Source organism: Fundulus heteroclitus, chromosome 3 (genome assembly GCF_011125445.2).
Source record: "Fundulus heteroclitus isolate FHET01 chromosome 3, MU-UCD_Fhet_4.1, whole genome shotgun sequence".
Classification (NCBI taxonomy): domain Eukaryota; kingdom Metazoa; phylum Chordata; class Actinopteri; order Cyprinodontiformes; family Fundulidae; genus Fundulus; species Fundulus heteroclitus.
In genome coordinates, this window is record NC_046363.1 from 20,108,080 (window position 1) to 20,229,975 (window position 121,896).

General features: G+C 40.9%; 10 protein-coding genes across 20 annotated transcripts; 6 read left to right on the plus strand and 4 right to left on the minus strand.

Moving 5' to 3' along the window:
• Positions 1–3,784: 3,784 nt before the first annotated feature.
• On the plus strand, positions 3,785–6,184 carry LOC118560787 (chemokine-like receptor 1). Its single transcript, XM_036132243.1, has 2 exons — positions 3,785–3,837; positions 4,172–6,184. The coding sequence occupies exons 1-2, from the start codon at positions 3,828–3,830 to the stop codon at positions 5,209–5,211; spliced, it is 1,050 nt and encodes a 349-aa protein (XP_035988136.1). The 5' UTR covers positions 3,785–3,827; the 3' UTR covers positions 5,212–6,184.
• Positions 6,185–15,505: 9,321 nt separating this feature from the next.
• LOC105926279 (chemokine-like receptor 1) lies at positions 15,506–17,177 on the plus strand. Its single transcript, XM_012862532.3, has 2 exons — positions 15,506–15,515; positions 16,099–17,177. Exons 1-2 carry the CDS (start codon positions 15,506–15,508, stop codon positions 17,079–17,081), a joined length of 993 nt encoding a protein of 330 aa, XP_012717986.1. The 3' UTR covers positions 17,082–17,177.
• Positions 17,178–23,520: 6,343 nt separating this feature from the next.
• Positions 23,521–25,081, plus strand: LOC105926278 (chemokine-like receptor 1). Its single transcript, XM_012862531.3, has 2 exons — positions 23,521–23,549; positions 23,747–25,081. Exons 1-2 carry the CDS (start codon positions 23,540–23,542, stop codon positions 24,784–24,786), a joined length of 1,050 nt encoding a protein of 349 aa, XP_012717985.2. The 5' UTR covers positions 23,521–23,539; the 3' UTR covers positions 24,787–25,081.
• Positions 25,082–31,541: 6,460 nt separating this feature from the next.
• Positions 31,542–41,117, minus strand: lin37 (lin-37 DREAM MuvB core complex component). Of its 2 annotated transcripts, none has more exons than XM_021316419.2 (9): positions 40,659–41,117; positions 40,284–40,359; positions 40,155–40,202; positions 40,002–40,031; positions 39,751–39,836; positions 39,439–39,599; positions 38,845–38,961; positions 37,389–37,459; positions 31,542–31,903 (listed from the first exon to the last, which is right to left on the minus strand). In XM_021316419.2, the coding sequence occupies exons 1-9, from the start codon at positions 40,690–40,692 to the stop codon at positions 31,816–31,818; spliced, it is 711 nt and encodes a 236-aa protein (XP_021172094.1). In that variant the 5' UTR covers positions 40,693–41,117; the 3' UTR covers positions 31,542–31,815. The 2 variants fall into 2 exon arrangements, with proteins under 2 accessions (XP_021172094.1, XP_012718108.1); XM_012862654.3 differs by having other exon boundaries at positions 38,830–38,961; positions 40,659–41,116.
• Positions 41,118–41,205: 88 nt separating this feature from the next.
• proser3 (proline and serine rich 3) lies at positions 41,206–47,636 on the plus strand. Of its 4 annotated transcripts, none has more exons than XM_036132180.1 (14): positions 41,206–41,381; positions 41,464–41,514; positions 41,590–41,698; positions 41,922–42,142; positions 43,253–43,416; positions 43,526–43,587; positions 44,513–44,598; positions 44,679–44,812; positions 44,948–45,183; positions 45,270–45,766; positions 46,460–46,604; positions 46,881–47,040; positions 47,296–47,377; positions 47,466–47,636. In XM_036132180.1, exons 2-14 carry the CDS (start codon positions 41,504–41,506, stop codon positions 47,512–47,514), a joined length of 1,956 nt encoding a protein of 651 aa, XP_035988073.1. In that variant the 5' UTR covers positions 41,206–41,381; positions 41,464–41,503; the 3' UTR covers positions 47,515–47,636. The 4 variants fall into 4 exon arrangements, with proteins under 4 accessions (XP_035988073.1, XP_021172090.2, XP_021172091.2 ...); XM_021316415.2 differs by having other exon boundaries at positions 41,207–41,381; positions 45,267–45,766; XM_021316416.2 differs by having other exon boundaries at positions 41,208–41,381; positions 43,253–43,401; positions 45,267–45,766.
• Positions 47,637–47,880: 244 nt separating this feature from the next.
• On the minus strand, positions 47,881–49,801 carry hspb6 (heat shock protein, alpha-crystallin-related, b6). Its single transcript, XM_012862655.3, has 4 exons — positions 49,616–49,801; positions 49,385–49,533; positions 48,966–49,088; positions 47,881–48,117 (listed from the first exon to the last, which is right to left on the minus strand). Exons 2-4 carry the CDS (start codon positions 49,529–49,531, stop codon positions 47,959–47,961), a joined length of 429 nt encoding a protein of 142 aa, XP_012718109.2. The 5' UTR covers positions 49,532–49,533; positions 49,616–49,801; the 3' UTR covers positions 47,881–47,958.
• Positions 49,802–50,967: 1,166 nt separating this feature from the next.
• psenen (presenilin enhancer, gamma-secretase subunit) lies at positions 50,968–52,728 on the minus strand. Of its 2 annotated transcripts, none has more exons than XM_012862599.3 (4): positions 52,608–52,728; positions 52,181–52,262; positions 51,874–51,978; positions 50,968–51,450 (listed from the first exon to the last, which is right to left on the minus strand). In XM_012862599.3, the coding sequence occupies exons 2-4, from the start codon at positions 52,239–52,241 to the stop codon at positions 51,311–51,313; spliced, it is 306 nt and encodes a 101-aa protein (XP_012718053.1). In that variant the 5' UTR covers positions 52,242–52,262; positions 52,608–52,728; the 3' UTR covers positions 50,968–51,310. The 2 variants fall into 2 exon arrangements, with proteins under 2 accessions (XP_012718053.1, XP_012718054.1); XM_012862600.3 differs by having other exon boundaries at positions 52,181–52,259; positions 52,608–52,726.
• Positions 52,729–53,836: 1,108 nt separating this feature from the next.
• Positions 53,837–89,685, plus strand: kmt2bb (lysine (K)-specific methyltransferase 2Bb). 2 transcript variants are annotated; one of them, XM_036132137.1, is made up of 36 exons: positions 53,837–54,193; positions 56,933–57,011; positions 57,133–60,767; positions 60,870–61,063; positions 63,135–63,257; positions 63,350–63,536; positions 65,209–65,440; positions 65,528–65,595; positions 65,696–65,953; positions 66,064–66,170; positions 67,039–67,164; positions 68,518–68,631; positions 69,140–69,286; positions 69,403–69,495; positions 69,579–69,696; positions 69,813–69,926; positions 71,724–71,908; positions 72,133–72,234; positions 74,471–74,581; positions 74,753–74,829; positions 74,930–75,144; positions 75,247–75,350; positions 75,439–75,576; positions 75,722–75,880; positions 75,967–76,084; positions 76,181–76,259; positions 77,314–77,474; positions 77,844–78,011; positions 78,105–81,051; positions 81,709–81,809; positions 81,899–82,036; positions 82,977–83,229; positions 83,524–83,631; positions 85,293–85,376; positions 86,763–86,892; positions 86,992–89,685. In XM_036132137.1, the coding sequence occupies exons 3-36, from the start codon at positions 58,454–58,456 to the stop codon at positions 87,265–87,267; spliced, it is 9,849 nt and encodes a 3,282-aa protein (XP_035988030.1). In that variant the 5' UTR covers positions 53,837–54,193; positions 56,933–57,011; positions 57,133–58,453; the 3' UTR covers positions 87,268–89,685. The 2 variants fall into 2 exon arrangements, with proteins under 2 accessions (XP_035988030.1, XP_035988036.1); XM_036132143.1 differs by having other exon boundaries at positions 60,882–61,063.
• Positions 89,686–91,446: 1,761 nt separating this feature from the next.
• Positions 91,447–100,548, minus strand: igflr1 (IGF-like family receptor 1; the record flags this gene model as incomplete). The annotated part of the gene is made up of 8 exons (XM_012862598.3): positions 91,447–92,389; positions 93,600–93,707; positions 97,862–97,939; positions 98,030–98,084; positions 99,815–99,865; positions 99,955–99,994; positions 100,130–100,322; positions 100,407–100,548. Coding segments are annotated over 8 exons (999 nt in total), but the record flags the coding sequence as incomplete, so codon positions are not given.
• Positions 99,872–120,216, plus strand: LOC105926289 (G protein-activated inward rectifier potassium channel 3). 5 transcript variants are annotated; one of them, XM_036132199.1, is made up of 5 exons: positions 104,857–104,868; positions 104,956–105,041; positions 105,170–105,356; positions 107,416–108,646; positions 119,709–120,216. In XM_036132199.1, the coding sequence occupies exons 2-5, from the start codon at positions 105,013–105,015 to the stop codon at positions 120,068–120,070; spliced, it is 1,809 nt and encodes a 602-aa protein (XP_035988092.1). In that variant the 5' UTR covers positions 104,857–104,868; positions 104,956–105,012; the 3' UTR covers positions 120,071–120,216. The 5 variants fall into 5 exon arrangements, with proteins under 5 accessions (XP_035988101.1, XP_035988096.1, XP_035988092.1 ...); XM_036132208.1 differs by lacking the exons at positions 104,857–104,868; positions 104,956–105,041 and adding an exon at positions 99,872–99,919 and having other exon boundaries at positions 105,068–105,356; XM_036132203.1 differs by lacking the exon at positions 104,956–105,041 and having other exon boundaries at positions 104,830–104,891; positions 105,068–105,356.
• Positions 120,217–121,896: the final 1,680 nt, after the last annotated feature.

Below are 121,896 nucleotides of genomic sequence, written 5' to 3' on the forward strand. Positions count from 1 at the left end.
TCAACCGTCAGCTGCCCTCCTTGCTTGGTCACCTCAATCTCACAAATGCATCATTGCCAGAGTCATGCTTTATTTCCAGGCAGCTAGAGTTCGCTAAATTTGTTCTTTCCTTCTTGAACAGGATACTCTGGTTGAGAGCTGCCGTTTTGACCGTCTGGTCTGCTTCTCGCCTGATCGAAATATATTCTATAATGCCTTTCTATCGTGGATGTGTTTAAAAATTTACGGATGCTGCCATCCGTAGGTTTTGGGGGGGGTTCTTTATAATTGTTTCACAGGTTCCTGATCACTCAAACAATGGGCTCGGTCATCATCATCATGCCTCACACATCGTTCTGAGCTTCCATTCATTTTAGCTGCCCAATGCCTCTCGGCTTTAAGGTAATCTAACTGCAAATACTGGTGGTGGATTGAAACTTTTCACATGTTTCGTCAGACCCTTCATGTTTCACTCTTTCAAATTGAGTTTATCATTCATAATCATCACAGTTCGTAACTCTCCTATCATATAGTTGATCTTTCATGCTTCTTTCATATCATCATTAATCATATGTATACTTTCATTCATATCGCAACTCATATTGACAGTTATCCCGTCACTCATTCTGTTATGTATCATTTCATGCATTCTTTATGTATCCTGCAATGCACTCTCTCGTGCGTCTCGTAGTATCTGGTCCTGCGTCTTGTCATGTGTTCTTTCATGCCTGCGTCAAGCATTCTGTTATGCATCCTGTTATGCATCATGTCACCTGTGTCGCATCTTGTCATGATCACTCATTTCTCTATGTGCATCATCTGCAAGACATCTTCCGCAAGAAAGCATAATCAAGACATCTTCCGCAAGAAAGCATACGCAAGACATCTTCCGCAAGACATCTTCCGCAAGACATCTTCCGCAAGACATCTTCCGCAAGACATCTTCCGCAAGACATCTTCCGCAAGACATCTTCCGCAAGACATCTTCCGCAAGACATCTTCCGCAAGACATCTTCCGCAAGACATCTTCCGCAAGACATCTTCCGCAAGACATCTTCCGCAAGACATCTTCCGCAAGACATCTTCCGCAAGACATCTTCCGCAAGACATCTTCCGCAAGACATCTTCCGCAAGACATCTTCCGCAAGACATCTTCCGCAAGACATCTTCCGCAAGACATCTTCCAGACATCTTCCGCAAGACATCTTCCGCAAGACATCTTCCGCAAGACATCTTCCGCAAGACATCTTCCGCAAGACATCTTCCGCAAGACATCTTCCGCAAGACATCTTCCGCAAGACATCTTCCGCAAGACATCTTCCGCAAGAAAGCGTACGCAAGACATCTTCCGCAAGAAAGCATCTCTGCTCACATCGTCCGCAAGAAAGCATCTCTGCTCACTTCTCCTTGTTCATTTCGTTCATTTCATTCACCTAATCATCTCCCATTCAAATCACTATCCCGTCACACTGCCTTATGAGCCAGGCGCTCTGACCTCGGCATTTTTGGGGGGAACATCCCTGTTCTCATACATCTACTTATGCATATTAAAGTATAATTCAGCATTAATGTTCCTGCCGAGGTCTGAGCGCCAAAGACTTAAAATATTGTATCAATAAAATCCTTCTAATTGCCATTTCTTTCTCTGTGAGTTTTTCAGATTGAAATGAAGCTGAAGGCGCAAGTTCAATCGAAGAAACTCATCGCCTGCCTCCATTCAATCAGAGTCCGATGTGAGCCAATCAGCTACGAACCGCACCTCCATGAAGCCAATCAGCATCCCACGCTCATCTTAAAAGCAACTTCAAATCCACGTCTCAGCCTGCTAACCAGCAAGCGCAAACGGATTGCATGTTGGATTTCGAATCAGATGTCCGATTCAACCCACCCCCAACCCCTTCTCCACCATCATAGCTGAGTTCATCTAGCTTCCAAGACGTTCCTCCATCCTCAACCCATCAGAGTGTTTTCTCCCTTCAGTCTTCATCACTCCCTATCGCCTGTTATTGGTCCGGCAGAAGACCACCATGTTGGGCCCGGTTCTGCCAGAGGTTTCTTCCCAAAGGGGAGTTTTTCCTCTCCACAGTCGCTTCAAGCTTGCTCATCATGGACAGTCCATGCAAACCTGTGTTTATCAAGTTGGACATCTATCTTAAACAGATCATCATATGGACTGAACAAACTTCTTCTATCTCCACTCCACCACCAGTTTCAGACCTGGGGGGGAACATCCCTGTTCTCATACATCTACTTATGCATATTAAAGTATAATTCAGCATTAATGTTCCTGCCGAGGTCTGAGCGCCAAAGACTTAAAATATTGTATCAATAAAATCCTTCTAATTGCCATTTCTTTCTCTGAGTTTTTCAGATTGAACTGCAATTTGTGGGCTTCCTGATATTAAAGAATTACAATAGTCCAGCCTTGAAATAACAAATGCACAGACTAGTTTTTCAGCATGGACAAAATATTCCTAACCTAGGGATTAAGTACCTTGCCTATGGGTAAGGGGAAGCTAGAATCGAGCCCACAGCCTTCCAATTGCAAGATGACTACTCAACCCATGAAGCCACAGTCGCCCTCAACTTTAACAGGACCAGGATGGACTGGAATGAAATTTGATTTGGTCACAAACAGTTAACTAGAACAATATACATCACATAAAAATTCAGTGTCAGCAATAACTGAAATGTGAAAAGGCAGTATTGTGGGTTTCTGCTTCGTTTGTAACTTTCTAGTGCTTTAAATTCAGATGAGATCCTTGCCAGAGTTAAGTAAAGTAGTTTGTCTCATCTTTTTCTTTTCCTTTTTTCCCTTCTACCTTTCTGCTTTTGTGCCAATTGAACATGAAACAGTCCCAATTAATCTAATAATGCTTTATGCATATAAAAATCAAGCAACCACCAGGAGTGAGCCAGCACACACCTTATGCTCCCAGGTCCAGGCAACCCGAAGGGGTATCCAGCCCCCAGACAGGGGAGGTGAAACCCATCATCGGGATGGAGGCAGGGGGACCACCATCAAGCACCAACCTACCCGGTCTATACTCTGGCCCTAACCCCCCCTCTCCTCAATATCCTAAGGTCAACAAGCATGTACTGTATCTAAGAAGACATTATTTTTATGGAAATTTCCCTCCAGTCCTGCTACATCTCTCCTATAGGCCATTACTTCAACACTTGATCAGTCCTATGGCTATAGTGTCATCAGCAAAGTATATGTTGTTGTTCTTCCCTGAAGCCACACAGCCATGGGTGATAAGCAATGGGCTCAGCACACAAGCCTGAGGGATACCTGCACAAACAGTTCTGATGCTTCATATCCAATGTGTGATTCTGACTCACCAGGTGAGTGTGAGAGAGAATTCAGACCCCAGCTGAAAAGGAAAGATGTCCGGTCAAGAGGGAAGAGCATTTGAGACATCTTGATATTTTCTTATCCGTTTTTTTGTTGTTTAGTAGTCATGCACCTTGCATGAGTAGCATTACACCATCATACTGTACAACATACCTACAGGAAAATATCAGTTAACTATTTTTTAGATTCACTGTGCATCAAACACAGTTAGATAAGACCCACTGAAGCAATCACAAAATAATGCAAATAGCTAAAGACCAATCACTAAGATGCTCGTGGCAAGTCCTTAAATGACTTCCTTGATATGCAAGTTCAGATATCCTCCTTTGTATTTTAATATTCTACTGCCATTTAGTTCACTCCTCCTATTAGGTCACACTGTCTCATTGGCAGCAAGATAAGCTGTGAGGGAGGAGTAAAACGATACCAAAAAGTAAAATAGTTCAGACCAGCTGCAGATCTACTCAGACAGCAGACAGGCTCTTGCACAATGGGGACTGGTAAGATGTTTTAGATCAATAATTAACTATGATTGTAATGCAGTTAAGTTGTATCAGCAGAGAAAAGTAAAAACGTATATATATTTCCTCTTGCTAAAACGTTGAAAAACTAAATGCAGATTTGCACTGACTAAGATTTAAGCCTCTAATCTTGGATATTTTCTAGTCTGTCAATTTAGACATATTAGTTGTTATTCAAGCTAGATCTTTGTGTTTCGTCTTTCATTGCACATATAGTGATAGGGATACGTTTTCATAATCTGTAACAATTTCTTGTTCTTTCAGGGTATTGTTAAAAATCTGACTTCAAATATTTCCATTTTTCTGTCATCAGATAACGCCTCAGAACGTCCCTTATCAGGACCAGAATTGGCTGAAAAACATGTGCAAACATTCTCGTTGGTCATCTACTGCGTGATTATTGTAGTTGGGACAGTAGGCAATGGTCTGGTCATCTACGTGACGGGCTTCAAGATGAAGAAAACTGTTGACTCTGTGTGGTTTTTTAATCTGGCTCTGGCGGACTTCCTCTTCACGGCCTTCCTTATTTTTTCAGCAGTCTCTCTCTCACAGCAGCACCAGTGGCCCTTTGGAAACTTTATGTGCAAACTCAATGTTTTTGTGAGCTTAGTCAACATGTTTGCCAGTGTCTTTTTTCTGGCAGCCATGAGTTCGGATCGTTGTTTGTCCATCTTGGTGGTGGTGTGGGCACAAAACAAACGCACCGTCTGTAAAGCTCAAGTCATGAGTGCTGTAATCTGGTTGGCTGCAGGTATTTGCAGCACACCTTATGCCTACTTCCGTACTGTGAAAGAGCACGAAAACATAACCTACTGCACTTATAAACAACACATGTCAGAAGAACAAAAATTGAGTCTCAGTATTTTCCGCTTTCTTATGGGCTTTCTCTTTCCATTCCTGACAATACTTTTCTCCTATGTGGCCATAGCCATCCGTTCCAGACGTGTGCAGCGGACAAGAAAGCGGAGATTTCATCGCATCATTTTTGCTATCATTTTTGCATTCTTCATCTGCTGGTTACCCTTTCATGTTTTGAATTTCATAGAATTAACAGTCAAAGATTACCAAAATATCTGGATCGTTCGGATTGGAGGTCCTTTAACCGTATCCCTCGCCTTCATGAACAGCTGTCTGAACCCCATCCTGTATGTTTTCATGTGTGATGAGTTCCAGAAGAAGCTCAAACAGTCCATATGCTTTGTTCTAGAGAGCGCTCTGGCAGAGGACCATTTAAGTTTCATGTCATCTCGCTCTCTGACATCCCAGTTGTCACGTATTTCTCAGAAGTCAGATGCAGAAAAGAAACACATGGATACGTTGATTATCACAGAGAACAGAGGGGTCAAGAGTTAAAGCAAAACTCACCCACAAATGACCATGAGAGCCATTGCTGTTTTTTTGTTTTTTGTTTTTTTTTAAACAAAACCTTGTAGAAATTACAAGGAAAATAAGAATAACAAAATCTAAGATGAAGGTCACAGTCATTAATTTAGAGTGATATAGGCAGTGCAGCAAATCAATGGAAAAAAATAAAAATAATATTTCCTGTTTAAATGCTTGTATTTGTACTTTTAATGATATGGCTTAATACCTTTTGTTTGACACTTTTGACAACCACTCGTTGTACTCTATGTTTATTTTAGCTTAATTACTTTTTCAAAACAATTTAAACAACCTCTTTTTATATTATAGGCCTGATCTTCAAAGGTTCCTTATAAGGAGCACTAAATTGTGTTTGCAGAAAAAAATTGCAGGGACAACAAGTGTCCAGGTTCCGGGTGTTCTTCAAAGATTGCTGCAAAAGCAATTTGGTCCGGCCTATTTAAAAGAGTATGTTTTGTGTACCATTGACAGTTTGGGAGCTGCCTTAATAATAATAAACTCTTTTTCATTATTATTCCACCATTCATTTATCAAAAATGGTGCCCATGTCAAATGCAACATCTCAGTTTCTCCAGCCTCAGTTGACTGAAAACCTCCCTGGATAAATGTGTTGGGTGTGTACTTTGCCTCTTGCACATAGGTGCGAGGCAGGGCACCAAGCCCTTGCGACCCTGTAGGGATAAGCAGGTTTAGATAATGGATGGAAGGATAGTTAAAAGAAAAGTTACAAAGGACGTAGGAGAAACAGCTCTCCTGCCAAAAGTTATGGAAACTCGCTTTAATACACACAAACCTTTTGAAGATCAGTTCCTAAATGTTTATACTGAGATAAAGTGTAATGTACAATAGAATATTGTGATCTAAGTGAATCTGTGTTAATGTGCTGCAGCATTGCTGAAGTTGTACACTGTGAAATTTTGCAAATAAATGAAATATTAAAATATTTTGCATTTCTTTCTTTATGTTTGTACATTAAAGTTGCATCTTCTAAGTTGACAGAGTCCTACCTGTATGGTAGCTCAAAATGTGTGCTGGCGGAGGGTCTTTCCCCTTGTCTTCCAGTTTCCAAGGTTGTTCCACAAGGTTCAGTGCTAGGTCCCCTTCTTTTTTATATCTATATTAACGGTTCAGACATAAACGTGCCGTATGTCAATTTTAATTTTTATGCTAATGATCCTGTTTTGTATTGTGCTTCCAACACAGTAAAGCATGCTTATAAAAAGCTACATGCTGCTTTTGATGTGGCTCAATCTAATTTGAATGATTTAAAGTAGAGTTGCGCCAATGCCATTTTTTGGCCCCAATACCGATACCCGATACCTGGCTGTGCAGTATTGGCCGATACCGATACCATACCGATACCATCTGTTTGAAATTGATGTGTGTGTGTATATATGAAAAACTATATACTACTTAAGGTAGTAGAACTTTTTAATGCTTACTTGGAATGGGTGACAATAGTTGAATAAACTTTTGGCTCTCAAAGGCCAAAATAGTGCAATATTCGTGAAATTATAACATGTATACTAGTAGTGCAACAGTAAGTACATTAATAATTAAATAATCTCTTTTAAACCCTGAATTTTGGCTCTTAAATGCCAAAATAGTGCAACTTTCATGAACTTATATAACATGTATAATACTAGTCGGGAGAGAGAAGGCTGCGTTCAAGTGACATACAAACATCAAAATGCTATTGGTGCCCTATTTGTTGGTACTCGCCGATACCGATATCACCATTTTAGTGCTGGATCGGGGCCCCGTCCGATACTTGTATCGGTATGGGTGCAACACTAATTTAAAGCTTGTTTTAAATGCTCATACATCTAAAGTAATGTTGTTTTCTAATTTGAGGATCATGTCCAATTCACAGTTGTTGCAGCCCATTATTACTTTTCAAGGCTCTCTGATCATAGTAGTATCTCAATATAAATGTTTAGGTTTTAGTATTGATGATTCTCTGGGTTTTGCTCCCCACATTAAACAGTTGGTAAAAAGCTGAAATAGGAATTGGGGTTTTATGTTATAACTAGAAAAATTTGCATTTCCTGCGAAAATGCACTGTGAATGCAGATAGCTGAATGATTAAGCAAAAGATGCAGAAGATCTTTGAAGAAGAGAAAAAATAGCTGAAAAGCATTGAAAAGGTTGAAAAAGTTGAAGAAGTTGAAAAAGTTGAAGAATTTGAAAGAGTTGAAGAATTTGAACATGAAAGAACAATAGCTGAATTATTAGTAGAAGAAAAAACTGAGGGAAAGGCACCAAACATTTCCTAACTCATTCTAAACACTGAATCGTTTAACAAAGCATAAGTAGAATTTCAAACTTGAATATACTGTTGCCATATGTGGGCCTGCATTTCTAGGGAGTATAAGGGGTTTCGCCCCCATTGAAAAGCATTGGATGTTTGACACCTCCTAACTTGGAGATGCTTTACGTGCCGAGGCCCAAACTTATTGTGGAGCATTCTGTATAAAGGAGGTACAGACTCTGTAAAGCAGAAGTTTGTCCGAGCTTCCTAGAGCTACTTCCAATTAGCAACATGCTAACCATTAGCCACTAACATGGTTGTGCTCAGGATCACCGGGTGATTGTACTCTGTCAGTTTGGTCCAAATCCTGTACTGGGAAGTGCCTCAAATAGGGGTGCCAATACTTAATGTCGCCAAACGTCACCAAAGTTCATGGGTCAGATTGGCCTCCTTTAGCAACTCAGCCTCACCACATCTGGGCCCAGAACTCAACATTTGAGCAAAATGGTCAGTAGCGCCATTTCCCACAGGTGGGTGGTGCTGTATTGGCCAATTGGGTCGTGTCTGGGCATCATGCCAGGTCCTGTTGGAAGCAAAGGCCCAATAGGTAAGCATGTGAAATCCAAAATTCGACAGTAAAGTGACACATAGCTGAAAGTCACTTGAAAATTTTAAAATGTCAAGAGGAAGTGACTGTGCGAATTTCAGATTCCTACATTAATCACAGCAACTGCGGTGAGCGTCGAAAGTTGCCATTCTATCTCAATTGATCCTCTCCCTCTGGCCCTCAGAGTTTGGTCGTCATGGAAACTCACTGACACACCTGCATCGGCCAGTCTACCGAAGTGCAGAGACTTTGCTCACAATAAGTCCCATTGGATTATAATGGAGAACTTTCCCCCGAACAACGCTTCATATCTCCTGATCCCTAAATGGTAGAGACGTAATTTTTCCTGCGTTTAGTTCGTAACGGATAGGGGAAGAAGAAAAGCTATTGTTTTTTGCTGGAAAAAGTTTAATAAAGGCGTAAAAAATTATGATCTAAAGGGGGTTTTTAAGGAATTTCCAAAATCCTCTAAAACAGTCCCGAACAAATCGCTCTAGCTGAAAAAGTATAAGAGATATCAACACAATTATTTCACTGTGAGTATCAGCAGGCTTTTGAGGACTATGTTGCTCATTTTTATGTTAGTACAAAAATCAGTGTAGGCACAGCGACGATATAAAAAAGTGGATCATTTGGGGTGATGGAGGTCCAAAGCGTCTTCAGGATTTTGCAAATTCGCTACTCCCGAACAAATTGTTCCTGCGGAAAAACCGTAACAGTTATCCACAAAATTCCTTTTTTGTGAGTGCCAGAAGGGTTGGGACATTCATATGTGAAAGTCTCATGCCTGTACATCAAACGGTTTAGGAGTAGCGACGATGCGAAAACGTGTGATGTTTTGGATTTTCAGACGTCATTTTTCAAAACCGCTCCATAGGAAATGAATGGGGGAGGTTTCGGGTTTGTGTCGCTCTGAGGTGATTTGCGAAAAATCTATAAATGCTACACCAATGACGGTTACATTTCCTGAATCCAGACAAAAATTCCTACGTTTTGATGTATAATTTATGTGGATAGGTTGAAAATTGAGCGAGTGAGAAGAAGTTGTTCGGAGAAGAAGAATTTGTTGAATTTCTAGAGTGCGCACTCTATAACTGCCTCCTTGACGACCATAGCAACGCATGTTATTTGCTGAATTTCTTGAAAAGTCAAAATTATTTTAAGGAGGTACTATATGAAAATGGTAAAAGATATGAAAAAGCTGAAATAGACCATAATAGCTGAAAGATATCACTACATTTTAAAAGTTGAATGGCGTTTCTAGCTGAAAGTAGGCTGAAGCAGTAAGCTGTCAAAAAGCAGCTGAAATGAGCGGAATTTTAGTGAATTACATTCATTTCCTATGGGAGAAAAAAAAAGCTGAAAATGTGCAGAAAAAGCTGAATATTTTAAAAAGTTGAAGAGTTAAAAGTACAAAAAGACATAGCCATCCATTCCAGAAGAAGCTGAATTGTTTAAAAGTTGAATGGTTGAAATCGGAGAAAAACTGTAGGAGGAGAAGCGAAGCAAAGTTTAAACAGTAAAAAGGCGGAAGAGGATCTCAATAACTGTGAATGCCTACTGCATTCACAGTAATTAGATCTTGTTTGTCTTTTGAGGCCAGAAGGTGTCTTGTCACTGAAATTTTCTACCCATTGTGGACCATGCCGATATAATTTATATGCATGCATGTTCACACTGATTGCATATGTTGGATTCTGTGCATCATGGAGCATTACATTTTATCACTGGCCTAGGAGCTCTTACTCAACATTGCCTTCTGCATTCCTGTGTTGGATGGATTTTCTTATCCACCCACAGACTCTATCACTGGTATAATTTAATTTACAACACCATCTTGGGTTTACTTCCCCCTTATTATCTCTCGTTTGGTAATAGAAAATATTCAAGAGGTTATTCTCTGTGTTTGAATGAGTTAATTTTATACCTAAGCTTGACACTGATTATGGTAAAAAAAAAAAAAAAAATCATTCCAGTTTGCAGCTCCCACAGATTGGAATCAATTTCTGTTTATAAATGTTTTGCCTAATTTTTAATCGTATTCTGCCAAACTTGTGTCTAATGTATTTATATGTTTATAGTTTTTGATTTGGAATTGTTTGTGTGCTGCTGCAATTCTTGGTCAGGTCTCTCTTGAAAAAGAGATTTTTAATCTCAATGAGATCTACCTGGATAAATAAAAATTACATACATACAATAGGTCAAATACTTCGGGAATTCCCTGCTCTCTGCATCTTGTGTCAATTCCTTTGCCCTCTCTGAGAAAGGCATCTTTTTTGTCATGTATGAGGTTCACTCAATCAGAAAGGGCAATTTTAGTTGCCCATAATGCAGGATCATTAAAATTAAGAGGGGGGTCTGTCTTTGATCAATGCTCACACTCTCTGATATGCACTGGGTAAGCGCATAACTTTGGGTCTACCATTAGGGGGGTTTAGCTCTCTACCACTTTATTTCTCTATGGCATCATAATTTTCTAAAAGGATTTAACGTTAATTCAACGTTCCTGTATTATAAATACATTGTGACCTTTTACAGTGATTTCCTAAACTCTCCTATTTTCTTTATTTTTACTTTGTATTGTTTGACTGAACCTTTTCTGTTCCACGTCAGTTTGACAACTAATGAAAGGTTTACATTTGTCATATTTTCTAATTCATTACAAAATAGTGTATTTAATAGAGTGGCTGTACAAGCCATAATTTATTCCGCCACCCTCACACACATACACTGCTCAAAACAATAAAGGGGACACTAAAATAACACATCCTAGATCTGAATTAAATAAATATTCTTATTAAATAGGTTATTCTTTACATAGTTGACTGCGCTGACACAAAATCACTGGATCAATGGAAATCAAACTTATTAACCCATGGAGGTCTGGATTTGGAGCCACACTCAAAATTAAAATGGAAAAACCCACTACAGGCAGATCCAGCTTTGATGTAATGTCCTTAAAACAAGTCAAAATGAGGCTCAGTAACATGTGTGGCCTTCACATGCCTGTATGACCTCTCTACAACGCTTGGGCATGCTCCTGATGAGGTGATGAATGGTCTCCGGAAGGATCTCCTCCCAGACCTGGACTAATGCATCTGACAACTCCTGGACGGTCTGTGGTGCAACGTGGCGTTGGTGGATGGAGCGAGACATGAGTCCCAGATGTGCTCAATTGGGTCCAGGTCTGGGGAACGGGCGGTTCTGGTCCATAGCATCCGTGCCTTCGTGTTTTAGGAACTGCAAAATATTTCAGCGCATGACTTTCTCAGTACTTGATAGTTTTAGTACACAACATAAAAGTATATGGCATTTGACATTTTAAAAGTTTTAAGGCCCTGAACATGAGAAAATCATCGTTGTTCGATGCTGTAGTGCACATATTCCCTAGTTACTGGAGGAAAATAGGGAGTACCAATATGGCGGCTGGTGGCTTTACAGTGACGTTATGCGCAATTCAGTGAATAAATAGACATCAGTGGTTTCCATCCATATTTATGTATATATATATATATATATATATATATATATGTATATATATATATATATATATATATATATATATATATATATATATATATATATATATATATATGAGAGAGAGTATATGAGAGAGTATGTGTATGTGTTATGAATATAAAAATCAATTGGTTAAATCTAAACATTGTGGTCTTCATTATTTCATAAAACCATGTGAACCTTTTAAGATCTGGTATAGACACAGATTAGCAACAGACTTTTTGGGGGAGTATTAAAGAGATAAAATTACTAATATGAGTAAAAAGTCATAGGAGAATAAAGTAAAAAAAAGAAAAAAGTGGTTATATTATGAGAAAAATTTCATATTATGACAATTAAGGTGTGACATTTCCAGAATAGTCACAGTTTGCAGTACTATCTTAGTCCTGGAGCAATAGGGCCAGGTTAGATTCTTATAATTGTTTTTATTCTTTACGAGAATAAAGTCAGGAGAATGAAGCCAAAGTGATACGAAAATAAACTCGTAATATTACAAGAATAAAAATATTACGAATATAAAGTATATTCTGTCTCTCTGATACTGTTAAAGTGACTGAGTCTAACTGCAGATTTGCCACATTCAACATGGTGGACGCTCTGACGCATCCACAGCACAGGCAGACCCCGCCTAACGAGGCATCTACGTATATAATGTCTATTTGCAGAACCACTCTTTAATGGGGGTGTCTTGCTAATTGCCTCTAGTTTCAACCTGGTGTCTATTCCATTTGCATAACAGCAGGTGAAACTGATTATCAATCAGTTCTGCTTCTAAGTGGACAGTTTGAGTTGACTTGGAGTTACATTGTGTTCTTTAATGGTCCCTTTATTTTTTTGAGCAGAATGTTTTGAAAGGGGAGCGGGACATGAGTAGTTTTTGCGTGTGTGAGAGAGAGGTAAGTTTTGAGCAAGAGCTGTACAATGTCTTAGATGTCTAAATTAATAATGTTGGATCTTAGTTGTTTTTTTGGCAGAAAATGTCACCCATGATCTAAAAAATTTTTCTAATAGTGATGGTAAGATGAAGCCTCATGAGGCATTGAACCACTTGAGCCAACTGGTTCGAGAAAGGGTTCATTTCTTGGAGCTTCATGTGCACACGAAACCACCTACTGGCCAGGTGTATAATCACAGCCAGCTGTATCTTAACACGTGTGATGCATTGATTTTTTGTCTATTATGGTTCTTGGGAATGACTTCACAAAAGGTGTAGGACGAAATTATTTGTCTACATAAATTATGTATACACATATGTGTATAATAAAATATTGTTTGAATGTATTCTCTGTGTGTAATTATTCCCAAAATAGTAGTGTCATGTGATATGGCATGGTGTGTAATAATCAGACCTCTCAACTTTGATCAAAAGTTAAGAGTGAGATTATATTATGGGGGGGTTATGGTCAACAATTTCCCCTCAGCAGCAACACTGAAGCACACAGAAGTTCATGCTGCGTCTTTACACACGATCCAGCTGCTTTCCTCCTTTCAGCTCAATGTACTTCTAGACTGTTACAGTTTATAACCATTCTCATCATCTTTCACAGTCAGTCGCCGCGCTGACCAGACAAATCTCTATTGCTCTCGTCAGTGTGGCGGTGAGGTGGGCGGATTTTACCCCCGTTGGTGCGCTGCGTGCAACGGATAAACAGTGGGGAAATGCATAACTAACTACTGTAAAAGGCTCCTATAAAGGGAACAGGGGTACTGACAGGTCTGAGATGAAGCCCCTGATGTTACAAGCTCTTTAAAATGACCCTTAAAAGTGCGCACCTGAATTAAAGCGCGAGGCAGCACGCCCACCGAAGCGCCACTGATTCTATGTTGTTAAAAACAAAAGAGCATTAAACACAGCTAGTAACTCTCCTACTGACTTTAACTGGCACACGTTGCTACCGATGTGAGGACATTAAACGTAGTGATTCACGTTTTGAATGGTGAACGGTGATAAAAGCATCTGCTCCGAGGGAAAGGAGGGGGGAAGAGGAGCAAGCGCTGAGGCACAGAAATACGGTGCCTGTAGTTAAAAAATGCAGAATTAATAAAAACCACTCTCATTTGAATATTTTCCTGCTTTTGTTGTTGGAAAGGAAACAGAGTCTGAAATGTTGACAGAACGTTTTCTCACTAATTTAATTGCGGCCACATTTATATACACCGCTGGATCACTGTTCCTCATTCATGAATATCCAATTGTCTAGCTAGCATTTACCTTTGACAATAAATTGCAAGTAGATATCAGAACAACCTTGTTAGGGGAATTTAGTACACACATGAATCGCAGGCCTATTTGAGAGAAAGTCTCAAGTAGGGGTGTGCAAAATAATCGTCATGATGATGCATCGCGATTCTAATATTCGCGATTCGCGACATGATTCTTGACGCCAAGAATCGATTATTAATTTAAAAAATGAATAAATAAAATTTCATGAATGGTTGGCGAACATCAGCCAAAAACAAGTGGAATACAACTTCCAGTCCAGTAGATGTCGCTGCAGATGTGTTGACGCCCGCTGCCCTGTGTCACAAGCATTTCCGGCCGCGGGATACTGCGACGAGTCATTCATAAACAAAACATGGAGGAGACTGAGAACATCCATCACATGTCAAGTCAGATGTTTGGATGCATTTTGGCTTTAAAAACAAAGAAGGTAAAAACAAAATTGATATGACGCACGTAATTTGCAAACACTGTTACATCGTGATGAAATACTGTGGGAACACAACAAACTTAAAGGCACACATGCAGAGGCGCCATCCAGAAAAACAAGAGCCGTGAGTGCCGCAAGCACTGATTAAACAAACATTCGATTGCAAGCTAGCCCCAATTTCTACACACGCAAACATTTCAATGTTTTCATTTCATTGGTTTAAAGGACCACTGAGGCCATGTAGACGGCACTGATTATCCTTATTTTGTTATTTTAAGTTTTATAAATCCTAAGCACTTTTTGTCAGTGTGTCCACTGCAGTAATAGTAATATTTGTGTCCAGTAACAGTAATATTTATGATGACAATACCTCCAAAAGTCATTTCAATAAATACAGCTATGTATGAATTCAGTTGCTTTCAGTTACAGTATGTATCAGTTGAAGACACTATCCAGATCATACACAGCCAGTCAGCCACTGGTGTACAGTGTTCAGTGAAAATATCACAATGCATTGCGATGCATCGCAATAATTCAAGTATCGTGATGCATCGTGATAGAATTGCATCGTGGCATGTGAATCGTGATTCGTTTCAAGTGTTGTTTGTTTTTTTTTTTTTGTTTTTTTTTTTTTCATCTAGTCCCGTCCTCTGGCCAATGGATTAGCACCACATTACCATAGCTTGCACTTATCTATAGCTAAACAAAAAAGTGTGATTGAAATGTGGGTTTTTTTCTAGTGTTGTTTCACAAATAGGCTGGTTAGATGGTTGGATGGATAGATATGTGAGTTTAGGGTAATATGATAGTGTATGGCATGGTTAATATGCCATATATTATATGACAAATAAATTATTTGCATATGCTGTAGTGTACTAAATGAACCACTTTCTTATTAAATGTTCATACATTTAATACGGTTTAATATCATGATAAAAACTCTTTGCTGGTATTGTCAGCCCTGTGATGGACTGGCGACCTGTCTAGGGAGTACGTTGCCTCTCGCCCAATGACCGCTGGAGATAGGCACTTGGGCCCCGCGACCCTGATCGGACAAAAACGGGTGTGGATGGATAGATGGTACTGCCATTTTGTTCACTCCCCTTGTACGTCCACGCTGTCTTATTGGCAGCTGTAACAGTAGAGAGGGAGGAGTAGTTAGAGCGAAGAAATATAGGTAAGATTAGATATAGATAAGCTCAGAATGAAGACATTTGTCTTGCAGCGACCTCGAAAATGGAGACTGGTGAGTTGCTTAAACAAATATCAACAATACTTTCAAATCAATAATTAAAACCGAAAAGTGTTTGATTGATTAACGTAAGTACATAGCGATTAGGTTTGTTAAATAATTGATATGTCCACGTTGGTAGTAATGTGAATCTCACTTCTAAAGATTATGTTGAAAACAAATGTACACGTATCCTATTTTTCACACATTTGTATTGAGGTTTTCTAGAATCAAGTAACTTCTGTTTTAATGCTACATTTTGCTGATTGAGAAAGATGAATCTTTTAGGTGAAAGGAACTTACTGTGGTTTGATACAGCTGGTTTTCATTGGAACTTCACTGTTGTCAAAGAAAATCTAAAACATTATTAAAAATGTATTTTAATGCAGTATTTATGTACATTTTGATGTTTTAGATATTTCTGCTGATTCAGTTTTTCTCTTCTAAGAATGTAGCTGCAGTCTGAAACATGATAAGATTTTGTCAACACATCATTGCTTGTAGAGGAAGGCAGTGGTGCACAAAGCATGCACATTTTCTCGTTCTCTCTGTGCACTCTGCAGATGCTCTAATAAGTGTTTCCACTCCTCTTCATCAGATAACACAACCATAGACCATTCATCTGGCCGGGAGGTGGCTCTCAAACACATCCGCACATTCTCCTTGGTCATCTACTGTGTGATTACTGTGGTTGGGACTGTAGGCAACGGTCTGGTCATCTATGTGACGGGCTTCAAAATGAAGAAAACTGTTAACTCTGTGTGGTTTTTCAACTTGGCTCTGGCGGACTTCCTATTCACGGCCTTCTTGATTTTTTCAACGGTCTCTCTCTATCAGGAGCTACACTGGCCCTTTGGAAACTTCATGTGCAAACTCAACAACTTTGTGAGCTTAGTCAACATGTTTGCCAGCGTCTTTTTTCTGACAGCCATAAATCTGGATCGGTGCATATCCACCTTGGTGGTGGTGTGGGCACAAAACAACCGCACCGTCTGTAAAGCTCAAGTGATAAGTGCTGTAATCTGGTTAGCTGCTGGGACCTGCAGCACACCTTACACCTACTTTCGTACCACAATACTAGAGGGAAATAGTACCTTCTGCAAATACTCTCCTACCGTGACAAAAGAACTAAAATGGAGTCTGTATACTTTCCGCTTTGTTGTGGGCTTCCTCATCCCATTCCTGGCCATGCTGTTCTCTTATGTAGCCATAGGTATTCGTTCTAGGCAGCTACAAATGTTGAGGAAACAGATATCCCACCGTGTAATTTTTATCATTGTTGTTGCATTCTTCATCTGCTGGTTGCCCTTTCATGTTTTAAGTTTTGTGGAATTAACCTTCAGTGAAAAGATTGGTCAGATTGGAGGTCCTCTGACTATGAGTCTAGCTTTCATGAACAGCTGCCTTAACCCGATCCTTTATGTTTTTATCCGAGTTGACTTTCAAAACAAGCTTCAGTCCCTGTGCTTTGTTGTAGAACATGCTCTGACAGAAGACCACTTGCCATTTACATCCTCTCGTTTTGTGCCATCACAGTTTCCTCGGGTTGCAAGAAGATCGGAGTCCACCGCTAATGCCTAGTGGAATTATGTAGGTGTTTCCAAAATCTCTACAGTGATTAAAGTGAGCGGAAATGCAGCAAAGACCCTTTAATCATTTTTTCCAAACAAATCTACAATGTCTTTCACCTATGCATAGATGAACTATATACATTTCAACTGGTTTCTTACCTGGCTTAGTTTTTTTAAATATTTTTTTCAATGGTAGGTGATTTTTATGTGACTGATTTCCTGTAATGTAAAGACCTACAAAGAAATGTTTTTAAAATGATATTGTGCATTATCTTCTAATATAGTGCAATGAATACTTCTTAGGCTATTTTAAAGAAATTAATATTAAAAGGCTGCCCTTCCATAGGTCTATAATATAAACTGCTTAAACTGCTGATAATTTAGGATGTTACACTGCATAGCAGTAGAGCAGGTTGCCCATATGGAGCAGTTGTAGTCCTTGATGGAGCCACCCTGGGATTGATTTCCTAACTTTGGGATTTTGCTGCATGTCTTCCCCCTTCTCTCTCTCCCTGTTTCCTATCTGTTTACCATCATTTATGGACTCTTGCGTTACAAAGAAATGTTTATTTTAATCTGATCTTTTTTACATGTTGGCATAAAGGACCATGCATGTATCCATCATATTATCAAAAGAAACACAACAGTATTTACAAGCTGTAAATAAAAGTGTGAGCATGCAAAGTGATGCAAAGTGAATCCCTTTTCAGTGTCTTTTCAGTTTTACATGCCAACTCCTTTCTCACGTCTTTAGTGATTTATCTTTGGGTATCACAAGAGGTGTGCTCTAGAGCATGCATCACAAAAACCAGAGGTATTTTGTTATAAGAAAGCATTTTTTTTTATTTAGACAGGAGATTTAATGGGAGAATTAATTGTGAGAAATGTACAGTACAGTGATGTTATAGTCTTACCTTCAGAATAAGCCCTAATCAAATGAAAAGACATTGTCATACATGGTTGTAGAGTTGTTGTGTCTGTGTTGTGACTTTCCACTGAGTTACAAATTTCAGTTTTAGAGGGCAGGGCTGAAGAGATTACATTTGCCTCACATCAGTCTTATCAGGACTGGTGATTTACAGAGCTGCTTGACGGTTATCTAGCATCTGAGTGTCGACCCTATTTTGTAGTCTCAAGCACTCATTTCTGTGTGACTTACTTTTATGAGTAACATTTTTTCTCTCTGTGTCCTTTCCTAAGAACTAATTGAGAGATGCGTTCTGTGATCTCCACTGGTATAATCCTAAAAAAAACAACAGAAGCACCTGTTGTAATATACTCAACCTCAGTAAAACCTGACTCAACAACTATTGACCTGTGGCTACTTCCATCTGGAAAATCCAAGATCCACTAGTGCCTGGTGGAAATCACTATGTGGACACATAGGAAAAATACCCAACACAGGTGTCAAAACAGCCTTATCTTACATGCAGGTGTGTGCATGCTGTGTGTGTACTTGGCAGGTGTAAATAATGCATCTTGTCCGGGATGATCATAAGCAAGAAGTTCTAGAAATTGATTCTTCAGGTCTTAGAGTTAGAATTCTTCACCTCTGTTTTGGTAAAGTCTCTCACAGACGAGTATCATAAAGCTAAAATGGCTGTGTCAACATCCCATACCAGAGATGCATGAAATGAGAGCAACAGCATCAGGACCAGGCCACAGAGAAAAAGATGATGCCAATGATAACTTAATCGGATGTGTTACGTACATAATCTTTTACATAATATTTTTTCTCAATTGTGAGTGCATTTCTTTTAGGTCCCAATGTGTTTTACAGGGGCCTATAATCGAGCGAATTGAACTTTTTTTTAGCTTTTGACCTTGATACAATGCCATTTCTTCATCAAAACCATAACCAAAGTGATATTTAGCTTAATTAATCTGTGACTGAGTGATCCTCGTGAATTCTGCTTTCTAACCAACAGCACCTCCCTGTCGTGGTAAATGAGCAGCTTTCACAGCTCTACATCCAGTGGTGATTACCCTCTCCTTCCAGGAAGTACCTACCTTGACCACGCTGCCCCTGCCCAGTAAACAACACTACCACTTTCTGTGACCAGCGATCAGTGATGTGAAGCCAAGTGCGATCATTTCTGCTCAAAGTTTAGACGAAGAGGCCCTTTTAACACCTAATCTGTGCAGCAAGATCAACTGGTCTTCATTATTTTTCTTGCTACAGATATGTTTCAAAAATGTGTTTCCGGCTGCAAGAGGTCTCAAACTTTGTTCTGCTTTCCTGAAGAAGAGTCTAATAGCCAGAAGTGGTTGAATTTTATTTTTGGGAGCACACTAGATGGTGTTTGTCTGTAACGGTCACTTCACAGGCGACTGCTTGGTGAACATCGGGCTGTACCAAAGTGGAATGTCTAGGAGATTAATTCTTAAAACTTGTGCACTTTCTACAACTAAATTAAATGTTATTCATATAGCGTCAATTCACCACATGTGTCATCTCAAAGCATTTTTCAATGTCAAATTCAATCAAATCAAATCATACAGACAGATTAGTCAAAACGTTTCCTATCTAAGGAAACCCAGCAGATTGCATAAGGTCTTGACAAGCAGCTACAGTGGACAGTTGTCTGCATTGTTGATGGCTTTGCAGCAATCTCTCATTCTGAGCATAAATGAAGCTAGGACAGAACGGGAGAGCAAGGAACAGGAACATATCCAAGATGCTTCCCAAACCTGTGGATACCCTATCTGGACTTTGGTGAAATCACCAAGGAAATCCAAAAGACATGCCGCAGAACAGAATGAGGAGAAGAACAAGCGCAAAAACTTTGTCGTTTTTTGCTGGAGTCCCTGAAAAACTCTGAACACAAGATCAAGTACATTTCAAACCCCACAGGACCCTAAGACAGAGGCTGGTCCATCCTAAGGACAAAACCCCCAACCCTAAGATGAGTGGAGTGGTGTCTGCAGTTCAGTTCAGTGAGGAATGTTCTGATCTTTATATTAGAGAAACCAAACAACCTCTCCACAGACGCATGGCTCAACACAGGAGGGCTACCTCCTCAGGACAACACTCAGCCGTGCATCCGCACCTCAAGGACAACGGACTCTCTTTTGAGGACCAGAATATTCACATTTTGGACAGAGAAGACAGATGGTTTGAGAGAGGGGTGAAGGAAGCTAATTACGTAAAACGAGAAAAAACAACAACTTTAAACAGGGGAGGAGGACTCAGGTTTCAACTATCAAAAACTTACAACACAGCAATAGGTTTGATTCCTGCCAAGTTTCACCACAGTTCACACCTCCATGTGACCACAACATTTCTCCTGGGAGCCAGGCAAATGATGAGCCTAACAACTCTCCATTGTTGGGGCGATCAGTTCCAGGTGAATCTACATGTGAATCTAAGCTCTAATGAGGCCTGGCCTGCAGGTCTATAAAGCTGGGAACTTCACACTACTCCAGACATTTTGAATTGAGAAAGCTTCCTGGATAGGAAGCGAAACGTCTTCAGCTTCAGAATCGAAGCCCAGTTGCTTTATTTTTAACCCTTTTTTTTTGGATCTGTATAAAGTGAAATTGCAATGCTTTGGTCTGATTTCCTCATTACTGTAGCCCACAGCCCCTCTTTTATCCTGCTCTGAGAAGCGTGTGAGAGCAGCTCCTTTTAGTGCGGTCTCTTTAAATGCAAATGATGGCAGATTCACCTTTTTTTATTTGCAAATATTGTGAGGTGTTAAAATACATAACAGAGAATAGAGAAACTCAAATGTCATAAAATACAAATAGTACACTGAAGTTTGTGGCTGTAATGGGAAAGTCTACACAGATGAGTTTATAGTAGAATCAAGATTGTGAGGTGCCCAAGTACTCTGCCAGAAAAACAAGCCCAAATCATCACTCCACCACCACGCTTGACAGTTGGTATAAAGTGTTTGCGCTGAGATGTTGTATTTGGTTTTCTTAAAAAAAAAATGGTGAAAAAAAGCTGTGCATTATAGCCAGACAACTCTAGGTAGGTCCAGTTTTTCAAAGGGCATTGAATTGTTACGAAATACATTGAGTGTTTTGGTTGATTCATATATAAGTTTGGAAATCTAAGTCCAAGAGCTATATTCCTTTTAGAAAAAACATTCTTTCTGCTAATACCCATTCCAAAAAGCTGATGAAAAAGGTAACAAAGGTAGTGCCCCTGTCTTGGTTTACTTAGAATCCGTGGGGTGGTTGTCAGTCACAATTTGTAGTTTGTCATCTAAACCAGCTTTGCACTGCAAAGTGAAACCACAAAGCACCCCTAACAACCCCTGTAAAAAAATACCACTAAAATTCTGATCAGTATCTTTATGCTGTGTGTAGGCTAGTTTCACTTACAAGCTAACAACTAAACTAAACTAAATCATGTTAATGTCCTGTGGACCCCAAAACATAAAATAAACTACGTATTATGTGTAGAGAGAATTGAAAACTTTGTGGCCTCTGCATTTTAAAAGCATTTATTAGTTTTTTGAGAGTATGCTCAAAAATATTGAACAAACAGGCTTTGAGTGTGTGATATGATGTACTAAGCTCAGGAAAAAATATTTGCAAATTCAAATTTCAAATCTATAATTTACATTGCATGGCTCTCATTTCCATTCTATTTTCATGCCCACACCACAGATTATAATATACAGTAATATACTTGTATTTGTGACAGCTTTTTAGGGGACTAAAATAATAACTCAGCTGTGAGTTGGTTCAGGTGACAGGGTGTACCATCTGCAGGAAAACAATTTAAAAATAGTCAAAAACTTTCTGTTTATATAAAACTTACAATGCTAATCTTTATTTAATTTCCATTGCAGACTAGTTGCTACAGGCACATTGCACAGATACAATGTTAAAAAGCTCCACAATGGAAGCTTTACAACAAAGTTTCATAGGAGCGAGAACACCAGCTGGCAATTTTGTTATTAAACAGCGTATTAGAGGACTAAAAACTATGTAACAAAATTACTTTTAACAAATCGTATCAATCAAGTAAATCACAATTTAATTATGTTTTTCAAGCTATAAAAGTTGGTTTTAGGTTTTTATCACACTGTCGCCTGCAAACATCTAAGGCCAGATGTCAGGAGCTAGCATTAATAAACAGGCTGGAATAGACGGGGTTTAACATAGTTTGTTCTGGGATTCCTGTTTAGCTTTGTTAGGAAAGGATTTAACATTCCAAGACAGAGCACCCTGTTCAAAATTATATTATTATGAAACATGAAATGCTCCCTTCAGAAAACGTCAAAAACAGATTTTCTTCTTCAAATTCAGATTTTTGGGCTGCACAGTGGCGCAGTGGGTAGCACTGTTGCCTTGCAGCAAGAAGGTTCTGGGTTCAAATCCAACCCTGGGCCTTTCTGCATGGAGTTTGCATGTTCTCCCTGTGCATGCGTGGGTTTTCTCCGGGTACTCCGGCTTCCTCCCACAGTCCAAAAACATGACTGTTAGGTTAATTAGTCTCTCCAAATTGTCCTTAGGTGTGAATGTGTGCGTAAATGGTTGTTTGTCCTGTCTGTCTCTGTGTTGCCCTGCGACAGACTGGCAACCTGTCCAGGGTGTACCCCGCCTCTTGCTCAGTGAACGCTGGACATAGGCACCAGCGATCCCCGTGACCCCATGGGGGATTAAGAGGGTCAGAAACTGGATGGAAATTCAGATTTTCCAATTAAGTCCCAGTTTATACTTTTCCCCTTCCATGTTTCTCAAGCCATTTTATAATATAACTTCAATGTAGAATATGGTTATTCTATACGATAACCAAGACCAAGAATAGCATATTTGTGTAGTAAACAAAAATGAATAACTGTAATTTCTACAAATTTAAAATTAGAAAATCATAGAATTCATTTATTAGAACCTCTGGAGTAAATACTTTGTAACGCATTGTTTACCTGTATATCTCTACCAGTTTTGCACATGTTAAGCCTAACATTTTGGTTCGTTCTTCTCTACAAAAATGGATAAAGTATAGTAGGTTTGATGGAGAGCATATGTTAAAACTTAATTTCCAAAGTCTAAACTCAATTTAGGTCTGAACTTTGACTGGATCAGTCTAGAACACGAATGTCCTTTGGTCAAAAACATTCTATTGTAAATTTGGCTGCATGTTTCGGATTGTTGTCTTTTTCAAAGGTGAACATCTACCTCTGTCTAAAGTCTCTTGCAGCCTCTAACAGGTTTTCTTTGGTACTTTGTGTTCATCTATCACATTAAACAAATGTTAAAGTACAAGAGACGATTACAATGTTATACCTTATTAGCTTAAAAGGCATCACTTTGCATGCTCACAGCAACACATTAGGACTTGCTTTGCATCCTTATGTGCTGCTGTGAGCTTTTCCACTCCCATTGGCACTGTTTCATTGGCAGGTTTCTGAGATGAAAAGGAGGAGTAATCACACAGCGAGAACAAATATGGGTGAGACTAGATAGAGATCAATTCAGAGAAAAGGCACTCTTACAGCTACAACCAAAATGGAAAGTGGTAAGATACTTTAAATACACAAAAGTGATTGATTTTAATTTACATTTGAATTGTATACTTTATATCTTTGTGAATTAGCTGGTATTCAATACCAGAAACTGAGTTTGCATTATTTAAAAACTTAAGATTCATATCTGTTGTTCTTTTGGGGCATTCTGGTGAATGTTTATCAAACCATTTCTATTTTTACTCATCAGATAACAGAACTTCAACTTCAGTTCAACCATCTGAACTGGATATTGCGGCCACGCACGTAAGAACGTTTTCTCTGGTGATCTACTGTGCAATAACTGTGGTTGGGACAGTAGGCAATGGTCTGGTCATCTACGTGACGGGCTTCAAGATGAAGAAAACTGTCAACTCGGTGTGGTTTTTCAACTTAGCTCTGGCGGACTTCCTCTTCACAGCTTTCCTGGTTTTCTCAGCAATCTCACTCTCTCAGAATCAACACTGGCCTTTCGGACAGTTTATGTGCAAGCTCAATAACTTTGTGAGTTTAGTCACCATGTTTACCAGTGTCTTTATTCTGACAGCCATAAGTTTGGATCGTTGTTTGTCCATCTTGGTGGTGGTGTGGGCACAAAACAAACGCACTGTCCGTAAAGCTCAAATCATAAGTGCTGTAATCTGGTTGGCTGCAGGAATCTGCAGCACACCTTATGCGAGCTTTCGTGTTGTGGGAAACCCAACTAACACCTCAAATAACACCTACTGCTCTTATAAAGGACATCGATCGATTTTGTATGCATTCCGCTTTGTTGTGGGCTTCCTCATCCCATTCCTTGTAATACTTTGCTCGTATGTGGCCATAGGGATCCGTACCAGGCGTCTTCAGAGGATGAGTAAACGGAGATCTCAGTGGATTATTTTCTCCATAATTTTTGCATTCTTTATATGCTGGTTGCCCTTGCATGTTTTGAGTTTCATAGAATTAAATGTCAGTGATGGATCAGAAGTAATGAGAATTGTTCAGATTGGAGGTCCTCTAACTGTATGTCTTGCCTTCATGAACAGCTGCCTCAACCCCATCCTCTATGTTTTCATGTGTGACGAGTTCCAGAAGAAGCTCAGGCAGTCTATATTGTTGGTTCTAGAAAATGCCCTGGCAGAGGACCCCTTGTCATTTGTGGCATCATCTCGCTCCTTATCATGGATTCCTAGAAAGTCTGTTTCTGCTCTCCCGAGTGGGGGGAAAGAAGATGAGATATCAATGACCTTAACAGGAAACAAAAACTGACCAGCACAGACCAGGAAAGGTCATTGAGCACAGAAGAAAACAGCCATAAACTGACTGAGAGCATGGAACTAAATCAGCTGCATCGAAATGCTCTGGACAAAGCTTTGATTTGAGCAGCTATGTAAATATATGCAGAGAAATTAAGTGTATTTTCACTGATTGCTTGATTTCCCTCATTGGTTTATACAGTTAACAGGTGTTTTTGTACACGGTTAGCCAGACATCCTGAGATATACAACAGGAAGTCTGATAAAATCACAGAGAAAATTGCAAATGTAACTGAAACCCTTGTTTGGTTTTCATGCACCAACACATTGTTCATTTTAAGCATTTAAAGAAATGATTGAAATACTGTAAATACTTTTTTCCGATTGCATGTTTAACAATGATCACATTTTCTTGCTTATCTGCTGCATTGACGATGACGTCAAAAGAGACTATGCTACAACATTGATGGATTTTCCAGTAGTGAATAAAAATGTGCTGACAAAACACCCGTTGCACTTTTGGACTTGATTTCTTATCTTTAATCATAGAATTTGAGTATGAGAGCGTATGGATTTTATACAAACCAAAGCAGCTGGATTAGTCAATGACAGAAACTTGTGGACAACCTTCATGTGTTCTCTCAACACCTACACCTCACGTGAATCACAAGATTCATACCTCAGCTCATCTTTGCCGCCATAAGATTCTACAAGCATGTTCCTTAGATAAGACATTTTTTTGATCAATCTGTATAATCTGACCCAATCTGTATAATCTGATTGAATTTGACTTTGGAAAGTGCCTTGAGATGACATGTTTAATAAATTGGCACTAAATAAATAAAATTTGATTTAATTGAATGTTAAAAAAGCACCAATCAACTCAATGTTTTTGACTATTATAAACAATGCATTGTTTATAATACTGTGAATGTTATATTGCCTACTCGGAAGAATAAGACAAACGAAAAGGAAATGAAAATAAGTGTGGTCTGTTGAAATGTCTAGTTCCTTATTCCATGTAGTAAATTGTTACGAAATACAGCGGAAGAGGTACGGGTATGAAAACACAAATAGAGAATGTATATGCTAAACAATATGTATGTAAAAAAAATTAGAATTAATATTGGCAATTGCGCTAAAAATGTGAAGTCCCTTATGATATACTTTTGGATTTGAGATGCTAATATATTACTATTAAAAGTAACTGTAGTACTACATCATTTAAAAATACAAGGTGGGGAAATAAGTTTGCATGTTTGCAAGCTGTAAGACTGCATATGTAATGAGAAGTTGCTTTCATCCCATTTCTGTCAAGCTATGGCATGACTTTAAACACGTGCTCACATCATAACTGTTTGACTCCACATTGATGTGCCCATTACAATATTATGAAAACAGGACCTTTACATCAAAACGTTTTTTTTCTGTAAATCAATTCAACATGATATATTTTGCATAATCATTCTGATTATGGCATACAGCAAATGAAAACCTGAAATTCAGTTTCTCAGAAATAGAATATTACTGAGGCCAACAAATGGAGAACACATTTTAATATTATGAGTTACACAACTATTGGGAGAGACTGCTGACCTGACGGTTAATGATATCTTTCGCAATGCAGGTTGAGTCGAGAGGACATTGTTAAAAAAGCTGGCCGTTCAGAGCATATCACACAGCACCTTAATGGAGGGTTAAGTGAAAATTAAAAAAAAAAAAAAAAGCAGAAGAAAAAAGCAGTAAAAAAGGGCACAAGCTTTTGGGAAATTCAAAGGATTTTGCAGTAAGGTTCACTGAAAACCTCTGGCGAGACTCACATGGTTTGGACTGAGAGTGCAAGTCAGCGCTTTTAGAGCCACCACATACAAGAATCCAGGGTATGGTGAACACTGGTCACAACTCTTCAGTTATGCCACTCCTGAACAATAGACATCGAAGGCGTCTTATTTGAGCTAGTGAGAAAACTAACTGGATGGACTGGACTGGTTATTCAGTGGCCCAAAGTCCTCCTTTCAGATGAAAGTAAGCACATTTGGAGATCAAGGACCCAGAGTCTGAAGGAGAGTGGAGAGGCACACACTCTGCATTGCTTGGTGTCAAGTATGAAGTTTCCACGTTCAGGAATGATTTGGAGACCCATGTCTGGTGGTGTCTTCTAAGTCCAAAATTAGCACCAAAAAAAATCATAGTTTATGGTGTAATAAGGACAAAAAAATGGCTACATACTGTAAGAATGTAAGATGAGCTGACAGCCCCTTTAAAAATAGATCACCTGGTCCTCCTTAACACCTCAGTCGAGCTGCAGGCTGATTACCTCACGCTCTGCTGATGCAGTAATTCATGCAAAAGGAGCCCTGACCAAGTCCTGAGTGCTTATACGATACAGCACAAATATATAATTATTATTACGCTGACATTTCTATTTTAAAAATTCCTTTTTTATTGGTCTTCTGTAATATTTACATTTTCTGAGATCCTAATATACAAAAGACTGTTTATCATTGTGTGTAACTAATCAATCTTTCACTTTTTGAGTTGAATTAAAATACCTTTTCAGTATTAACCTGCATTATGAAAATTCAGTCTTGCCTTTTATACTTTAGGCTGTGTGATAAAGCAGCTGAATTCATAAAAAAAAAAAAAAAAAAACATAAACATATACTGTAATAAGCAAAAAAAAAATAAAAAATGCCAAAGCACTTTGCCAATTTCTCATCTACAGGCCACTCTTAAAAATGTGAGAATAGCAAAACTATTCTCACATTTTCATCTCATAAATAAGAATGTCCTAACAATGAAAAACATTTCTGTGGGTTTTCGTTAATGCTTTGTCTTCTGTCTTTCTTAATGGAAGCTAAAGACCAAAATTTGAAGAATCGAGTCTTTATTATCATTATGTGACTATAATAAAATTTTGGTGAGACACTGGCTCAGATTTCACAAATAAAACACACACACGCTCGCACACAAACACGCACACACACACACACACACAAGACAATGTTCAAGTTGAATGCACCGAAACACCTTCTGAGAGGCTAAAAAGCATGAAAATAGTTTTTAGCGTCTGATAAAAATGAATTGTTCAAATCAGAAAAGACAGATGGCAGTCACTCTACAGAACAATGTAAATCACTGTGGAATTGCATGAATGTATTAGACAAACATTCCCAGAGAAGTTAAAAAGAGTGCAAATAGTAATTAGCAAAAAATTTTATTATCAAGTTAATTGATGTTCAAGTCAAAAAAGACAGGCAGTAGAAAGTTTACAGCATGATGTAAAACATTGTCCAGTACCAGACAAACTCTCCCAGAGAAGCTACAAAGTGTGCAAATAGTCATTAGCAAAAGTTTTAAGAATTGTGCAATTTGAGAGGATGTCTAAACAAACACTTGGCCAAGAAACTAAGTGTGCAAAAGACATTTGCATGTGAGGGACAGTGCAAATAATTCTAAAACAAATCAAGGACCCGTGGAACCTGTAGCATGTTTGTAAACATGTGAACACACTTTGAACTGGGCTGTTGGTTTACTTGATTCTCAGTACGGGGCGATAGCCTTCACAGCTTTGGGGAAGAAGCAGTTTTTAAGTCTGTTAGTTTTTGATTTATTGTTCCTTAATCCTTTACCTGATGTAAGTAGAACAAACAGCGCATTACACAGGTGGATTGAATCTGTGGCAATACCTTGGGCCCTTTTCTGGACTCTTGTTGCATGAACTGTGCCTAGCTTGTGTAGACGGCATCCCACAATCTCCTGCGTTTACCTCAATATCCATGCTACATCCTTCCTCTCCGATGCGGAGCCTCTCATGCCCTTTTCTGGACTCTTGTTGCATGAACTGTGCCTAGCTTGTGTAGAGGCCTCCCACAAATCTCTGCGTTACCTCAATATCCATGCTACATCCTTCCTCTCCGATACCGTGCAGCTCCCATTCCACACTGTCACGCGGAGACACAAGATGCTCTCTATTGTAGCTCTGTAAAAGTTTATGAGCAGCTGAGTATGCTTCATCACCTCCCCATGTATTTAGAGAGGAATGTCTACCTGGACCTCATGTAGTCCACTATGACTTCCTTGGTCTTGCTGATGTTCAGGGTTAAGTTATTCCTGGAGCACCACCACGTCAGATTACGGACCTTCTCTCTTTAGTGGGTCTTATCATTGTCAGATATGAGAGTTGGCACAGGGACATCATCTGCGTTTCTCTATCCTCAACACCTGATGTCTGTTGATGAGGAAGTCACTGAACCAGGAGCACAGTGAATCAGGGCCAGCATGTTCAGAAGAACGGTGTTGAAAGCTGAGCTGGTGTCCACAAATAGCATCCTAACATAGGTGTTAGGATGCTGCAGATGAGTCACATAGCGTGTAATGCTAACGAGATAGCATCCTCTGTAGAACGAGGCGAACTACAGGCTGTCCAGTTGTGCAGGGATGGTGTCCTTGATATATTTCAGGAGGATCATCTCAAAGCACTTCATGACGACAGGGGTCAGAGCAACAAAGTGGTAACCACTGAGCCAGGTGATGGTTGTTTTTTGGGGCATATGCACAATAAGGGAGGATTTCAGACAGGCAGGAACCGTGGAGAGCTGCAGGGAGAGGTTAAAGATGTCCAGAAAGAACCCATTCAACCTATCACCATGTTTGGACCTGCAGCCTTGTTGGTGGTGATCTTCCTTAAGCTGGAGGTCACTTGGTGCAGCTGCAGGAGAAGGGTATGATGCTACTCCTCTGGCTGGGAATGATGTTCAGACATTCTGCTGCTTGGAAAGTTGAGGTTTGTGAAGAAGCTGTTTAAGGTGTTAGGGAGAGCCAGGTCATTAATGGGCTGCTGGTCACTGTGCTTTTCAGAGCTCATCATAGCATGTTATGTGGGTTGTTGCTGTTGAAGTGTTCCTTGATGTGCTGCTTGTTCCTGTGCTTTGCCTTCTGAATGCCCTTTTTTCAGCTGACTTCCAGACCTGTGGTAGGCCAGTCTATCTCCTGATCTGTATGCTGCGTCCCAGGCCTTGAGCAGTGACCGAAATTTGCCGTCTATCCATGGTTTCTGCTTAGGAGATATTCTGATTATCTTTGTGTCAATGCTGAATGGTTCTAACGCGGGGTCTAGCGCTACAGATCAAGGGTTTTGTAGGCAAGGATCAGGTCCACAGAGATGCGATCTGACAATCCAAAGTGTGGAGATGCTGCAGCCTTATGTTCCTAAAACGTTGCAATTGGCCTGGTCTAACACTGTTGTCTCAGGTCAGGAACTTTATGAATTTGTGGGCTTTGGGGTGCACAGTTTTAAATTTTACATTGAAGTCCCCAGCTATGATCGCAGCTGCCTCTGAATCAGTGTTCATTTGGCTGCTGATGAAACAATAGAGTTACTCCTGGGCTAATTTGACCCTAGTTCTTGGTGGAATATAGATTATATTAATAAAATGGTAACATAGCTGAGTTATCTAACCTGTTGAAATAGTTTACACTTAACTGCCAGATATTTTAGATTGTGGGAACACAAGCATAATGAAAAAAAGTTGTAAAAAAAAAAAAACGTTTGTGTGCTGTAGCTGGAAAATTAAAATCTCAGTTTCCTTAATTACCAAAGATCCTGTCAGAATGCATTATCTTCTCGTGAGATGAAAAGCATGGGACACATGTTCAGTCTGATCTAACCTCCATCGTTCTGTTCTCCCTGGACAAAGTCCCTTACATACCAGTTATCTATATATGAGCTGTCACACCAGTTTCTCAAAGGAAGTTCCTCAGAAACTCAAGGTAGGTTGCATTGAGCACTGTTATAACTTGTGGGGACAGAATGTTACCTACAAAACTAGACCTTCAATCTAAGGGAGAACTCTGTCCTGGCGTCTTCTCAAACCTTCCCCAGGCCCCACTCAGCAAAATGAAATACAACGGGCTCATGCATAAACTCTACGGCTACAGGGAAGGGATTTTTTTTTTTGCCTCTAGCAATGCATTATAAACAGGATACACACGTGCTCATCACAGCCGCTTAACTTTCAGCACACCACAGTGGTTTATGCTAGACTTCCTGTTTGCAAGGCAGACTATCCAATGTGAAACCCGATCAGATATCGGAGGTAACTGGTTGTTTAAACGTGTGGTGCATATGATTTGGGTTGAACAAGGTTGCACTCAACTAAAATAAATGAATTTTGAATGTGAATTGGATTATACCTACACTGAAATTAACTGACTTTGTTTACAGTCTCTGTATACTGCACTGAGCTAACTTTTGCAGGAATCATAATTACATCTCTTTACAGCAGACAGAGCAGACAGAAGATAAATTAATTTAAACCTTTGGTACCAGAAACAGTCAAGTACAGTACCAGCAGGACAACAAATTAAATCTTAATCTAGTTACAATAATTTTAATGACATAAGTCCTATCATAATAAAACTAAAAGCTGTGGGAGAACTACAGTGCAGTCAGAGTCATTTTCAGACCCAGCGTTTTATAATTATTCTGGGAAAGGTTGGCTATGCCTTAATTCTGTTAACTGACATCAAATCAACATTGTTACGTTAGACAAAGAATGAAAACCTTGCTTTTTGGGGCTCCCCCGCTTGAATAATTAAACCAACATCTTATCACTAGACTTGTTATTGGAAAATTAGTTCCAAGAGACTTTTACCATGTTCATATAGAAAACCGAGGTGTGTTTATAAAATACTTAACCATCTGTGGCTCTTTTTTTTTTAATGCTTTCCAAGTTTTATGAGACTGGCAAAACTGATGCACCAATGTGTGTTGGAAAAATATTACCTTTAATGTAATTCAGACATTTACAAAGAATTTACTTGACTATTAAGTCCACCATCACACTCTGAACTTGTCTCTGAACAGAAAACACATTTTGTAATTTCCTATGTGGAAGTGTGTTAAAGGTTCAAAGTACTGCTACTGTTTTTCTACGAGTCTGTGCTTTATGCAGGTGTTATTCAACATTAAATGCAAATCCAATGGCTCCTTTCCAAATGTGGAGAGTCCATTCTGCAGCAACAGCTACAAGGCAGTCAGTCAGTGATCATAAAGTTCCTTCATTTCCTTCAGAACCTTGATGCTCTCACTGTATCTCAGCTGGTTCTTATTGGAGCACTCCTTCCACCTAAAACCAAGAACAAAAAGGTTTTTTAAATACAAAACTATTATAAGCAGTGATGGCTGCTGGAAACAAATGCGGGTGGGGCGTGTACTAGTGTGCAAATATTGTGCTGGCTTCAATACAGTAAAGTGTATTGAGTCACTGGGATTCTTTTTAAATAACATTTATTCTATTAAAAATGAGATTGTTGGCATCCTCGCAAACAGGATTACTTCATTCTCAGTAAGTGGAGCAACATTAGAGGTAAGAATAGAATCTGAGGCCTCGTTTATTAAACATTGCGTAGGGTCCATACTAAAAGTGTATGTACGCCAACAAACAAAAAATTGTGTATGCCTCCCAAAAAAAGATAATTCATATTTACAAAACCCATGTGCATGCTCATCAGCATGCAATTTCCCGTTATGGATCACAGCTACATTTGAATGTTTGGATAAAAAGTCCCACCTCATGTTCTGCCCTGTACAAACACCACATTCAACCATAAATTGACAATGCAAAGCATCTCATAAATGTTAATGTGTGTCAAAAGCAGTCCGCTGATCATTGTTATAAAATAAATAAATATTTCCCTTTACAGTCCAACAGAGGGGAAATTTGTTTCTTTGTTCAAGTCATCCGCTAGAGAGCAGTGGGCTGCCACACCAAGTGGCACCTGGAAAGCAATCTATACATTTTCTGCTTTTAAATTCAAACAAGACAGAAGTTGTCTTTGAAAAAGTAACAGCTTTGTCAATCACTTAATCTGGATGGCATTAAATTGTCCTCAGGTAACAAAAGTAAAAAACCTTGGTGTTCTTTTTGACTTGGCCATGTCATTTAATGCCCCGCTAAGTAACATTTTTATCTTAATATATCCTCTTCAAAGTCCCTGTGATTTAATCTAAGTGTTTATGAGACGATTGAGGGGTCTGTCATTTCCCCTTAGTGTCTATGGCTGAAAAACCACACTTTCAACTCTCGGAGCGGCGAACCAGAGGCGGTCTTGCTGCTCCGTTCTAGTTCTCGCGGTAAGACAAACAGTTTTACGGCAGCGCAATGTAAGGCCACCGGCATCAATAGCAGTGTTACCAAGTCTGTTTATTATAAGCGACGTCAGGTGTATTTTAATTTAAAGTCTGTGGTTTACTGGGGTGTTTTGTCCATGAAGCAACTATTTATATAAATAAACCAGCTCAAGCTGAGCTACAGAGTGTCGGTGACTCTAGCCACTATCCTTCAGCATACACACATTTCTCTCACTTCCTTCTTGTCTCCCTCCCTTTCCTAAATAAAAATAGACTCACCCACACTGCGTTACGCTGGGCTCACAGTGAGCAGCCAGGTCTGTATCCGTCTGAGTAGCATTTGTCTCTCTCTGTTTCTAGCTGCTGTGAGGGACAGTTTGCTGTAGCTGTGGGGTGGGGGGAACGCAGTGGGGAGCGTTTATGACGCTATTTTAAAAGGTTCCTGTGTGAGGACTGCCACTCGAAAAGTACTTATGGCTTTAAATCCCATATTAAACTAACCTGACTCTGGCCAGATGGATGTTGTTCTATAGAGCTCCACATGGCGTCAACACATCCATCTGGAATCGCTGCCATTGGGGAGAGATTACAATACCACATAAAATGGGCGGGCCAATCAGGATCGCCAGGCGAAATTTTTTGTACGTGTCACGTATCAGAGAAGCGACTATTTGGATTCAGACAATGGCAGCTCGCAGTGAGGAAGCAAGCGGTAACATTGATGCTGCCATTTCATCAGCGTTGTCCACTCTACTGTATATTAATTCTTTAAAAGAACACAAGAGAACGGCTTTGAAGGCTTTTGTTGGTGGAAACGATGTTTTCGCCCTTCTCCCGACCGGGTTTGGCAAGAGCTTGTAGCCCGTCAGTAAAGAGGATGGACAAGTAGTTTATCCCATCAAATCCAAGGATTTTTGATAAGGTCCCTCCTTCTGAAATACATCATCAATGCAATCCCAGATGGATGTGTGGAGCTCAGTGGAACAAAATCCATCTGGCGGGGGAGTTAATTTTGAACAGGTTTGTAGAATTTCCCTATTTCACCTTCAGAATATTGCCAAAATTGCAAATATTCTGTCCAGGAGCGATGCTGAAAAACTATTCCATGCATTTGTTATTTCAAGGCTGGACTATTGTAATTCTCCACTATCAGGACTACCATAAGATGCAGGTCAAAGCCTGGTCCACCTGCCCTACTCATCTCCACCCCGCACAGATTATTTTCGCCTGCTTTAGAGATTCACCCGACCTAAAAAGGCCTGGAAGAGGGACACGCTTCCTGGGTATTGCTTTAGCCCCCCACGTCCTGTCCTCCACCCCCAGTTGACACTAAAGAAATCTGTGAGAAACAGTAAATGATCAAAATAGCCTACATCATTATAAATTAAACATAAACAAAATATAATAAATAGTGTTTCTATATGTGTACATGGAAGTTTATCTTGGATATTTTTGAGGAATAATTCGGGATAAATATCTGGATAACACATCTAATAATAAAATAAAGCAGAGCCTGTTTGAACTCTGTCTGCTTTGAAACTGTGTGGAGTATCGCTGCGGTTCCCGGGGCAAACTGCTCCTTCCTCAGGCTGTTGTCAGTGACAGAGTTAATATTAACACCTGTATATGAGATCGTTTGTCTCAGTCATTGCAGAGGCGAGGAGAATTCTTTAATAAAAAAAAAAGATTTTAACCGCATTAAAACAATTTTTATCGGTTTGATTTTGCAGGACTCACAGACTGCGGACACCGGTGACAGCGGCAAGGATTGACCGCGCTCGAGGTCCCTGGAGCCGCTGTAGGTGCCAGGAACAGACCGGTCCTTCTTACGGCTGTTTTCAGTCACGGAGTTAATCAACTCTGTGACTAAATATTAATATTTACACATTTATACAAGATCTTTGGTCCTAAAACACACAGAAGTGAGCGGAGCCGTGTGTTACGCAGCCATTACGAGGCAGTGGAAGTGGGACTTTAGTTTGTGAGGCAGACACCCCGTCTACTTTTAAGACAAGGTGTAAAACCTTTTCTGATAAAGCTTACAGTTTGTAGTTACTGTATGCCCTGTCCTATAGTTAGAGTGGCTTGGACTATCCTGACCAATCACTGTAGCTGTATTCTCCAACAGGCTTAAGCTGTTGGAGGACATAAAGCCCACTTTCCCCCAGTCTACTACATTCTCCTACTACTATGACATTTAAACTTTTATTTTATGATGTCTTTTTATCTTCATAGTAACTACATCTGACCTGATGTAGTGTTTAGCTCTGACGCCATCCTGGAAGGCGGCATCAGCTCAACTGCAGCTGCACGCTTTGTGTTCTCCTATAAAGGATACTGTTGGCCCTGTCTTAGACTAGTTGCAATCTGTTGGGTTTATTAAGAAATTAATTTTACTAATCTGTCTTTATGGCTTGATTGAACTGACTTTGTAAAGTGTATTGAGTTGATGTGTTGTGAAATGGCATTATAAACAATGAACTAAATTGAAACTAGAGGTTAGGTATTAAAAACACAACAAACTTGACTTGGATATGAGTCCCTTTCCCGCTGCTTGATTGCAAGTCTGGTTGATCCGATTCAAGTTCTTTTATCTGTTTTTTCCTCCAGCGATAGCTTTTGAAAATTATTATTTTGTAAATAATGAACAGAATTTTCTGTTGTTGTGGCATTCCCTCCTCCCTGGTTGTATTCTGACTGTTTGGTTTGCATTCGTCCGTCTATATGAGATTTATGCTCACGCGTTTAAGCTACCAGAGGTGTGACATTGAACTAAAACCGGTATAGTTCAATTTACCTGATATCCAAATGTCATTATTTAATTGGATGAAGAATGACAGAAAGTGGTGATTGGCCAAAGGCGCAGAGAACTGCCTCGCAAGGAGAATCTTTACATGACCAATTAGAGGCCAGCATGGAATCACAGGTAAGCCAAAAAAGTAAGGACGTAAACACACACACACACACACACACACACACCCCTCTTTCTGGCATCTGTCACCATTTAAATGTATGAATTTAGACCTGCACAAAACAACAAATAAATTCAACCAAATAAATCCAAATGGATGGGAATGTTAGCAAAATAAATAAATCATACTCTGACATTTTATGAGAACAGATGTAATAATTACTTTTTACTTTGTGATTTGTTTATCATCTACACTTTTTTCCTGCAACTTTAATGAGCCTCTAGCGCCCCCTATTGACAAGCTGCCACTGATTTTAAGGCAAACATTTTATTAATAGTGTGCTTTATTTTATCATTGTTCATAGATGCCTTTTATTTTATTTTTCTTTATAAAAAGCATGCAGGTTTTAAGTTATGTTAAAGGGTCTGCAGTGTGTAAAAATGGGTGACGCTTAAGACGACATTTCTTTTTAAAAGAAATGTTGAACACTGTAATTTCTCATGTTTTACCCCCAAAAATGTACACAAATAGTTACTATAACCCAGGGAGTGGTGGCATTAGAGAGCAACGTGCTTGCTTTCTGGAGATGCTGCAATGTTATGGGTTTGAATCCCACAAACTGCCATTCTGGGTCCCTGAGCAAGACCCTTAGCCCAGAATGCGCCCTGGGAGCTGCAGTGGCAGCCCGATGCTCGCTAAGGCATGAGTTTTCATTGGAATGTATGTTGTAATGACAGTAAAGATCATTTTTATTAACAGAGTTTAAAGTTTTATCCCCCTTTCTTGCCCCTCCCCTTATTTCAGTTAGTGAATTACAGTGAAAAAGGAGCATTGTGGAAGCTCTAAAGGGTTCCCATAATTAGATTTTCTACTTGAAGCAACTTTTATCACTTATGATGTGTAGGCATCATGGGAAAACCATTTCGTTAGCAGATCTTCATGTGTGAGGAAGTTACTTCTCAAACACAAAACAAGACTAGACAGTAGAGCAAATCGACAAACATGGGAATCAAATGATAGCTTTCTGTTGTTGGCGAGACGCTACCGCCACCGCCTCGCCATGCAGCGGCCGCCGCGGTAGCCTCTCGCCAACATAAAAAAAATATATAAAAAATTATATATAATAATAATAATAATAATAATAATAATAATAAAACTCGATATGCTTGCATGTTTATTTGACGTTAACACGCGGTTCTTTGTTGCTTTCGCGCGTGCATATAGTGAATGGCAGGGCAAAAACACATGGAGTTCTCGCCGTAAAGCGAGACTTCTGTGTGTGCGGGCCGTAAGCTCTTGCAATTGCAAGTGCGGTATTTCCCCCACAGACCCCCAGGGTGGCCGAGAAAACCTTTGTTCGACCTGAAATGACTCATTTAATCATCCAAAACGGTATGGAACACATTAATTAACTGAAAAATGTTGCATAGTATGCCTTTAAATGATAGCTTTGTGTAAAAAAAAAAAAAAAAAAAAAAAAAAAAAAAAGGCACAAAGAACTCACAATTTGATTTGTCCATGTAAATATGTCTTAGCAAAAAACAAACAAATGGAGCATCTAAAACTTACTTTTGTCTTATCTTTTTCCAACGTTCCATGTGGTCACTTATGAGCGCCCCTGATACAGGAACATCTGTCAACTGTGGACAGAGAGTGACTTTATTCACAGTTAACATGTACAGTATCTAAAAGTAAGTGCATCCTTCACATTTTTACAAAGATTTTATCATGGGACACCACTGAAGAAATGACGCTTTGATACAATGTATAAAATTGTAACTTTGCTGCCCCCACAAAATAACTTAGGCTATGAAGAAGATTGCCAGTATCCTGAAACTGAGCTGCAGCACGGTGGCCAACAGCATACAGCGGTTTAACAGAAGGTCCACTAAGAACAGACCTTGCCATGGTCGACCGAAAAAGTTGACGGCACGTGTTCAGTGTCGTAATCGAAGGATGTCTTTTGAAAACAGACATACGACTGCTGGCAGCGTTGCTGCGGAGGTTGAAGGGGTGGTTGGGTCAGTGCGTTAGTGCTCAGACCACACGCCGCACACTGCATCCAATTGGAAGCCCCTCCTAAAGATGATGCAAAAGAAAGTCTACAAACAGTTTGAACACAAGCAGACTAAGGACTTGGATACTGGAACCAGGTCCTGTGGTCTGACGAGACCAAGATGAAATGATTTGGTTCAGATAGTGTCAAATGTGTGTTGTACTCCCCAGGTGAGGAGTACAAAGACAAGTGTATCTTGCCTACAGTTGAGCATGGTGGTGGGACTGTCGTGGTTTGGTGCTGCCGGCTGGGAGGAGCTACAGTTCATTGAGGGAACCATAAAGGCCCACATGTATTGTGACGTACTGAAGCAGAACATGACCCCCCCTCCCTTCAGAAACTGAACCACAGGGAAGTATTCCAACATGATAACGACCCCAAACACACCTTCAAGACGTCCACTGCCCTTGCTAAAGAAAATGAGGGTAAAGATGCTGGACTGGCCAAGCATGTTGCAGACGTAAACACTATCGAGCATCTATGGAAATGGATGGTGAAGGAAATCAAGGTCTCCGACATCCAGCAGCTCCGTGATCTCGTCTTAGAAGAGGACTTCAGGGGCAACCTGTGAGGCTCTAGTGAACTCCAAGCTCAAGAGAATTAAGGCTGTGCTGTAAAATAATGGTGGTCACACAAAATATTTGTTTTTCTTTTGGCACATTTTTACTTGGGGGTGTACTCACTTTTGTTGCCAGCAGTTTAGCTATCGATGGCTATGTGTTGAGTTATTTTGAGGTGACAGCAAATTTAAACCGTTATACAAGCTGTGCGTTGCCTAATATACATTCTATCAAAGTGTCATAACTTTGGTGTTCTTGCATAAAAACATAAAATATTGAGAAAAATATGTGAGGAGTGTACCCACTTTTGTGAGATACTGTAGGTAAAGATCTGGATTGTCATGTTGCAGTAAAATTTAAAGAAAGTAAGTTGAAAATCATATTATTTTAGAACCTTGGAAATTGTGACCTTCTCAGTCTGTGGGATCCTGAGGTTGATGGGTTCACCAGAGGAGCTAACTGCACAGGCAGATGGAGGGGGAAGTCGATACACATTCTGACCTTTGCCATTCATCATATCTGGGACCTAAAAAAAAAAAAAAAAAAAGTAAATTAAATAATTATGTTTAACAAGTTTTCTTACAAGTTATTTTTATGTTAAAATGCAAAGATGAACTTTAACAAATTTGACATCTTTAGTGGGCTTACTATATAACACTATAAATACTATTTATACTTTTTTATTATTTGCTCTACTTTAGATGAAACTAGAACTGTATCAATACTAAAAAAAATGGTTTATTTAGAGCAGATATTACATGCTACCTTTAAAAACCTGATGCAACATGGGTTTTGAATCAAATTTAAAGCAATTTTTATATATTTAGTAAATTAAGAAAAAAGAAACTAGTTCCACAATTCCTAGTTCAACTGGATAAAAAAAATCTGTCTAATTTGCACATGTTGCTTGTATGAGGACTAAGGCATAGAAAGCATTTTTTGATAATGCTTGTATATGATAGACAAAATAAAAGTAATATAACAAACTTCTTCACAGTCCCACCTCCTCCTCCGTTATGCTTTGTGGGGAGCTCGGAGAAGCCACTGGCTCCCTATGGGAAGGATTGTTTCTCATCCAGGCACGGCAGATTGGATACAGTGGGGTGCTGGTGTTGAACTGAGCTAAATCCACACTGCGATCAAACAACTTAATAATATACGCATCTAAATGAAAAAAATTAAATTAGGACAGAAAATACAAGGACAATTAAAAAGACACAAATTGCAATAAATACATAAATGTATCCAAATTAAATAAGAAACAATTAATATAAATCTAACTCTTTCATTGTTTTAATAGCTGCGCTGAATTTACTCTGTTTATGTTGATTGGTCTCTGGTATGCCCTCGTCCATCTCCTTTCGCTTCTTCCTCCGGTGCTGTGGAAATCTTGCTGAAGGTCTAAAGAACAGGGGGGAAAAAAAATCAAAACTCATACTACAGATTGGGACTTCTGTCTGGCAAAATCACAAACATATACGGTATGATAAATTATACCCGGTTGCTAAAATATAGCTAGACATAAAAGGGAGAAAAGTAGGTATGTACATCAAAACAGACATTTACCTTTTTCCAGCAGATGATGGAGACAAATCTCTAAAAAGCGCAGACAGACCATTTGGTGACTATGTTGTACAATACTGATACAAAGTTGCAATAATGTGATTACAGTAACACTAAATTAAAGCATAATAATGCGTAATATTTTGTGGTCCATACTTGTTTAAAGAGTCCACTGACAACTTTCCTGGATCTTCATTTGGTTCTCTGCAAAGCAAAGCAGTTCTTAATAATCAAAGTGCTCACAATTGTCTTAATCAACATATTGATAAGAAGTATTTTACAAACCTTTCATTTTCACTCTTTTCTACAAGACCCTTGAGCACAGCATCCAACCTGCCACGTGCACCTGTGCTGTCCGAATCTGAAGCAGCAAAATTATTTATAAAACACAAAAAATTATCAAACACGTTCATGTTTACTCTGTGATATTAATAAATTCAGCATTTTAGCAGAGGTAAAAACAGGAATTTATGATTCAAATACGGAATGTTATACATTAGTTTAAAAACTTTTACCCATCATGAAATGCTTACACAAATAATGTTATTTTAATAAAATATTCTTGCTAAAACACAAAAATACCCAATGTGAACTTCATTTTGTGGTTCTTAGCACCTTTACTACGTATTAATATTATGAATGCAGTGTTTATTGTCTTACCTGGCCTCTCTGTCTTTATCTTGACGTGATGCATTTTATTCAATATACTCTTATGGGCTCGTCAAGAAATCCCAGCCTTAAAAACAGCTGCTTTTCTACCTCTTACCGAGGTATACGGGGTCTTTGAGCTAACAACGACCTCTTGTTGATTGCTTGGTAATAACAACGTTAGCCAGTTAGCTACGGTTAGCTGTTAAAACCAGTTAGCCACCCTTCGGCATTAGCGTCAAAAACTGTTAAAACGAGTCCGAAATTATAGATACACATACCTATACTAAACATTCACTGTTCGAGGTAACCAACAGTGACTAGATATTTTTACTTATAACTATCTTACTGCGTTTATTATTGTATCGGAAAGTAAAAGGTTTTAGCTCAACTGCCGTTGCTAAGTTAGCTTGTTTTTGACAAGCTCGAATCCTTTGCTGGCTTTCCTCTTCCGCGCGCTGCCGGTCTCCAGTCACCCGATTGGTTCTTATGGAAACAATGTGTCATCTGCGATTGGACAGATTTTGCGTCCGTCATTTTCTACTTTAAGCCTATTGGGTGGGGGGTGAACAAACATAGCAGTAAATTTGTTGCGTTTTTAATCGACGCAATGGAGAGATTCTGGTAGTTTTACAAAACCATGCAGATTGAGAAGATTGGATTTCAGGTTTAATAAGCCTTTCACATGCCATGTGTATGTATCTAAGCTGTTTCCTCCTCGTGTTTAATTCCAAGGTAACTATTGCGGAAGAGGGCATACAAGGGCTGAAGTGGCTTGTCCAGATGTAAATGAATTACTGTTTTTCCTTCACGCCAGTTTGTATTCAAGTTCATCTTGAACAAACTCTGACATTAACATGAAATCCAGGTAAGAAGAAATGGGCACATTTGCTCTGTTTTAATAAGAAATGACAGTTACTAAAATCTGTTCGCGTCTTTTTAGCGGACCTGTGTTTACGAGGCAGAATCCTTTCCCACCTGCATCCACTGCGAAGAGGGGACACTACCACCTATCACGCAAGCAGTCTCTGTCAAAAAAAGAGAAACAAATTGTATGTCTAAAAGACGGATGTATAGAAAGTTTTCATCCTTTTTTATTTTGCAGACATCATTTATCAAACTTGGCTTCCAGCTAGATGCATTTTTATCCATTAGCCTAACTTGACTTAATAGTGTTCTGCTTGAATTTGTATGCATGCCACTGAATCTGTCTTTATGACTTGTGTGATGCAATCATACAATGTCTCGCCTTTTTTTTTTCTTGTTTTCTCTTAGACTCTAAGTCCTGTTCGTTTACATCCAAGCAGGCGTGAAAAATCGGATATTTCTGCCAGTGATGGACAACATGTTTTTACCGAGATCTGGCCCTCCGGCGAGTGTGAATCGTCTCCTGACAGTAACGCTGACTCTCCTCAAATATCGCCAGACAAACTATCTGTGAGATTAGAGCCGTCCACCGGTCCCCCTGGAGTAAAGGAAGATTCTGTCCTAGCAAAGTACGTTTCATCAGTGATGTATCAATTACAGTGCCTTGCAGAAGTATTCATACCCCTTTATTCATCTTCACACATTTCATGTCACAACCACAAAGTTCTGTGCATTTTTTTTTACTTTTTTTTTTTTTTGCATCAGACTATCTCAAATCAGATAACAATTGTGAAGTGGGAGGAAATGGATTTTCAAATAAAAATTGGGAAATCGTGGCTTGTCCCACTGACACAATACTATGTAGAACCATGCAGGTCTTTTGGGGGTGTCTCAAACAGATTTGCATAAATAGAAATTGAAAGTTGTCTTGTTTGTCTTTGTACAATCTTCTCACATTCAGTCAGACTGGGTGGATGGTTGCCTCTGCTTTAAAGTGTCCTGCTGCCTCTAGCAGCCTTTCTTCCTGGCTTACCCTGCACTTAGCTCCATCCATCTTGCTAACTGTTAAAACTGGCTTTCTTATCACTGCTGAAGAAGAATCCCAACAGCATGACAGTACCACCACCATGTTTCTCAATGGAGATGACGTGTTTAGGATGATGTGTACGGTTTGTTTTGTTCCACACACGACCTTCACTCACACACTTCTCATGTCCTCTACATGACTTGTGGCAAACTGCAAGCAGGACGTCCCACGGTTTTCTTCTTGCCAATCTTCAGTCAAGGGTAGATTAATATTTGTCCCGTCGAGAGATTCTTTCGCCTGAGTTGAAAATCTCTGTAGCTCCTCTGGAGTTCTTGTGGGCCACTTGTCTAGTTGTCCTTTCTCAGCCTTCCAGTTTAGGTGAACAGCCATGTGTTGATAGTTTACGTGACTTCTACTTCTAGGCAATTCTGCGCACTGGATTTTTTTAGGGGTATCAGATTAATAGGGTCTAAATAACTAAGTGTCACACATCTCTTAATTTTATTTGTAGGGTTGTTGAAATCCAATTAATTTCCTTATACTTCGCATTTATGCCCTAGTTGTTGTTGATCTATCACACAAAGTCCCAACAAAAGAAAAACACCGGGATTTGTGGTTGTAATGTGGCAAAATGTTTAAGGACTACAAATTTCTTTGCAAGTCTCTGTAAACAGAAATAGTTTTTGGTATACTGTAACGTTTACTGTTACAGATACGTAGAACGTTTTCGTCATGGTCGGCCTCAGAGTCGAGAGGAGCGCCAGCAGATGGCCTCTACTGATGGAGAAGAACAGATGCCTTTTTGGTGGACGGCCCACTCATCAGGCCCCAGTTTGACCCGGACTAAATCATTGGAGAAGGGTATACTCCCAGTTGGTGTGTTTATGTGAATGAACCATAAACTTGTGAATTTTGTCCATTTTGTCTCTAACAAACTTAATGTATATTTCTTTCCGACGAATGGATGTGCCCCTGACCCTAAAAGATGGCAGTGACCCCACCGCTTACAGTCCAGCCGGGCAGCCTCAACGTGACAGATCCTTCAATGTGAGTGCATTTAGGAGTTTACTTGAAGCTAAATAATGTGCAACCAGGTGCGATCTAAACGGGTGAAACATTGCTGCACTGCTTACTGAAAACATCTAAACTGATTAAAACTGTTTATTATTTCCTGCTGTATGTCAGTATAATTAGAGACACAGTTATAAATTTTTTTTTTCTGACTCACACAGATTACTGCTTTCTTTTGAGATCTGACCTGCTTCTGAGTTTGATCTGTTCTGAGTTTTTTTCCTACAAACCATACCACATGAAAAAAAAAAATAGAAAATATGCCACAAGTTTTTTGATAAAGACGGTAGTATTGTTTTCCCCACCTTTGTCTCTAGCCTTTATCTGATTCTCTTTTCATACAAAAAAAAGTGCATCATAGTGGATGCTGTTAATATATCTCTTTTATATGCTGGAAATTGCGGCAGTTTTTTTTTTATGTATTTAATGACCAGGAATTTATTTTTGGATTTTTCGGTATTTGACTTGCCGATCATCGATTAGAGACAATAAAGAAGAAATCGACTGATTCTCATCTCTTGCTGGTTGATTTTATATTTTTTAAATGAGTTATGACTGAGTATCCAGATCTGTAGAGAGGCCAGTTGTGTCTGATGGAAGTTCTTCTTTTAAGGATAGCTGTGATATAAATAACTGCATGCACTGCATTCCACTCTATTTTGAAACCTCTCTGTGTAGTAGATGCTTTGAGAGCTACCTTTAATACCGCAAACTTTAAAAATACACCCTTCAGCCTGCCGATGACAAATTTATCCTCCCTAAAAATGGTTTTAAAAAATGACCAGTATATTTGTTAGAAATATGTTGGTGCATCATGAGGTTTAACATTCAGTATTCTGTTTGTATTTACCCACACTGTTGCTCAGGATGATACTTGACGTTTTCTTGTTTTGTTCCTCAGGTTGTGTCTGATTCCTCGCAAGGGGAATTCGATGAAACAGAAATCTTGCACCTCCAAGAAAGAGCGAGCAAACTCCTACTGAGAGGGTGTGTAGTGCAGCAAGTAACATCACTAACAAGTGGAGCAGCCTTCCTGAGTGAAAACGAAGCCGCTCTCTTTCTAACAGTGAATGTAGTCCGAGTGATGGAGACTTCCCTGTCAGCTCAGATGGCCTAGGATGCTCCGATTTCTCCTCTCCAGTGAGCGTGGACGAGCCAGTGCGGCAACCTCTGATTCCCAGTGTGTTAAAACCAACGGCTGGTGAGGCAAATATGTGCAACAGCCGTCTGAACGCAGCCTATAATTTCTTTTTTTTAAATTTGTTGACAGAAACAACTGCTCCTTGCCTTGTCTTTATTACTAGAAGAGTTACGGCTGTGCTCGTTGTGTTCACAGTGCGGGTCATTCCAGAGTGGGCTCGTGCTGCACCCTTCCAGAAATCTGTCATCCCTACCATGACACCCCCCACGCGTCCAGAGGATGATATTTTGTTCCAGTGGCGTTTACGGAGAAAGATGGAGCAGGCGAGAGGCTGGTCGCAGTCCATGAAACAATCAGGGCTGCAGGATTCTGCCTTCAGCTGGCAGGCCCCCAGTTTGGTCCACCAATCAGCCGGGGGACAGCCTTATAAGGTTGGATTTTAAAGTGCAGGAGAGATGTGTTTCGTATGGGTCAAAGACCAAATAACATGACTTTTATTCTCTTTATATAACAGCAGAACTCTCAGCCTCGGCAGTTCTCAGAAAGAGATGCTTATGCACACGGGACTGTTCCCCGAGCAGAAATCACAGAGGCCCACAGACTGAGTCCTCCACTCCTCCCTGCTGCTGTTGTGCCCTCTTCTTCTATGACGTCTCAAACCCAGGCTCTTTCCCACGTTCCTGCTCACATGCATTTACTCTGTGATGTCCTTCCCTGCCCCGGCCAGTCATCCCGTGCTACTGGTGAGCAAACCTTTTCACAGATGGTGTCTGAGCCCCAAACCAAAGTTGTCCACAAAAAAACCCAAGTCTCAGAAAGCTTATCGGGCACCAACAGCGACGGGCTTATTAAAGAATGTCGGCCACCCTCACCACCTGCATCATCTGGAAACATAATAGAGGAGGGGCCTAGTCAGCAAAAAGTACCCGATAAGAAGAAGAAGAAGAAACTGGTGACAAAAGAGTCGGACCAGAAGACGGGACTACCTTCCAGGCAGCAGAGGAAACCTGCGAGGTGATGCATTGAAATATGACAGACTGACTACAGATGTATCACAGTACATTTGAATATCCTCAAAAAGTTCCTTTATTTCAGTGATTTAGCCCAAAGGTCAAACCTGTGTATCATATAGATTTCAGGTGTTGATTTAATGGCTTGCAACTAAAACCCCAAATCTTGTTTCTAAAACAATATTTAATAAGACCGGTTAAAAAAAAAAAACAGGATATACCCTCAATACTTGTTTACAGTCTCTTTACTGGATTTGTTATTTTGCCTGAATTATAATTTATTAGTGATCATTGTTACCTCTTTTTTTATTACACCCTTTCTTTCTGCACAGCTTTCCATTGATATCCATGAAAACAGCACTGTGTGAACAAGCCTTTTTAGCGATGACCTTTTGTAGCTTACTGTACTTGTCCAGGACCCATTTCTGTTTTAAATGTTTTTTTTTTTCTTTATTCCTCTGATGTAATATCATTTTCAGAGAAACAAAAATTGGGGGTTTAAAGAACTGAAAACTGTTATAAATATATAATACAGAAAATAAATATTTCGCTTTTTGAATTAATTTACTGAAGTAAATGTAACTTTTCACTGATAATTTTATGAATTAAGTTACACCTGTATAATCAAATGCAAATGCAAATGCATTCAGTACTTTTTAACTGGTGAACGTGTTTATTGGTATTGCTGTCCAATCAGGGATTGTTCAAATCCGAGCCTTCCAAAAAACACCACAGCATCTAAAGAGCAGCATCAACAGGATGGAAGCGAGGACGTTCCCGATGACCGCTGCGTTGGACGTCATGTACCACCATCCTCTCCACTTCACATGGCTTTAGGACAGGTGAATAAGTGTGCATGCTGAACAATATTCCAGTTTATTACCAGTTTAAATACAACCTAATTTCAAGTTTTGTTTGTAGTCCCATGCATACTTGCCTATCTTGAAAAGAAGTGGTCAAGCTGCATATTTACTGTTAGAACATCTACGTTACCCACCATATGCTATAAATTAGCACACATTATAATGTTTTAGTCTCAAATTAAATTCCATGGTTTTGGGTAGTAATACCACAGGAGGTAATCTGAGTCAATTATGGTTCTCACTGGGCTTTAACAGGTGGTTTCAGAGGTTTTGTTCCCGACTGCGGCGCAGGAGACTCCTGTTTCATCAGCTTCTCCTCCTGAAATCATCTCCTCACCTTCACAGTCCCCAGTTCCTTTGTACGTCACACCGAACTCCCTGGAAGTCATTTCACGGCTGATTCAAGAGGCTGAAGGTACGCTTATGGCTTGATTGTAGACCAGGCACCAGCTCTTATTTATATATATATATATATATATATATATATATATATATATATTATTATTATTATTATTATTATTATTAGTAGTATTAGTAGTAGTAGTAGTAGTAGTAGTAGTAGTAGTAGTAGTAGTAGTAGTAGTAGTAGTATTTTTCAACAACTGCTATTTGCAACTCCTGTATTTGCTCGTAATGTGCAATTCTTCTTCCCATTGTTATTTTGAATCAGATTCTGATGGAGAAGAATTTGAAGACGACGCTCTGTTACAAGTCCTCCGCCACCAGAGAAAATGGGTGAAAGATCAGATCAGGTAATGTTGAATAATGCTATAATTTAACTAGTGTGCTGTTTTATTCAAGTTCATGTTTCTGAGCTGATTTTATTTTTCAATCTGTTAGAGAGGTGGATGTGATGCTGAATGAATTGGAGGAACAACCAGTTGCTTGAACAAATCAGACTTTTTTTGTTTTGTTTTGTAGTTTTGTATTGAAATAAAGTTTATTTATATTAAAGGATTTCAACATACAGTTTGGAGTATTTCTTTGTGCATTAATCACATTCACAATGTAGTGCATTTACAAAAGTTGCTCAAAAGCCTAGCGGCTTTAACAGCAAGTTAGGAATATTTACAAAGAGCGGTTCCTTGAAATACTGCGTCCGATTGATGAGGAACACCAGAGGAGTGTTGTGTGTGTGTGTGTATATATACAAACCGCAGAGAGCAGGGAATATCAGAACAGTGCCAGGGACAGACCAAAACAAATGGGTGTTTCAGCACGCTGTGTGCCGCTGGGAGTACAGAGACGAGTTAAATCTGTTTGTGTCTGTGTGTTTAGAAAGGCCGCTGCTCTTTTATTTTCTTATATGGTGAAGATGGCAGAGGCTTGTGTGCTAAGTCAGGCATCTGGTGCTTTCAGTCTGCAACATTGGCGCTGATATGATGAGGATGCCTTCCGGGGAGACTGCTGACTCCAACGCCATGATGTTCACTCCCTTTGGGATTCGGTAGCGGCGGTTAAACTGCAGCGTTGTAAAGCCGTGGCCCTCCTTCTACCAGGAGACAGTTAAATACAAGTTTAGAGGATAAATCGGTCATTGTGAATACTGTTCAGGTCAGACGTTTACAGCAGAGCTCCAAAACAGTCTAGAAAACGCTGGCTGTAAAAAGGAATATTTCAGTATTTTCCAGATCTGGATAAGTATGGGGGGGGGGGGGGGGGGGAGGTTTAGTATGGAGAAATATTTGGATTTTTCACTAATATGCTATAGCTCATCTATTAAAAGGTAGTGGGTTTTCGTCCTTCCTTGTCATTTATTCCTTACTATTCTAATTCTGTTCTTTCTTGTGTCCGACCTTCATTTCCTTATCTTTTTTTTCCATTTGTCCTTTGTTTTCCTCACTTTCAAACCTTTCTTTCCTTGTCTTTTGTCTTCAGCATTTGCTCTTCTTTATGTCTTTCTTTCTTTCCGTCCATATTTCCTTTCTTGTATCATTCATTTCTTCCTACCTAGCTAGTCTTTCTTCTTCCCTGCCTTGTGTCATTCCTACCTTCACTATTCCCTTCTCTCCTTCTTTTGTCCCCTTTGTCCTTCCCTTGCGCCCTTGCTGCTTTCTTTGTATCCTTCCAGGTTTTGGTGTTTCCAATGTACGAAAAGCCTGTCCACTGCAGAAACTACTGCCACGAATTTATGGTAAACTTTGGTATTTTATATGTCAAGTTGGAGCAAAATGACCAAGCCCCCTTGAAATTGAGTATGTTCACATGGCAAATGTCTACAAACCATAGCCTATTGCAGTTGTGAAGTTTTTTTGGGAGCAAAACTTGGGTGCCCAAGGTTCACTTTACTGTGAATTTTCTTTAACCCACACAGTTAAAAATGTGAGATTAAAAACAAACCTTCAGTTCTTTGTGTTTTCCTTGCACTTCTACAAAGTCCCCCACGACTTTGACCAGCAGGTCCTCTGGGTTGAACTGCTTTACATCAACTTGAACCGTAAATCCGATGTCATCACAGTGGACCTGTCGACACGAGTTAAATGTAAAAAGTCTTTCAAAACTCAAATGACTACTCCAAATGTTTAAAAAAATGCATATTTTCTAAAGTGACTTTTGTGTAGATTTCCTTTATTTGATCATGGGATGGTATAAACAGACGGGAAACATATTTTGAAGACATTCAACTGAATCTCATGATCTTCCTCTGAAGAAATCTTTTAAATGTTGAATGTAAGATTTAATTTAAAGATTAGCAGTAGATTCTGTCACTAAGTTTTCACGATTGTCTGAAGAGACTATAGCTTAAAAAAATTACCTACCTCTGCAGAACTGACATTATCAGTCTCTGGAATCAATAATGAAGGCGACCAGTTATAATAACCATGGGACCCGTTCAGCCGCGGAGGTAAAACTTTCTCCCACTGGATACCACCAGTTGTCATGGTGGGAGGCACGATAAAATCCATTTCTAAAAAAGTCAAATAGAACAATCAGAAGAGTTTGTTGGGGTACAATGAACGCTGAGAGACAAGCAGCATGGAGCAGCTTACCTTCGCTTAGAAACCCTCAGACCAAATTAGTGAGCAAAAACAGAAAGGCCAGCCCCTGCTGTTATGTTCCTGCTCGCCCCGAGTAGGAGGAATGATCTGTCCGATTCCAGCGTCTCCTCTCCCTGTGCTTGCTGAACGTGACCCGACAGTCACAGGATGTTTTATACTGGAGTTACATAATGAGTTGGGAATTCATACTGGGGCACCTTGCCTCGGCCACATTCCAGACGGTGTACCCTTGGGTGTCCAGGCACGGCCACCCACAGATGAGTGTGTGTTTCGGGAACGACACAGCTGTTGCTGGCTTATTGTCAATTAAAATGTTTGTCATAGCCTTCTGTGTCTTTATTGGGTCGATGACATGAGTATAAACGTGTTGCTGGTGCGTAGTCACCAGAGCAGCAGTGGGATAAGTTGGTTGTTGAGGAAGATCTTTCTAAAAATAAGTTCAAAAGAGGAGCGGGTCCTAAACACATGAAGAGACACGTGCTTTGTATCCAACCCATCATCAATCAACTGTTATCCAACAGGATGGAAACATTCAATTAATACATGTCCCTTAGAAAATACTTGCAAAAATACACTTCCAGGAACTTCCCAAAAGCTGCTAAATAAACGTAGCCAAGACACTTAAAAGTCTTACATACATAGGCTCTGCAGTACGGTAAAATGTATGTAAATTGAAATGATCCCACGGGTCAGTGTCATTGGGTGGCTTCCTGAAATGATAGCACTGCATGTGCTGATACTCACTGTTCTCCACACACTTAGCAGTTATGTGCACATGTTCTCCCAGTTAGCAATGCTAAACGTGGCGCCTAAGCTTTGACTGTGACTAAAAGTGGCTCTGACTATGCTCTGACTCATACAGGATGATGGGCAAGAGGGGACATTCGGAGGGATCGGGTTATTGGATTTCATAACAGGCACCAGTGGTTGTCTGGACTTTGGGAGACGTCTAACAATAACCAAACATAAAATACAGGCTCATAAATGGAGAAAAGAAACATGAAAAGGTAAGCAAGAGTTTAGAAGCCCATTTCTGAGAATCACACCAATTTAGATTTTAAAAGTCATGATTGTGAGATACAACATTGCATCTCTTATTCTCTGACATTGGATTTCAGGCTTCATTGTAACTGACACTTTAAAAATCACTGTGAGAACCATAAGGAGAAAGTACATAGTATGTTCAACTTAATGAATAATAACTGTGAGAGAACCTCATAATAATGACTTTGATATGACTTGACATACTGCAAGCCATTCAGTTATTCTTTAAAGTTGTGGAAATGGGCTTCTGTACAAGGGGCTGACGTACCATCTTAAATTTACACACAGCTCAAAGGCTATTGTAGCTTAAATGCATTTATTGGTCAAGAACAAGTAAAAATCATCTTGGGTGCATAATCAAAGTCATCTTGTGAATATTTTACAAAACAAAACAGCATCATAATCAGTATGTTTTTTTTTTTTTTAATCTAAACAAATTTGAATGCACATCCATTAGCAACACATTGTTAGCTCATACTGAAATCAAAGAATACAAAAGGCCCTAAATTAAAACCAAAATTCTGAAATTTCGTAGTGACACAGTAACAACATTTTAAAGGTAATAAACGTCACAAAGACCAAACTCTTTCGCTTTATTAAAGAGAAAACTCTTTGGTCCATCGTAGTCGGCTGCTAGATGTCTTAAGGGGTGCCCAGTGGAATCGTGAACGACAGGTAATCGCCCACCTCCCCCCACTGTGCTCGGAAGTGTTGGTAAATTGTGATCCATGTTGTCAATATTGTGACCCAGCAAAACAAACCCAGGCCTGATCGCTTCACATCTAGGAAAGAAAATTAATACAAATTAGAAAGTATTTGAATTATAACTTTTTTATGACTTACAAGCACTCTTTTTGACATTGCAGTCCACTTATTTTAAATGGGCTGTTATACAATGAATTAAAAGGTTTTAATTTTTTTAAAGTTTAAGTTTTGTGTATAGTTTATAGTCATTCTGTTGATGCAAATCCATTTTTTTATTCCAATGTTAACATGTATTGGCTAATTACTACATTAATGACAATTAAAAAAAAATAAATAAAAAAATCATTGAGGATAATATTTCCAATCAATATTTAAATAAATATACACTAAGCGTAAATGCTTAAAGGTATAGTCATTTTTCTATTTTGACAAGAAAAAAATATATAACTATATTCCATGTAATTAGCATTACTTTCAACAAAGACAACATTTACACTTACATGTTTTAATTTGAGTTTGTTCAGTGAAGGGCGGCTTCACAAAGGCTTCCTTAAAGAACCAAACAACATTTACGAGCCACAGGAAAGGAAGAAGAGCAAAACCACCTGAAAACAAGCAGAAAACATAAATACTTAAAGCCAAAGAAACCCATATCACGTTAGACAACTAAATTATTGCTTCTGAACTCAGTATGTAACCCACCCTTCCTGTTTCCATATTAGGAATACATGATGGAGGATACAACTATTATAACTGTTTAATTCCAAGTACAGGTGTATGAAGTGGTTCACGGTATTTTTTTCTCACCCAAGTAATATTTTCTACATAGGCTGAGTTTCTCCTCGTTGGGAAGTCGTTCCAGGTTCATGGTAACCTCGCAGTGGCCCTGCTGGAGGAAGAAACAAAGTTCCAGGGACATGTTTACGGCTAGCTCCAACACAGCTAACAACACATAAAACTTGATTAAACAGGACGTGGAAATGTCTAAACACCGGCTTAGCAAAGCAAACTAGCCTCATCAAACATTCTCAAGATAACAAAAACACTAGATAACCTTTCTAAAATATACTAATCCACAGTCAGGTGACTTGAAATAGCCTCAGGCAACGTTAGCATTCGCTAATTGTCCCGTCAACTGCTACAAAAACTGCGGTAATCCGGATTATGAGCAACGTCTTTTAAATTATACCAAACGTACACTAAGACTATTTTTTACAAGTATACGATAACATACCTATAGTCTTTCAGGCTAACCCTAGAAAAAGAGAACCGAATAAACAAACAAACACTTCCTCTGCCTCCTCTTCTTCGTCTTTTCTCTCATTACCTTTCTTCAGTTTCGAGCAGTCACAAGGTGATCTTAGAATGCATACTGCCACCTAGTGTACAGATGGCGGAGACACACGAAGGTCTTGTCCCGTTCTTAAAATGAGAGCTACAAGATAACCTTTAAAGGAATAAAAGGGGAAAAAAACACAAATTGACTTTAGAAATAAATTAAAATATTAAAACAATAACCGCTTTAAGATTAGCATCTTTTACCTGTTAAACGGTGTATTGACACACTGCCTGCCATGACTGTCACTTTGGTGAAAATACTTACTGACCAAGTTGGGATGCCACATTATTATCTGGAAGAAATGGAAAGACAAATATTTAAAAAAATAAATGTCAATAACCATTGGCGTGTTAATTTTTTAATATTATACTATTTATTTGATAGCTGACTAAATTTGTGACTTAACATTAAATAATATTTTACTTTCATATAATGTATGTACAATTTAATAATTTCCAGTCATAACATACGTTTTTAATATAGATACATATACAAAGATTATCATCAAAAAGCTGCCAAAGTACATAAAGAAATGCTGTCTCACCCACCACTAATACTCCTGAGCAAGGTGGGTGGTTCTCCCATTTCTCAAGCACGGGTCCTGGGCTTGAGGGTTCTTCTTAAGATTTTAGCTGCTCCAAAGATTGCGATCTTCTGGATCAAGATGTCTGATGTTTGTCTATCTATCTATCTATCTATCTATCTATCTATCTATCTATCTATCTATCTATCTATCTATCTATCTATCTATCTATCTATCTATCTATTGCATGTTAGAATATATATATATATATATATATATATATATATATATATATATATATATATATATATATATATATATATATATATATATATATATATATATATATATATATATATATGAAGACGTACACAACGTGATATGTTTAGGTATTTTCTGTATTTTGAGACTAAGGTCATAGTAGTGTGTGCTCCTGTTTCTTCCATTAAGAACATAATTTAATCTGTATTTTATTTCTCCATTGGAACTAATAAAGTTCTTAATTTTCACTCTACACGGCTATGTTGCAAATGACACTGAACGAAAACTCAGTTTCCCTTGTGCCACTGCGGCTCCCCCCCTCTCGCGCCTTCCCTCTTGTCTCTCCCCCTCGCACTGCTAGCCATCGGTGTGTGTTGTTGTTGAAGCAATGATGGCGGCGGCAGCGGGATGCGGATCAGCAACCGCGGCTGCCGTAGGAGGCCAAGGTGGAACCGCTGCGGCCAGAGGTCGTTTCCCCGGTCGGCCTTGGTCATCGCGCAGTCGTTTGCGCTCCGAGAAGCGATGGCAACTCGGGCGATCAAGCTCAGAAGCTGATGATGTGACTAACGGAGGGCCGAGGCCCTCGAACCTGGCTCTTTCGTTAAACGAAGACCAGTCTCACTTGCGCCTACTCGGGATAGAGGCAAGCCACAAGATCCTCGGCCAGGCTGGATATAGCTCTAGTGGAAGCGAAGAGGTAAGGCGCCCTTCTCACCAGGTTGGTTGGCTGATTTATTCCAAAATTGTCACATTGGCCGGGATCGTTTTTATGCGCAAGAACGAGTGTCTTCCACGGCTGCATGACTGGTTGGTGCCGTGGAGAAATGTCAACATCCCATTGGTAGGCTAGCGTTACCCTTAGCTTCGAGCTACACGGTACATGTTAACCAGCGCTAGCCCGGTTTGGGAACCCATTAGAACACTCCAAACACAAAATGTCACTTTAGCGCCGACAGCAACTCTTTTTAGCAGTGCGCCCTCAGCTTGCTCTCTAAGAATTAAAAATAAATAGATAAAATAAAGGTGAAACTCGGATAGCCTCTAATAAAATTAAATGAGAGAGTGGACATTTGTAAACATGCGCCGCATTTATTTTACGTATGGCCCTGTCGTTACAGGGCCGGAACATCAGCTAGCCCGCTAATAGCCGACACAAAGAGCAGGAAGCCTAGCGCCTTCGTACTCTGCAGAGACTCTGCTGCTCGCTGTTTTTGCTTCATTCTAAGCCAAAGCTGGCTCGAGAAAAGACACGTGTTGTTGTTCTCAAAGCTGAACGTTCATATAAACAGTTAGCTAACATGTTTTTAATTGGGGCTATAAGGCTTCCTGACTGTAAGAAGGGAGCTAATCGTTTCGGGTTAGCTAGCTGTTAGCCTGGGTTAGCAAACAGGGCATGTTTAAATGGAGCCCAAGTCACCGCTGCACATGTCAGTAGTAGACGTTTTTTTTTTAGATGGGGGAAATCTAAGCAACAATGCGGGAACATGGTGCGTTAGGTTTTTTTTTTCTTGAAGCCTCGGCTGCAAGTAGAAATAAGATCGTAAGTGTTGTGGAGGGAGTTGTTGATTACAGACTCACGTTTCGCCCTGGCTTTCTTTTTTTTTATAACATCAGCGCAGGCGTGACCGTCATTTACTAAAACATGCTTTTACCTGGTTGCTACTGATGATGTGGTGCTCGGGATACGTTGATTTCGTGGATTTCTCATAACCTGCTATTTGAAGTTAGTGTTTTTTTTTCCCCCTAATGCACATGTGTGTGGGTGCACAGAGAAGAGGTTGCCAGTGATAGAAAATCCCAGCTGCATACATCAGTGGGCTGTTCCTGCCTGCCATGCTTGTTAGTTTTACCACTCAAACTCCTTTATGGTACATTTTTATCAGTCATACTTACAGATTTTTCCTAGAACACACTTTCCCTTCCAAAACACTGGTTGCTAATAATAAGTATGTAATACCAACCATGTTCACCATCACATAAAACAAGTATTTAGCTGTAGTAACTGTACAATAAACAATGCAGATTCATGCACAGCGAACCAATCCCAATTGTGTAGCCCTAAAGGCTTTGGACATAAATGTGCTCATATGTTTGCTGATTAAATATCTTATGTTTCTTTCATTATGCCCCCCTTGTATTGTGTGTCTCGTATTATATCTGACTGTGGTGTTTACAGTACTAACAGGACCGTCTGCCACACGTGCAACAGTACATATCAGATCTGAGAAGATAGTTTTGCAGGTGCAGGGCGTATGTAGATGTATGATAGACGCTTTCTGTTTAAAAAAAAAAAGATTTTACAAGACGACAGTACTTGGACTGTTTGGTTAATCGACAGTTTCTTGAACGATCTGGGTGCTTCCTTTTTTAGGTTGTGGATACTGGGGCTGCACGGTGTTGAAAATTGCATTTTTCAATTACAATCGCCCACCTTTTTCTGCCACGTTTTCCTCTTTTTGCCGTTAGAAAATGTCTCCAGACGACACGCTGAGTTTTAACAACTTAGCTGCTGAAGTTATACATCAAATAAGCACATCAAGCGCCATTACAGTCCATCCATCCGCCAAAATGTATTATCAATATGCAGTGTTGTTGTCTGTCCTGCCAAATATTGCGTGCTTTGTGCTTACAATAGTCCACTCACTGATATAGCGAAGCCCCGCTGTGGCGTGGCGGCCTAAGTCTGTGATACAGGTGACCCGGGTTGCAATCCTGGAAGAGCGTAGAACAACTAAGTCTGTGGGCAGGTTGTTGAATAAGGTAGCAGCCGATGAATGAAGGTGCATGGTGTGAAGTGCAAAAAACAAAACTAGTTAAAGTGAACGCTGCAAATTTATTCTTGGGGCTTTTGGACACAAACGAGAAAGAATGTGCTACGAGTTCTTTGATAGAGTTTGAAGTTTTGAAGAAATCCTAATATTATTCCTGTTTAGGCAAGCGCTTGTTGTCCCTAACCCATATTTGTTTTTTACTCAACCCAGATGCGGTTTTGTTTGACTGAAAAATGTGGGAATTTTGTAGTTTTGAGGAACGAAAACGTTTAGATTCTAATTTATTCAAATCTGCTTGAAATATTTAATTTTTATTGGATTATCTCTACAGATCAGTTTTTTACCTCCATTTTTGATTGTCTTAATTTGACCTAGAAACGGTGGTCCGATGCAAGATTCACAGCCGCCCTGGTCGGTTTGTTGTGTTGATCAAATCTACACTACGCTTGACATTAATCTGCTCTCCCTCTGTGTGAACACGCTGAGAAGGCGTCAGCAGTCCTTCAGGAAAACGCGATTAATGCCAGTTAAAATGCTGCTTGCAATGATCATAGTTGTAGCTTTGTTACTGCTTTGTAAACTATTGCTGGTTTAATTGTTGTCAGTGCAGCGTTCTTTGGCATATACAGAAAACATTTTTTGATTTTATTCTATTTTTTATGTAGGGCGATGACTTCAAAGGATTTGAAGCAGACAAAAGAGGCTCTGCAGGATCTGTGATGCTGCAAAAGAGCTCTTCCAAAGGTAAAATGGCTTTTTATTGTTATTCCAAGAGATTTAAAACGATAGAGAATAACATGGGCTACATAGAAGATGATCCAATTTACTATTTAAAAATAAATAAAATGTATTTGTTTTGCCGTAGGAAATGCTGTCAGCACAAAATCTAGGAGAAAAAGTGAGAAGCCGCCACAAAAAGTGCCAGCGATCGATGAGGCTGTCCCACCCGATCCCGTGAAAGATGCGAAATGTCTTGGAGGAAATGCACGGCATAACTCTCGAAGCAACGCCAGCGAAGGAGTCGAAGAAAGCTTCCAAGGGAAAGAACACTATGGACCAAGCGGCGGCGAAAAGCAGAGCTTCGGCGGCGGCACCGAGGATTACAATAAAGTTGGTGGCCAAAAAGAAAGTGAAAACCATAAAGGAGCCGACGAAAAAAGCAGACAAGAAGCTGAAGGCGAAAGACGTGCAGGACCAGCCCGATGTCGCGGGCATTCAGGGAGATCAGATTTTAAGCGCTCAGATAAAGTTAAAAACCGAGTCGTACGAGGATGAACTCGGCCCCGGGGACAAAGCAGAGGGGACCATACCTACAAGGAGGCGCGGGAGATCTGCCGTGAAGGCAGCGGAGCCTGTAAGCCAGACTACTGCCAAAGTCCTGGTTGATGACCAAAAATCAAAAGAGAAACAACCAACCGACGCAGTTGAGGGCAGCGCGTCCGTGGAGCAAAAGCTGAACGTGAAAGACTTCAAGAAAAAGAAAGCGGCGCTGCCTCGGGGTCCTGGGGCTAAACAAGTGACGCGCAGAAGCACCAGAGGCACCAAGCTGCTCTCAAAAGACGCAACGGACGGCGCGTCTGAAACAGAAAGTATGAGTAAACCCGCTACTGCTCCGGCCGAGTCCGAGTCAGAGGTTTCACACAGAGCTGAGGCTAAACCGGCGGCGGGGAGAGCGGGGCGAAGGCAAAGCAGAAGGCTAAATAAAGATATTCCAGAAAAACAAGGCTCGTCGTCTGCAGAAGCGGAAAAGTTAGCCGCACGCGCCGGTGAAAGTTTGCCGGTTAAACTCGAGGAAATGAATGTCCCAAGCATAAAGTTGATAAAGATCAGAAACCCCAAATATGACGCTCAGGCCAGTGGGAAGGCCTTATCTCGTAAGAAAAAGCGGAAAAAATATATTTGGACTTTAGCGCTGGTCAAGCTCGGAAGCGAAACCCCGCGGGCAGAAGATACCCGGAAGGAGCCGACAGAGACGGAGAGCAAAGTGGATCAGGTCGCCCCTTGTGACACCAGCGTGAAGAAGACTACGAAGGGACCGGGTAAAACGCCGCAGCAGGAAAGCGCGGCCCCACTGGAAAGCGTGGAAAGTGTCGAAAAGGATCCCCAAAGCCTGGCCGACACCTGAAACATCAAGTTCACACGTGCCGGCTGAGGCAAACCCCGTCTGTGAAGCTCCAACGCCAGAAATGACTAAAGCAGACTGTGGGAAGGTGCCACCTCTTCAGATCAAAAAGGTCTCCTCTCCCGGCAAACACAAAAGCTCAAAGCCGTCTTTTCTGATTCAGCAGGTCAGCCCCACGTCTGAAAAGAAAGAGGAACACCTGAAAGATCCGCCCGAGGTTCAAGAGGACAAGCCATCTCTAGAGGATACCGAGCTCAGTCCCACCAGGAGGCTAAGAAGAAGAGCGCCGAGCCTCGAGTCGCCACGGAAGAAACCCGTCGGCCAGAAACCGGCGACCGCCGACAGACGGAGGTTAAGGAAAACTCCCGCAGAAGAAGAAATGCCGCAGGAGAAAGCCGAAGTTTCCCCCGAGGCGTCGACCGAGGAGCCCGCCCCTCCGGTTCCTCCAACAAACTCCTGCCCTGATTTGGCTGAAGACCCGCCACAGGCGACCAGTTTAAACTCCTCCGACGTTCCCGAAAAGGAGATCCCAAACGCCGCCGACGATCCCTCGCAGACGCCGGCCGAGGTTTGTCCGCCGACGTCGGAGCCCACGCCAGAACCCACGCCAGAACCCCAGACCGAAGAGGCCAACCCGCTGCCCGTGCCTTCCAAACCCCGAAAACCTAGAAACCATAAACAGTCCAAGAAGAAGAAGTCCGCTCAAAAGCAGAAGGCGGATGTTTTGCCCGATACCACAGTAGACGTGGCGCCCGACGAGGCGCCTGTCGCGCCCCCTGAAGCCGTCGACTTCATTAACACGGAAGTGTTAACACCCGTCCAGGTGCAAGATGTCCAGCCTTTGGTGGAAGAGGTCTGTCGGCTCGAGGAAAAGGAGAGAGCAGAGCCGGAACCGGAGCCCAAACAGCACCCGGTTTTAGTAGAAGAGGTAGAAGAGAGCCCGACGCCACCAACGGTGAAGGAGGAACCAGACATGCAGTCTATAGACAGCCAGCAGCTGGGAGGCAGCCAGGAGACGGCGGACCCCCCGACGATGGACGGTCAGCAGCCGCCGGAGAGCCAGGCGGCGGAAAGTCAAACGCACGAGCCGCCGTCGTCCAAGAAATCGTCCAAAAAGCTCAAAAAGAAACGCAAAAACTTAATCGGCCAGCATCAGAAACACAGGCACCGCGGCAGGGACGGGAAGTTCGCCCCGCTCAAATCCCCCGAGGGCCAGCGTGCTTTTGAGGCGGACGCCGACGGCCCCCCGCTGCTGGCCGCTCCGCCTCCGCCCCGGAGCGCCGCGCTCGTCGGCGTGCAGAAGAAGTACAAGAAGAAGCACGCGGGCCTGCCCTTCGCCGGCGCCAAAAAGTCCAAATCCCAGTCTAAACTCATATCCAAGCTGATCGACATGGGGATGGAGAAAGGCGGCCTGAAGCAGGAAGAGGCCGACACGCCCGTGGACTCGGAGCCGCCGGACGTCGCTCAGGCTCAGCCGTGCAAGTCCAAGTTTGTGAAAAACATCAAGCACTTCATCATGCCCGTCGTAAGTGCAAGGTCGTCCCGGGTGATCAAGACGCCGCAGAGGTTCATGGACGACGCGGGGATGTCGGTGCTGCCTCGCAGGCACTCCCCCAAGAAGGGCCTGCAGCTGGGCCTGAACATCCGCCCGGGGAAGAGGCGAGACGACGGGCCGGAGAGGCCGCTGTCGCCCATCTTCCCCAGCGACGAGGAGGATATTCTGAGTGAGGCGCAGCTGGACGTGGATCTGTTTTCAGCCCAGGACCTGGAGGACAGCATCGATCTGGCCGACAGCCTGTTTTTCGACTGCAAGAGCGAGAAGAGCGAGAAGAAGAAGCCACCTCTCAAGAACTCCGGCTTCAAGTGGAATCTTCCCGAGGATTCGTGCGAGGAGCTCTTCGCACTGGACGAAACCCCCGAGCGCAAATGCGAGGATCTGTTTTCAGCGGCCCCGGCGGATAAGCTCCCGGAACCGCCGGCGGACCTCGCGGAGGTCCTGAAAAAGAAGAGCCCCCCCAAATTGAACAAGCAGGCGGCTCACCTGAAGATCTATCAGAGACTAAAGAAGCCCGCCCTGGGGCTGCCTAAAAGCAAAGTCTCACAGGAGCTGGAGCCCGCCAGCAAACCTGCGCTGCCCCCGGTGGATCTGGCTGAGGGACTGGACGACGAGGTCATGAGCATCAGCCTGAGACAGCGGGACACGAGCGTGGAGAAGGAGAAGGAGAAGTCCAAGATCAAGATCGAAGACCTGGACAGTCCCGGGGTGGTGAGGAAGGTTTCCGTCTGCGTCCGGGCGCCTAATTCCAATTCTCTCGTGCTGAAAGAATGCGAAGAGGAAGTGTCTGTGGCAGTAAAAGACACCGCCCTGCGGGACTCAGGTAAGACGGGGGTTATAATTAGACGTGAAGCTGATAAATGTTTGAAATAAGGGTGTTTGACGAAGCGGTGCTGCTGTTTTTTTTTTTTTTTTGTGCGCGCAGGAGTGTTTGCAGGAGAGCGGTCGCTGGTGCAGAAGTCGGGTCCAGGGGAAGCCGTTGCTCATGGGCACGTAGAGAAGGCGGCGCCACAAAGGGCACGCCTCACCAGCGCAAATAAAAAAATGCTGAATCTCCTCAGGAAAGCGAAGGTTCAACTCATTAAAATCGACCAGCAGAAACAGCTCAAGTCCTCTGGGGTAAGGTTTAAAACAAGCATTTTTAAAAAAATAAATACATAAATCACAACAAAACACTTTATAGATGCACCTCAGCAAAATTAGAATACAATCAAAAAGTTAATTTATTCCAGTAGTTCAGCTCATAAAGGGAAGCTCGTACAGCTTTATTTATTACGTGGAATATATCCACGTAATAAATAAATACATGCATTTTTTTTTTTACATATAATGAAAACTAAATTCAGCTTCTGCAGGACTGGATGAGTATGGAAAAAAAGAAACATAAATGCAAAAAAAATCTGATTTTCCAGACCTTTTTTTTTTCTCCAGCATCCATTTTTCTTATGTATTAAAGTGTAATAAACTCGTGTGTATTTGTTATGTGTTCTTTGATTTGCCGAATCTTACTTTGATTTCGAAAACTGCATGTCTCGTCTCTATAGACAGCTTTAGGTTCTGGCTGTGGTTCTTAAACTGGGTGTAAAATGTAAAACCAAAAAGCATTAAAAGTGTTTTTATTTGGAGGCTCAGTGTCGGTGACCTGAAGTCAAAAGGCCAAGAATGTGTGAAAAACGCAGCAAAAGAAAGATGCGCGTGGAATTTTGTGAAAAAGTTTGAAGAAAATAGCGGCTTACAGTTAATAAAAACCCACAATTCACTTTCTCAATTACACGAGATTGTTAAAATCATTTTTAATACTGAAACGCCAGCCCGCTGAACATTACGTCTGTTTACTGAGGTGTCGGCTCCCGTGGTTCTGCTGAGGCGTGATTTCATGACGGCCTTTGCTTGTTCTGCGTTGCTGTGTATCTCATCAGTACCATAGGTTCTCTGTAGGCTGTAGCAGCAAATCTGCGGATCAATTCAGCATAGATGCCATGATCCTTACAGCAAAGCACCGGTGCGTTCGGTTGTGTTGACAGGTGCCAAGTCCTGCTGGAAAATAAAACCAGCATCTCCGTCAAAGCCGTCTTAAATTTCTTCTTAGACCTTCAGACTTGAGGAGACACAGAGGACCAACACCAGCAGATGACGCTGCTCCACCAATTATCAACGACCGAGACGTTGTCTGTGCTTCCTGAGGGATGTAACATCAGGGATGAGACAATTGTATCCCAGGGTCTTCTCCTCACAATGCTTTCAATGCTGCTCTTATCTTTAGCTGCGTACCTTTTTATTAACAGCTTTGTTCGTTTAAATATTTAATAATAAGCTTCGCTACAGCTGTGTGTTCAACCAGCTTCGTCAGCATGGTGTGTTAGAGGCTTGTCCTCCTTGTAGACGGGAGTCTGTGACCGTCTGCTGGACAGCGGGTAAGGCTTCACCATGCTGGCCATAATGTAACCTCTCTGTATCACAATATATATTTTTAACGTTCACTGGTTGATTCTTGATTGTCCAAGAAACAGAATTTTAGCTGTAAGCAATTAGCTGTTATACAAAGAATCGGAAACAAAACCATGACCCTTCCCTCCATGCTTTGTGCATATTTACACCTTGTGTTTTAAAATACTACAATAAATTACACTTTTAACTATCTTCTGATTTTATTTAAAAAAAAATTTACACTGCAAAAACAGAACTAAAAATAAAAAAAGGAAAATTGTCTTGAAATTAGTGTATTTGTCCTTGATTTGAGCAGGTTAATAAGACTATTTGCCAATATAATAAGATTTTTCCACTTAAAATAGGAACAATTCATCTCCATCATCTAATTTCAAGTGCAGGATGTCTAATTATCTTATTTTAGGGGTAAAGATACTCATTCCATTGCCAGATAATCTTATTTACCTGCTCAAATCAAGGACAAATAGCGTAACTTTAAGAACATTTTACTTGTTTTTAGATCTGTTTTTGCAGTGTAGAAGAACTTGCAGGATTCGAATCAGTTCATTTCAGGGCAATCGCACTGAGATCCAGGACCATGCAGGACCGTACGATTATTATAAAGTGCAAGAACCTAACATCTATGTATCACCACCTGTTCTAGAGGAGACCCGTATTCCTGATAAACGCGGGGAACACGATGCTTTTCCTCTGGCTTGTATTGATGCCTTGTTTTTTTTTGTTTTTTTATTTCCCCTGGCAGCTGTTATCTGGCCCAGCTGGTTCCAGATCTCAAGATATCGCCTCAAAGAGACACAGGAGGAAGCAGAGGGCGCAGGTTCCTCGTCCTCAGGTTCCCGTCAAGACCGAGCCGCTTCAAGGACAAGTGAGTGTAGGGCTCAATGCGCTCCGGCAGAGACGAGCATCGATCCAGCTTAAGTGTTCCTCGTTCTACCGACGTTGTTGTTCTCTTCTCAGCCGCAGCTCATCTCCCCGCTGTGCCAGGAGTTTCGTCGTGCTGGGGGTCCGCGCATCAAGCACGTGTGTCGCGCCGCCTCCGTGGTGCTGGGCCAGCCCCGGGCCATGGTACCCGACGACATCCCCCGACTGAGTGCCTTGCCGCTGCATGAGAGATCCGGCATTTCGCCGTCAGCCGTCGCTAAAGGTTTTTATCACCATAGTCAGCATTGTTGCTTAATGGGACGCTCTTGTATTTTCCTGTTAATGTGGCGTTTGTGAATTTGGAAGTAGATTTCTGGTTTTCAGGTTTATTCTGAGCAACTTCAATTAAGCGATTGGGTCTGACGTGATTAAGATGAGTGTGGTCACCAGTTTTACCAAAGGAATGGATGCGTTTAGATCAGGGGTGTCAAACTCATTTTGGTTTAGGGGCCGCATTCAGCTTAATCTGATCTCAAGAGGGCCACACGAGTTAACTCATTGCAAGATTAAATAGAACTAATAAATGTGGACTTGTTGTTGATTTTTATATTAAATTATTTTCACTTTTACACAATATATTATGAATAACCTCAGCATTTTTAAGAAAAGTATGTGCAATTTCAACAATACTTTTACTCAGTTAACCATTTACTTGTGCATTATGCATAAGAACTGATCACAGTGATTATACAATGTTGAAAAACATGTATTCACATTTTTTGGAACTTAAAAACAATGTCCTACATGACAAAATACATCAAACAGATAAAAATTAAGAAATGATTTTAATTTTTCCACACCTGAAGCTTAATCTGCTAATTAAAACACAGCGCCCCTCGTGGACAATATAGGAACTGTATATTTTCAATTAAACGAAGTACATGTTTTTTTCAATAATTGTTTGATCATTCTCTTCCTTTTATCTCCTCTTCTTTCACCTTTAGTTTTTTTTTCTTCTTGTTCTTCCTTTCCTCTCTTACTTTCCCATTGTAGTGCCCATATCGTTTGAGATATTCCCCGCATGAATCATAATAAAACTATTCACATTCATAAATCAAGCGGAGCACTATGGCAAAAGCAGTACTGCTCCACTTGTGAAAGTCAAATCTGACGAGCTCTTTTTGGCATTAAGACAACAATTCTTATTGCCACATTGCCAGACAGGACACTGGGAAAAAAAAAATCTATATATATATTTTTTTAATAATGATAATGCATTTAGCCACCGCGGGCCGTATGTTTGACACCCCTGGTTTAGATAATCAACTTGCAATGAATCTGTCTATAAAATAACCAACCTAGTTGTCTTTTTTTTCATTTTCTTTTTTTAATCATGCTATTTTGATATGAACTAGGAAGAAACCAGAACTTTAACAAACAGAACAGTGAGGTTCTCAGTTGTCAGTACACCTTCAGAGGGCTGTTGTTTGGTCCTTAGATGTGTAACCTCTTGCTTTACTCTTGAAGACAAAAGTCAAAACTGATGGGAAGTTGTTGTTTTTTTGGGGGGTTTTTTTGCATTAAAACTTTATAAAAAGATCAGCTTTGACAGTTTTCATGCAGCATCTGCGTAAAATGTCACTAATGGGACAACGAAAGAAAAGCTGTTGATCTTTATTTTTTATCATTATGGTGCTACCCACAAGTTTTTTTTCTTCCTTTTTCACAAATATAAAAATTTCAGATAAACAAAATGTACAAATTGTATGTATTTATTTATTTATGTAAAAAGTGTTTTTAAACTACATGATGTAAACCCTCCCACCCTCGCCGTGTTTTATAGACTTGGGGGGGGCTTTAGACAAATCCTATTGGCTCCAGTGATAGATCTTTGGACTGTGATGGGTGCTGACCCCCCTGGCCTTGTGATTCCTAAAGTGTTGCTCTTGCTGCAGATGTCGGGTCTCCGTCAGAATCAGACAGTCAGAGCCTGTCGGACCCAAAGGCAACAAAGTCAAAGAAGCCATCCAGTTTCGCGAAGAAGAAAGGGCTCGGTCCGTTCGGGTACCGCTCTCGAAGGTGTGGCATCTGCAAAGGCTGCAACCACGAGGAGGACTGCGGGAGGTGCATAAACTGCCTGGACAAGCCTAAGTTTGGTGGTCCCAATACCAAGCGACAGTGTTGTGTGTAAGTTCAACATAATCAGCATCTGCTGGACCGTACAGCAGTCTTCAGAAATAATAATTTTTTTCTCTTCTTTTCTTTAACCACAAGGTACAAGAGATGTGATCAGATCGAGGAGAGGAAAGCACGCAGACTTAGCGGCAGAGCGGCTCCCAAAAGTATTTTGCCTTTTTATTTCGCGACCATTTTCTTCCTACCGTCTAGTGTCGGCCGCGCCGCTCGTTCTGTCGTTTAATGCACCATTCTGTCTTCGCTTAGGTTCGTCTAAGCGGAGGCGGTCGTCGCTCAGCGGGGGGTACTCGAGCAACGAAGAAGGGAACGAGGTTGGCGGCGACTCGCCATCTGGTCCCAACACAGACGGCCACAGCCCGTCGGTGAGGAAGCAGCCGAAGCGCGTCGTCAAGCCCCGCGTCTACTTCGACCTGGTGGATTACGACTCGGATCTCGACGACAAAGCTTTCTCTAGCTCTGCCTCCCCGGCGAGGAGGAGGGGCACCGGACCGCGCTTCAACCAAGGTAGATTAAGATTCAGGAAACCACAGACGTGTGCTGTCTTTCAGCGATGGTGTCACTTCATTTCTAAAAATGACTCGTTGATAATTCATACGTTTTCTGCTATCCTAAAGACTTTGTGTCCCTGGACGGGTTCTTCGAAGACTTTTCAGACGATGAAGTCAGACACCGTAAATCCAGTTCACACCGGGTACCGCAGGGTCGACGGAAAGCTGAGAAGGTGAGCCATAATAATCCAAACTCGGTTAATATCGGGACGGCAGTAGATCGGCCTTTTTTCATTTTCAGCCGAGTTAAAACTGGAAAAACCCAAAGCTAGTCTGAGATGGACAGAAAGGGAGGGGGGGGGGCTCCTCTGTCTTGAAACAGCTCATCTCAAAAACGTCCTGCCGCATTATGGCAACACTATTTTATCTACGTTTTAACCACAGTCGAGTTTCCATTGTGTGAATATTCATAGAGATGCTGATGATAATTTACATGGGGAATGGAGGCAGATCTTATTTGATGGGTTAATTTGACTGGAAAACCCTTTAAATTGTCCTTTCTCAGTAGATCCTGCCTCTAATGAGAGGTAGGAGAAATAATCACCGGCTTTTGTGTAAGTAACTGCCCCGATGCAAATGTAACGTCACTTTCACGCTTTAAGATGGTAGAAATCCACTTTTGTCTCCCCCTTCTTGGAAAGGTGTCAATATCTACATTTGCATCAAAAATTTATAATTTACACCAAGTACAGTCACATAGAAAACCATCCTCTGCAAATATGATATTAACCGTTTCCAACCTCTTTGATAAAACCCTGATTCAGACATTATTTTTCTCTCTTTAAGGCGTAATTGCAGTCAGAAAGGTGAGCAGTGCAGCTTTGGCTCACTGCGGCTGCCAGTAAACTTGGCCGACATTAGATGGACTCTTTGTTAATAAATCTGTAGCAAGATCTGTATCAGAACTTCCTGGATGTCTTCAGCCCTCTAGTCATATGTTTTTTTTTTTATTATTAAAAGCAAGTTTTATGATTATTATTTTAATTAAATGAAAGTTGTAGCAGCCATTCAGCCTCAATCGATGTTGTGTTTGTCCCGCAGGCTCTTTCATCTCAGGTTCCCATGGAGCAGACTCCTCCCAGCGTCCTGGCTGCCCTCGCTCATGGATTTGAGCAGCGGGAAGTCGAGTCTTCTAAACCAACTCACAAAATCAGGGTGGATTTTAAGGTGGAGACAGATTTCTTCTTGGAAAACAGTATTAATTATTGTATTAATGACATTTCAAAGATTAAACTGTGTTTGTTGTCTTAAGACATCATCTATTTAACGTATAGATAAGATAAGAGATGCCTTTACTGTCGCAGAGTGGGGAAATTTGGACAGTAGCAAAAACACAGTTACACTCTAGATCAGTAATGGAAAAATAAGATAATCCAATCTAAAGTTAAGTTCTAATGCGACAGAGAATGAACTTATCGGAAAGGAAAAAAATCAAAAGAATGTATTTGCACATTTATTGATAAAATGCCATATTCAGATAAAAAGGATTTACAGAACAATGTAAGAAAAATATATAATATGCGTGTTTGTAATACGAACACCCCTGAGTAGCAAAAGCATGTGCAAATGAATGTCATCATCTGATGGGCGGTGTAAATGATTCATGATCGGCTCAAAACTGAATTTGTGAGCAGCAGAGATTATAAAGCCTACCAGCAGCAGCGATGAAGGACCGGCTGAAACGTTCCTTAGAGCATCTGGGATGCAGCCGTCTGTCACTGAAAGAGCTCTCCAGCTCTGCAGCAGCTCCATGCATGGGGTGGAGACATTTTCCCTCCATTACATTAGTTTTCTTAAGAGTCCTGCCTCCCACCACTTGTACTGGATCCAGAGGGCATCCCAGGACAGAGCCGGCCCTCCTAATGAATTTATCCAGCCGCCCCACCAAACTCTTGAATGAGTTTTGCTTCACGTTCCTTTTTTACTTCTTTCCTTCCAATCAACTTTCCATTTCTAAGCTTGACTGCAGCACACGGTGAAGAACAATGATAGTGTGCTGCTCAACTTTCACTATCAGTGGTTCCCCCCAAGATTATGTTGGCCATAACATGGCAAATACACAACATTTCTGCTTTAAAAATACTTTTTTCTCGGGTCCTATCTAATATTTTATTTTGCTGACAAACTGGCTGAATCTGTATAGAATGAGTTTAGATTCCCAAATTGAATAATTGTAATGAATTACATTTTTTTGTGGTATTTTAAATATTGCGATGCAACTGTAACATCCCTAAATCAATTGTCCAGCAGAGGGCAGTGTTTGCTTTTAAACTCCCAAATCAACCGACTACTCAGTACTTTAGTCTGCTGAAAAATCAAACCTGAAAATGTGTTTTAGCCTCTACAGTTTTGCTTAATATTTTCCAACTGGACTTCACCTTTTAAACGTAAACGTTAAACCTACATTCTCCCAAACGTTCAGACCCATGTGGTTGTTTTCCCGTCCCAGAGGTGAGTGAGTGGAAAGTGCTGCTCCTGTAACGGCTGCTAACTGTTTCCTCTTTGTCTTCTTGTCTTCAGGAGGACTGCACCTTGGACAACGTCTGGAACATGGGCGGTCTAAGTATCCTGACCTCCGCGCCCGTCATGCCGCCCTATGTTTGCTTCCTCTGCGCCAGCAAAGGACAACACGAGGTGACCGCCCACTGCTTTCTGCTCTGTGTAATTTAGTTTCTGGGACGCTCGTAGATTACATCTCTGACCGGCCTCTAAGGTCGTCTCGCTATCCCCAGAATCAACTCTTTGCTCAGCTCTTGGTTCTTTTAGTCATTCTGGACCTGTCTGTACCACGGTGCCTCGGATCAGTTCCCACAGTGTAAAAAAACCTTCAGCTAGGCTTATTTGTTATTATCCTCCTTGTCATTTAATAATTTTTAATTCTATCATTTCCTGATCTTATAGTCTGCGAATTGTTAAATCTCCACGTACTTGCTTCTTTCTGTTTGAATTGCTGTTTTTATTGTGTCATCTTTATTTTTTTGGGTCTACGATTGTTATATGAAATGTGCTTTATAAGTTAATTTTAAACAATTGCCTTGGGGGTAACTCTTCTGAATGAATAACAGTTCTGTTTCGTGTACGTGTCCCTGCATTTATTAAAGGGACGCCTTTTGAAACGAGCGCACTTTTTTTCTGTTTACAGATGTTGTACTGCCAAGTATGCTGTGAACCCTTCCACCAGTTTTGCCTTGAGCCCGCGGATCGGCCCTCGGAGGAGAATAAGGAAAACTGGTGCTGCCGACGCTGCAAGTTCTGTCACGTGTGCGGCGGGAAGAACAAGATGTCCAAGGTACCGAGTGATTAAAAGTCCTTCTCAGTGCTCATATTAGCTAATACAAAAAAACAAGAAAGACCAACTTCAAATGTTTTTTTGTTTTTTTTTTCCCCCCACATTGCTGTTCTCAGCCTTTATTGGAGTGTGAGCGATGCCAGAACTGTTATCATGCTTCCTGCTTGGGGCCCAACTATCCCAAGCAAAACAAGAAAAGGAAAGCCTGGGTGAGTTTCGTAGAAAGCTTTGATGTAGATGCAGACGTCTGATTCGGTTTATTCTCTGGCTAATAGGATGTTTTTTTCTGCAGGTTTGTACAACATGCATCCGGTGCAAAAGCTGCGGCGTGACCCCGGGGAAGACATGGGATACAGACTGGAACCACGACAAAGGCCTTTGTCCAGATTGTTCAAGCCTCTTTGACCAGGGTGATTAAGCTCTGCCGGCTCATTGTTTTTTTTTTTTTTTTCATTAGCGGCTGCATTTTGTTTGCATTCAGTCGTAATTATTCCTGTTGTGGTTAAGTTAACTTTTTTTCTTTCAGGTAATTACTGTCCAATCTGCTTCAAGTGTTATGAAGACAATGACTACGACAGTCAGATGATGCAGTGCGGCTCATGTAACCACTGGGTGCACGCCAAGTGTGAGGATCTGACAGGTGATTATTAGTGGATTATTAGTGGTTTCCGTATGCGGTGCCTGAAATGTTTCCACAGACTTCATTGTAGTTTACTGGGATTTTATTTACACATATCAGGGTGTGATTACTAGGCCGATGATGCAAGGTTTTCAGATTTATTTATTTATTTTTTTTTTTTTTCAAATTTGAAGATTTGAGATACGCTGCATGCATATTTGCTCAGAGTCTGTATTTTGTAGAAATGCGTTTTTTTTTCCCATTACAGTATATTTCCTCTTGGGTTTGTCTCCTCCAGCTTAGCCCTACTAGAGAGTGACATGTTTTGACCTATCCTTTTTTTTTTTTGGCAACATAGCTCAGACTCAGTCAGAACGAATTAAACTGCGAACATCCATTTTTAAGTCTTGACACACGTTTTGAAATGGCTGGGAAAAGTTTGGTCTAGACTTTGACTGTAAAACCTGCAGAGGTTGACCTGATCTGAACTGTGGCTGCTGGAGCTCTGGTTGTGTGTCAGCAGATGTTGTTGAACTGGAAATGGACTCCCCGCCCCTAGTCTCAAGTTTTTTACAGCTTCAAACTGACTTTTTTTCAGTTTTGTTTTCATCTGACCTGAGCACCTTCTCCTACATGTTTGCTCCTTGGCTTGTGAATAACTGGAAATGGGAAGTTTTCTGGCTTTCCTGTAGCTTCTCAATAGTTCTGATAGGGTTTTTGGCACTACAGCCTGTTACTTTAGGTCAGTGGTTCTCAAATGTTTTCTGTTACATCCGCCCTTGAAGAATGACAAAATTTTGGACCCCTCATCACAACAAAATGAGTAAAAAATGTAACTTTAATTGTTTTTCATTTTTTATTTCATCCATTGTGCTCAAACAAAACAATTAAACATAAAAACAAACATTCTGAAGTCCTGAATAAGTACTGATGAAGAACATTTTAAACACCGGCATCTCTTAGAGGATTTATTGTTTTGTTACCATAATAAAAAAAACACGAGTACAGTAATGCATGTAAGATTACCCAGAATCTCTTTTACATTTTATTACAGTTAAACATTTTATATCCACAGTTTCTAACAACTGCAGTTTTTCCAGCATTACCACGTTTTATACACTACAGAACAACAGTATAAAAGGTTTTAGCCTGATATATCACTGCAGTCAAAACCAAGGTTAAAATGCATCATGTTCTGGATCTGGGAATAGAGCAAGTTTTCTTTCAGCTAGATATGATCCTCATCACAGAGGCCTTCAATAGACTAGCTCAAAATATGGTGACAATGATCTCATTCCATTAATACTAAAAGTAAAATACAGTTACGTTAAGTTTTACGCTCTTTCAGGAGTTTATTAATATTATTCAGAAACAGAAATTCATAGCTAAGCAGTTTGCTCTGAGGATTGTTCGGTATCCCTTTACTACTGTCACACCACTGACTGAACTGCAGATGGTGCTGTTGTCAAATGTTGCGGGTGTCCCCACATGTGCTGTGTTTATCTGGACAAAAGAAGGCGAGGCTGTTCTTGTACCCCCCCCCCCCCCCCCATTCTCCCAAAGCCCCCATGACACGATATGTTTGTATCTATAGCCTCTTAATTTAAGATGAAGTTTTTAAATAATTCTGCGGCATAAATTTACATATTTCTTTGTCATTTTATCACCTACACCTGCTTTAAACCAGGTGTGGCAAAATGCTATCCCTACATTGACGTTTGTAATTGTAACATGGCTCCTGGGAGTTGAAATATCTTTGCAGGACAAAGATGCACAAAGCTTCGGTTTAACCCTAACTTGTTGTTAAACTTGTTTCAGATGAGCTGTATGAGATCCTGTCCAGCCTCCCTGAAAGCGTGGTGTATTCGTGCCGGCCGTGCAGCGTCACCCAGCCCAGCGCCTGGAGGGAGCTGCTGTACATAGAGCTCAGGGCCGGAGTGGAGAAGGTGTTGGCTTGCCTGCTCTCCTCCACCCTCACCCAGCACCTTGTTACATGCTCACAGGTAGCTAAAGGGACTAAACCTCAATTTCTTTATCTGTGAAACTTGAGCAATATGTCTGATGGGGACTTTTTTTTTTACCTGCAATTAAAGTGTCTTGAAATGCATTTGGATGTTCCTCGACAGTGTTTCTCTTCTCCAGAATGAGCTTGTTTTGGAAGTGAACAGAAATAGCACTGAAGCTTGTAAACAAATTGATTACACATTTAGTTTGCTTTCTGTTTCAGTGCGAAAGGTCCATTGACCCCGACGGTGGAGCTGAAAACCAGCCGGCCTGTGACCTCCGAGCTGTTGGCAAAAAGTTCGACAAGGGCCTGTACACCACGCTGGTGAGTCCAGAGCTTGTATTTATTTATTCACCTTTCACTCAACACTTGAAGGTGGATTGGCCGATTTTTTTCGGAAATGTAGGTAAGAAATGCCCAAGTCCCCTTCTGAAGCTCTTCTGCTTCTCAGGAGGATCATGTGAAAGAATCTCCCAAATACACTCTTGTCTAATTTCCTTCTTCTGAGGCCTTCCTCTCCTTCTCATAAACTTGTAAGACAGTTTGTTTCTCGCGACACGTCGCCGTTTTCAAAGTATACTGTGAGAGCAGCGGCGCTACAATGAACTTCTGAAACTGAAGCTAACCGGATACGACAAGCAAAAATTAACAAGGATCATACACACACACTGGTGTTATGGGAGCGCATCAAAGTGATTGTCATGTGGGACAACTAGTATATAAGGTTGTCCCGAGCTCCCCCCTTCGGAGCTCGAAGCCAATAAGAGTATCCACTAAATCTTTAAGTAATCTGTTAAAGGGGTAAAAATGGACAACTTCTTGAGAACTGTAAGGATGTTGACGTGTCAGCAAGCAGAGACGTTCTAATGCTTTCTACGTCGGGGTTTTTTCTCTGCCTCATCTGGCTCATCTAACCACATCTTTTTTGGTAAACATGACATTTAGAAAAACAGCACAGGACATATCACATCATATCGATAAGTTTGTTTCTTTGCAGAATTGCAGAACTGGGGAGAAAAATGTGCTCTATGTATAAAAAAAAAAAAAGTAAAGCAGTTTTTCCCCCTACCATACTACATAAATTATTATAAACATTAACACTATATAGCACGTTCTCAACAAGTAAACGGCTCCGTGTCATTTTCAGATGTCCTATAAAAGTACCATTTGCTTTGATTGTTGCAAATCACCAAAAGTCTGTCTTTTGGAAACAAAAATCTACCTTCCTGAGTCCATATATGAAATAAGATGGCTGCTTTATTCTTGCACCAGGAACAGATCCAAAATGTAATAAAATTAAAATGGAATTGAGTTACGGTCAAAAATAGTCTAAACTCTTGCAGATCTAGATTTTAAAGAGATTTCCATTCAGTGGAGAAGTAGGAAGGAAGAAAGGCAGATCGCCTTCAAACTACCATGTATAAATTCACACGATAGAAATGGAAACATAAAAAGAGAGACAGAAGATCTCTGCTCGTATAAAGCTGTATTCTGTGATATTAATGGAAAGCTTTGTGGAAGAAAGATCTTAGCAAACCCATAGAAAAAGAAGAAGCAGCAGTTATTTTTTTATTATTTAGCAAACCGTCGCTGTACTGTCCTTACAGTTCTTTGAGAACAGCTGCAAAGGTTTTGTCTTTTCAGTTCTCCTGAACATCTTGTACTTCTGCATGTTTAGTCTGAAGCTGAAACTTTAAACACTAAGTGAAGTCATACAAGTCTGACACTGAGGGTTATTTTTTTTTTGCAATCCCTGCGTGACATGGTAGTCATGCAGAAGATCACAGTCTCGAGGGAAAATTTGCAAGACATTTCCTTTTTATAGCATCATCATACCTCTTAGCTCCTGAAGAAGTTGGCAAACTTCTGCTTTTGTGGCCAAGTTTCTACAAGTAGATTTTCAGTTCTCTGGGTCAATGACCTTAGCCTCATGCCAACGAATATATGGCAGACTTAGGTCATCATATATTGCTCCTAGATCCTCCTTTTAGGTCGCACGACCCATTTTAGGTTATGGCAGTCTGAGTAACAACAAAACAAAAAACAGGACACATTTTTGGCTCTGTGATGTAGGATTTAATCTCGAGGAGTGAATGCTGCCTCGTCTTTACAAGCAACTCGGTGACTTCTCAGTCTGCTGGTCCAAAGAGGTCTGCTATCAGATTCCAAAACAGGGAGGGGGATGGTTTAATTTTAATGTTAAACTGGACCAATGGTACCTTAAGTGGTGTGGTTTCAGTGCCAAACCAAGCATCTCTTTTTGTGTTTAGTGTACGATAGTCCAGTATAAATGTGACTAGTGTGAACGGGACAGATTTTGAAATAAACCCGACTTAGGTTGGTCCAGATGCCAAAAGACCAGAGCACTTAACGTCCTGAAGAATCTGAAGCCACCTTCGGTATTGGGTTGTTTAATGACTCCTGGAACAGACAGACAATGAAACCATGCTGATGGGTTTCTTTTCAAATGTGCAGAATGGGAAGATTTTAAGTGTTTTGTAGAAACTCTGAACGGCAAGATCTGTGGCTAAACGATTTCTTGTGTTGTCGTCCCAAACAGAAAATGTTCCATGAAGACGTGGTTCAGGTGATACGAAAAAGGCTCGAACAAGAAGACCACCTCCCGGAGGAGCAGAGACCCACGGCCCTGGCCCGCTCTTACTACCTAAAGGTACCGTCTGCCCGCAGTGGCCTTTATTCATCCGTTTGTTTTGCGCTTAAAACCAAAAACGGGTGTATTGTTGTGTTGGTGTGGGAAAATGGGAATGAAAAAAAAAAACATTTTTTAAATAAAATTTGGGTTTACATTTAGAATCGGTTTGATATTTTTGTTTCTTTTTAGCTCCTTGAAGAGGTTTTTAACTGGTTTAACAGCCAAGACCCAGAGTTGTGGAACCTTTCTACCAAAGACTTGCCACCGTGAGTAGTGATGATCTTTTAGTTTAGTTTGAAAGTTGTCATTAATTGCCAAAAACAAAAGGCTGCACATTAAATTTGAAACGTGTGTTCTTTGTTTCAGAGGGATGTTGTCGACTGCCGTTCATCCTCCCACGACGGAACACGTTTACGCCCAGTGGCAGGAGAGGATGTCGTCCCGGCCGCCGCTAGGCCTCCTTCAGGACGACAACGAACCACAGAGCTTGGACATAAAAGAGGAAGAGGCCGCTTCTCCGATGTCGGGGGACTCAATGGGCCGAAACCATTTCAAGAATAGCCGCATGGCCAAACTCAAAGGTAACTTCTGTCATTCTTGGATCATGGAGATAGTTTTACTTTTTGGGGAGGGGTTTGTGTGTTTGTGGGACTCAAAGTGGTTATTTTGTTGTTGTGTTGTAGGGAAACGAGGCCGGCTTTCAAAAGCTGATTTGGACACTGGGTGGTCTAAAGAGGACGAAAGGCAGTGCTCCTTGTGCCAGAAATACGGCGACCTCAAACCTAACGTAGGGAATGCAATAAACAGGATCATTGCTTGGTCTACCTGCTTACAGCGGGGTTAACGGGGAACTCTGTGTCTTTGAAACTCCGTAGGAAGCTGGCCGGCTGCTCTACCTCGGCCAGAATGAGTGGGCCCATGTCAACTGCTGCTTATGGTCTGCTGAGGTCTTTGAGGAAGATAATGGCTCTCTGCTGCACGTACACAGCGCTGTGACAAGGGGGCGATTGATGGTCAGTAAATGGATTTTCCCTTGTTTAATCTCGTCGGGCACATAAATAGAAATCTGAGTTTATCTGAGTCCAAGTAGCTGCGCTTGCCAAGCGAGCTTTGCGTAATGCTTTTTATCCTCTTCCATTTCTCCTCCAACGACCACAGCGATGCGAGCGCTGTAATCAGACTGGTGCCACCGTGGGCTGCTGTCTGACATCGTGTCAGAGCAACTACCATTTCATGTGTGCGCGCTCGCGGCAGTGCGTGTTCCAGGATGACAAAAAGGTCTATTGTCACAAACACAGACATCTCATCAGTGGCAGGGTAAGTTCTGGCCTATTTATCTCCTCCGACGGATGTCGCCAGCATTTCAGTCTGTGGAGTTAAACGAGGTTGCCCTGGTTTTACAGATGATAACGGGTCAGGAGTTTGAAGTAAACCGGAGAGTTTATGTGGACTTTGAGGGGATCAGCCTTCGCAGAAAGTTCCTGACTGGACTGGAGCCCGAACTGATCAATGTGATGATCGGTACATAGTGTTATTTTCATCTGATTCTTGTAGTTTTCCCCCTAATGGCTGATTTTGTGCCTAATAAATGTCACCCTTGTCGTTTTTTTTTCATAGGTTCCCTGCAGATTGACAAGTTGGGGATGCTGTCTGAACTTTCCGCCAGCAAAGGCAAACTGTTTCCTGTCGGTTTTCAGTAAGTTGCGTTTTGCGTGTTGAGCCCTAATTGCATAAGGAAAGTCAAATTAGTTACCAAAATTTCCCCTTTCACATAAACGATGAATAAATCAAACAAAACCATACAGAGTTGCATCTGAGTAAATTAAAAGATTTAATTCAGTAATGCCATAAAAAAAGGTGAGACTTGTTTGATGTAGATGTATAAATAGAACAATACATTTCAAGCTTTTGTTGCTGGTGATTTTGGAACGACTGCAAGCAAAATTTAAAAGACTGAGAACATTTGAACAGAGCACAGGACTGAGTTTTAATAAGTGATATTACCTAAATCACTTTGGTCCTGCAGGCAATCAGTGACACCAGAGGGTATAACACAAAACTTCCCGTGTGTTTAAAATAAATGTGAACAAGAACAGGGATTGTCACATCCTAGAGAGAACAACAAAGCAAAGCACATTTCAGAGCCCCTCATGCTTCCTTCTGCTGACAAGCTTTTATGGAGAAGCTGATATCATTTTCCAGCAGCACCTGCTTTAATGACCTCTTTTTCTCATTCGTCTTTATATAAGTTTCAAAAAAAGAAACTGAATTGAGTCAGTTTCACAGTTCACAGAAAAAAACACCCCATTAATAAAGAAACAACTTCAGTAAAATTATAAAAAATAAATGTAGATCATTGTTTTTTACACTGCAAAAACAGAACTAAAAATAAGTTAAATTTTCTTGAAATGAGTGTGTTTGCTCTTGATTTGAGCAGGTAAACAACACGATCTGCCAATGGAATGAGTATTTTGACTCCTAAAATAAGATAATTAGATATTCTGCCCTCTAAATAAGATGATGGAGATGAATTGTTCTTATTTTAAGTGCAAAAATCTTATTCCATTGGCAAATCGTCTTATTTATCAGCTCAAATCAAGGAAAAATGCACTCCTTTCAAGAAAATTTGACTTATTTTTTCTTTCGTTTTTGCAGTGTATCTAGATCAACCTTTGGGAGAGTTGAATTTAATGACCTGAGTTATGTGAAAGTAGCAAAGTGGTACATTAACGCTTGTGTTTATTCTGCAGGTGCTCCCGGTGGTACTGGAGCACACTGAACCCGCTGCGTCGGTGCAGATACACCTGTAAGGTCCGGGAGGTGCGACCCGTCGTCCCAGAGAAGCCTGTGGAGGAAATGCCCGACCAGGGAGACAATCACACTATTGCTCACAGCCCGCGTCGGCTACCTGGTGCGTGATTTAGCAGTTTTTCAGAGCTTAATATACCTCGACAGACTAAGAAATAGGATTCATTGTCTCTCAGGGGGGGGAAAATTCAGGTGTATTTAAGCAGCAAAGCGACAGGAAAATGGAAGCATTTTACTGCCATCTTTACACATAAAGATGGCAATAAAACATAAAGTAAGACTAGAGCAAAGTTTGCAGCTGTTAAGAATAGTATCCTCTGTTCTAATACATGTGCAAAATAAGATGACAAGTAAAATATTTAAAAAAATCTGAAAACTCTGCTTCTGTATCTGTGCATAAATAACAAGAATATGGAAAAAGCAGGATAGCAGATGCTAATGCCGTCTCTATTTTTTCTGTATGCATCCTCAGAATCTGCTGCCCAGGAGGCGGAGGAAACAGATGCCCACCCCCCTGCAGACGAATCCTTTCATCCAGGTCTTCCCACAAAGTCTGATCACAGCACGAAGCCAAAAATACCCAGTCACCCCCTTCATAGGAGACCAGCTGGAGGTCTGTCCCGTCCTCTGCCATGCCCGGGTATGTTCACCTTTTTTTTTTTAAAGATCACGTGTAAATGTGCATAAACTGTGTTACTCAGTCTTCCAATGCATTGTTTTTTTTTCTACTTAGGTGTAGTCCAGACAAAACCCCACCACATCCTGACCATAAGTGACCTGGAAGAGACCCGAAGAGCTCGCCGCCACAGCCCGCACTCACAGACGCCAGGCCTGCGCAGTCGCATGTCCCCTCCTCCCGTGGCTCCCCTAACCGGACCCATTACCCTCCGCGCTGGCAAGTCTCCTCACCCCACCTCCCCTCTGTTTCCGCTCGGCGTTTCCGACGCCCTCATGAATCCGTCCCGCTCAGTCGGCGGCAGGAACGCCTCCTCGGTCCGCGCCGCGTCGTTCTTCCCCCAGTCCCACTGGCAGGACGGCACCGCCTCCATGCAGCAGCTGCCGAGAAACCGCCTGTCGTTTGACATCAGCGGCCCGGACTCGGTCGAGGTGCCGCACAACTTCTTAGCGTCGCCGGAGCCTGAAGACGTGTCTCCGGCGAACGGCGCGTCGCCCCACGGAGACGTGGGCAAGCACGACGACCAGTTCCCCTACGGTTCCTTTCACAGAGACTCCGGCTTGAGTCTGGGCGAGGAGATGCGGACAGAGCTGGAGATCGAGGAGACGCTTCTGAACGAAGGGGTGGCTATGAACTGCGGGGGGCAGATAGTGGTGGAGGGAGACGATGCGGCGCAGTTCTGGGGAAGAACCAAAGAAGTGCATAAGAGGAAAGCCCTCGTTGCAAACCTTCCACGTTGTGCCGCCTCAGCAAAGGAAGACCTGGGAAGCACCTCCTCGGACGATGACATGGAGCACTATTTAAACTTCTCCCGGACCGTGGTCAGCTGCCCACTCCCCAAAGATCGGTCCAAGTCTCCTTCCTCCTCTTCGGGCCGGCCCTTGGCTCAGCTGGACGGGATAGACGACGGCACGGAGAGCGACGCCAGCGTAGCGGCGACTGACGACGCTCAGAAAGTCGATGGGCCCGGTAAGAACCAGATACAAAGAAAAGACCTTCACATTAAACGTCCTGAAATGACCAACAGCACGAGATTCGCCGGTCTCTCGTTTGAAACGGAGCCTTCAGCCGCGAGAGACATTACAACTGAGGGTCCCGCCCGACGTCCACCGATATCCTGTGATGCCACAAGCACTCCTCTGATAGATCAGGAATCTGTACTTCCTTCTCCGATTGTCGAGTCTCTTCCTAGCTTACTCACTAAGGTGCCTGAGACGTCCTATTCGGAGGAGCTCTTATCCGGGTCCAGCTTAGGCTTCGCCTCCGACGCGCCGCTCGTTCTTGAGAGATGTTTCACAGAGCTGCTTCCTGTTTTACAAGGGACTGAAAACCAAGAGGCTGACACCTGTACAGGCGTGACCACCGAGTCTGACGGTCCCAGCTTCACGCCTTCAGCCGACGGTCCGGCGGTTTTGATGAACCACATCGCGTCTAATCTGATGGACCCAGCCGACAACAACCAGAGCTCCATGCTGGGCCTTCTCCAGCCCTCCCCCTTCTCGTCTGCCGACGTACAAAACCCGCCGCAGTGTCTCGTAGACGCCCTTGAGGTGTATTCGTGTTTACCGGGTTTCAGTCATCCTCCCCTGACCAGTATTACACTTCAGCCAGTGCCGACGGCTCAAGAGTCCCACGGCTTCCCGTGCGTCGAGCCGCCATCGGCTAAACTGACAAGCCTCACTCCCGTAGAAGACGTTAGCCAAACGCAGCTAAACGAGCGTCAGAACGACCCGGCCTTACCGGCTGCCTTAGGGACGGCTTCCCCGGCTGAAACCTGCGCGGCTCTCTTCTCCGCTCAAACACAGCCGTTCGGCTCTGTGACCACCGTTGCTTCCTCTGCCTCCCTGTCGACTCTTCCCGGGCTGCTGGCGCAGTGCTCAGCCGCGGCTCCGTCGGCGCTGCAGCCCACCTCCGCGCCCGTGGTCCTGAACGGCTACAGCTCCGCCTCCGTGCAGAAGGAAGCCACGTCCAGTCACACCATCTCCATCAACTTCTCCACTCCAAGGCCAGCCATCGAGCCCCACCAGCACGTGTTGCCCCAGGCGTTGCCCGGTCACGCCATCCTCACGGTGAAGGAGGTAGGGGGTCCGAATGTCGACCCCACCCCTCATGTGCTGCTGGTGAACCGCCTCGGGCAGATCTTCGTGAAGAACCCCGAGAGCAACACCTTCCAGCTGCCCACTCCCAACTCCCCATCCTACAACTGCGTCACCCAGATCGCCAGCCTTTTGCAGAGCAACACGCTTTCGGCCACTCTGGCCGCGGCGGGCAACATGACCGCCCCGCCGCCCGCCGGCAACGCGGCGCCGGCTCCCGCTTCCGTCACGCCGGCGGCCCAGAGCCCGGCTACCGTCACGCAGCTGCTCGCCCACAACAGCAACGGTGCCGTGGCCTCGGCGAATTCGAAGAAGTCGCGGAAAAACCCGAAAACGTCGAAAGACGAGACGGTCGCAGAGCTGAAGAAACCAAAGAAGAAGAAGGAGTCCAGTTCATCCAGGAAATCCAAGTCCTCCAAGGCTGCCGGACAGCCTGCCTTATCCGCTGAGAACCTCCCGATGACTCCCGCCGAGAGCGCCCAGGCCATCATCAATCAAGCGATGGCGAGTAACTACACCCCCAAATGGAGCGGGCTCCGGACAATGAGTCCGTCCTCCCTGGTTTTACCCCCGGGCCTTCTAATTGAGCCCGAGTCTCCGGTGTCCCCACGTTCGCCTTCACCGCCAGCGGTGCCGCCGCCGCCGCCTCCTCCTCCAGCACCTCGCCCTCGCTCCCACGTCCGCATGAAGAGAGTGTCTTCGCTCTCGGACCGCATCGTCACAAAGAAGTGTAAAGTTGACTTCCTACCACCAGAGGGCATCAGCGAGGAGGAGGAGCCGCGCAAGCCGGCTTTTCCAACGGCGTCCAGCAGGGCGTCAGGAGTTCGCATCAAAACGCCGACAGTGAAGGGGGTCCTAAACCTGGACGAGTTGAAGGATGAGCGTCTCAGTGACTCTGATGACTCGGGGTGAGTTTTTATGAGCCTAGAATTATAGTATTTAGCTTAACATTTAACATTTTCACTGCATCATGCTATCGCCACGTTTTGCAATAAAATCAGATTTTAACACTATTTACCACTTAAAAAACATTCAGTTAAAATCAAAAGTTTTCATACCGCCGACAGATCAGATCAAGCTTTAGTATTATTTATTTATTTATTTATTTTGTTTTTTTCAACATAATTCCTGCTGGAAGCAACATTAATGTTTTGGAGCAGCCCAGCGTGTGTACTGACCTGAATCTGGCAGAGAATCGATGAAGGGAGCTAAACATTAGGGTGATGGCAAGGAGGCCTTTCAACCTAATCTGCAAAGATAAATCAAGACACAAGCCAAAGATGCAAAAAGATGCTAAGCAATTACAAAAGGGGCTTGACTGCCATGATGCCAATAAGCAATTTTTCACTAGTAATGAGAAGGGATTTCATGATTGTTGACATGCAGTTCTTTTATTTTTTTATGTTTAAAACTCTCTCTATTGTTGTTGTTGTGTTTTCTTTGACAGAAGTCTATCTCATTTCCTATTGCAAACACTTTTTTTTTGGTTGAATGAAAGTAATTAAAAATCTTAAACTGCCAGGGGTGTGAATAATCTTGGACAAACTTTACATTTCTTCTCTCAGATCTGACCCTTGGAGCTTCCTGTCTCCGGGTGAACCAGGAAAGCAGCAGCCAAAGGAAGCTGTGGGTCATGTCAACCTGACAGACTGGAAGAAATACACAGGTACCCAGGAGATTCAATAACCGCCTTTTCAGTAACGCTTACATTTATTTGCACAGTGAAAAACGAGCCGTGTGGATCGTGCGTTTCAGGATCTGCTTCCACCTCGGATGATGAAGCAACTCCGTCCGACGACAATGAAGGATGTCCAGCCAACAAAGACCAGCCGCATCTGAGGTTTGAGATCACCAGCGACGACGGTTTCAGCGTGGAGGCCGACAGCGTTGAGGGTAAGTCTAATATTACATTAGGAAAGTGCACTGCAAAAACAGAACTAGAAATAAGTAAAATGTTCTTAAAATGAGTGTATTTGTCCTTGATTTGAGCAGGTAAATAAGACTATTTGCCAATAGAATAAGATTTTTGCACTTAAAATGGGAACAATTCATCTCCATCATCTTATTTCAAGTGCAGGATGTCTAGTTATCTTATTTTAGGGATCAAAATACACATTCCATTGGCAGATAATCCATTTTACCTACTCAAATCAAGGATAAATACACTAACTTTAAGAACATTTTACTTATTTTTAGATCCATTTTTGCAGTGTGATCATCAGAAATGAGCCCACCCCACATTTAATATCTGTATAAATCGTCCCGCGTCCTCGCTTGTGGTGTAAAATTAATAGCAGATGTCAATTTTGAGTCCACCAGATTTTAATTAAACTCTCTCGGTGTGTCTAGGACTTCATGATACCATTTGCTCTGACAAAGATTCCCAGGAACTTTTGAAAGAGGAACATGCCATCACGATCACACATCCTCCCAAATATATATATGCTAGGGACATGAGGGGCTTTTTTTGCATATTTATGCATTGTTTTACTCTAGATCCATCTGAATTGTTTGTTGTACTAAGACTCAAGTGAAGCCTTCTTAGATCAAAGCACATGGTTTATGTAGCCTTTAGTGAACTCCAGAATGTTTGCGCTTGTGTTGGCAGAACAGAAAAGGCTTTTATTTTTCCCGCTGGCCTCGTAAATAACCTCTTTTCATGTAGATGAATTGTTGTGGGGAGCTTAATGCTCCATACTTGTTTTTGTTTTCTTTACACATCTTAGGCCAGACCGCTCGTAACATTGCTGACGATTGGCCTCATGGGGTATTATGTGTTTTTTTTAGGTTAACTCGATGCCGTTTTTTTTTTTTTCTCATTTGTTCCCATTAGTGGCCTGGAAAGCCGTGGTTGATGGCGTGCAGGAGGCGCGAGCGATCACGAGGCTCAGGCCTCTGACTTTTCAGAAAGTAACAGGCGCCCGTATGCTGGGACTGATCCACGACGCCGTGGTGTTTCTGCTGGAGCAGCTCGAAGGAGCCCACCGCTGTCAGCGGCATACTTTCCGTTTCTTCAAGCAGTTCAGCCAGGAAGACGACCTGCCTGTGAATCCCACTGGCTGTGCCCGCTCCGAGCTCTACGTTAGGTACAACTGCTTATTGACATTTCCCAGTATTTATAGTCGATGTGAAATCTCTGTCTGCTTATTGTTAACAACAAGCCTTGGTTATCTTCTTGTTACCATAACATGACTTTTCCCACAAATAAGTGAATTCCCATTTTACTCCCAAATTATTTCATTAATTGAAAACAGGATTTCTGATTCGACAGCTGAGGAGCATGGCTCCTTTAAAATAATGCGTGCGGAGAAGCTGTTGAAGCTGCTTTCCCTGAAGAGGCCCCCCATGACTAGAAAGACCATGTTTATTTGTTCTTACAGGAAGTCTACGTTTGATATCTTCAACTTCCTGGCTTCGCAGCACAGACAGCTTCCAGACATTGGACCATATGATGATGAGGAAGATGAAGTTCTTCTGAAATCCACAAGGTCAGGGCCTCGCAGTTTTTCTTTCTTTATTGAGGGTTTCCGCCAGCCGACATCGAAACCAAATAAACATCTGTCTTGTGTCTTGCAAAATCCACCCTTTGGTGCTGGCAGATCCTTGAACTCCTCATAAACCTGTTCAGAAAGTAAAGCAAGTTTTAAACTGTGACTGTTTCTTAGAAATGTGAAGTTATGTATTGACCCGACTATAGGGTCAATACATAAGGCGAGTCCCCTCTTTGTCAGACTTATCTTAAGAAAAACACTGTTGTTTTTACAAGAACAGACTTCTCAGCTTTTTTTGTTGCACAGTCACAGGTCTAGTTATGTCAAAAAACACTGCAATCTGGTCAGCATTTCCAGTCTGATCAAGTTGCTATGAGTGTTTTTCCTCAAATCGATCACTTACCTCTGAAAAGACAGCAGCGTTTTTCCAAAGTCTCGGGGCGGGTGCTGAGCAAGGCTGGTTTTGCGTCACAACAAAAAGCCGCAACGGCGCATCACCCTTCTGCACCAGCCGATGCTGGCTTTAAACTCGGTGACGTGTATGTTTATCTCCTTGGCAAGATCCAAAGCTTTCGTTCGGATGAGTGCTCTGGTTACGGGAATGCCCTCGCGGCGTTTCTCAATAACAAACTTTCGAACTCTCCGGTCAATTTCTTGGAAGCGGCCGTTTTGAGGACGGCGAAAAGCTTTTCTTTTACTGTTAGAATTTTTCAGACGGTCTATTTGGACTGGCCATCTCCTCACATTACTCTCTGTAACTCCATATTTGCTAACACCCTGACAGCTGTTTGATACCTCTCCCGAATTAACCACCGTGTTCTTAGAATTAGCATCATAACTCTGCCTCAGTTTTCTGTTAACAACTTGCTCCCCTTTTGACCTTTTTGGCTCAGGACAATCACCACGTCGCTCCATTTTCATTTCCCCTCAATGTCTCCTTGCTGTGATTAAAAGAAGATCCCCGCCAAACCCCCCCCCCCCCCCAAAAAAAACGTCACCAGCTTTACAAAATGCTGGCGCCCCCTGCTGTTGCGGTTGTGTAACGACCCCAGACAGCTGTCAGCACGTGTTAATGGTTAAACAAAGATTATATAGCGACCTGACTTTTTCACATTATTTGTAATAATAATTAAAAAAAAACTCACCCTATATTCAGCTCAATACTGTAAATGTATTGTTTTAGTGCAAAAACAAGTCCTGCATAGTTTTGCGTTGAGATTTTAATTTTATTTTATATTCGCAGATGTATTGTGCGGTCTTCTGGTTTTGAAGTTAAAGCAAAATGCACAGTGCACCCGATGATGTTACCGGTCCCCGTGTTTTAGCTTTCACTAAACGGGACTTTCTTTATAAGTTGCCTAAAATTACCGAAACAAATGGAGAACCTTGCCTCCCAGTCTTAAGTGATTGGGAAAGCAATTCCCAAACCTTCGTCTGAATTTAAATTGCTTAAAGAAAGTGTGTGGTGTTGGGTGACATATGTATTCATTGACCAATAGTGTTAGTTCTTAGATTTCATGCATTTGATGAATAGGATTAAGAAACATGTTCTTTGTGTGTTTGAGCTACCGATCATTAAACTCCGCCCCCACAGAGCACAAAAGGGGGGGGGGCGTAAACATCTGGAGCTGCTTAACGGTTTTTCCTCCTTCTCTCAGACGGGCTACCAGTTTGGAGCTGCCCATGGCCATGCGATTCAGACACCTGGAGAGGACGTCCAAGGAGGCGGTTGGCGTCTACAGGTGACCTACTTGTGCAAAAATAACCGTCATCGCTTTGTTGCTTAAAGATACTGTAATGCAAGCTCTGCAATGCAAGGAAGTCTTCAGAATTAACACCAGCACAGGTCTATTTTAAGGTAGTGATAACAAAGCGGAAGGAACCTGCAGTCTTGTTTTTAACGAAACCAAGCTTCAGTTACAAGTAATCTAAACGTCTCTGTATCCAGATGTTCAAAACAACCTTTCAAGAGTCACCTTTTTGCCCAAGCTGCCCTTTAAGTCAGATGAGGAGGATGATACTTGATTCAAGATTTTCTGATAAACATATTTGCTCCCTACGAGCAAAATAAGATGCAGATATGTGTCATGTAGTGAGTTAGCTAAACCTTTCCTCAAGATGAAATCTGAGGCCGACTAGAACTGCACAATGTCAACAAAATATAGAATTATGGTGCTGTTGCTAAAAAAATTGCAATCATTGATTGATTGATTTTTTTTTCAACCAGGTTCTGCCCTTTACCGTAACACTGTTTCTATACCGTTCCCTGTTAGCTTTAGCATCTCTACCACTAAAAATGTTCATAGAGGTTTGGGAGTTTAGATTTCATCCAGTTAGCCAGATTTATTAATATGCAGACCACAATTGCAAAATAACTTCAAATATAATAATTTTTTGGGTCCAAGCAGTCCTTGGCATTTGCAATAATGCCCATGCTGATGTTAAAATGACAACTCCCATATGTAGAAACAAAAAGTCAAGCCAGAAGGAGCACATTTTAAAAACAAGTGGTGCTGCCTCAAAATAGTTTTTGCACTTAACTGTCTTATTTGATTTAAACTAAAAACAGTACAAACCATGACATAAAAAGATGTTCAGCCGTCTGAGTTTCCATTCGTCCATCCGGTCTTGCAGATTTCTCATATAAAGCCTGGTTTCTGTGTAAATATCTACATAAAGGTTATGGCGAAGTTTTGTATATCTAGTTTAAAAATGAGTCAAAAGACTTCTTTGAAGAAATACAATTCTAGGACTAAAGTATTTTTCTTGTGAACATTGCTGTGCTTCACATGTTTGTTGCTTCAAATGCTAGAAATGTTTTTTAAAAACAACTATGGGTTGAAGGTAGAGGGAAAAGAGAGGAGACGAGGTGTACGTGAGACTGTGAGTGACCCCGTCTACTTCGATACGTGAACAAGAGAATAAAAGAAGGGCAAAGTGTGCCTTCACACAATGAAAAGTATTCATTCTCGCTTAGTCATACCTGTCTGGTTGGAGTGGTGAAGAAATTCGACTGAATTTTGACAGGAAGTAAATTTTCGTGTTCAGTATTTTTCTTTTTAAGTGACCTTTTATTCCAACAGAAGTGTGTTCCTTTAACTCCGACCTGTTCCACATTTTCTACGTAGGTCTGCGATTCATGGACGGGGTCTGTTTTGCAAGAGGAACATTGAAGCCGGAGAGATGGTCATCGAGTACGCCGGCATCGTTATTCGCTCGGTGCTCACCGACAAAAGAGAGAAGTACTATGATGGGAAGGTAAGGTGACGCTCCGCTGATCCATGACCGTTTCCTCTTAACGCTGATGGGGTTACATGGAGCCTGCGGCGCTGTTTGTCATGTCCCCCCCCCCCACAGGGTATCGGCTGCTACATGTTTCGTATCGACGACTTCGACGTGGTGGACGCGACGATGCACGGCAACGCGGCCAGGTTCATCAACCACTCCTGCGAACCCAACTGCTACTCGCGCGTGATCAACGTGGAAGGCCGGAAGCACATCGTCATCTTCGCGCTTAGGAAAATCTACCGGGGCGAGGAACTCACCTACGACTACAAGTTCCCCATCGAGGACGCCAGCAACAAGCTCAACTGTAACTGTGGGGCCCGGAGATGCCGCCGCTTCCTCAACTGATGACTCTGTTTGTTTTTTTTTTTCTTAAAGTGGTGGATCCTTGGTCACTAGTAAGCCTTATAACTAAGGCGGTAAGCATCAGTCTGCACAGCCTGGAATAGGGATAACCACTATGAGACTGACTGGAAACGTGCTGGTCAGGAATGATCCATTGTGTGGCCTGGAAAGGAAGGAAAATCCTACTTTTTGCAAGTTTCCTGCCTCACATTTCCACCTTTTTTTTTGTTTTTTGTTTTTTTTTGTTTCGAGGAACCTTCACGTGTTTGGCTGATGCTGCAGTTAGCCAGGAAATGGTTTTTGATATTCGTAATATGACTTTTGAAGCGGACGCAAAGAGGGGAGTTCCTCTAGTTCAAATGGAGGATGCCAACACTCACCAAGCCTTATGTGTTTGCTGAAAATCTATCTTTAGCTAAACTTTGGTTCCTTACACGTTTCTTTCTTCTTCTTTTTTTTTCTTTTCTTTCAGACGGGATTCATAAATAGTTCACAATTACTCTGTTTAGTTCTTTTTGTTTTGGGGATTATAGCCCCCTCTGTGCAGTGGCGACGTCTGTTTTTTGAGCCATACATTCACCCAGTCATGTACATGTGTGTTTTTAATTTACTTACAATCAACATTTGTCTATTTTTTTTTATATGTAAATTTTGTTTATAACTAAGCAACCATGGTGCTAAAGCTTTGAAAGCTTTCGTTTTTCTTTAGTTGGACTAAGACGTCTCGAGAATCAGGAGTTGTCTAGCTGTATATTCTACTCTCCCTGCTGAGATCGCCGACGTGAAACCTTTGCACTCGAGAGCATTACTCCTAAAAAAAAAAAAAAAAAATCACTGGCGTGCCGAGATTTTCCGACTAGCATCGAGCGTCCGCTGGTTTTCGCCCAGCGTTCATTGGATGCAATGCGCTGGCGGTATCATGGTGTCATAGATATAAAGACGGAAAGCGCGTCTTAAAAGACGCGGCGTTCGTTCTGCGTATGTAGCAAACACTACCCATGCCAAAAGTTGAAGGGAGGGAAGAAAATTTTAAATATTTTATTTTCTTGTTCGATAATCTTTATTTTTTATTTTTTTTTTCCTACTGCAATAAGAGTTGGCAGCCCGGCGCTTGCTCACGAATAAACGTCACATCAAAACATTACCTTCATCTTTCTGAGACCTGCGACAGTCTCTCTAGAAGTCAGGGAGAGCTCCGGGGACAAAGAGCATTTGCTACTGAGCGCGTTGCGTTCGGCTCGGGCCAGCCGAACGTCGGTCGGCGCAGAGCGGAGCCAGGAGGGGCATTCTGCACCTTTTTTTTAAGTAAAAATTAAAAAAAACAAAAAAAACAAAGTCTAAATGTTGTAAGTTTGATGTTCAATACTGTTAATGACGAGGCTAAATCGAAGCGACGCCGTTCCGCTTGTTGATCGTATTTATTCACGTTTTGGATTTTTGTGTTTTTAATGGTGAAAGGTCGTGCTGTGTATAATGCGGTGGCGCTCTAGTGTACTGATACGATTTCCTCCTCTTTCGCATCTTTCTTTTTTTGTTTACAGCTGACGTCCTTCGTTTCATTTACTTGAATTTTCATTTCAGGCCGTTACGTCATACATTTAAGCCTTTTATGTGACTTCCTGAAACAGTTTTTTTTTGTTTTTGTTTGTTTTAAAGAAGCATTTTTATTAATTTTATTTTTGTATTATAATACTGTCTATCTTAGTATCAGCGACAGGAGTTAAAAGTGAGCACTTTTTGCCTACTAAAACCCACTCTCTCTCTCTCTCTCTATATATATATATATATATTTTTTTTTTTTTTTTCTTTGCCCCTCCATCCTGTTTTAGAGACTCAACAGAGCAAATGTACATCATGTTTTCTCATTTCCTCATTAGCACGACCTATGCTGGGATGGAGCCCAGATTAGCAGAGCAGAGTCAGTCCTAACCTTCAAGGATTTCTACCTCAGCTGCTTTAACAGACATTTGGGAATACTGATGCAAAAAGAGACTTTGATTAAAAGAACTGAAACGCTCGGTTTTAATATTCTTGTGTGTGTGTGTGTGTGCGCGTGTGTGTATATATTGTGTGTTTTTCTTTAATTCTGTGTGCATGGAAAGAAGGCTGCAGAAGCACTAGTTAAAAAAGCAGAGGTTATGACCATCTCTCCCAGGATCTGTTAAGAAAGCTGTATGTTATATATACACACCTAAATAAATATATATATATATAAATATATATATATATAAAAAATCTATAAAATAGGGTTATTTTAAAGTGTAAAAGACATAGAAATGAGAAAATGTGCCCTTTATTGTGTACAAATAAACCGAGTTTGTAAATATTTGTATATACATTTCTAAACCTGTTTAATTTTCTATGCACTTTTTTTTATTTATAATGTTACTTGCCTAATAAAGATGTTAAGATGTTTGATCATATTTGATTGTTTATTGAAACAAACAGCATGACGTCGCAAACACGAGAACACAATGGAGTGAAATGCTATATTGTTTTACATTTTACTTAAACTTTAGTTATTGCTCCAGTATTTTATTATTTTTTTTATAAAACTGTACTCATTTTAAAACGTGGAATTTAGGCTGAGTAGCTGCTGGCAATACTTTTAACCACAAAGATAAATCGTAAAAGCAATTTTGGCAACCCTCCAAGCCTTTAATCCAAGGCTGGAAATCTTGTTTTATTGCAATTGCTGAATCTCTCACTGCAAATTAATATGAACGATTTTAGTACATTTATTCTGGGGGGGACATTCCCGGGAATGTCATTTTTACAGTAAATCAGGTGTATTCCAGTAATTGGATGAGATATTTTACATTTTCTAGCGGAGGCCCTTTGGAAAATCAGGATCAGCTTAAGTGTTCGTCAGATCAACAGCCTTGGGGAAGAAACGGCTTTAGCGGCTGGTTTGTGTAAACGGTGCTCTGTAATTCAATTCAATTCAATTTTATTTATATAGTGCCAAATCATGAAACATGTCATCTCAAGGCACTTTACAAAATCAAGTTCAATCATATTATACAGATTGGGTCAGATTATACAGATTGGTCAAAAATGTCCTATATAAGGAAACCAGTTGATTGCATCAAAGTCCCGACAAGCAGTATTTACTCCTGGAGAAGCGTAGAGCTACAGGGAGAGTCGTCTGCATTGTACATGGCTTTGCTGCAATCCCTCATACTGAGCAAGCATGAAGCGACAGTGGGAAGAAAAACTCCGGCAGAACCGGGCTCAGTATGAACGGTCATCTGCCTCGACCGACTGGGGTTACGGAAGACAGAACAGAGACACAACAAGAGAGACAAAAAAGCACAGAAGCACACATTGATCCAGTAATCTGTTCTACATTAGATGGTAATAGCGGGTGATCTGTCTTCTCTGGATGATGTCACTGTTAGACCAGGTGTAACTACTATGAAGAAAAAGAGAGAGAGCAAAAAGTTAAAAGCTGAAATGACTGTCGTCATTTCAGCTTTTCACTCTGTAGCGTCGACCTGAAGGTAAACGGCACAGTGCTGGATCTGCACAGAAGTGCCCGGTTAATGGCAGCGTTGAGGACGACCTGCAGCTCCTGTGGAAGGTTGTTTTTTGAATATAAGCTTGTTTGAGAATCTCCTCCCTTTCCATCCTGCTCACTCTGCGCGCTTGCACTGTACACCCTGGTCGTTGCCTGGATTTGTTGGCCACAGCTCCAGACGATGTAGGCGTCAAACAGGCTTTTCAGTTCTTCCTTTTTACACTGATGTCATTCAGTTGTGGTCTACATAGTGAAACTGGTCTTAATCCGGCGTTACTTACACCCCCACCCACTCCCTGTCCTGAGGCGCGTCTGACAGCAACTTGTTTTGATGCTGTCTCTTTAAAACTAAAGGAGGCACTTCTACCCCCCCCCCCCATCCCCCCCTTCAGGTCACAGAGTCCTCCACTCCATCCCACTCGGCCGATTTTGTACTATGCTGGGGGACGGAGTAATGAACAAATGATGACCTGTCCTTAAGCTTGCATTACAAAATAGCTCCGAGAAATAAAGATGGTGGATTCACGAAATTGGTAAGCTGAAAGTTCATGACCTTGTTTAGCAGTTCCCAGCAAATACTTTGAGGTATTTAAAAAAAAAACAACAAAAAAACGTTATTAAAAAACAGGGAACACTGTTCGGCTTGAAAAATATGACCCAAGAAGATTATAAAGATATTTATTCAGACTTCATATAAATTTTCCAAGTGCACAACAAAAAGTATAGATTTTCCTCTATCCATTTCCTAGGTTTATGAACATTAACATAAATGTCTTATATTTCTTATTTTGAAGAGTTGAAAGCAAGAGAAATTTGTGTCGCATAATGTCTCTAGGCCAGGGAAACACAATTCTTACTGATTACTGCTACATAAAAAGTAAAGAAGCTTAAAAAAAACATCTAAAGTTGGATATAAAAATAAAATCATGACGCCATTATCCAGCTGCACTAACACTGAATTTATGGTATTTTTTCCATATACCTTTAACAGGCTTTCCAGTAATACCGAAGGGCGCTGACTAAATTACTTTCAGCATGTGCCAACCGCAGTATTGAATTTTAACACCATCATCAAACACTGGAACAGAGTTGGAAATGACTTTTTCCATATCCTTGGCGGTCATACGCAAATCCAGAAGACGCAGATGGGTGGTAGGAATCATTGTCGAATATTTTTAGAATATTTACGCAGACCTGTGGGAGATGGCTGAGGCATCATATTGACTTCTGTTTAACAGGCACCCCTTGCTGCCAGAAGGGGGAAGAAAAGGTTTCACACATATCCTGCATGTGGACCAGGTCTGAGTTTGATGAGAACAGCGAGGGCGTCGTTCCGACCCATTTGTCTGAGCAGCTGGGCTAGGTGGGCCACAGTCCAATCGGGCTGCTTGCTGGTGACCCCTTCCAGCACGGCTTTCAGGGGGCTTTTACTGTCCTTCATGGAGTAAGTGTAAGTGATCCAGGTGGAAGGGAAGGAGCAGAGAGACGCCAGATGCTTTGTGCTCTTTATGCCCTGAGTGTCTGGATCCAACAGAATCACCAACTCTTCCAAGACATCGAGGTCATCCAGAACTGTGTGCAAAGGTGCCGCCAGGATTTTAGCGTCTACAGAAGAACAAAACAGAAAGAGCAAAAAAGTATCAGAAAACGCCCGCTTGTATCTTGTCTTCTCTTAAAATTATTTCTGATCTCCTTTACTGGAACACATCTTATGGTCAGAGGAGGAAGCCGGACCAGGGAAAAGTCTTTTCTTAAAATATGTTATGACTGAGGAAAGCTACTTCACACTATGTCCAGGCGATGGAAGAGTTTTAAATGCCGCACGAAAACTCTTACATAGACCAGCAGACATACACTATCTCTCAAAGAATAACACGCAAAACAGGCATACATGACGAATATCTAAACTGTTTACATCTTGATAAATCATTCTTGACGCCATGTAACATTTTGGCAAACATCCATGGCGTCACGTCTGGCATTAGGAGCCGGCTAATCCAACAGTTGTTTACAGATATGTTACCCAGGAAGAAAAATGTTATCTTAATGGTCAAGTTGATATATAAGTAGAAGCACAGTCAGCTTTTGCCAGACCTTGGCTATAACGTGAGCCTTTCAGCATTCAACGAGAGGAAACGTCTGTCTGCTGTTTAAGAGAAGATAAATTCTTTATAAGCTTTTACAAAAAGACCACTTCTCATCAACCAACTCAAACTTTATGTACTACATATTAGGGGTGTAACAATACATTGATCCACATTGATATATTGATTAAATGATTGACGATCCAATTACATTGCTGCAAAATGAAACTATCAATATAGTAATTTTTAAGATACGCCTTTATTTTGACACGAGACTATAGCGAACAGGTGATCTATTATTATTATTTTTTTTTTATAAAATCAGAAGAATGCAGTGTTTGATTTAAATGCCTGATACCTGTAAAATGTTAGAAATAAGATGGTCAAATTATATTTTTTGTGAGTTGATTTCAATGTAAATATTAGTGTTAGATGGCCAGATAATACCACATTATATCACATGGATCGCATCGATCGAAAATCGTAACAGACTTTATTATATCGGCAAATATCGTATCATCATCCAAGCAAATTGATATAACATCATATTGTGATGAAACTGGTGATCTACACCCATACTACATATGTGCAGTAACTATGATGTTCATCATTGGTTTGTGTGTGTGTGTGTGTGTGTGTGTGTGTGTGTGTAACCAGCACTTACCACCATCCTTACACTTATTTCTAATCCAATTGGTTTATATAATGCATTTTGAAACATTTTCCCTCACCGAGAATGTCCTCCAGCACCTCGCTGTTGCTTCCAGAGGAGGAGATGGGGGAAAAACCTTCCCCCTTATATGATGCTCTTCTTTTACAGCACACATTTTTACACACACCTGTGGTAAACAGTAAGAGACATGGTTATTTTTGTAATGCTGGTTCGCTGTACTACCATTTCTGAGCAGAGGTTTGCATCCGCTCTTCATGGGTGTGAATGTTGCATTATTTTCAGGCTTTTAAATTATTCATTTCAACCACTCTGCTTTTTCTTTTTAGAGTCAACAGTTAAAACAACCTACAAATACAGCTTTATGTAGCCATAGACAGCCTACTGTCTTAATGCTGGCTACAAAAGTCTTCATTTAAACAAGCTGGTCTCTTGGCACTGACTCAGCTTTTAGACAGAATCCAGAGATATTCAACTGAGGTCCAGGGACTTTCTAAAAGCTTCATATTTACCCTGCTTCATCCGTTCCAAACCCAGTTTTCATCTGCTTGGCATCAACCACCAGGTTGGGACACTCAACTGCATCCAGGTTTTACGGCAAGGCAAGGCAAGGCAAGGCAAGGCAAGGCAAGGCAAGGCAAGGCAAGGCAAGGCAAGGCAAGGCAAGGCAAGGCAAGGCAAGGCAAATTTATTTGTATAGCACATTTCAGTACAGAGACAATGCAAAGCGCTTTACAAAATTAAAATGCAGGGGAAAAAAAGAATAAAAGCAAGTAGGAATAAAATGTAGAAACAAAATAGAACATGGAAAAATAGAAACTAAAAGCAAACATTAAAAACAGCTGGACTACAAAGTTTCAGTAAAACAGTTTAACTAAAACAGTTGAAGGCAATCCTAAACAAATGTGTTTTTAATCTTGATTTAAAGGAACTCAGGCTTTCCGCACTTTTTACTCATCTAACTATTAAATTGAGGTAAAATTGAACACTGCCAGCAGTGGTCCAAAATATCCAATCTTCTATTCAATTGTGCGATGCACCAGTACCACTGGCTGCAAGGCAGACCCTCAGCATGATGCTGCCACTGCTGTGCTTGACCGCTGGTTCAGAGTACTTAGCTTTGAAAACCTGATATTCATTGTGGCCAAATAGCTCAATCTTTGCCTCGTTTGACTAACGAAAGCATCAGCAGGAGGCATTTTACAAGGCACTGATGAGTTGATGCTTTCAGCCAACGTTCAACAGTTTATCTCAAAATGCTCGGATCTGCAACACCCGCATAATTTCTGTGATGTTTTAACTGTTCTGAAGGGCACTGAGTTAAGTTAACAGCTTGTGGGTGCAGAGCCATCAGATAAGACAACTACTTTCACCCTAACAACAAACCTTTATGTAAGGTATAAGTCAGCTATGAGATATTGTTATGTTATTGCTGCTAAGGTTAAAAACCTGATATAGCCTTTTTATGAATGATTCAGCAGTTGTTGTTGTTTTTTTTTCAGACCAGCCATTTCTAAAATAATTTAACAGAGAACAGTTGGAACAATGGGGTTCAGTAGTTAAACACTTGGAGATTTGGGGAAAAAGGACTGGCTCCAGATTTGAGTCATGTTAACAAAATAGTAGGCTGAATACCGCTCAATGGTTCCAAATAATATGACTGCTTCTCTAGAAAACCACCAAGGTGCTAACTTCAACCCTGTCTACCCTTTTACCAGAAAGTCCTTGGTTTCCCCGTGTGGGAAGCTGAAAACTTTCAGTTACGCTGCATGATATTACTATTTAGCAGGGTATTATTTCTTGGTCCGCAGCCAGAGCAAAACATTGGGGTTTCAACAGTTTCCAGTTAAATATCAGCTTGGGGCCTGGTGGTCTCCTTAACAAGGACCTCTCAGCTGATGGAGGCTGTTTGGGTTTGATTGTTGAAACATAATACCCAATTAGGTGTTCAAACTGGGCAATGATGCCAGAAAAAAAACAGGTCAGCATAAGGACACCTAAATACTTTTGTAAATTTGAGCATTATGCTTAAAAGCCTGGTTGGTGTTTGGAAACCAACCAATTTAAATAAACTCTACCATTTCAGTCAATGCGAGTGGACAAATATGCTGCTAGAATTATACCAGAAGATTGATAATGGCTGCAAACAGAATCCAGCTGAGGTGCAAGGCAAGAGATGCGTGTCCAAACATTATTGAGGGTGCATGCATATAATTGACCCAGTACAAATCATTTATGATCCTGCCTTTTGTATCATCATTCCACCCAGGAATAAAAACAGTTGGAACCATTAAAAGTGAAAAATTATTAAAAGCCTGAATGTTACATTCATGTCCATGAAGAGTGCATGTAAACTTTTGCAGCAACTGTCTTTTGGACCTGTTTGCAAGTTCCCCGAACAAACAAAGACAGAAAGAGAGAGTAGGCATGTCTCAAAAGTTAGTACACCCCTCATATCTGTTTTTATGTCTTTTTATGGGACAACACTAGCGGTATGACATTTTAATACGCTGTAAAGTAGTCAGCGTACAGCTTGTATAACTATACAAATATAATTATTATTCGCTGTCCCCTCAAAATAACTCAACAAACAGCCATTACCACTTAAACCACTGTCAACAAAATGAGTACAGGCCTAAAAAAATATCCAAACTGTGCCCAAAGTCCAGTCTAGAACTTTTATTCCTAATTTCTTAGCAAAGCAGTGGTTATCTTGGAGTTTTTTTTGGCCAGTCGTTATCATGTTACTGCCCTGCAGCCCAGTTTCTGAAAGGGAATGGGCTCTGCTTCAGCATGACACAGTACATGTTGCATTCATGGTACACTGGGTGAACTGTAGAACCCCACAGTTGGCTGCATCCCCAAATTATGACAATCCCACCGCAATACTCAACTGCAGATAAGACACACTTGTGACCGGTATTATACAAATTAGATATTTCACTAAAGGAGGGCCGGAACTGACAATATTAGCAATAAAAGAAGAAATATATAAATGGACCAATAAATAAACCAATACACTTAAAATGTACAAATGAATTAAAAAACTTATTTTACATTTATCAATGTCCTTGTTTAAAATATTTAATTCATTTAATTTACCACATTTTATAATTTAATGGACCTTCACACTTTTTTTGTATTTATTTAAGCATTCGATTTTAATTTGACTGTATTTAATTTTTTTCCTTTTATTTATCTATGCATTTATGTCTCCTATTTCCCCGTTGAATTTTCTTACAGAACTGTCTCTGCCTGCTCTGTGCTCGCGCTCGGCTCAAAAAAAAAAAAAAAAAAGAGTTGAAAGCCTGTCAGACGCGTACTGAGAAAGCATGGGTGAAATTTAAATGAGAACATCAGTCTCACTGCTGCTCAGTATAGAAGTATATTTATGGAGGGAACGGATCCTTCACTTAACTGCTGACTGACCAATAATAGAGGAGCTGACCCAACCAAGGACCAGCCAGCTTATTTGCATGATGAAAAGTAAAAAAAAAAAAAGAGACAGAAATATGTCAAAAGAATAGATGTAAGTGAAATGGCTTGTGGGGATTTAAAAAAACAAGGCGAGAAAATTCAAAGGGGAAATAAAAGAGATATAAATGCATCTATAAGTAAAAGAAAAACATGTAAAACTGTTAAATTAAATGTTGGAAATAAATGGAGAAAATAAATATGAATCTCAATTAAATTATATTAAAAATTAGATATTTTAAAAAGACATTATTGTATGACATTTTCCTATTTTTAAATGTATTGGGACATTTTAGGTGTGTCCACCATACTATTCAGCCATCCTTAAGAGAAATATTTAATTTGTATAATTTCATGTATAATGTGTCCCTGTTTGAAAAAAAAAAACAGCAGAACAGAGAACACAAACTGTGTTAATAATTCACTCCTCACGGGTTTATTCTGTCAGCAGTGGTGGCTCCTAGAGAGGACCTAAGTGCAGACAGCATAGCAGAGGCAGGATGGTGAGTCGAGAAATTTTAATAAATAAAAAGAAAATTAATTTGATGGTCGATGAATTAGGCACAATTTAGACATTTTCACTTAGGAGTGTACTCATTTATGTCGCAGTTGCTTTAGACTTTAGGCTGTGTTTAGAGTTATTTTGAGGGGACAGCAAATTTACGATGCAATAAAAACAACTTTTCATTTTAACAAGGTGTCATATCTTCAGTGATGTCCCATAAAAAGACCCATGTAAAGTAAATGCAAAAACCTGAGGGGTCCACCCACCTTTGCGACATACTTTATATATAAATGCACATATAGGTGCAGAGATCTTAACTTAGATGAGTGAGCTTGCACACAAACCTCTTCTGTTTTTCATTTTCAAAGCAAAAACGGTAGCAACCAGCATAAAGAATGCAATCACTGCTATTGGTACTGGCCCTTTAAAAAAAAAAAAGAACAGAAACAATTTAACTGATATTTAGACAACAACAAAATGCCAACTTGGAGACTCAAGTCTCAGTAACTTACACAGAGGTGCATGTGGCTCATTGCTTGTTACCAGCAAGTTGGTTGTTTGGTACATCTAAAATAAAGACAATAAATCACATCACTAAACAGATCGCTCACTGTTTTGGCAGAAATGATCTATCTCCAAGGCGAATCATTCAGTAGAAGTGCCAAAGGGTTAAATAGAAAACCAGCAAACCCAACATTATTGACGTGCATGCTGATGATTCTTTGTAACTAAATTACTGACTAAAAAGCCGGTGTTCAAAATATGAGCGGCAGTTCAATGTGCGAAGATCACTTATTTTGGTAAAAAACAATTGTCAAACAGGTGGCTCTTATTTAAGATGGAGCTTTCCTCTCGGAAAACCTGACTCATGTGAATCACCCCAGGCCTCGTTCAGAAGAACCTTGATTTAAAAGTAGATTGGAAAATTTAGATACATGTTAATTACATTGGTTCCTGTTCATTTATAAATAACTGGAAGAAAACCTTAAAAGGAGCCCTAGTCATCTACTATTACTAGGTGCCTAGTCATCTACCATTACTTCACGCATTTCAACGGCAGTAGTTCACCTTGGTTGCATACAAAGGTGCTCCAATTAAATTATTGCACCCTGATGACTTATATTTTACTTCTACGTTTTACATTTTGTTTTGGCTCTATTTGTTAGCAAACAAAGCACTGTGTGCAGATTCACCATAATAAGACCACATGACCAGAGGTATGACATTGTGCATGGATGTCTGCAATGAAGCTAAGCGAAGGTGCGAAAAGAAACAACAAGTAACCCTGACCCTGCAGATTGGGTTGGTCTTCAACCACACTGAGCTGTCTCTTTACTGCAAGACATTGCAGGAGGGTCTACTGGCTGCTTTTAGACAGTTTGGTGGTACTGCAAGCAGATAGAGCAACAAACGTGAAAAGTTCTTTTCAGGTTAAAAATGACTAACTTTTTTCCCTATACCGGGACAAACACTTAGTCAAACACTTAAGAAACACTTGTTGAATTTTTTTTTTAACTGAAGATGAGTATATGGTTTTGTGTGTTTTCTTTTTATGGTCAAATTACATGACTTTAAAACAATCAAAACCTTCTAGTCTCACAGGCAAAGATCAAAGAATTGTAAAATGTAGTTGAGTAGTCCTGGGCCGGATGCAGAGCTTCCAGATGTTGCTCAGCTCAACACAGATGTGAAACAGCTTTCTCAAACATCTGGGTTTGCAAAAACAATTTAAAATGCAGACATGGCTGCCTGGGCCTAATATTACTTTTGGCTCTGTTATTGTAGAGGAATTTGTCACATTTTAAGCGTTCCTTCGAGTCTGGACTTGGAATTGTGTAATGTGTCTAGAGTGTTCTCCTGCATGTAAGCAAAAACGGTCAGAAGGATCGCGATAATAAGACATTATGCTCACTAATATTTCTTAAAACAACTCTCTATGCAAAAATATATGAGACAAGCCACAAGCCATATATATATATATATATATATATATATATATATATATATATATATATATATATATATATATATATATACACAGGACTACAGAGTTTGTACACAAGTGCTGAGAAAATGTGATATCCGCCATCAGATAACACCAATTTCCTGGAAACGTCGTTTGAAAATGTACGTAAATAAAACTTTACCACAGAAACCTGAGCGGCCGGGAATTTTTATTTTGAATATGTGGGCTTATTTCCGACTTAAACAGCGACGGAGTAATTTTCCGCCCCAACAAAGCAAAAAAAAAAAGCTGCAGGTTCTAATCTGCAAAAAACGAGTAGCGGAAAAACTACCGTTGCTGTGGTGCTGGACGGTGCTGTCGCATGGGTGGTTGTACGAGACTCCTGAGGAAGAAACAAAAACACACGAAAGACGCTTTGCTGATGAGGTAGTCTGAAGTAAGTCAAAGTGCGTTTCAGACAGAAGGTCTCACCAGGGTGGCTGCTGGAGTTGGAGGAGTTTGAGACGCGTTTCTTCAGTAATGCGGCAGAAGCCACCCAAGAAGAGAAAATAATGCCACGAGTTAAAAACATCTGCACAAATTCACAAATGCACGAAAGGTTTTTTTGTTTACTAACAAATAACGGTGCGGGTGGCAGCTTTCTTACTTGTCTTCCTCGCAAATTGTGTCCGATGTTGACGTGCATTGTCCCCGGATAAAAGTCCCAGGAGGACATGTGGAGCAGCTCCGACAGTGAGCGGACGTCCCGTCGTTGAACGTGTCGGGTTTGCACGGCGTAAACTTGTTCGTGTGGACTCCACCTTCATCGTCGCGTCCACAATTTTTAGTAACTTCGTAACCTGTTTAATAAACAGAGCACAAGTATGAAATTCATATCTTAATATAAAAATAAATAATGTAATAAAACAGCAATATAGCCGTACCAGCTTTTGTTTCACACGGAACACACTTTTTGCGTATTGAATCCCAGTAGGTAGTTAGATCGAAGCATATATCCGAGAACCCCATCTTCAGCAAAGCTTGCTCTTTATAGCTGTGAGGCTGTGCTTTTAAAGGTATACTATGCAACCGGGGTTGATTTTCCAGCGAGGCTCCCCCCAGAGGGCGAAAGTAAAAGTGCACTGTCATAAAGATGCTCAGCTGTTCCAGGGTCCGAGTCGCTTTGAAGCCACCAGCCGCCATATTGGTACTCCCTATTTTCCTCCAGTGACTAGGGAATATGTGCGCTACAGCATCGAATAACGAGGATTTTCTCATGTTCAGGGGGGGGCTTAAGACTTTTAAAATGTCAAATGCCACATACTTTTATGTTATGTTCTAAAACTATCAAGTACTGAGAAAGTCATGTGCTGAAATATTTTGCATTCTATTTATTTAAATATACATATGTAACATTTATAAATATATAAATAACAATATACAAAAACATATATTTACATATATGTATAAATATGTATACATATATACGTATACACATACTTATATATACATATATATATTTAATATGAATAACATGTAAAATATTTCAGCACCTAATTTCCTAGTAGTTGATAGTGTTAGTACATCCACTGACTGTAGAATTACCTATGAAACGTTTTCACACAGCCAAAAAACTGCTTGTTGTTGCAACCAAATCCTATGGGATTCTGTGAGAGTAGGGAGTAGCAAGATGGCGGCCAGGGACTTCAGTTTTTCGGCAAAATCAGCATTCCAGTGTATAATATAGCTCTGGCATGAATATAGCTTTGGCATGATCTTGGATCGTTTGGTTCTTCGAAAGACATCCTGCACTTGTTGTCATAGCAACATGTGCGCCAGCTTTTAAGCCTGCTCGAGAGAGGCCTCCGGCTCGCCTTGCAGCTCTGGTCAGCTGTAAATTTAAATTTGTTTGCAATGGAGGAATTAAGACAAATACCAGTGTTAAGTCAAAACGATGACATAGCCTGTCCTGCACAACTAGTTTAAAGCCCATTTGTTTGATGTTAAGATGTCCAAAAACTCAGATTCTGTGTACCCGTCCTAAACTCCACTAATAGATAACTATAAATTAATACATCCTTGTATTATATTGTTCTATTTAACCAGGAAAAATGTTTTGTTTTAGTATTGTAAGCACCGTGCTACTTTTCATGACATACCTATTTTTCCTAGAATAAAATTTACATTTCAATCTGAAAAACTCACACAGAAAGAAAAGGCAATTAGAAGATACAATACAATATTTTAAGAGTTTGGCGCTCAGACCTCGGCAGGAAAAATTCACGCTGAATTATACTTGAATATGCATTAGCAGGCGTATGAGAATAGGGATATTTCCCCCCGGGTCTGAAACTGGTGGTGGAGTGGAGATAAGCAAAGTTTGTTTAGTCCATATGATGATCTGTTTGAGCTAGATGTCCAACTTGATAAACACAGGTTTGCATGAACTGTCCATGATGAGCAAGCATGAAGCGACTGTGGAGAGAAAAAACTCCCCCTTGGGAAGAAACCTCTGGCAGAACCAGGCTCAGCATGGCGGTCTTCTGCCGGACCGTTTTAAGGAGTGACAGGGAATTCCATGAGAGTCCAGGAGGAATCATACTCTGATAGGGACGAGGTTGAAGGAGGACCGTAGGAAAGCCAGGCGGAGCTTGCTACGATGGTGGAGAAGGGGATGGAGGTGGGTTGAAACCGGTCGACAGAGTCCAAACCGGACACGCGCAGCCACTGCTTGCTCGCTGAGGAGAAGGCCGAGATGAGGATGTGGAGTTCTTTTTAAGATGCACCCAGGATGCTGATTGGCTTTGAGGAGGAGCAGTTCAAAGCTGATTGCCTTGCGTCGGAGGCGGATGAGTCTCTGATTGATGGAGGTAGGCAATAGAGTTTCTTCAGTCTGAATTTTCGCTTAAGCTGCATTTTATATCAATTAGGTTTCAGTAACATTACAGTCATCTAAAAGCAATGCTTTATTGTACGTATAAAAATTTACTGGACTTTAAAAGATACCAATTTTGTGTACTTCTGATGCTACTTCTCTTTGCGCAGCAGCTGTAACAAACGCATAGCAACGGCACCTGTGTGTCATGCTGTAGTCAGGCGATATCTTATCCATAGACTCATCTAAAAAATTTCCCAAGATGTGCAATGCAAGATATCATTAGAATGTGCCTTTTTTTATACTGAATTCTGCTGACTGGGGAGTTTTCGAACTCCCTAAAATGAGTTGAAGATGTCTGAAGAGTTGCCTAAAACGTGTTTTTCAAAGTGAAGCGGGGGCCACTGGTGGTTGCTATAGGGGCCTCAGAAAAATTGAGGGAAAAAAACGCAAAAAAAGAAAAGAAAATCTATAATTTTATCACTTTAAGTTCAATTTAATTTTATTCATATAGTGCCAATTCACAACACATGTAATCTCGAGGCACGTTACAAAGTTAAATTCAGTTAAATCATACAGGAAGGTTGGTCAAAAACTTTCCTATCTAAGGAAACCCAGCAGATTGCATCAAGTCTTGACAAACAGCATTCACTCCTCCTGAAGAGTGTAGAGCCACAGTGGACAGTCGTCAGCATTATTCATGGCTTTTAGCAATCCCTCATACCGAGCATACATTAAGTGATGGTGGAGAAGAAAACTCCCCTTTCACAGGAAGAAAAAAACTCCAGCAGAACCAGGCTCAGTGTGAACGGCCATCTGACACGACTGACTGGGGGTTAGAGAAGACAGAGCAGAGACAGAAAAAGCACAGAAGCACACATTAATCCAGGAATCCTTTCTATGTTATATGGTAACGGAAGATGATCTGCCCCCCTATGGTGTTTCAGCAAACAGAACGCCAGACCAGATGTGCCTACTCTGAAGAGAAAAAAAGACACAGAGAGCATAGTTAAAAGTTGAAATAACAACAGGTAATGCAAATTTGAGAATAGTAGGATAACTCAAAAGAGTGAGAACAATAGATCTTGATGTCCTCCAGCAGCCTAGGCCTATCACAGCACAACTATAGAGATAGCTCAGGGTAACATGAGTCACTCTAACTATAAGCTTTGTCAAAAAGGAAAGTTTTAAGATTAGTCCTAAAAGTAGACAGGGTGTCTGCCTCATGGACCAAAACTGGGAGTTGGTTCCACAGGAGAGGAGCCTGATAGCTAAAGGATCTGCCTCCCATTCTACTTTTAGAGACTCTAGGAACCACCAGCAGACCTGCAGTCTGAGAGCGAAGTGCTCTGTTAGGAACATACGGCTCTGATATATGATGGAGCTTAATTATTAAGAGCTTTATATGTTAGAAGAAGAATTTTAAATTGTATTCTTTTAAATTATATTCTTGATTGGAATAATTTATTTGACTTATTTCTGTTAGTTCTGGAACGTGTTTTCTGGTTGTGCGACAATCCATTATCTTTCGTAATTTTTTCTTGACTTGCTGAGTGAATCCTGCCTGTTGGGTCAAGTTGACAGTTTAAACAATTTTATGGTGACACTGCTGCACAGAGCCATGAAATAAATAGTTAAAGTGAAATAATCAAAAGTATTTAGAAATTAACTTTTTAATAAAAGACATAATTTAACGTCTTAATTTATTTAATTATCTAACGAGACATCATTTTTTTTAGGTTTTTATGGCACTAGTGGCTTGTTTTTCATACAGTGGGATGACAGGAAAGGGGGTACGAGAGAGGGTCAGAGACATGCAGCAAAGGATGGAGTTGAACCCGGGTCGGCCGTGTCGAGGACTAAGGCCTCTGTACATGGGTCATGCTCGCTAACCGCTGCTCCACCGAAGCACACCCTAATGAGACATTATTCAACGATTAAAGTATCAAAATGTTAGATTTAATTATTTATTGGGACATTTTAAGTTGCAGTTATTTCTGGGCACATTTATTTATTTAATTGGACGTGTACATTTTTTTAATTTTATAACATACTGTATATATTTTTATTTTGTCACCTTTAAACCTCCGTATTGGGGCAGTTTCCCAGTGTAGCATCTATCATATGCATGTACAGTCAATAGGCAGATGGCACCCCCTACTTGTGATCAAGAACAGGAAGATTTCTTTGCCTGTATTGGTACAAACTAATACAACAATGTATGGTTAGATTAAGCAGCAACCATTGGAGTTTCCCCTATCCCTGTTATCAATGCAGTCTCTTTTGATTTAGGAGAACCTTTGACTTTGACCCATTGTGTGTGGAATGGTAGGTATGCCCAAGTCAATATGTGTTGAAAACTACAGGTCTGTCCTGTGTAGATGTTGTATAATCGAAGGCTAGATGAGCTACTCTGAGGGATACAGAGGGAGTACTGCTGAGGCAGCAGGAAGCAGGAGCTTAACTCTAGCTGGAGAAGATATATCTGTAAAGCCTTTACTCCAACTCTTAGCTGCTCATTGTCACTGAAGGTATGGAGAGTGAAAGCATTGAGGTTAGTTAATTTCATATATGATAATAATTGTTTAACTTTTGCTATCAAATACATTTTTTTTTAGGTTGCCTTTAAAAAGCTCAAATGTAATGGCTGTGCCTGCATTGTTTCGTAACTCTTGATGGGTGTTCTGCTGGAATCTAATAACGTGTGAGTATTTTTCTTATGCCCTTTAGGCCTTTATTCAACCAAAGAACTTTGGCAGTAACAACATCATGATCTTCCACCACTGCTAGTGTTCATTACCCTCACATTTTTGTGATGTATCCTGGTGCAAGAGAAGACCGCAATGTGGAGAGTACACAGTGCTCTGGATCTACCGGGGCAACAACGAACACAGGGCCTCTGTGTACCAACCGGACAAAAACGCAGCAGACCTCTACGACTTGTCTTCCCCAGTCCATCATGGTGGTCCATTCCACGCCCACAGGGGAGAAAATTCATTGTGAGAGCTACTTGATAAATGTAAGTCATATTCTTTGTGCTAATAATTGTTTGACAAAATGCTAAAAAAAAAAAATTGTATTTATGCTAAATGTGCCCAAAATAACTTTTATTTCAAATTGAAGCTTTAATTAGTAGTTACTGTGTTAAGCTTAAGAGTGACATCAAACCTTTAGAAGATATACGTATCCTTGGTATGCCCTACATATTTAATATATATAAAAAAATACAAACATGCACAAGAGAGTAAAGATGTGCCCAAGCCCTCTATCTCAACTCTCAATTTACAAAAGCTAATGCTAACACAGTTTTTGGTCTTTTTCGGTCTTTTGCCAGTTTGTACCCATGGGTCATCAGTATGTCTCAACTTACTTCCATTTTGTACCTGTATGCAAACTAGGTTTTTAACTTTGCATACCAGTTCCCCTATATCACAGATGTGTTTTGTTGCATAAGATCATAGGAACCTGCTGCAATAATGCATGGGTATGGACGGAGTCAATAATAATTAAAGTACTAATTATTGTTATTTAAAAAAACATCTTATTTTCAAATAAAATCATCATGTTTACAAATTAACAGGTGAAAAACTAAGAATATTCTTATTTATGCTCTTATTTATTTTATAGAATGAACATTGAATATTGCATAGCCATGGGAATACGCTTCCTGATATTGCATTAATCCTTGCTTTAAGGTTTTTTCTTTATTTTGTTCTGAATGAAGCTCTGAGTTTTATCCCCTTATGATTGTTTTTGAGCAAATTAAAAGATTTACAGTTCTTTTGCAGAAGTTTTTACACCCCTTGAACTTTTCCACATTTTGTCACTTACTTACAACCATAAACATAAATTATTTTATTGAAATTTTATGTTAAAGATCAACACAAAGAGGTATACAAATGTGAAGTAGAAAGAAACTTATACATTATTTCCTTTATTCTTTCTTTTTTTCTTCTTTTCTTTTACAAACAAAAAACTGAAAAGGGCCCCCTGAGTCAATACTTTGTGGAACCTCCTATCGCTGCAGTTACAACTGAAAGTGTTTTAGGGTATGTCTCTACCAGCTTTGCACATCTAGTGACTGAAACTTTTACCCATAAATCCAGACTTTGGATTTAGATCTGGACTTTGACTAGGCCATTTTAAGACATAGATATTATATTGTAGCTCTGGCTTTATGCTTCGGATGGTCTTGCTGCAAGGTGAACCCCCGCCCCGATCTCAAGTCTTTTGCAGACTCTAACAAGTTTTCTTCTGAGATTGCCCACTATTTGGCTCCATCCATCTTCAACTCTGACCATGTTCCCTCTCCCTGCTGAAGAGAAGCACCCACAGAGCATGATGCTGCTACTACCATATTTGACTGAGGGGATGGTGTGTTTAGAGTGATGTGCAGTGTTGGTTCTTATAGCGTTTTGAATTTTGGCCAAAAAGTTCAACTTTCTTGTCTGACCAAATGTTTGTGGCGTCTCCAACGTGGCTTCTGGCTAACCACTAATGGGACTTCTTATGGTTTTCTTTTAATAATGGCTTTCTTCTAGCCACTCTTCCTTAAAGACCACATATAATGTGGTCTTTAAGGAAGAGTGTTTACATTTTTACATTTATATGTAAAACATGTTTTAAAACATGTTTTAGATCATGTATAATTTTCTTTCTACTTCACAATTGTACACCACTTTGTGTTGGTCTTTCACATGATATTCCAATAAAATGTATTATGAATATATTTATGTTGTTGGTTGCAATGTGACAGAATGTGGAAAAGTTCAAGGAGTTACAGATACTTTTACAAGCTGTAAACCGCTGTCAGATACTTTAGAGCAAGGGAGTTTAATCACTTCAATATGTGAGAAACATTTAGTGGGAGAAAGCTCCTCTTTGTGGCCAAAAAATACAAGTACTGAAACAACAAAAACTGCATATAAAATGCAAGCAAGTACCATGCTTAATCCAAACGTCACATTTCAGCAAATAGCAAAGCTTTTTTTTCCGCATGACTGCAATGTCCTCAATAACCTTTTTCATACCTGTGATTTTTTGGCAGTATATGGTAATGTATGCATTTCCTTCCTCAGACGGAGGCAGACAGACCTACACTTAAAGACAATGTGCCAGGGACTTTTCCTGATTTTGGACCAGCCAAGAAACGCTACAAAAGCACCACAGATATCCCTTGTCCAGGGAGCGTTTGCTTGCTGCCTCCCTGCTCTCCTGGCCTCACAGACAAAGAGCAGAGCACTTGGCGTCGCTGTTCATTGAACGAAACCAACAATGTCTCACGGTTCCGTCGTCATGCCCTGAGTGTCCCCAACATGGGCTCCTCCAGTCCCCTTCATTTCATCAACAGCAGTCCTCTCCACAGCAGCCCACTTTCTCCAGCACACAGCAACATATCTAGCCCTGGAAGAGAAATGGAGAAGATTGCCAAGGCTCGAAGTAAACTCCTGGAGAGTGAAAGCAACCAAACACCCAGACTTCCCCCAGAAATCAGAGACCAACTTCGCTACGTGTCCAAGGACGGGAAGTGCAGAGTCAACCTGGGCCACATTGATGAAAGGGGGCGTTTTCTGTCTGACATTTTTACTTCTTTTGTGGACCTCCAGTACCGCTGGTTTCTATTTGTATTCATGATGTGCTATATAACTACCTGGTTCTTATTTGCTTTGCTCTATTATGTTAATGCCTTCATTCGAGGTGACCTAGGACAAGAGCAAGTTGGTACCACTCAGAACAAACATGGAGACCAAAATCTCTGCTACATTGGTGTGGATGGTTTCGTATCGGCTCTCCTCTTCTCCGTGGAGACGCAACGTACCATTGGTTATGGCTCACGGACTGTTTCCCCCACCTGCCAAGAGGGAGTGCTGCTGGTCATGATGCAGTGCATCGTCGGCTCCATGATCGATGCCCTCATGGTGGGTTGCATGTTTGTGAAAATATCCCGTCCCAAAAAGCGAGCCGAGACGCTTCTTTTCAGCCGCACATGTGTCATTGCAAACCGTGACGACCAGCTATGCCTGATGTTTCGCCTCGGAGACCTGCGAGAAAGTCACATGGTGGATGCGAAGGTTCGAGCAAAGTTAATCAAGTCCCGTCAGACAACCGAGGGGGAATTCCTGCCTCTTGAACAGACGGAGATTGACCTTGGCTATGAAACCGGGTCAGACCGACTTTTCCTGGTTGAACCTCAAGTAATTAAGCACAACATTGATGTCTCCAGTCCACTGTGGGAACTGGGCCCCGAGCAACTTATACGACAGCAATTTGAGATAATCGTCATCTTGGAAGGAATCGTTGAGGCGACAGGTTAGTAACAATTACATAAAGGGAAAATACAGAAAGGAATACATTATGTACTTCAGCTGTCTTTCTGTCAAAAAGGAATATATTTCATAGCGATATCTTAAGATACTGCTATTCTGGCAGTGTGCCAGATTTACTGTTTTAACTCCAATTCTGTTTCTTCTATAATTCTGAAATAACTTATGAAAATCAAACTGTTTTTACTTAATGTTCTTGGTCAGTTGTCAAGTCTGTGTCTAAGTGAAAATGACTTGCTGCGGTGACGCTTAAATAAGAGAGCACCCAAAAAGGACTCAATCACAAAAGAACAAAAATATTAAATATGTGGCTCACTTAATACCTTTTAATACTATTTTTATCTTATTTTGAGGTCCATATACATAATTCACTGTATTACGATTCAGAAAGTCGGTGCAGTGGGATTGTTCCTGAGTTCGGCATTCATGATTCATGATGCTACTCGCAGCCACACTGAGTGTTTTTAGCAGTTCTCTATTATTTATGTTAACATTTAGTCAGTCGTCCAGGTACTGCCTTTCAGTGCTCTTCAGATGAGATGTTTCAGCTCTGTTTATTTGCCCAAAATACTGTGTAAGAACAGCATTATTGTCATCGTTGTTTTAACAACAGTAACCATTGTGGCTAAACCAGCAATGAAGGATCACCACCTATTGTTTAACACTTCATGTTCATCTGAACAGTTTGAAGCATGGCTTCAAAACAGACAAAGATTTTGCTAAAAAAAATAATCTGACTTAAAGGTGACGACACCGCAATCTGTAACTCATTAGTTCCAACCTTAGAGGCAAACAGAGTGCAGAGCGGAGAAAACGAGGCAGAAGACAGGTGGAAGTGATTAGAGGAAATTAGGAGCAACTGAGACCAATGAGGGCAGAGAGCTGAGGGGGAGGAAATGATTAGCAGAAGCAGACAGAGAGGAACATAGGAAGATATCTAACCAACTAAACAAGACAGAATCACCTAAAAAAAAACTATTAAATAACTAAAATACACTAACCGGTCCGTAAAAGTGAGAACTAATATATAAAGGAAACATTAAATGAAAAAAATAACTAAAAAAAGCATGATCCAGGAAACACAAGAAAATCTCTGTCTGACCGCATCGGTGGACCAGCTGACCAACCGCCTGTCTCTATGCAGACTCATTGCTGTTCTAGATTACAGCAATGATCTAGGACAGCAAGATCATTGCTGCAAACTTCAGGGGTTTTATAGACGGATCCACTGAGGCGCAGTCATTTGTGTACCAAGAGATGAGGAGTGGGGAGAGAACACACCCTGGGGAGCTGTGGCGTCTCTGCATTTAGGGCCAGCCCCCCCCCCATCAGATGTCGCTGTGGAGCTGTATGTTCGCAATAATCAACAGGATTTGATCGTTCGTTATAGAGTGATATTGTAAGAAAGACATATTCCCTCACCAATAAAATTCTGTTGCAAACATTTGTGTTTACATATTTAAGTCTGCCAGAAAACTGACAAGCTCAGTAGACTAAATCCCTTTGAGGCGCCTTGGTATTAGGGACGGCCCACCAACGTTTGTTTAAATAACGAACATCTGAAATCGCAGTGCGCATGCCCAACATGCTATGAGCAGACAGCCGTGGGGCATGAATCCCGTGGCACGAAGGTCGGATCGTCCAATCAAAATACTGGAAATGCCCACTATCTGCCTGATAGTATTGGACCGTCTAGGCAAGGCAAATTTATTTGCATAGCACATTTCAGTACAGGGACAATGCAAAGTTCTTTATGCAAATTGATTAAGCATTGGAAAATAAAACAGAATAAAAGCAAGTTAAAAAAAAAAACAGTTGGAACAAAATGTAGGAAGATTTAAACAAAATAAAGCATAGGAAAATGGAAACTAAAAGCAAATATTATTCTAGTGTTGGTTGCCCTTGATAGCTCATTGAGGGATTGATGTAAATCTTTTGTTCAATAAATGAACAATATCAGTGAGTCTTTATTTTAAATTTTGTGTATAAAAATTAAATTGCATTTAGCTTATATAAAACTGATTTTCTAGTGTGTTGGTCTATGCTAGTTTAATTTATCATTAATCAAAGTCAGGTCGTATGCATCACAAAAAAATGTGTTTCTACTAATTGGTGTTGGATTTTTGTGCCCCACGTAACTTATCATGCCAGAGATGCCACTGGTGGGGAGGCAACAGTTCTGATGGTTCTTGTGTAGGAGAAGATACTCCCCAGTCTCACCTGCTGCTGCTGTCGGTCAGTAGGGAAACTATGATCCACTGACAAATGGAGGACAGCATTGTGAGTTGGGTGAGCTTCTGGGGAAGGATGACTGGGTTGATGGTTTTGAAGGCTCAGCTGAAGTCCACAAACAGGATTCTGGTTTACATTCTTGGGTGGTCAAGGTGGTGCAGGATGAAGTGTAGTCCCACGTTGACAGCATCTTCTGTTTTGGTGGTCCATCCTCAAATTGATACCCTATTGTTTGGTATTTTTCTACTATATACGTTTTCATACACAATTTTTGAGTTTTTAAAATAGATTTCTTTGTCCTCCTCTTCCTGTAATTCCTCCTCCTCCTCATTTCCTTCTTCATTTTAGGTTTATTCTTCTTCATAATCTTATTACCGTCAATAATATTATTGTATAATTTTTTTCCCACTTTCCTGAGTCAAAAAGAACACAAAACCTGGGAACAGATGTTTTCGCATTCGAGCAAGTTCACTCTATACATTTATATTATGTATAGTAAGCATCAATGACTATTAGAAAGTCTGGTTGCAATTGGTACGGTATTATATTTATCCAACATTATTACTGAAATTGTGTCATACAAGTAGATTTTGGAGGTTGTATTTTTTTTATTTGAAATCATTCAGGAAATACCTAAATTATATATTTTTTTGGTAGCATGTTTTCTTCAAATAATCTGGAATTTAAAATAATAGTAAGTATCCCAATTATCCCAAAAAACATACATGTCCCGTTCAGATTCTCTCTTGTTTGGCTTGCAGCCCTATGGTGGTCAGGCCCTGATGGTGGTCCAAAGGGGCTGCTCCAGGTGTGGCTGTGGCTCAGTGGGGATTGCTTGTCTTGAGTCTGCTGGTTTTGCACCTTAGTCAGTGATGATGGTGGGAGAACTACAGGAAACATTTTTCTCCACTTTGGCGTAAACTTGCACATAAAAGCTGAGACACAAACTGCTTATAACTATTAAAGCAAGCACAATCCCACTGTTTCTTGCATACACAAGAAGTACAGAACAGCTGAAGGTGGGAACACACTACAACACACTTACACTATTCTCCTTAATTGTGGGTTTGTAAAAACAAACAAAAAGTGTATGAACCATATGTAATGCTTATAACGTTCCATGTGTGCTTTTACTTTAAAGTCTTGATACCGAAGTGAAGACAGGAAATGCTATGTGGTACAGAGGTGACGAAACGAAAGACCTAAGATGGTGTAGGTGGTCGTGAATTTGTCCAGTTTAACATTTATTAGACCTATGTTGTTCACAGTCAATCACAACACCAGCATAGGACTCAGCACCTCTTTGATAGCATACATTTTTTCCTCCACTGTATGGCCAACTCTATAACAATGGTCACACATGTGACGTCAGTACGGCATTATTTGTCACTTTCTGTGATGCGGCAGAACTTTAAAAGTTCCTCTTGTCATGGACACACGCAGGCTCAAAAGCTGAGTTTATAGAAATCTCCACCTTGGCCGGAGTTTTCAGAATCGTTTATTTTCAGAGATGAAAAATTTAGTTTACCCGTGGATGAAAGAAAGAAAAATAAATGTGTTTGTTTTCCCAGATATCTGGCTACTAGTGGACAAGGCCCTAAATTAATCTTAACAGGATTTTATTTGATAGACGAACACAAAAAAAGGTGTGAAATCCATCTGTCATAGGTGTCCTTCAAGAATTGCCCTGTATTTAATTCAATACATCTTTACATCAAGTGACCAGCTACCTTGTCAATGCTGAGGAAAAACATTAAGAAAAGCAATAGTAAAGTAGATATCAAACCCAGTGGTGCCAGTAATAGCTTTTCAGCCGGGCCTAATAAAAATGGGTTGGCCAAACAAAGTCATGAGTGGATGAATCGAAAGCGACTTGTATTTTTTTATGCGTGATCAACAAACATGCTTGCATACTTTTTGGACCTAGTCTGCATTGTAGTTGGAACTAGGGCAGGGCAACATGGCTTAAATATAAAATTGCCATTATTTATTTATTTATTTATTTAATTTCTTTCCAAATCTGATTAGTTGATTTTCTACCCTTTGTTTCATAAAAACAAATTACTGAAATAATTTAAAAAACCTACTTTAATGTCAATAATCTCATCTGATAGTTGACCTGAATTCAAAGTACAACTTATTACAAGCTTTAAAACATGCATATAAAACAAGATGGTAGGCCCCGCCATAGTAAATAATAAACAATATGACACAAAATGTTTGCCGCTAGTTGTATTACACATCTAAGAACATGCTTAATTTCACTTGTGTAACTTCACACCAACTTAAAAAATAAGCAAAGTAATAGTTTAAAGTGTCTTAGGGTAAAAGGGTTTCCTCTTTGGAGTATTTTGACAATATATTTTCATAAACATAATAAGAGGCTAAGCATTTTACTAAGGGTGCTATGAAGGATCATTTGTTCTTAGATTTCTCAACACACACAGCACACAGAGCTATTGCAGCCCTACTACTACCCCCCCCCCCCTCCACACACACACACCTGGCGCCGCCAGTGCAAAAGCAACAACGGCATCAGATATGATCCCATGTTAAATCTATCCTTATTCAAAATAATTTAATCTTAACAGCAGCGTTAAAGTCTGTTAATCAAAAATAAATTGAAAAACAATTACTGCTGTGGAATTTATTAACTTTGATCCATTTTTATACATTTGTATGAAGGTTGTTTCATATAACATGTTTTTATATGCTTTTAGATGCTTTCATATGCTGATATATGCTTCATAAATAGAATGGGAGTAGATTAGGGTAAAATGTGCTGTCCGTGCAAGGTACCGGAGGAGAGTCCCAAGGCCAGGTCAGCAATTAGCAGAGGAAATGTTTTCAAGGCCACCACCAGCGAACTAAGAAATAAGAACAACAACTCCATTTATGGTATACCAGATGTTAGGGAGTAGAACAGAACTGTATGCGTTATTTTGTTCATGTGACTCTTTTGAAGTTAATAAAACAAGCTGGATTGGCAGGGAGAGTCAGAGTCAGAGTCGCGGCCTGCAGATGCGGCGGGCGCATCCCTTTGCGAAGGTGAAACTGAATTCTGCGTCCATGGCTGAGTTTTTGATTTAAGTCCTGCACACGAATTAACGAACCCGGGGAAGCAATTACTTAATGAATGGAAAACGTTAATCTTTTTTCTTTTTTTTTTTTTTATCAAACACAAAGTTGTAGCTAATGATTAAAAAATGGGGAAAATGTGATTTGCCAGCAGAAGTTCTATAAAAAGCGATACAACGTTTTCTTTTTGTATTTCTGACTTTAATGAGAAAATATTACAGTTGACTATAAAGGCACAATGTGAATAATCAGATTCACATCCAGGCAAGGACATTTGGATGCGATTATGAAGTAATTCAGTAACTCTGAATTAAATCAAGGCTTTAATTGTACACAGTGTGTCATGAACATGCTGCCTTGCTGTCCTTACTTTCCCTAACCTCTTCCTCCTTGTGCACAGTTGTCAAAGCTGCCTGATGACTTTCTCCTTATTTTCCAGTTACACAGAAGTTCTGCTGGACCTTTTCCCATAGTAGGATGCTCAATACTTTGATATATAGTCAAACATTTTCTAAGTTCTTGCTTTTAGTCTAGTCATTCTGTATGAGCAATCCTGATTCTTTTCCTCAGTGATGTATCCTAACAATCAATTCAATTAATTTTTATTTATATTGCGCCAAATCATGATACATGTCATCTCAAGGCACTTTCCAAAGTCAAATTCAATCAGGTTATACAGATTGGATCAGATTACACAGATTGGTCAAAAGGTTTCCTATCTAAGGAAACCCAGTAGATTGCATTGAGTCTTGACAAGGAGCATTCACTCCTCCTGAAAGAGCGTAAAGCCACAGGGAGAGTCGTCTGCATTGTCCATGGCTTTGCAGCAATCCCTCATACTGAGCAAGCATGAAGCGACAGTGGAGAGGAAAACTCCCCCTTTAATGGGAAGGAAAAACCTCCAGCAGAACCAGGCTCAGTGTGAACGGTCATCTGTGCCTCGACCGACTGGGGGTTAGAAAAGACAGAACAAAGACACAAAAAGAGGGACAATCCCTTTTTCTCTTTGCTTGCTTACATTTTGGTGTTGTTTTCACATGTTGGATTCCATTTGTTCCCCAATAATCACTGAACAAATAAATGATCCAGTAAGGTTGTGTTTCTCAGTGGGTCAGGTGGATCTGGGCTGGCTAAAATGTGACATCGATGGCAGGCATTACAATATTTTTCGGGTACTTTATCCATACCAGGCCACCACACCTTTGTTCTGAAATGTTTTGTCTCAACTATTCCTAAATGTTTTTCATGCAGTAGTGCTTGAGCCTTTGCTCTTAGTTTCCCTGGTGGAACTATGCGATTTCCACACAAAACTATGCATGATATTACACTTTTCATTTCTAATAGGAGCATCCAGCCTACATTTCTCAAAATGTCAACTTTTAATTGTTTTGTGCACTTCCGTTTAAAACTTCCTCTAGCACTCTATTAGTAGGTGCTTTGGGGGTCACTTTCATTGCTACAAACGTCACATTCATCTCAAGAACTCCTAGTTGTGTAACAGAGAAAAAACGTCAACTTGCTTTTCAACTGCAGTCAAGCCCTTGCTGGCAAATATGCAAAAATAGCAGAAATGTTTGCTATGGCAGGGCCGTCTAAAGCTTCTGTTACTAATGATGGGTAGGTCTCTCAGTAGCGCTTAAAGTGAACAGCAACATGTAGCAGAACCTGCGATAAGCTGCTTTCAGAACACAAGGCTACGTAATGAGCAGGTCAAAGCAGCCCAACGCTTTAGTAAATCTGATAAAAATATACAACATCATACAGTAATGTTGGCTAACGTTCTATAGCCAAGTTAGTTTGGACGGTAAATGCAGATGTATTTAGCTAACATCCTTAAGAGTCTCTATATCTATGGTCCCTACCACCAGCTGCTATTTCCAAGATGTTATGTACACTGACTAAATGAGAAAATAAACCTAGGCTGATACTTTTATGTCTTCCATTCTGTTCCATATAATGTTGAATGAGAACACTTTTTTAAAATGGCCATTCACCAACATAATGGAAATACTCTTACTAATACTACTATTATTATCATTACTACACTAAGTCAGCAGGCAGGTCCTGTTTGTCACAGGAGGAGTTCTTTATGGCATAACTTTAATTGCATCTCTTTTCCTTTAATTCAGTTTTCATTCAGGATTTCTAACCATCCTGTTGGTTGCATACCCTATAGGATGAATGCTGCCTTTATGTTCATTTCTGATATGGAGTGGTGGAGTATACAGTTTTGTAGTTTTAATAAAGGACACATTTTGGAAGTATTTCATGTGTCAACTCTCACAGTCTTTCACTAACTCATTACATGGCTTAAGGTATGCAGTACTAAAATGTTGAACAGTTGGTAAACACATTCAACAGACCAATAAGGTGTGCATTATCGAATGTCAGGCATGTAACTGGATCAAACATCCTGCCATATACTTGTAACCTGGCCATTCAGATTGATAAAGTGTAGCACTCGCCATTCTGCACATTATCAATCTGGGACTGCCTTCATGGAATCCGTTTGGGCAAAGGAGGGACGTTCAGCAGAACTCTCTAAGCTGATTGTGGAAAGTGACACCTAGGGCCCGCCTACCAAAGGTTGGTTTTAGCCAATCACGGTATCAAATTAAACCGTAAGCAGCAGACATCATGAGAAACCACAAAAATCTAAGCTAGTCACTGCATTTCTTACTGTTTCAAAGATGAAATCGTGGATTCTAACAAAACGGATGTGATAGCAGCCGCTACGGATACATGATCCTGCGCTGCCATGTTTATGCTGGTTTGGCTTTGGGCTCAACAACTCCTGCTTTCATGGCGCTGGTATGTCCGGCTTTAAACTACAATACTGCTACGTGATTGGCAGGATGGATTCTCACGTGTTTGTGAACGCACAAAAACCTTGAGATTTCATCTTGCAGGCATGGTCAATATACATAAGGATGTAATCTTTCGCATGCCCACACCAGTGCTAAAGCTTCCTTTTCTGTTTGAAAACATCTGCTCTTACAATCTGTCAGACAACGACTTACATAGCACACAGGTTTTTTTTCTGTTTTTCTACTAGCACCCACAGGGTATGCATCTGCTATTACTTTAGTTCGGGGGGGGGGGGGGGGGTGACGCTTCCTTTGCCGCTTTTCCTTTGCAGTTTCCAGCTCCACATGAGATTACTCGTCCCGCCCCAGCTTTTCTCTACTCCTGTTGGTTTTCCACAGACCCAGCACTGTAACAACTAATACTGGTGAACCTGATATTCAGTCGGACACAGAGTTGTGTTTCTTTTAAAAGGTATATTGTGAGGGATGATTATTGGTGGGTGAGGCAGAACCAGACTTGGCAGATGGTGTAGGCAAGCAGGGATGAGCAGGAGACCAGAGGTTGCAGGTAATGACAGACCAAAACAGGCAATGTGAAACGAGGAACCACTAAAACGGGCAGAGCAAGCAGCTGGAGTTAACGGGAAACAGGCAGATCTAGAGCATGCACCCCCGCGACGAGGGCCCCGGCCCACTCCCGGCGGCCTCTTCGCGGGGCCTGGCCCCCCGGGGGGCGGCCGGGGCCCTCGTCGCGGGGGCGGGGCGCCCCTGGGGCCTCTGGCCCTCAGGGCCCATGGCCGGGACCACTTCAGCGGGGCTAGCTGCCGGCGGAGCCCACGGGCTCGTCTCCACGGCTCTTGAGGGCGTCGGCATTGCGGTGGCTGGGGGATTTCCTCGGGGTCGTCTCTGCTCCCTCCTTGGGGGGGGGGGGGGGTTGCAGATATCCTGTGTCGGCCCCTCGTGGGCGACCTGCTTTAGGGACCCCTTTGGGAATCCGGGGTTACGGGTCCCCTGAAGCCTGCCTCTGTGCTCGGGGAAGGTGGGTCTTTGGTTCTCCACAATCACTATCAAGCTATTTCTGGATAATCTTCACCTAAACTAGTGCACTTTCACATCTCCCACAGGTGCTGGGTCCCAGGTATAAAGTGTTCACTTATATACAGTAATCTTATAATTTATTTATTTATTTATTTATGTTTTTTCACTTTCTTTTTTCAAATATCACATTACACATGTCAGCTTACATAATAATATATATGATTTAGCAATGGCATCAAGGTGTTATTCGAGTGTATCTGTTGCTTTATGTCTGTTGGTTGTGCTGTTCTTTTTGTGTCTCTTTCCAGGTGATGGAGCAGACAAAGAAGGTTTTATCATTCTCTCCCTTTTATCTCCTCTTTCTTTCACCTCTACTCTTTTTTTTCTTTTCTTTCACTTTTTGTTCTTCCTTTACTCTCCCATTGTCATGTCCATATAATTTGAAATTCTCCTTGCAGGAATCATAATAAAGCTATTTACAAGCATAAATCAAGTGGAGCACTATGGCGAAAGCTGTTTGCTCCACTTGTAAAAGCAAAATCTGTCGAGCTCTATCTGGCATTGAGATATCAATTCCTATTGCCATATTGCTAGACAGGACACTGGGGAGAAAAAAAAAAAAAAAAAAAAAGATCTAGAGCATGCAGACACAGGCGACTTTTAACAGAAGAGTCCAACTGGCTGAGCATGCAGGATCCGGTAGGGCCAGGGCACGTCACACTAGACGAGGCGGCAAGAGAAGAGACGTTCTGGCAGGGATGAGATGGCTGAAGCATGTATAAGTAGACAAGTGCACAGGTGAGCCGAGTTAACTAATTAGTGGCAGAAGGTGGAGCTGATCTAGAGTACAGTAGGGTGGTGGCTGGACAGAGACTGAGCTGCTTGGATGATGGCTGGTGGCTGAGAGAAGACAGGTTGATAGGAAAAGTCCAAAACAAAGCAGACAAAAACCTAAATCATGACAAGTATAGCCAGAAGGCGGTGGCCCTACCTCCAGTCGTCAGTGTTGTCAAGAATATATATGTTTTTGGCGTCTGGCATTTTCTTTTTCTTTTTTGCCGTACGTACACTTTTAGTGCAGATTCTACACAAAGGTTTAAAAATGAGACCTCTCAACAATATAAATGTCACATTCACCATTCGTTTCAGCTTTACAATCCACTGCAGTATCCATCCAAACTCTGGATATCAGATTGAACCAACTGCAACTAAAATGTAATTTGAATAGCTTGATTATTTTTGCCTCTTGTGATATGATCAATCACATTTTATTTTTCAGTGCGCTTTTAAAATGCTTTGGAAGTTGTCATATCCTGCAGTGGGAAACCATACGCCATCACCCATCAGCATTATAATCGTCTTGTGAATTACCTAATCTCAGAAACACATCTTTACATTGTGCCTTTTCTAAGTTATTGAGATACACCTGTATATGTATACATTTTGTGTATTGACTGAATGTAAATTCCAGATGGTGCAAATATAATTTCAATGTCAAAATATTAAACATAAAGCCAAATATCCCCCATGAACTGGTCACATTCATATTGCTATCAATCCTAAATCTGCAAACAAATTTCTGTGATGTCTTTCCAGTGTTAGGAAAATTGTTGAGTAGCATCCTCAAGCTTTCGGATCTGGTAGAAGCAATAATATATGTCCTCCTTAGCTCCCAGTTTTCAGCTTTTAGCAAATGCACTGTACATAAGTATACAATGAATAAAATGTTAGAGCTTCATGCCAATGGGATGGAACATCATATTATTTACAACTTCAATCCTTTGCTTTTTTTCCTGTGTAGAAATGTGAACATATAGCGCCATCCTGTGGCACACAATGTTAATTACAACGCTTTCTCCTCATCTTCCATTTATATTTTCTTTTTCTTAACAGGAATGATGTGCCAAGCCAAAACATCTTACATTGAAACAGAGATTGAGTGGGGTGCTCGCTTTGAACCGTGCATGACGCTAGAAAAAGGCTCATTTCGAGTGGATCTGCGCCGGTTCCACACCACCTACAAGGTACCGCTGCCTAACTGTAGCGCCAGCCAAGCACACCAACTGATGGTGCTGGCAGGGTGCAAAGCCCAAAGCCACCAGGCCTGCAAAGACTGGGAAGCTTGGGCAGAGGGAACGGCTGTGGAAGATAAAGACAAGTCTCCATCTCACATTCGGTTTACTATCGGCGACATTCAGGAGGAAAGAATGTCCGAAGGTAATGAAAGTGAAGCAAGTGCAGAGCAAATGTTATGAAAAAGTCTTATGCAGTACGTTTAGCATTTTCCCCCTTTAATATATTTATAGTTTAACTTATTAACTAATAGAAACTGTGGTTAGGCCTGTTTTCATTGACATGTAACTAAAGCAAAAGCGTAAATAAAATGTTATATGAACAAATGGACTGTGGTTTAATCCCCTTTTTTTTGTCTTTTTATAAGCTCACAGCTACATTTACCCATTCACACAATCTCAGATACAAAAGTTAAGTTAATACAAGGGCAGACATTCTATTGCATTTTGGTGGGTCAATAAGCCAAACAATTTCCCAATAACATTTTTGTGGGTGTTTGGGATGCGGTTGGTTAATTTAAAAAAACCACCTGCCACAAAGATAGTTTATTTCCCGCGGCTGTCATTCTGAAGGGCACTTAACAGTCAGAGGGCCAGTATCTTTACCACAGATATTTATACTTATTCAACCTTCTCTTTCTCTTTTGTAAATACACTACTATTAGCACTAAGCATTTTGATTCATCTTGTTACTGAAAAGTGCTTTATAAATAAACTTGTCTTGCCTTGCGTATATGTAAATGCATATTTTCAAAAAAAAACTGCAGAAACATTTTGATTTCTCACCAATTTTTTTTCTAAATACATTTATACCTAAAATGTCTCCATTGACAGCAAAGGGAAACCAAAGTCAAATTCCTTTTTTCTTTGCACAAAGTTGGTGAACCAAATGTATTCTGTTAATTTTATTACATCAACACTTGTTGCGTGTGAACTGTATGATTCAGAAATAAATGAAGAAAAAAGCCTAAAAGCCTGGTAAAACCTTTGAAAACATGCAAGTACAGTAGTAAATGTTTTTCAAATGCATCTTGAATAATTCTTTTTGCATTTACTTTCTGCTTTAGGATTCTATTATATTTGCAGCGAAAAGCTTTATGACTACACTTTATTATTCGGTCACTGATGCCAATTTCTATCTGGATTGTGGTGGTTGAGACTGTGTGGGTGTGGTTTGGGTGTGCTCCCTCTCTCGGATAGGTGTGGCTTGGGGAGGAGCTGGCTGCACACACCTGAGTCTGATCTTCATCTGGAGCAGTATTTAAAGCCTGGCCTCCTGAGTGCTCACTGCCAGATGGTCACCGCTTAGTTGGTAGATCGGCTAGCATCCTTCTCTAGTGAAAGCAATCTTATCTGCCTTTAGGGATTTTCTACAGCGACCTAACCTGTGCTCTGTCTCCCTAAGATCCAGCTCCACACCTCCCACATCTCCAGCTGCTACTCCTGTGAGCTTGCCTTCCTCCTCAACCTGCCCCTGCTTCCGGAGACGCCACCTCTCCCTGTTCCCCTAAGAACCTAATAAACTGTCATTTGCTCCTTTCCCCACGTCTGGTTTTCTGCATTTTGGGCCCAGCACCTTAAACACAACAAGGATGATTTTAAAGAATCACTTTTCAGGATAGACATTTTAAATAGTTATTTTTTAAAAATGTGCTCACCAACTTTTGAAGCGTAATTTTTGACTACAGTGTTGTCAGTACTTGGCCCCATGGTGCTAAGCCAGCTAGTTTTCCTTTAAAAAAAGGAAACAAAAAAATACTTTTTGTATACAAAAACATCGTGAGTTTTAGATTTTGCCAAAAATGCAAATAAAAGGTGAGGGGGGGATAGACAAAAGGCTTGTTTTACTTTAGTAAGATAAGATAAGATAGTCTTTATTGATCTCACAATGGAGAAATTCACTCGTAGTGAATCTGATTTTTTGTGTGTCTTGATGCAGCCCACCATGTAGAAACCTGACTTAAGAGTAGACAAGCATTTCAGCTGAACACTTTAGCCTTATTTCACTC

What these genes read in the sequence shown, in the direction of transcription:
- lin37 (XM_012862654.3), bottom strand. Translation starts at nt 40,692, where the DNA reads ATGCATCACGTCAAGATAAAGACAGAGAGGCCAG. An exon ending in GATAAAGACAGAGAGGCCAG is followed by an intron (nt 40,360 to 40,658) that starts GTAAGACAATAA and finishes TTGCTGCTTCAG; the next exon opens with ATTCGGACAGCACAGGTGCA. An exon ending in CCATCATCTGCTGGAAAAAG is followed by an intron (nt 39,837 to 40,001) that starts GTAAATGTCTGT and finishes CCTGTTCTTTAG; the next exon opens with ACCTTCAGCAAGATTTCCAC.
- proser3 (XM_021316415.2), top strand. An exon ending in GAAGATTCTGTCCTAGCAAA is followed by an intron (nt 42,143 to 43,252) that starts GTACGTTTCATC and finishes TTACTGTTACAG; the next exon opens with ATACGTAGAACGTTTTCGTC. An exon ending in TGGGTGAAAGATCAGATCAG is followed by an intron (nt 47,378 to 47,465) that starts GTAATGTTGAAT and finishes TCAATCTGTTAG; the next exon opens with AGAGGTGGATGTGATGCTGA.
- hspb6 (XM_012862655.3), bottom strand. Translation starts at nt 49,531, where the DNA reads ATGGATTTTATCGTGCCTCCCACCATGACAACTGGTGGTATCCAGTGG. An exon ending in ATAATGTCAGTTCTGCAGAG is followed by an intron (nt 49,089 to 49,384) that starts GTAGGTAATTTT and finishes TCGTGTCGACAG; the next exon opens with GTCCACTGTGATGACATCGG. An exon ending in GAAAACACAAAGAACTGAAG is followed by an intron (nt 48,118 to 48,965) that starts GTTTGTTTTTAA and finishes GTCTCCTGGTAG; the next exon opens with AAGGAGGGCCACGGCTTTAC.
- psenen (XM_012862599.3), bottom strand. Translation starts at nt 52,241, where the DNA reads ATGAACCTGGAACGACTTCCCAACGAGGAGAAACTCAGCCTATGTAGA. An exon ending in ATGTAGAAAATATTACTTGG is followed by an intron (nt 51,979 to 52,180) that starts GTGAGAAAAAAA and finishes GCTTGTTTTCAG; the next exon opens with GTGGTTTTGCTCTTCTTCCT. An exon ending in ACAAACTCAAATTAAAACAT is followed by an intron (nt 51,451 to 51,873) that starts GTAAGTGTAAAT and finishes TTTCTTTCCTAG; the next exon opens with ATGTGAAGCGATCAGGCCTG.
- kmt2bb (XM_036132137.1), top strand. Translation starts at nt 58,454, where the DNA reads ATGACTAAAGCAGACTGTGGGAAGGTGCCACCTCTTCAGATCAAAAAG. An exon ending in GTCGACGGAAAGCTGAGAAG is followed by an intron (nt 66,171 to 67,038) that starts GTGAGCCATAAT and finishes TTTGTCCCGCAG; the next exon opens with GCTCTTTCATCTCAGGTTCC. An exon ending in CCCGCTCTTACTACCTAAAG is followed by an intron (nt 74,582 to 74,752) that starts GTACCGTCTGCC and finishes GTTTCTTTTTAG; the next exon opens with CTCCTTGAAGAGGTTTTTAA.
- LOC105926289 (XM_036132199.1), top strand. Translation starts at nt 105,013, where the DNA reads ATGGGTGTTCTGCTGGAATCTAATAACGT. An exon ending in CTGCTGGAATCTAATAACGT is followed by an intron (nt 105,042 to 105,169) that starts GTGAGTATTTTT and finishes TCCTGGTGCAAG; the next exon opens with AGAAGACCGCAATGTGGAGA. An exon ending in GTGAGAGCTACTTGATAAAT is followed by an intron (nt 105,357 to 107,415) that starts GTAAGTCATATT and finishes TTCCTTCCTCAG; the next exon opens with ACGGAGGCAGACAGACCTAC.